Source organism: Cynocephalus volans, chromosome 14 (assembly GCF_027409185.1).
Source record: "Cynocephalus volans isolate mCynVol1 chromosome 14, mCynVol1.pri, whole genome shotgun sequence".
Taxonomy (NCBI): Eukaryota; Metazoa; Chordata; class Mammalia; order Dermoptera; family Cynocephalidae; genus Cynocephalus; species Cynocephalus volans.
The window spans coordinates 40,579,331-40,701,226 of record NC_084473.1 but is presented as its reverse complement, the minus strand read 5'-3'; the positions used below and the strand labels follow the sequence as shown (position 1 = coordinate 40,701,226).

Below are 121,896 nucleotides of genomic sequence, written 5' to 3'. Positions count from 1 at the left end.
TCTGTGCAAAACACGCCTCATTTAATCCTCACAAAACCTCTATGAGTTACATGCTCTTATTATACCTATTTTGCAAAGAGAAAACAGGCTCATAAAGTGTCAGTAACTTGTCCTAGGTCACCACCTGACAAGAGATGGAGCCAGAATCTAAACTCCAGGGCCTGGCTGTGCAGACTGAGCCTTTCACCACTGCACTCACTCCAGTTGTGGGGGTAGAAGAGGCGGCAGCAGGTATAGCCTTAATTCCTGGGCCAGGGAGCCAGGACTTCATTCAGTGGGCAGGGGGGAGCCAGCAAAGTCTTCTGAGGGAGGGCATGACACCATGTGACCTGTGTTTTGGCACACTAACTCCAGAGGCCACTTGGAGGATGTATTCAAGGCATAAGGCAAAGAGGGAGGACCACCCCAATGTCCAGATGAGGAAGGGTCAAGGCTGAGCGGGGCGGTGGGGCTGCTGAGGGAACGAACTGCTCAGAGAGGCGGAGGACCTGGCCTCAGCTCTGCCCTGGCCTTGTCTTCAGGACAGTGGTCCTTGCTTGGCCTCCTTTGGCTATCTGCTGCCAGTGAAGCCCAGACAGTGGCCAACAGACACTAACTGAGAGCCTGCTGAGGGCAGGACTTATCTACCCTCGGATTCACGAGAGGTGAGACAGTCCCTGCCCTCAGGGAGCCTAAGGTCTTGTGGTCAGCAGTCCTCAAAAAGTTAGCAACATCACACACGTGGCTTTCTCCCTTCTAACCTGCCACAGCTCTGAGAGCAGAGGAGTTTCTATACAGACTCTTCTCCAACTGTTTAGGCTCAACTCTCTCCCTGTCACCCTCTCTCTCAGAACCCTGGGAGACTCCGAGACGCATTTTTCTCCTTATATTTCCCACAGGACCAGGTACAGTACTGAGAACATAACTAAGTATTCATTTAGTATTTGCTGAGACAAATTAGTGTCAGTGGAGAAAAACTATCCTGTGGCTACAGTCTGACCTTGAACTCAGATGACAAACAAATACCTTAATTGATCCAGGCAGTTTTCAAAAGGTGCAGTTGGCCCCAGCATCTCTGTTGAAGAGTGAGGCTGACTGCACGAGCACATTCAGTGAGACCAAGGTCTCCTTACTGCAGGCTCCGTATCGATGACCCTGTTGAGCCTTTAAGGCCGCAACCTTGTACATGGGAGGCAGAGATCTCCGAAGGCTGCCAGTCACCCCAAATGAGATAATCAGCACAAGCTATCTGGAACTAAAATCTGCACTGGGTGATAAATGAGAGGACTTTGGTGAGGGTGGGGGTGGGTGTCCTGAATTACCGTGACTTTGACTGTTGAGGCAGCTGAGGTACAGGCAAGCCCAAATCCAGGGCTTGGAGGAAGTGGCCCTGTGAGGCTGTTCTGGCACTTTGGGGGCTTCAGTGTAGGTAGCTCAGGAGTAATAAATGGGGTAGAGCCTGAGAGCCCCAAGTGGGAACTGACCATGGGAGGTCAAAAATGCTGGTGTGCATTTCGGGGCCTATTTTTATTTCTTGGGCTTATATGTTTTTATTTCCTCTTTGCCCTTCCTTAGGATTTACTAAAGTTCGTTGGGAACTTTCAGCTGCCTCAGCTGGGTGGGTGGCTGGGGGCACTGCTTGGGGTGGGGACAGCTCTGATCAGGATGAGGAAGTGGGGGACACTGAAGCTCTGGGTTTTAGTGTGGCACATTCTCTCTTCCCCTCCCAGGTCCTGTCCCAGTGGTGAGGCGGCCCAGGTCATGACTGGAACTCTTTCTTCCTTTTATTTCTGGCAAAAGGCACAGGAGGGGAGTTCCCCTTCTCTGTTTGTTTTTATTCTGTTGTTTTCTTAAAGAGAGGAAGGAAAACCATCATCACTTTTTCGGTTTTGTGAACAATCAAAGCAGGCAGAGAGGATGTTCGCCTGGGCTGGGGCCGCCTCCACTTTCCTCCAGCCCTCCCCCTCCCCCAGCAATTCTGGGCCTGGGGAGGCCTCCAGAACACACATCAGGCCCCTCAGTGTGGGGTCAAGTTTAGGTGCTGGCTCTGCCTTTTACTGTTCCTACACCTTTAGCCGAGTACAGTAGTACGGGGAGGGGGGAGAGGCCACCTTCTGCCTTCCTGCTTGTCTACACGTAGCTGGTTTGCAAGTGCTGGAAACGCTGGGCTTCCAAAAGGCCCTGAGAAGTAAGTGACAGGTAGGTCTGGGAACTTTCTTGGTTCCTGAAAGTGTCCCTACTCTGCTGGGAGACAGGCTAGGCTTGACCCTGAATTTCTCCTGGCCCTTTAGTCAAGCTACGTGCCTTCCCAGGTTGTACCCCCCGTCCTGGGGCAGGGCCCCTTCTTTGAGGAGATGGTGTGTGGGGGGCCATGACTGCCATGATCAGACAGAAAGGGAGCCCTACCCTGCTCCGTTATCCTGCCTGCGCCCCTGCTTGCTCGGAGAGTTGGCCAAGATGCGCCACCTCTCAGGGCCTCACTGTCCTAGTCTGTAAAGTGGTTCCTGAACTTTTTAAATACAATCAGTCTTCTACAGAATTGAAACATTTTGCAGACCTGTTCCTTGTGATAGCGGTTGTACTTTTAAAATTCTTTGACTGAAAAAAAATACAAATGACCGTAAGCAAGTATACATTAGTCATGCTTTTAAATGAGTGTGTACTTTATTCAGCAATCTCTACGTATATTTGAAAACATGTCCCCTTATGTGGGAATCGTCAACCTATAGATGCTGCTGCTACCTAAAGGGCTTGAGGCTCCCAGGGTGCCCCAGAGTCTCTGAGGGCCCAGACAGCCCTGGAATTGAGTGATTGCTCCTTGGCTCTCCTGGGGCAGACCCAGGGACTCAAGGACACTGCATGGGCAGTCACGGGCCCAGATACAAAAGCCCCAATAGTGACTGACAAGAATGCACAGTGCAGTGGCTTTTCTTTAGTTCTTGGGCACCACCTTGGCTGCCTGCCAGGGCTTCAATCCTTGCTGTGCCACTAACCAGCTCTGCGACCCAGGCACACTGCTTTACCTCTCTGGGCCCCAGTATTGTCATCTGTAAAATGGGGTTGATGGTACCTGCAAGTTTTTGTGAAAATTAATGCAATAATGAATTCATGGAACTTACTTTGCACAGGGCACAGTTGGTGCTTAACAAATGTTATATTTAAAAACATAAATAAAAAAACAAACCCGCCTTCCCTTCTTGCAGTTCCTGCTTGCCATGATGTGAGCTGGTGCTGTGCCCTTCTAGAATGGTCTCCTTTGTCCTCTCCATACTTCAAGCTCAGCCTTCTCCAGAGCCCCCTCCTAGCTCCTGCAGCCCCCTTCCCTTGCCTGTCCTCCCTCAGCACACAGAGCTGGCCCTACTGAGTGGGCACCTCCTGTGTTGCTCCCCAGCTGGGCCTTGTCTCCCGGACTGCAGGATTCCAGTCCCCTCACTGTTTCTGGGCCAGGCCCAGCCCCAGCCTCCTCCACCCCAGGCCCAGCCTCTGCTCCGGGACCGGAGCGTTGGTTCCCGACCACATGAAGGAAGGCACACGGAAAAGCCATAAACCTGAAGGCTGAGCGGGATGTTTGTCAAAGCAGGACAGATCTGTGGCCAGGGACGTGGAGGGAGTGTGCTGGGACTGGGCAGAAGGATGAGCAGCGAGGAGCTGGCAGGGCAGGGCAGGAAGGAGGCCCATTAACACTCAGGCCCCAACCGCGCTTCCTCCAGCACCTCGGCCAGGGCGCACACAGGCGCGTTTGTCCCACTTTCACTGTGGCACTGTGTTCACAGCAGCCCCTGGCCCCCAGCCCCAGGTGGGCGGGTTGTGTCTGGGCACAAATGCCCTTTATGGACAGGCAGTGCTGGGGAAGGCAACACCTCCTGGGACCACCTCCAGGACTCAGAACTGACCCTACCCAGGGAGCCTGGTCACATGGGGGGCAGGGGTTTGGCTTTCCCCCAGGGACCACCAATCAAAAGATTAATCCCAGGAGAAGGCAGAGTGTTTGAAGGGCTAGTGTCCCCCAAGTGAGCCCTCCCTTCAGGGCCCATTACCTGCCTGCTGCCATCTCCTGGGGCTGAGATAGCTGATTCTCATTGCCTGGAGGGGCTCTACGAGGTGACCCTGCCTTTGTGAGGCCCACCGAGAAGAGGGAAAGAAGGTGGACCCCAATTATCCCTCATCACCCTTTCTCCATGACCCCAGGAGGAATGCAGCTTAAGTCAAGCATCCAGGGAACCTCTGACCTGGGCGTCCCTGGAGCCAGCCTAGGTCAGCCTGCACTTTTATTCTCAGAGGGGCCTCTGGTGCTCTTCCTAAGGCCATGGGTGACAGAAGTCACACATCCCACAGACAGCCTTTCCCGTCAGGCCCCACTGAACTTCCGTCCCCCCATTCACACATAGTCTCAAGCCCCCCTCCCCATCCCCCAGACCTGCCCCAGGATTTTAAAAAATTCTTTTGCCCATTTAATGTATTGATAGGTGTAGGCACATGCTGGCTGCCTGTCAGTGCCCCCTAGAGATGGCCCACAGACCTGCACCCCCAGGGGAGGCCCCAGCTGAAGTTTCTTTGGAGGCAGGGAGGGGGAAGGGTGCTGAGCTGCATGCCCCGCTGGCCACTACTCCAGGCTCATGTGGTGCAGGTAACCCCTCTCTGTAGAGATCATTGTCCTCTTTTACACCCAGGGAGACTGAGGCTGGGAGGAGAACGAGGAGACAGCGGCCCTGCCTTCTGGGGTTGGCAAGCTAGCTGGGCCAGTGTCGGAAGTGGGGGCTCATGTGGACAGGCCCATGTGCTGGCGGAGGGCCTCCTCCCTGGTGCATGACCGAGTCCTGTCTGGTGGTGGCCCCAGGCTCTGTGCTCCTGGTGCCCCTTCTCTCTGGCCAGGCTCGGCATGGCAGGTGGAACACTTGTGAGGGAGGGCAGGAGGGGCTGCCATGCCCTCAGGAAGTCAGACGAGCTGCCCTGCCATCTGGAGAGCCCCAGGAATGTGACATCACCCTCAACCACAGCCACCAACTCACTTGGGTTTATCTCTGACCGTTTGGCCCGGCTGAGGGAATTGTAATGGAGGGTGTGACGTTGGCCTCAGTCACCAACCCGGTCCTTTCACATCCTGCAGAGCCAGAGGCAAAGGCTGGCTGTCCAGGCACAGACACCCCCACCAGACAACAGAAGCACTTCCTCCACGCCCAGCACCCACCTCCCCCTGCACTCACCACACGGATATACACACAGACACACCTCGGGCACAATACGCTTGTCACCCACGTGCTGCCCCCTCGGTGGCACAGACACGCAAAACATACACCTAAGCCACTCCCTACAACCCCTGGAAACTTGCCCCCAACCACAACCTCACAGACTCAAAATGCCTCAGCTCCCTTCACAGCTACCCTTCCTGACCTCAACAAGCTCACGAATTCAGAGACACTCACCGTGTCTGTGACGGCACACAGTCTCCTATGTACACAGACACCCACTCCACAGCTGTGCACACGCCCAGAGCCTTGAGCCAAGCCCTACCACCCCCAGCCCAGATCAAAGTATTTGTGTTGATAGACCACTTATTATAGTTTGTGGATTTTGAAAGGCGAGTGTGTGTATGTGTGTGTGTGAGAGAGAGAATGCACAGGGTGTCAGCAAGCAAAGCAGAGAGGAAGAGATGGAAGGAAACGCTCTGTGACTCACTTCCAGCCTAACAATGCACAGCTCAGCTCCCCAGGCCAGGGGAAAGGCCCGTTTGTAAACATAGCCGGGGCCTGGCCTGGCCGTGGGACAGTCAAGTGAGGTCCTACCCAGGCCTGTTGGATAGGGGAGGTCGGGACCCCATCCAGAGCCAGCTGCTGTTCCCCTGTCTACACCTTGGGGAGTGTGAATTCAGCGTTTCCCAGATTCCCCAACATCTATCTTGTCTCCAGGGTACCTATCTAGCTGCTTTGGCTGCACTGCCCGTTGCTGACCAAACAAAGCCCCAGAGCCTTCTGTTTATCCTTATCATAATCCCCGCAATTGCTGGGGTCACAGCCCGGCCCACTGCTCCTGTGTCCAGGCCTTTCTTCCAGCTGTGCCCCTGCCTGCAGAGCCCCTGCGTTGCCTCTGCACTGGGTCCTCTCCATCCTTCAGGCTCCTGCTCGTTCCTTGACTCTTCCTCCAGGCCCTGAACTCTTCCTGCTCCAAACCACAGTTTCTTCTCCTTGTTTTCTGGATAGTGAGTACCCCCACCCCCCGCCATGCCTCCCAGCCAGACTATGAGTTCCTAGAGAATAGGCTCTGGAGTTTCTTCTTTTCCCTCCAAAAACCCCACCCAGGACCCCAGCAGGGACCTGGAAGCCAGCAAGTGCCCAGTGAGGGCTTGAGAGACAGTGAGGGACTGAGAAGGGCTGAAGAGGCCAGGTGAGCTTTTCGGGGCCCCTGCCAGTTAGGTAACTGGTTTCCCTCTGGACTTCATTTTCCCCATCCGCAGCTCACACAGGCTGGGGCAGCAAGGATTTCTCACCAGGTCTTAGCCCATGCCAGGACCCGGGGAACAGCAGCCATGGGCCTCAAGAGCAGGACAGAGTCTCGTCGACTGCGTTCCTACTTGGTGCCAGACCTGTGCCAGCTTTTCTCATGAGCTCACTTATCCCCACAATAGCCCTATGACACGGGGGTTCCCATTAGCCTCAGTTTACAGCTGAGGAGACTGAGGCTGAGAGAGGCTGGGGAGTTGCACAGGTCACCTAGCTGGGGAGCAGCAGAGCCCCACACACCATGTTCTTCCCACTGAACTCCACTGCCTTGGCCCCCACTGCCCCTGCCCGCAGCAGCCCCTGCCTCTGTCCCCAGCTAGCCCTCTGAATCTCACTGGTCTCTGACTTCAAGCTTTTGCTCTGCTTCGTCAACCTGAATCTCCACCTATTCCTTCCCATCACTCCCCTGAACCCCCAACCCTTTGCCCAACTACATCTCCTCTGACTGCCCCCTGCAGCAGAATGAAGAATGCCCATGGCTGGAGACATTTCTATGTGTTGTTTCTCATAGGAAGCGAGGCTTAGCACACACTTGTGCATGTGGAAGCGTTTCCTTAAACCTGGGCTCAGAAGCTAGACAGGGACCTGTCCTTCCTTCCCTTGGCACCAGCAGGAGCTGTGCTCACAGGAGACTCCCCTTGCCGGTCTGTACCTTTCTTTCTGGTTCACTGCCTCTCACATGCACACAAATACACACACACATACCATAGCTGACTTGCCTTCAGAGCCTACAGAATCATGCTGGTAAGCAATGATGGAAAAAACAGGTAATGGGTGCTGGGGACGGCATGGGGCAGACTCTCTTGTGGCACAGACTCAAGTGTGTGATTCTAGCCCACAGAGAGCATGTAATTATTTGGTAATAAATTGCATTCCAACCCCAAGCCAGCTGTCCCTGGGTTTTTTTCCTCTCTCCTTTGCTCCTTGCCAGACCCACAATGTCTCTGTGTCAGACTTGAAATATGGTTGTGATTTTCATGCCTAACCAAAGTCAAGGCTGGATTCCTCAGTGAGTTCATTTTTGCTGGAAGATAAGGACTGACCCAGATTCTTGTGTGTTGATGCTATGGGGGGAGTGTCCCAGGGGAGTGGGGAGATGGAGAGCCATCAGGGTCAACTCTTTGCCACAGGGGGCTTTGGGTGGCCTAGTTGGGAGTGGTTGTAAACACAGCTGGGGATGGTGGCTTTCAATGAAACAGAGTTGGGGGCTGTCACAGGCCTGGCAGGATTGCACTTCACTGCCCCTTGAAGTGACTGTGGCCATATGACTTGATTTGGCCAATGGAATGTGAGCAGGATCGATACATGCCGTTTCCAGGTAGCAGCATTAAGAGCTAATGTGTGAATCCTCAGATCCCCTCTTGCTGCTATGGTGACCGTGAACAGTGGTGTTGAGATGGAGTGTCTTCCAGCCTGTGTCTCTGAGCAAGGACAACATAGCTCAGAATCCTCCAGGTGACCTGCAATTCTTGTTTGGCACAAGAGAGAAATAAATCTTTGCTGTTTTAAACCACCAAAATATTGGGATGTTTGTTACTGTGGCAGAAATGAGCCTTTCCTGCCTGAGGTACCTACCTTGTAGGGTTGGTGAGAGGATTTGCTATATGACACATGTGAGGAACTTAGCCAGCGCCCCTAAATATGCTGCTCTTCCCCCTCTTTCTCCTTCTTTTCTAATGTTATTTCACTTTTTATGCCACTTATAAGCAAGTCACAAAAATTTACCCAGTCTCACTAACTGCGGTACAGTAGCACAGAGATGGTGGGGGTGACAGATATATTTGCAAGGAACTGTCACATCACGTGCTAAGTGCTATATTACTGGTATGAGTTCAGAGCGAGGTAAGCCCAGGGGAGGGAGTAATAAGTTTATTGGGGTCCTCAAAAGTGAAGCCTGAAATAGATATTGAAGGGTTAGTTTGATTTCTTCAGGCACAGCATAGGGAATGGCGCATTGAAACAAAGAGGGCAGCTGCCATTTACGGAGCATCTGCTATGTGCAGGTGATTGAATCGGATCCTTCAGCCAATTCTCCCCTTCTGTCAGAGCTGCACTATCTATGATGTGTGGACTACTGTTATCTCCATTTTATAGATGGGAAAAGCAAGGCCATTGAGGTTGCAGAGCTCACCCAAGGTTGGGCAGCTGGTGAATGGCAGAGTGGCGCACAGACACAGAGGTGTGGTGACTCCCAGTGGCCTTCAGTCTCGTGCCTCCCCAAAGGGCTGCATTACACAACCGTGGGGACATCAGTGTGAGGTTAAAACCCGCGCTTGTCTCTGTGGCCTGAGAGAGGTTTCTGAAACATGGCTTTGGGAAAGTGACATCCCTGCTCATGAGCCCTCTGTGGCTCCCTGCTGCATTCTAGAAAAGGTCTGGTAGTCTCAGGCTGGCTACTTGGGGCCCCTCCCAATATTTCCAGTATTGTCTCTGGCTATACCCATTCATGTCCCCCAGGGTTCTTGTCTGTATGGAACATTTCCTACAATTTTCTGCCTCTTGAGTTTTGCTCAGATTGTTTCTTCCGCTTGGAATGCCCTTTCCCAACATATTCACCTGCCTGAAGCTTGCCTTTCCTCCAAAGCTCAGCCCAATTCCCACCTTGTGCATTGCCCAGAGGCCTGCTGGAATGGCGATTTGGGAAGTGTGTTGAGTTAGTTTGATGGTTTGGATGATGGGATGAGAACAGGTTTTTCCATTGGGGTGCAGATACCTGCTAACATTTAATAAACAGATTTTAGTCATACTCATATATGCTTAATGGATGCATCTAAGTGTATTGAAGATGTGTGCTAAGAGTAGTTTTTTACTGATAGCAGTACACAATCAAATGAATCTGGAGACCACTGCCGTATAGATGACAGGAGTTGTGGAGATTGGCTGTTTACCTGCTGTGTGACTTGGGCAAGTCACTCAGCCTCTCTGAGCCCAAGTTTTCCTGTCTGTAAAATGTGAGAATTTTCTTGATGCCTACCTCATGGGGTTTTCGGGTTCCAGCCTGGGCAGGGCCTTGCTGGGTGCGTCCAGGCTGCTGGTGGGTTCTGAGAGGAGAGACAGAGGAGGAAGGGAAGAGACGCAACCCCTGGTGACTGAGACTCTGTGGCTTAGGCAGGTTGGGCTGAGACAATCCCAATGGTGTTTGATAAAAGGCGGGGGCTCTTCCCCCAAGTAAATATTATAAGAAAAGTCAGTCTCCAGGGAACGGCCTCCCTCCTGCTCCCCCATTGAGGGCCAAAGTCCCCAGGGGCCAGTCTGGAGGCTCCTTTTATGTGACTGTAAAGTAATCTAGGGCCTGGCAGGGTTGAGCCTGGGTGGACACTGACGCGCAGGGCGGCATTGATGTGGTCAATGATTACCTTTTATGCCTGGCCATAAAGACAACTGCCCAGCCCTCTGGACAATGTCCCCTCCAGACAATGCTGTGGGAGGGTGGGGGGTACACACACACCTGCCAGGCAGGGACTTGTCCCCACTGAGGTCTCTGATGACATCCTCAAAAAGCATCTTCATTTCTCCCCGACGGTGCCTGGAGACCTGGCCCAGGATCTAAGGGGGGTTTGGGTGGATGTCAGTGGGGCCCAGTGTGGTGTGAAACACAAAAGAGCCACATCCAGGGCCTGGATCCTGTTCTGGGTGGAACTATGCCGGGGGGAGGGTGTCACCATCCAGACTCAGGCATCAAGTCTCAAGGGGAAGAAGGGAATTCCCGGACAGATCAAAGTCCAGTCCCATTTTACTGTGATATAGTTGAGGTCTGAGTGTGCAGTGACTTGCCCAGAGTGCTGGGGAAGGAGACAGTGGTCACGCTGGGATTAGGACCCAGTTCTTCTCTGACATTGATGGACCCTGGGGCCACTGGTCCAGGTAGGAACTCAGGGGTCAGGAAGGGTTTGGGTCACTTCTCAGATATCTCACCTGAGGCTTAGAGGGGAGCTCAGAAGTTGATGTTGGCAAAGACCAAGTGTGAGCCCCTCCAGTGGCCACAAAGGCCACATGCAGGGCCCACCATCCTCATAGAAGTCCCCTCCTCAGCCCCATCTCACCCTATCCTGATGTGCAGACACCCCCACCCACCTGGAGTGTGGAGGCCTGGCAGTGAGGGGTCAGGGCTGGGGCAAAGATGGCCAGATTAATATTCTACCTCCTCGGCTGATAAGGCCGAGAACCTTTGTCCTAGCAAGGGAGGCTGGGGGAGCGGGGCTGTGGCCCTGGTAGGGAGGTCTTGAGCTGACAGGTTCAGGCGCCTGGGGCATGGCTGTGAGCTGCTGAGCGTGGCAATCAGGAGGCCTGGGGCCTGGCCAGCCCCTCCCCACCCCCAGGGCCTGGACATCACTTTTCTCTCCTGTTAAGGGGAGAAGGACTCTGTGCTATCTTCTTGGTGGGTATGGTGAGGATCAAGCCAAGGACTCCGCAGGGCAGGTCTTGGACAAATCTGGCTGCTATCTTGAGGAAAGAGGGTTATTATTCACGGTGGTCATAAATGCTCTGTGAAATTGGAGTGGAGTTGCTTTGAGCCCCAGCCAGAAGGCTCCAATCAACCTTTGGCTCTGATAAAGATAAGCCAGCCCAAGGTGATAACACACAAACCAGAAACTGTCAACAGGAGCTAATTAGGGCACTGGGTGCTGAGCCACACCTACGACACCTGACACGGGGAAACTTCAGGTAGGGCAATGTGGACTCACTGCCTTTTTGTCACCTCCTTCTTCCAGCCACTTCCCCATCCTCACTCCAAACCCCACCTCCATGCCCACGTAACATAACATGAAATTAAACATATTGCAATGCAGCATGATCTAACACGACTGGCACCATGCAACGCAGTGGAAAGAGTCCTGAACCGCGAGCCACGAGACCCGATTCTAGCCTTGTGCAGCATGACCTTGAACTAGTCATTTCTCTCTGAACCGCAGTCTCCCCTTCTGTAAAATGCGGGGTGGAACTGGGTCAGTTGTACAGTAATCCCTTGCTGGGGTCCTGTCTGGGTTTAAAGTTCATGCTCTTCTGCTTCAAAACACTACAATCTGCGAAGTGCACAAAACATATCCCTGGTGCCACCCAGCGACATAAGGGTGTGTGTGACACTTGACAGAATCGCAAATCCACCTTGCAGGGAGAGGGAGGTCATGCGGAGGGCTCCGAGGCACGGACTGTTCCCAAGGCTCCTGGAATCCCTCTTCTATCTGCAGTCTGCTCTTGGGGCACTCAGGCTCTATTTTTAACTGGGTGCCCATAAAATACATGTGGTGTGGGGCGGGGCCCATGGGTCATCTCTCCTCCCTCTTCTGTACACCCCTCGCCCCTTGCTGCATACAAGCACACTGAAGTCGCCATTCAGAGGTGACCCTGGGTGCTGAGTGGGGGCTCCCTGTCCGGTCCAGGCTGGGCCTGCTGCACACTGGAGCTGTTGCTGGGAGCAGCAGTCCCAGTCCTCTCCCAGGTTTTGCCTCCTACAGATTCTACTTCCCATTTGCAACCTGAGAGAGCAGGGTGGGGGTTCCTGGAACTGGCAGGAAAGATGTGGGCAGGGTGGCAGGGATAGATGCGGGGGAGGAAAGGGATTGGGGAATGGGAAGATGGAAGGGACAAGGGCCCCAACCATCCGTCCCGTGGCCCACTTCTCCAGGCAGCAAACAGTTACCTGCACTGCCAGCATGCCCGGCTCAGTGCTGGGCAAGCAAGCAGTGTGGTGACACAGACTCAGGCCCAAACACCTGAGGTCCTGGGCCCCATGGCAGAGAGTGAAGTGCTGAAGTCACAGTCTCAACAAGAGTCATTCCAGGGGCAGTGGCTCTAGGTTGGTAGCAGTTTCTTCTGCCTGGGGCAGGTGGGTAGGGGTGAGGAGAAGCGAGAGCCTTAGGAACGTGGTGTGCGCCAAGTGACTCTGTAAAGGTGGGTACGAACACATCATGCATAGCCTCTCTCTGCTTCCATCTCTTCATCTGAACAATGGGTGTAATTAATGGTACTTTGCTCACAGGCCTGTCGTGAGGGTCAGATGACTACTACACGCAAAGCTCTCACCGCAGGGCCTGACCGGCAGTGAGCGCTCAGGTGTTGGCGTATTGACCGCTGGTGCTGGGGTCAGGAAGGGAAAGGGGGAAGGGCATCTCGGGCAGAGTGAACCACAAGGACATGGAGGTGAAAACAAAAGAAAACAAAATGCTCCCTCAGCAGTCTAGCTGGTTCTGGAAGAAGCTGCCCAGGCCTCTGTGCTATGCGTGGGTCACTGCGGCAACCACCTGGTCCAGCCAAGGGGGAGTGGGGCAGGCCCTCTGAGACTGATCACCAGGGACTGATCCCAATCCCTAGGGGTTGAGGGAGGGGCCTGAGGCTGCGAGGGGCTTTGATTCTCTTCCTATGGGCCTAGGGTGGGTGGGAGCAGACCTTGAGGGGTTTGCAGAGGAGGAGTCTAGAGGACTGTAGGGTTGGGGGCATACGCCAAGGAACAGCCAGAACTGGTGCCCATTCTGGGGAGAGGACAAACAGCTCAGGCCTCTCTCCCAGGCTGGGCCAGCTCTGCCCTCCAGCACCAGGAGGGGCAGGAGCCTCTGTGAGAGAGGCCAGGGGGCTGTACCTCACACACTCTGCTCTCGCTCAGCCAGCTCTCCTCCCCAGCCTGCCGCAGCCCCACACCAGGCTGGGCGTGTGTGCACACACATGAATGTACATGTAGCATTTCTAGACCGGAGAATGCTCAGCGGCCCTGCTGAAGTCAGGTCAGTGAGGGGTGAGGGCCTGGCCCATCCCCTGAGGCCCTGGCACGCTGACAACTCCTTACCACCCAAATCCGCTGGGCCTTGGGGGCAGCGGCAGCTGACAGGCCTCTGAGTCAGGTGGGGCAAGGAGGAGAGGCTAGAAAGGCTGGCCAATGAGGAGCCCAGGTTGTCATCGCTGAGGGCCGGCCTGCATGGAGCCCAGGCGTGGGGCTGGGCAGTGCTGCCTGCTCTCCTGCCATGGAAACAGCGGCCAGCCCCGGTCTGTGTTTACTGGTCAGAAGGCAGGATTGGACGTGTCTTGACCCACCCCCGCCCCCCACAGCAGCAGGCAGAGGCCTGGAGGTGAATCCAAGTCTGATGCCCAGCTGGGGCCCAGGAAGGCCTTTGGGGATTCGATGTGGCACCGTGTCACAGCTCATGAGGAGGCTGTGCCTGCACGTCTTACGTGGTGAGCCATCATCAGAGGAGGCCCTGCTGTGACAAGCGCGAGGTTAGGAGCCCAGTAAATGCAGTCTGTAGTAATGGGGAGACCTGGGCAAAGCTGGCAAAACAAACAAGTGTTTGAGGCCTGAACTCTCTGAGAATGCAGAAGCAGTCCCCATAGACATGCCAGGTTGGGGAAGGACACTCTGGGCTTTGTGCCTGCCAGGGCCCCAGCCACAGAGAAGAGAAACAGCCCTGGACCCACGAGGCCACTCCAAGCTTTCTGGTCCCAAGATGTAGCCTCTGTGGGACTGTGGGTGGGACCCCTCTCAGCTCATCCCAATTCCAGCCTCAGAAGCCATGTGGAAAAATCTCCCCTGAAAGACGCTGCCTTGGAGCTTTCCAGGAATGCTGGCCTGGGAATGCTGGAGTGGCAGGGGAGGGGACGGCTGTGGGGGTGTACATTCCAGAACAGACTTGGACCCAAATCTGAGAGCACAGCGTGCCCACGGGCCTGATGCCTGGACATGGAGGAACCAGGTCACAGGGGAAAGTGGGCAAGGGAGGCTCTGTGTGCGCGTGTGTGTGCATGCGCACAAGAGCCAATGTGATAGACGTAGGGCTGGGAATGACCTGGAATGTCCCACCTGTGCCCCTAATGCCAAAAGCTGCTGTGACCAAGTAATGTCACTTTTTCTTTCTTAAAAGTAAGTTAAAGAAGAAACATGGTAGAGTGTAGTGGTTGAAAGTGCCTGGGTTTGAATCCTGACTACTCTACCCACTCCTAGCTTCTGAGACATCAGGAAGTTAGCTCCCCTGTGTCTCAGTTTCCACAACTGTAAAATGGGCATCAGGATAGTATCCACCTCACGGGGTCATGACATGAATTAAATGAGCAAATACAATAAAGTGTTTAGAAATGGGCCTTACATCCAGTAGACACTATACAGGTGTGACTGGTGCTTGCAGAAGGAAGAAAATTCCACATCCCGCAATCAATCCTTGCCAGGCCCAGGCCCAAGCCCAGGCCGGTGCAGATCTCTGGCCAGCTGGGCCCACATGGGGCATGGCGGGGCAGCAGCGTCAGCACATCCAAAGTCCCCCGACCTGCTGAATTGGCAGAGGGCCTGCCCTGGCACTCCCCAGTCCCAAAGAACACCCTAGAAAAGTGCCTGGGCATCCTGAGGTGTCAGCGGATGGAGGGAATCAGGATCAGAAGCCCCCAGCCCTGGCTGAAGGCCCCTTCCACAACCTGCTGACCTCCACAGCCCTTGCTGTGGGGCTGGGCACACCGGGCAATGTGCATCTTTCCATAGCATGTGGAAGGTACAGGGGTGCAGGACTCACTTCGTGGGGGCTCGAAATCCTCCAGGCTATGGGTGCCCCTCTGCTCTGACTAGAACCTCATAGCTGCTAGTCCACACCAGCCCATCTGGCATTAATTCTTATCTGACTTATATTTCTAATGATTTCATCCAGCTAGTCAGTGAGTCAGTCAACAAACACTTACTGAGGCCCTATTGTGTGTCATACTATTAAACTTGAGGTATACAGAGGTCTTGAATGATAGGACCATTGTGATGGGAAAGGGGTTCCTATCTGTGGGGACTGGGTGGGCCGAGGCATAGCGGAAGGGGAGAGCCTGCCTAAGGCATGCCATGTGGCCAGAGAGAGGGCGAATGTGAGGGCGGGTGGGCAGGAGACAGGAGGCAGGGTTGCGGGTGAGGCAGGCTCAGGAGTCTGGCTCTCTCTGGAAGGAGCCATGAACATGAGACTTCAAGCATCTAGAAGGCAAGAACCGCTTTCCTGCCCTCCCACAAGGCTGGCTCCAGGAGCTCCTCCATGAGACTTTGGGTCTGGGGTCCAGGTTGCCCCATACATTGTAGACCACATGACTGGCTCATTCTGGAGCTGTGCACCATGGCAGCCTGCGGCATTGGGACACTGGCCTCTGGGTATTGGTGACTGTGTACCCACCTGTGAGTGTCAGTGTCTGTGGGGTTGCAGTTCAGCCAATGTGGATGTGTGTGCACGTGGGTACATGTGAGCATGTTTTCCATGATCAGGGCACTCCCCAGGTGCTGGAAGGCTATTTTTAGAGGTGTTTGTCCATAGGTACAGCCCCTACCCCACACCATCCTATGCACACCTGCTCAGGTGAGAATACCTGGAGGTAATTCCACATCTGGGATTGTAGCAGGAACAGCAGCAGGACTGTACCTGGCTGGAAGGTGCATCTCTGGGCACAAGGCCAAGTAGGTGTTGGCTTTCCTGAAGCCTGGCCTGGGGAGGATATGAAATGCAGCAGAGGTGGGAGGGTCTGGGGTGGGAGTAGCTGGGTCTTGGACATCAAGGGCTTCTGAGAGTGAACCAGGGAGAGAGGTCCAGTGGCCCTCCTGGCATGTCTCCCCACCTGCCTCCCCCTCTAATTGCCTCCACCCCTAATGTCCATTACTCCATCTATTCACTTTGGCCTTTCCATTTGTCTACCCATCCTCCTCTGTCTTTAGGTCCATCTATTAGTCTGCCCATTTGTCCATCCATGGGCCACCTGTCTGTCACTGGTGCTCTCCTCAGGCACCTTCTTGAGCTGTCTGATACAGGCTGCGATCAGGGGCCTCTCCCTGACCCCTCCATAGCTCCTGAGGTCATGGCACACCTCTTCCTCCCTAGTGCGCAGGACCACCCGATCAGCCTTCACGTCCCCCAGTAGGTGTCAGGAGGCCCTAGCATAGACATGGCACTCCCTCACCAGTCCTGGAATCAAAAATGGTCACACCAACAGCTTCAGGTGCCCCCTCTAGCCCTTTTCCCAAAAGGCCTTCTCATCTCCCACCTGTTTGAGGTTCTTCTCCTCTAGGGAATCCTCCCTGACAACCCCCCCCACTCCAGACTCTGCTAGTTGGTCCTGAGGTCTCAGTCTGCCGCAGTCATGTGCAGGCTGTGGGAAACCTGGCCCCTGTCGCACAGGGGACAGAGGCCTAGCCAGACCTCTCCCCACCCAGAATGCCAGCACAGTGTGATGGCTCCCCCAGGGAGGCTTTCCTGTAGAAAACTGAGATCCCCACTCACCTCCCAAACAGAGGTTTGAACCTGCTGCTTCTCAAAGCGCTGCTTCCCTGGGACACCGCCCTCCACCCCCTCACCCTGCTTGGACTCGGAGTGACAGCTTGGCCAGGTCATGGAAGGATGGGCCTCCTGGTGCCCTGGTAGAACGCAGAGCTCAGAGCTTGGGCTGGGGGGGGGGGGGGGAGGTTAGGGTTAGGGTTAGGGTGTGTGTGGCATTCACTTACAAAGCAAACATTTCCTGAGCTCTGCATGTTCCAGTCATGGTCACAGGCATGGAGAGACAGCAGTGAACAAAACCAACAGGGCTCCTGCCCTCAGGAGGCACCGCCTTAGTCGGGGAGACCCAGGAGGTTGCTGGCCTGTGTGTGTCAGGGTGTGTTGGTGAGTGTAGAGACAGTGTGTGGATAAGGGGCCTATCTGTGGACAGGGTCAGGCCTAAGTCAGGACGTGTGTGTAAATTCGAGTGTGTGTCTTTGGAGGTGTCGGCATATCTGTGGGGTCTGTGCCAGCGAATTTGTGGGTCTGTGTGTATATCAGCCAGTTTGGGAGGCAGTGTGGCAGCCACACCTGGCTGACTCCCAGGCTGTAGATGCCCCCCCACCCCACACCTGTTCAGGTGCCCAGCCAGTGGGGAGGGCCCAGCTGGCCTGCCTGGGGAGGGACTTGTCTCAGCCAGCACCACCGGCTCTCTGCCACACAGGCCCCCACTTCGAATGGAGCAGCCTCTACTTAACCAGGGTGGGCTGTGTCCGGGGCCCCTGATGGTCAGAGGGGAATCCCAGCTCCCAAGCCTCACACCTGTGGCCCTACCTCCTTTCTCTAAGGCATGGCCCCCTGTGCAGGCTCAGCTGGCCCACTGTGCCCAGCCCGGTCACCCTGAGAGGTGGGCCGGGCTGGGCCATAGGTGGGAGGGGGGACGGCAGTGGGTCACGGACGATCTTTCGTCTTACCCTCCATCACCCCTGCTTCCGAGGGGGCTTCTTTCCTGGCTGCAGGTGGACTGACCAGAGAGGCAGAAGCTGGGGTTGCCTGTGTGTCACCCTCCGCTGTCTCTGACACCTCCTCATTCTCTCCCCTTTGTGTCCGTCTGTCTCATCTCTCTCCTGCGCTATCTCCCTGAGTTCAGGCATGATGCTAAGTGCTTTACATATATATTCTCATTTAACCCTCATGACAACCCTATGAGGTCAGCACTTGTCCTACCTTACGGGGAGAGAGCCACAGCTCAGAGGCATCCAAATCACCCAGCGAGGGGGGCACAGAGTAGGGGTTGCAGCCCAGGCCCGGGAGAGTCCTTAGTTATACTTTGTCCTTGGTCTTACTCTGTTGTTTTCCTCCCAGACATGGTCTTGGGGTAGCTGAGCTGTGGCTCAGGAGCCCCTCCCTGGGCTGAGGTATGCAGAAGGAGGAGGGAAGGACAGACATATTTGGGATCCAGGCAGTGGCCATGGGAGATGGTGGCAGCCATGGATCCCAGCCACCTCCCATCCTCTGGTCCCTCTCCTGCTGTAGAACCTTCAATGGCTCCCTACAGGCATTGATGAGGGCAAGCTCAAAGTCCTCTCAGTCTGGCCTGCAGCCTTTCCTGCAGTACCTCCATCTCCTCCTCCCCCGCAAGCACCCTCTCAACCAGGAAGACACCTGCAGGATCCTGCTCTGCCACTGGCCTCTGCTCAGGTTGCTTTTCCTCTGGTGCAGCTTACAGGTAAGAATAAAACAGCCATGCCCAGTGCTAATCTGCATATTGTCTCTACAAGCTAGGTTTTCCTATGCTCTTTTTACAAATGAGGAAATCGAGCTTAGAAGACGGCAGTAACTTCCCCAAGGTCACGCAGCTAGTGAAGAGCTCAGGTGTGATCCAAAATGAGGCTCAACTGACTCCACTGAGCCATTCGGTTCAATTAGATCTAGCAGATCTTCATTGAGTGTAACTCAGTGCCACACCCTACATCAAGGACTGGGGATAGAGACCGTGTTGGGGAAGGGGACTAACCCCCCCCCCACAGCTGGTGGGACATCCTTTGGTCCTCTCTGCCCGTCTCCTCTCAGTTTCAGAGGGAGAGGCAAGGCAGACAGGGAGGAGGGGGTAGGTGCTGAATTAGTCACCTCCCAGTCTTAAAACCTTCACACCTGTGACTTAGACTCCCAGATGGTCCTTTTCAAGGAATGAGCTCTATTTCCCTTTAAAAGAGGGGGAGAGTATGAAAGAGAAAAACACATTTTGTTCTGCAGTTTCAAGATGTCATTTGGGGACAATTTGTCCCTTTTCCTTCCAATCTCCGTCTCCCTCCTCCCCCAGGCTGGTCCTAAGACCACAGATAGTATCACCTCCATCCCTATCCCTCCCTGCATGGGGCCATTGTCACTGGGCTTTCCCAAATCCTGTGTCCAGTGCTGAGCCACTAGGCCGGGAGTGGGAGGGGGGGTAGTGGTGGTGGCGGTGACACAAGGGAGGGTTTCTTCTCTGTGACAATATGGGGATTAGGAGAGAAATCAGGGGTCCTTGGCTAGCCCAAGATGCAGATCTGATCCCTTTCACTGTCTTCTACTTTTGCTGAAAGTCTGGATTGTTCGTGGACCAAAAGCTCCATGAGGGCAGTGACCTTGTCTGCTTGGTTCATAGGTTGATAGACTTATAAAATTAAAACCACCACAGGCCTTGACACGCTTACTTTTGGAGGCCCTATCCCAAGCACAGAAAACATACTAAAATGCACTCATCCCACGCTGAATATAATTTTGTGGTTAAAGGGTTTTAATTTTTTTAAAGGGTTTTCAAATAACTATGATTGTGAAACTATCCAACAACAGTTGATTTGTTAAAGATTGACTCTAAATTGCACCCCATAAACATGTCCAATGAAAAAAAGATTTAAAAAAAAAAAGGTTGGCTATAATTTCTTGAAAAGCATCATGTATACCAATTCAAAGAATTGGTAATTCTTTGAAATGAGAACATCTAACCAACCAATTGCTTTCGAATATAATGAAATGTTCATGATTTCCAAGTTTTTCAGTTAATAAAGTTGCCATAAAATTATGGTTTGTTGACATTAAATAACATAATTTTAGTTTCAATTTTCGGGTCTTTTAAAAACATTTTGGGGCAAACCCCGTGGCCGGCACTGGGAGCGCAGTGACACTCCCGCCGCGGGTTCGGATCCTATATAGGAATGGCCGGCATGCTCACTGGCTGAGTGCCGGTCACGAAAAAGACAAAAAAAAAAAAAAAAAAAAAAAAACCATTTTGGAGCCAATACATTTTCCCCTATCCCCAGGTCTCAAACTTTTTTGTAGTACCTTGAAATTTTCATAGGCCCCAACACGTTGCCTGTGTGCTGAGAGAAGGAACAGCCCGGCCCTCAGTGGCTTCTCACATACTGTTGAGGAGAGGTAGGAGAAAGAGAAACACAAATGATTTGGAAACATTAAAAAAATTCTAACATCCCTCATCGTAAAGAAGGCAAATTAAAATGACATACCATTTTTTCATCTCTTAGATTGGCAAAGACCGAAAAGTGGGTTTTGGTACAACTTTTTGGAGGATGATTGGATGATATCTATCAAAATGCAAAGTGCACATTCCCTTTGCCTTGGCAATTTACACTTCTAGGAATCTCAGCTCAGATACATTCACAGATGCACAAAGATGCTTGTAGAAAGATTTTCATTGCTGTGAAAAACTTGGAACAGACTAGGTGTCGACCAATAGAGGTCTGACATAAATGGCAAGGCATTCCTCTCTGGAATAGTCCACAGCTGTGGAAGCATGTGTGCGGGTGAGTGTTGATATGGAACAAAAACCTCAATACAACGTTAAGTGAGAAAGAATCATGGTGCCGACCATGTGTAATGTATGGTTTCTTTTGTGAGAAAAGAATAGCAATATACAAGGATACTTCAAAAAGTTTGTGGAACAGCAAAAGGAATAATCAACACAGTGAAGAGGCAACCAGCAGAATGGGAGAAAATATTTGCAAACTATGCATCCAACAATGGATTAATATCCAGAATATACAAGGAACTTAAACAACTCAACAGCAAAAAAACAATCCGGATAAAAAATGGGCAAATGACCTGAATAGGCATTTCTCTAAAGAAGACATACAAATTGCCAACAGATATATGAAAAAAATGCTCAACATTACTAATCAGGGAAATGCAAATCAAAACCACAATGAGATATCATCTCACCCCAGATAGACTGGCTATTATCAAAAAGACAGAGAATAACAAATGCTGGTGAGGGTGTGGAGAGAGGGGAACCCTTCTTATGCTGTCGGTGAGACTGTAAATTAGTATAGTCATTATGGAAAACAGTATGGAGTTTCCTCAGAAAACTACAAATAGAATTGTCATATGATCCAGCAATTTTACTGCTGGATATTTATCCAAAGGAAAAGAAATTAGCATAGCAAAGACATATCTGCACTCCCATGTTTATTGCAGCACTATTCACAACAGCCAAGATATGAAATTAACCTATGTGTCCATAGCCAGATGAGTGGATAATAAAAATATGGTATATATACAAAATGAAATACCACTCAGCCATGAAAAAGAATGAAATCCTGTCATTTGCAGCATCATGGATGAGCCTGAAAGACAGTATGTTAAGTGAAATAAGTCAGGCACGGAAAGATGGGAACTAAAAACAAAAAAAAGGTGAACTTTCAGAAGTAGAGAGTAGAATTGTGGTTACTAGAGGCTAGGAGGGGAAAGGGAAGGCGATAGGGAGAGGTTAGTTAATTACAGCTAGACAGGAAAAATAAGTTCTAGTTGTGTATAGTAATCTAGGCATCTGCGGTTAATAATAATTTATTATTTGTTCTCAATAAATAGAAGAGAGGAGATCAAATGTTCTCATCACAAAGAAATGATAAAGTTTTCAATGATGAATATGCTAATTACCCTGATTTGATCGTCACACATTGTAGACATGTACCGAAATATAACTCTGTACTCCAAAATATGTACAATCAACATGCTTCAATTAAAAAATAAATTCCTTTAAAAAAATTTTTAAAATGTGTACAGAAAAAATAATAAAATTGAGGAATCAAGGTAAAAAACAAAAAGTTCATGGAAAAATCAGATTAAAAGATTCCATGAATCTCTCCATGAACTTTTTGAAGTACCCTTGTAAATTCACACACATATATTTATATTTATATACTAGAAAATGCCTAGACATATTTATTTGGAAGGAGACAGGAATTGGGAAGAATGGTTATCTCTGAGAGGGAAACTGGGAGGAGAGAGAAATACGTTTTGCTTTTGCTCTGTTTAATTTAATTAAATGAATTTCTTTACTTTGCTAGCCGGTACAGGGATCAAACCCTGGACCTTGGTGTTAAGAGCACCAGGCCCTAACTAGCTCAGCTAATCGGTTAACTAGTAATTTTATTGTTTAACCCTAAGTAAATTTTATTGTTTACCCATAAGTAAATATCTCTTTTTTTATTAAAAAAAATCTAGTTAAACAAATAGATAAATGCCTGTGGAATAAAAGAAGTAAAACAAACGAATGAATTCATAAAAAAATGGATGAATGAATTCTAGACGCACACGAGGGAAGGAACAGCCTGGATCCCAAGGGCTTCCACCACCTGGTGAAGGAGACACACAGAAAAGGCAGAAGGGCCAATGTTTTATGCGACTGTGGGAGGGGTGTCAGGGAGTCAGAGCGACTTCCCCAGGGAGGCCTGAAGGATGGAGAAGGCTGAGCAGAGGGGAAGAAGGAGTGGTGGGGGGAGATTTGCGGGCTTTTGTCTTGGGAGGGCTGTCTCTCCACCCTTGCCCGACCCCTAGCTCCCTTCTAGAGAGTATTTCAAGCCTGGAAAGTCCCAGGCCCTAGCATGATACCTGGCATATAATCTGTGGCAATAAATAGTGGTTGACTAAATGGATAGCATCAGTCACCAGTTAATCCAAGCCACAGTGTTAGTCATTCCCCTCTTCTTCCCAAACACCTCCCCCACCCCAACAACAACAACAACAAACATCTCTCTCAGGACTGCCATGTACAGCTGTGCAGGCTGTCTACTGCACGACTCTGGGAGGCACCACTTTCACAGACTGCTGTGTGAGTGATGCCTCTTGAAGTTGTGGGACATAGTGCTCCTGCAAAACACTGTTTCTTCCTCTTCTAAGCTCAGGGAAACTGAAGCCACATTAAGAATGAAAGGGCTTATCTTTCCAAGGTTGGACAGGGGAACCTCCCAGCCCTGACACTGTAAGTTTTCCCTCCTTTCCTCCTCCAATTCCCAAGGCCCCTTCCTTTGTTCTTTTCTAACTTGGGCTTGAGGTGACTTAACCAAATCTGGCCAATTACTCTGTTCCTCAACTTCAGAGTCTGGAACTTGCAGTGTGATCTTGGGCAAGTTCCAGAACCTCTCTGGGTCTGTTTCTCCATGTAAGAAATAAGTAAATGTGTAGGGAGCAATCTTGATCATCTTCCTTGAATGGACCTTACTGGGATAAAATTTGAAGGAATGCATCCTTATGGGACCTGGCATTCTCAGAGAGAACAAGTCCCAGCCTCCTGCCCAGCCCTGCTGAGTCCTCCCTACCCTGCCGAGTCCTCCCTACCCTTGGGACCTCAACTCAGCTTCAGGGGTCAGCATATTGGCATTGAAGGAAACTGCTGGGAGCAGGTGCCCCGATTGAGTCCTGACTCTGATGATACCTACTGGGTGCCACTGAGCAAGCCACAAGCCCTGCCTGGGCCTCAATTTCCTTCTTTGCACAATGGGAACTTAGGCCAGATCAGTGTCAAATGCTAGACTGAGTCTGTCATGGCCTTTTCTTTTTCTCTTTAATTTTTTGAATTTTTGTCTTTATTCTTTCTGGTTATAAACATCATACATGTACATGAAGATTCAAACAGAACCCAAACAGGTAACGTACCCAGGGAAACCCAACGGTTATGCAGAATCGCTAATTTTGTTTATTTATTTATTTTTAAAATTAAAAAATTTTTCTTTCCTTTTTTTGGGGGGGTCAGCTGGCCGGTAAGGGGGTCTGAACTGTTAATAATGGTAATAACTTTTAATTCTGATATAATTTCAAATTTATAAAAGTTACAAGACCAGTGCAAAGGCTCCGGTATAACTTTTACTCAGATTTACCGATTGTTCACATAGTGCCTCTTTTGCTTTATTATTTTCTCTCTGTATGTCTGTGTATAATTTTTTCCCCAAATTTCCCAATTTGAGAGTAAGTTGCAGACATCATGCCCCTTTACCTCTAAATACTTCAGCGTGTATTTCCTAAGAACAAGGACATTCTCTTACAATGCAAGACTTACATAACCCCTGCACAGTTAACAACATCAGGAAATTTAGCATTGATACAATACTATTATCTAATCCACAGTCCGTGTTCAAATTCAGTTGTGTCATGATGTTTTCACAGGTTTCTAGCAAAAACAGAAAAATCAAGACACCAGAGTTTTTCTTAAAGCAAACATGTATTTAGCTTAAAGGATTATGCTTTATTCTAAAGTCACACTCTCCTCTCTCCTTTTATTTTTGCTGGTATTAAAGATGTCTCCCTTTGTATGAAATGATGATGAAAATAGAAAGTGGTTTGTTATTTGTTTTTGATATTATTTAATTGGCAAAATAAAGAGTAGGTGATCTCATGTTAGTCCTCAGACTTCTCTTGTAGAGATCCCGAGGTGTGGTCCTCCAGCTCCAGTGTCCTCTGACTCCATGTGTGTCAGCTCACCTGGGGAGACTTTCCTGCATCCTATCAGGAGTGCAGCTGTTCCTAATGCTGAGGTGGGGGATGGGGTAGGCAGCCCCATGTCCTACCTCCCGTGAGCAAATGGTTTCACACCTAGCAGAGTGGATCTTTATCCTTTCCAGACTCTCTGTCATCTGTTTAGAGCATTCTCTACCTTGTGAGTCTCACCTGGAGGCAGAGCACCCCCCCCCCCCCCCCCCCCCCCGCCCCCTCAGAAACCAGACCTCATTTTCCCAGGCTTCTTTGCAGCTGTGGCACAGCCATGTGACCTGGCTCAGCCAATCAGATGCACCAACCCAGGAACTCTGAATCTTTAGCAGGTATTGTAAAGAAGCAGAGATGGAATGTCAGCCAGCCCAGGAGCCTGTGAGCTTTCTGTGCTTGCAGCCAAGAGCCCTGATCAGCAAATACAAAGAAACTGATATTCATGGGGATGGAGAGGAATTGGGGCCTGCAGTGTGGACACATTGGGATTCAATAAGCAGCAGTTCTGAGGGGTGGGCAGTCATGAAGGAATCTAGTTGGTTTATCTGAAATGGGGAGGGGACACCCTGTCTAGGTGCTAGGTAGGGAAGCCCAGACAGGAAGTGCTGTGGGTGAGGAGCAGAAGGAATTCAAGAACAGAGAGCCTGGAGCTGGGGACTGAGGACAGGGCTGCAAGGAGGGAGATGAACTCAAGGAAGGACTGGGGCGTGGCTTTTCAGGAGGAGACAGCCAGGCTGAGTCACATGGTTCTGCCTGCCCCAAATATTTTTTATCCTTTTCTGTATGCCAGGTGGTGTGTTGGTTAACAAAACAGTACAGAATGAGTATTATTATCCTCATTTTACATATAAAGAAAGGGTGAGACAGAAAGATAAAAAGAAAACTACAAGGTCAGAAAAGCAGGAAGGAATGGCATCAGGATTCAAATCTGAGTCTAACATTGATGCTCTTAAGAATCTAAACAGATACACGGATGAGGGAGCAGTCTCTGCCTCAATCCCTGATTTTTTATATACTTCCTGTGAGTGCTTTCTTTAAGTAAAATATAATCCCTATAAGTGCTTTGTGAGGCAGTATATCTGAGTAACACAGTCTGGGGGCCTGGCTCACTTTGTAGATACCAATCCTCTTCTCTTCCCCTACCACTCTCTCCTCAGCACCCACTGAGCCCAGGTTGTCCCTCTCCTTCTGGGCTCAAGGTTAGTGCTGAGCTGGTAATAGTGGCAATATACCCCCTTGCTCAGGATAGATTCAAGCACAAGATGTGGCACAATCCTGGCCAATGACTAGCAAGAGACCATCTCTTGGGGGCTTCAGGGAAAAGCTGTCCTTAGTCTTAAAAGGGGACACAAGGATGAGATGTTTCCTGCTTGGTTTGTTTTTGCAGCATGTGGTTATTGTTGTGTGACGATGTGATGTCTGGGGTGGTGGCAGCCATCCTGTGACTGTGAGGTGAGCTAGCCAAGGACAAGGCAGCATGCTGATGATGGCAGAGGGGAAGGGAAAGGGTAAGTAACCTGGGGTTTTGATGATGTTGTTGAGCTGCAGGATTAACCTCTCCTGGAACTGTCCTTCCTCTGGTCTTCTTGTTCTGTGAGATAATGCACTTTTCTTATTGTCTAAGCCAACTGGATTCTGTATCTCATCACTAAACCATTTTTACTGATGTGTGAGCCATGGGATGAAAAGAATAAACACCCAACATACTAAACTGATATGCTGATAGCTGCCAGCAGGAACAACAGCCATTAGTTAAATGAGGAAAACCTGATTCCGTGCCCAAGTAAGGCCCTGAGAATTCTTTTCCCTACTGCTTCAGAGAAGAGAGAGAGCGAGAGAGCGAGAGAGCAGGCAAGCAGCAGCTTGAGGCCCTGCACTCTACACCTCGTCCCAGCATGTCAGAGAGCTCCCATCAGAGGAGGGGCCCACTCCAGGCCAGCCAGACTTCTGACCCCCATTTCCTGTAGGTTCAGCAGAAGGGGAGGATGGGGTAGGCAGAGGAAAGCAGCTTTATTTACTGAATCAGGATGGAAAACAGATGTCCAAGTACCCCACTGGGCTCAGGCTTACCCTGGGCAGAGGCTGGGCCTGTTCTCAGCCCTGATCCATCCATCAACCCCTTGTTCCTTACATCAAGTCCACATGCAGCTTCTTCCAAGTTCTAATAACAATTTTGATTTGTTGTGGTTAAGCAACCATCACCCTGTCGCTTAACCCTAAATTCACCAAGGAGAATAGGAGTAACACAATGGAACATTCGTAAGGAAAGCTGGGTGGAGTAGAGAGGAACGTGGACTTGAGAATCAGACCAGTGTGCGGTTCAACCACAGCCTGGTCTCTTACTAGCCATGTGATCTCAGCCATCGTGTCAGTCATCAACTGCTGGGTAACAAGCCACCACAAAACCGAGTGGCCCAAAACAACAACTCTTCATTTGCTCACAGTTCTAAAATTTGGGCAGGACTTGGTGGGACAGCTCATTTATTCTCCTCCTAGTGTTGTTTTGTAAGTTAAGTCCGTGGGACCATGCGGCATGCTCATGAGCAGAGCGACCTGCACCGTGTGCATGTCTACCCCGTTCCTTGCCGCCCATCCCTATGTAAGACTTGCTTTTTCTTTGAGTCCTTCCTTACTCATCAAAGAGCCAGAGGTAGAGAGTGTTGGTAGAATGTGTACTATCAAGAAGAGAAATAAAAAGTTGAGTTAGTTTTGTGCAGTTTTCCCACTATTCTGGTAAGAATGAAACAAACATATGTGCATATATGAGCTGTGAAATAACAATTGCATAATTTTACTGATTCTACATGTAAGTTAAATGCTCTTATATTTGCGTTTATAACTGGCGTTGCACAAGATAAAGTTGAACAATAAAATTCATACTAACATTTAAATTTTTTAGTTTTTTTTTTTTTTTAGGATAACATTAAGTAGCAAATAAAGGGCTAGCTGGTTAGCTCAGCTAGTTAGAGCTCAGTGTTGTAAAACCAAGGTCAAGCGTTCGGATCCCCATACTGGCCAGCTGCCAAAAAAAGATGTATAAATAATTAAATAAATAGCAAATAACAAACGCCATGATAAGTTGAGAGAAAGACTTTCAAAAAAAGGAGAAAGCTGTAATTTCAGTATTTCTAACAACATTTTCTCTTGCTTTTTGAATGAGGGGCCCCACATTTTCATCTTGCTTTGAATCTTGCAAATTGTGTAGTTGGCCCAGGGGCTGGATCTCTTAAGGCCTAGGCCAGAACTGACACAGTTTCAGCTTTGCTACATTCTATAGGCCAAAGCAAGTTGCAAGGGCAGCCCAGAGTCAAGGCAGTGAGGGGTGGGAGTAGGGAAACTGACTTCACCTCTTGGAGAGAGGAACAGCAATTCCATACAGAGATGGGAGGACTTGTTGGTGGCCGTCTTTGTGGACAATATCCAACAACTGTAGATCATAACTTTTCTGACCGTCAGGCTTCTCATCTGTAAAATGGGAATAATTTTATTTGCCTCTCAGGAATGTCTGAGAATAAAGAAATATTGTGGTTGCAATTCCTGGAATATGGTGATGGCTCACTCAGGGCTGGTCTTCCCCTATCCTTTAATCTTGCTTTATAAATGCTTACCTGTTTGCTATCTCATTCATTCATTCAATATTTATTGAGTCTTATGAGCCAGGCACTGTTCTAGGAGCTGGGGATCATAGCGGAGAATAAAACAGACAAAAGTCCCTGCCCCCACGGAATTGATTTTAAGAGAAACAGACAATCAATGAGGTAAATAAATAAAATATGTCATACGCTGGGGAGTGAAAGATGCTAAGAAGAAGAAGAAAACAGGGGAGGGGGATAGATAGTGCTGAGGTGGGGCTGCAGTGTCGCTGGTGTGTCCAGGGAAGGCCTCACTGAGAAGATGCCCTTTGGGTAAATCCTGAAGGAGGAGCCATGAGGACTTCCCAGGCTGAGGGCACTGCCAGCAGAGAGGCTTTGAGAGGGAGCACGCGGGGGTGTTGGAGGAACAATGAGGGACCCAGTGTGGCTGGAGGAGAGAGGGGTAGCTAGGGAGGGCAGATGGTGTAGGCCACTGTAAAGTCTTCTACTATGAATGAGATGAAAACGTAGTGGCAGATTTGGAGGAGAGAAGCTGCAGGGTGGACCGGAGACTCAGCAGGGAACAGGAAAGGAGGCAGGGAGACCTGGTGTGGTGGCCTGGCCAGGGTGGTTGTAGAGGAGGTGGAAGAAGCAGCAAGATTCTGAACAGTTTTTTGGAGTTAGAGCAGACAGGATTTACCTGTCAGCTCACAATCAATCAATCTGGCATGAAAAGCTGGAGTTAAGTCCTCAGGTTATAGAAGAGAAAACCCAACCTTGGCAAGGCTGAGTGACTTGCAGGATGTAACTCATATAGTTACTCAGTGGTGTCTCTTGGAAGGCAGGAAGGTCGTGGGGTCTGGTGCACGTGGTCTGCACGTGGGTATGTCTGCATGTCCTGACTTTTTCTGGGCCTCCTTCTGTCTGTCACCCTATCTCCATCCCTCCCCCGAACACCTTCTCCTCCTTACATTTTACAGTCACACCTTCACCTTCTCCCAAGCTTGTTTCTAAGGGGCCTATGAGTTCTTGGTGCTCAGGGGAACCACTCTGTGTTTACGAGGGTGTATGTGTGTGTGTGTGTGACTCTGTAGCACTGACGTGCCTTATGTGACTGTGACTGCCCCCAGTGCATACATGTCTGTGTGTGTGAGCGTCACTTTGTGCGTGAGGAGCATGTACATGAAGCTGGCTGTGAGAACCTTTGTGTGTGGAGCTTAAGGGACTGGAGGTGGGTGTGAGATGTGTGAATGTGTGTGCAGATGTGTGAATGCATGGGGGTGTCCTGTCTCCTCTCCACCCACTCAAACTTGCTCCCATCCTGAAAGGCCCAGTCAAGCCCACTCCTCCAAGAAGCCTCTTCACTTTTCCAGGGCATGAGAAGACTGCCCTCCTGACCTCCCTCTGCCCCGTCTGTAGACCACACCCTCTGGGGTTTTAGCTGGGTGAGAGTGGATCTGTCCCCTAGAATGCCAGCTGCCCACAGACTGCAGGGCAGGGTGGGCGTGCATGCACCCCCCGCCCCATTCAACAGGCAAGCTAGATCTTCTGAGGCCAGCTGGCCCCCTCAGCCCCACAAAAGGTGCTTTAATGGGTGCTTCGATGGGGGAGGGGCGCTGAACTCAGAAGGGTCTGGCAGGCAGAGGCAGGTGTGGCAGAGGTGGCTGCACCCAGGATGCTTTGCGGCCGGCTGAACCTCCCAGCAGCAGGATGCAGTTCCATACTGTGCTCTCTCAATGAGCTCCCAGGGCGGGCTTGTAGTGGTCCTGGACCCCAGAGACGTGCCCACCTTAGAGAGGCCTGTGAGCCTCAGGGCAGGCTGGTGCCAGCCCTTTTTCCCTCCCCACTCCAGGGCCTCATTCCTAAGCGCAGGCCCCACAGCAATCATGGGCTCTCTCTGATCTAAACCCCTTTTCTCTCTCTGTCCCCTTCTCATGACAGTGGTTCCTCTGTGATCCCTTTGGCCTTTCTTGTAGGTACCAGAGGACCCTTTTTTAAAAAACAAAACAAAACAAATCCTAACTTATTGGAAATCAGGCCTTTGCTTTTAGCCTGAGTTGCTCAGGTAGAGAATCATCTTAGCCAAGTGCCTAACCAGGCCTCATGGACCTCACTGGAAGTCCTGGAGGTGCGGGGCCAGTTCAGTCCCCCCACCCCAGGCCAGTCTGGCCAGGCACACTCCTGTCCCAGGGCCTTTGTTCTAGATGGTTCCTCTGTCTGGAGTGTTCTCCCATAAACCTTGCTCGTCTCCTTCCTCTCCAGGAGTCTGTTGAAATGTTACCTTCTCGAAGGGGCCTGCCAGGACCACCCAGTTTAATACTGTGCCCTGTGTGCGTGTCCCCTCCTGCCCACCAGTGTTTCTTCACCTCCCAGCCCTCTCTGTGTCTTCTTCCTTCCCAGTGCACCCACTGCCTACCTATAACTACAGAATGTTATTTATTCTGTCTGTTGTGTCTCTGCAACAAAAATGTGGCCCGGTGAGGGCAGGGGTCTTTGTTTTGTTCACTGACGTTTCCCAGGGGCTTGAAATTGTGTCAGGCCATTTCAGATGCTCCATTGACATTTATTTTGCTTATGGTTGGGACTGGAGCTGAGAGAAGAGAGAATCTGGTGGGAGAAATGGGGGCCCTCCCCTCCTCCAAAGCCACGGCTCTTCCTGGACACAGGTGGTCACTGGACCTCTGGACCTGTGGGGGTCCCCCGCCCTGGGAGGCTGCAGGGATGGAACTGCACCCCCACGCCTGCCCCGCATATGCACATTGGCACACACTTGTGTACCCTGCATCCATGGCCCGCCTCGCACCCAGCCCCTCTGCACGCGCCGCTGATAGGGCTGTGGTTTTGAGGCCCCAGAGGTGCAGTTAGAGTCAGGGCAAACTGTGCTCCACAGCTACAGGAGCAGGTGGGGGGTGGGGACAGGTTCCTGCCACAGACAAGCACACGCAGAGGCCCCTTCTGCCCGCCCTTCCTGCACACGCTCACACAGCAGAGGGACAAAAAGGTGGCCCCCAAGCCGGCTGCCCTTCGGCCACAGGCACAGGAGCTGTGCACCTATCTGTACCAGGCCCTGCTGGGGCAAGCCAGGGGAGGCAGAGGAAGTGCTGCGGCTTTCTTCCTGACAGCTGAGCTTCCACATTTACGCTGTGTGCCCGACGCATGGGCACTCGGCCTTGCTTGTCACTTCTTTCCTTTGGGGGAAGTAACACCCTCTTCTGCCTTATGTCAAAACCACATCCTCGTGGGACGGGTCCCACATTCAGTCCTCAGTGGGTTTGACCTTGTCTGCACCTGTGTCCATTATGTACTCACTGGGGGGCCAGTCCTGGGGAATGTGCTGGTCCCCTGTTCAGAAACCTGCCATGGCTCACCGGGGCCTGCTGGGTCCAGCCCAACCCTCCGGCCAGTGCTTGAGGCCCATTACGGTGCCTTGCCTATTCCAGGTGTCCCTGCTTTGAGGAGAGATGAGTGTGGCCTCAGGAACCAGCTGTCCGATTCGATGCCAGCTCTGCATGACCCTGGGCAAGTCACTTAGCCTCTCTGTGCCCCAGTTTCCCTGTTCATGGACCTATTGAGAGGGTTAAGTAGGTTCATATATGCAGAGTGCTTAGCACAGCACCTGCTGTGCAAGAAAGTTGTCAATAAACATTAGCTGCCACTATTACTGTTCCCCTCAGAGCCAGGAGGGGCCTGAGAAATGGCCTAATCAGGGCTTTACAGCCCAGCTCTGGTATCCCAACCTGAGCCAGCTGCTTCTGCGTCACCTGGGAGTTTCTTGGAGACTCTGAGTCCCAGGCCTCCCTTGAGACCCTAATGCAGCAGGCATGGGGTGGGCTGGGCTAGGCTGGGGCTCACACCCTGGCCTGCAGTCATCTGTGGGGCAGGGGTCTCCTGCAAATCCCTCCTCCCAGCCTCAGCCTGGTCACCTGCCGGGGTCCTCCTGCCTCTCCTGCCTCTCCAGGTCCCCTCTGCCTTTCAAGGCTCCTCTGCTGCAGGAAGAATGTCCTGAATCCTTGCTGCCTCAAGCCTCCTCTTCCTGAAGCTTCAGTTCCCTCAAGTGTTAAAGGGGCTTAAAAACTCTGACGTCACAGGATTAAGGTCAAGTGAGCTCATGGATTGAAAGTGCCTGGCCTGCGGCAGCCAATCAGGCTAATTATTCTTACTGCTGTCGTTGTGACTGCCTGCACCCGCGCCTGGTGGGCACCTGCTTGCTATTCTGGGGTTCCTAGCAGGGTCTAGGAGCCCAGACTCACATCAAGTCTTACGAAAAACTTGTTGACCAGGGTGGGCTCCTGTGAATTGCATGTGGCCCTGGAAGTTGAGAGGGAGCACATTATCTAGAGCTTCAGGGTGGATGGTGCACCCCCAAACAGAGCCCAAATGGAGGAAGGCAGAGAGGATGAGCTGAGCAAAGCCTGGCCCCAGAGGAAGTTGAAAGCTGGGCCACGGTGTGACAGTTCTTGCCACAGCACCCCCTGCCACCCTGCTGACGTCAGTGGGCAATGACAGCCCCCCCCCAGGTCCTGAGTGGGTAACAGCAGGGTCCCAGTCTGGGCTCCCTTGGCTATTCTGCTGCAGGTCTGGACAGCCATTGGGGCTCTGTATCTCTGGGCCAGCGTTGCACTTTCCAGGCTCCTTTTATGAAAGGCATCTATTTAACGGCCTCTCTTCACCCTCCACCCCCCACCTCTCCCAGGTGTGGTCCTAGAAAATATCTATTGAGCCTACCACATGTCAGGTGGTTTCGTATCTGCAATCCACAATTTAATCTTCCATGACACCTTGACATTTTATAGGTAAGGAAACTGGCTCAGAGAGGTTGAGTAATCTGCCTGAGGTTACACAGCTTGTAGGTGACCCAGCTCCTGTCATGAAGTTCCTCATGCCCACAGGTGAGTGGATTCATGCTGCAAGAGCCCTCAGAGAGCCTGTACAACTTGGCCTCTTGTTTGTCAAGGAGGAAATGGATGCCCAGCGCTGGGAAGCGAGGGCCCCAGGCCAGCCACGGGCTCCTGGCAGAACCAGGCTGGGTTACAGAACTTTCTTTTGGCATTGGGTGTCGGTGGGAGGGACTCTGCTGGGAAGCCTCCCTCCTTCACTGCCTCCAGGTCTGTACTCAGAGGCCACTCCTCAGAGAGAAGCCTTCTGGACAGCTCTAGCCTTCTCACTCCATACCCCTAGCCAGGCTTTATTTTTCTTGGTGGCACTTACTGTCACTTGCAGTTTTATGTATCAAATCATTTATGAGTCGTTTCTCTCCTCAACTAGAATATGAGCTCCATGAGCTCAGGGAGGGTCTGTCTTGTTCCCTTGCTTAAAATAGCACCTGGCACCAACTCAACAATTTTTTGTGGGAAGAATGAATGAACGAATGAAGGGAGTCAGGTGGTAAAGGAAGAAGCAAAGTGTGGGGAAGTTTGATGTGAAGGTGAACTTACTAAGGGCAAAGCCAAATAGATAATTCTAGTTGGAGGAGAGGAATGAGAAGTAATTTAGAAAAGGGAAGGGGCAGGGCCTCTGTACAGCCCTGCAGTTTGACACATGACTGCAAAGTGAATGGTGCCCCCTCTAGTTGTACAGTTCTCAACTTGGACAACAGTACAGGGCACCCCCAGGGATGAAACAGTTTGGGCCCCCTCAGCAGGGCCCAAGGGAGCAAGGGAGCAATGAGCAGGGGCAGGTCTACAGGTGCCTGTCGCAGGAGGAACAGGCTGTACCCTCCACGAGGACACCACGTGGTCGCGGTTAGCAGTTTGCCATCCGGTGTTGTCTCCACAGACTGTTGTCCAACCAGAGGGAGCAACTGCTCTGCTGTTAGCAGTCTCTACCACTGGAGCACCCAGAGGGCCGTGGTTAGGGAAATCACCCCGACACATGCCGCAAACACACGCCAGACGCTGTGGACACAGATAATAGCAGCAGTGGGAGGGAGGGCTGCTTCCTGAGCCAGCAGCGAGCTCGGGAGGTGGAGGACACTGTGTTCTGAGGTCTCCCCACTGAGCAGAGGACTCGGTGAGGAACTTGTCCCGGCTGTGGCAGCCTGGCCCTCTCCCTCCTCCCCAGTCCCACAGCTGGGCACCACAACAATCACCCTGTGATCGCAGGGCCTGTCCTCGATGAGTCACCTTGCCCACAGCGAGCCTAGCTGGGCGATGCTATCAGCTCCTCTGCTTACTTAACTCCTGGGTTGACATCACCGCCGCCTCCGTCCTCTCCTTCTCGGCACTGTAGCCTGCAGCCTGGCATATCCTGGAAGGGAAGGCGGTGGAGTTCTCTTGCCAGAAACTACCAGGGCAAGTAGATTGGGACCTTCAGTTACTTGGCCTTTAGCCTCAAGGTGTTTGGCCTAGTTTCTTGCTTTGCCGTACAGGGTCCTCAGTTTGCTTCCAGGAGATGCTCTCTGGAGTCAAGTCCTGAGGGACATGTTCCCACCCTTGCTCCATACTTATTCCCCGCTCCTTGCTCAGTGGGGTCTCCTCTTGGGCAGAGGCCTTCATGTAGGCCAAGCCGCTTGCCCTTCAGTGTGTCCAACTGTGTACTTGGATTGCTGTCCCCAAGCCAGCCCTTTGCTGGCCCAGGCCTTTGCTCCTAAATTCTGTCTAGTGCAGGTCCAGCTGCCTCTGAGGCTCTGTGATGGGCCTTTGGGTTCCCAGGCTCTCCCAGGCTCAGACTGTGCTGCCCTGCTGGCCGCCTGCATGCCTCTCTGTCCAATCACTCTGCCCTGGCACCCAGCAACCCAGCAGCCTCCTGAGGGCCTAAGCCAGCTCTTCTCCATAGCCTAGCTTGCCCTCTCACTTCCGCTCCCCACCGTTTAAGCTGGGCAGCAAAGTGGGTAAGGCAGAGTCCCCAGGGCTCAGCTCAGCTCGGGCCACCGGGTTGGACATGGTCTTTGATGAGAGGCTGCCCAAGCTCAGCATGTGAGGGAGGCAATGAAGGGAAGTGGGTGGGGCTGGGTAGGGAGAAGGGCCAACCCTCTGGGATGCCAGACAGCATCCTCTGTGACCCCCAGGAGACAGCTCCTCAAATGTCACTGCCAGAGGCCAGGGAAGGGGGAGATTTCTAAACACCAGTCACTTTTACTCTAGTTATTTGACCAAAGCAAATTGTTCCTTAGAAGGAAAAAGAAAAACACAAAAACAAACAAAAAACTCCACCACTGAGGTCATGTTTTTTACCCCATCAGCTGATAAGCAAATCCTGAGATCAGATAGCATCCCTGGACCAAGGCACGTTCTTCCCCCCTCTTTCCCCATGAGAAAGCATTAGAGATCTACCTCCCCACTCTGCTTGCAAACCCCTCAATACCTTGCAACGTGATAGAATGCCATTCCAAGTAAGGCGGGGTGGCCCTAGAGAGTGGCCTGGAGGAGCAAGCCTGGACTCAGACCCCACACCCCAGTCTCACTGGACTTCTTTTCCTCACCTGTCAAATGAAGGAACTATTAAGGAATCATTGAGATAATAAGTGTGAAAGTGCTTGGGAGTGCTCACCAGCCAACCAACAGGCTGGAGTCCTACAGAGAAGGGAAGGAGGAGTTAGAGAGGGTTTCAGAGAAGGGGCCCCACCTCAATGATTTAAGGTCAGTTGACGACAACCAGTCTCAAATCTGTTAGGCTCCCTTCAAGTCTTGAATAGAGTTCTCATTAATGTGCCCAGTGAGGTGCACACCTTGAGAGTGATTGGCATTATTGCTGAACTTGGCTTGTGGTCTGCCCTGACCCCAGGATCCTTTTCCAAGTTCTAGAATACAACCTAGCTGGGCCTAATGGCTAGTGCTGCTGTTGTACTTCCTTCCTTGGTTGCAGAGTAAGCTCAAATTCTAGTCAACCCTGACTAGAATTCCTAAGCTGGAGAATATAGTCTGACTTTGGTTATAGTTTGAGCCCTTAGCCACCTTAAACCCTGAGCTCAAAGCTCACCTCCACTTGCTTAGGTCACACATACCTCACACACATTTATCCTAGACTGAACTTTATCTTTATCTCCGCAGCCGCTTCCTCCACTTGGATGCTAGATCGTAGTTCATGGTCATTCTCTACATCACACAAGCCAGAGGCTGAGTCATCCCCGACCACTGCCTTCTGTCCACATCTGATTAGCTGTCTCATCTGGTGGATTCTAACACTTTGGTATCTTGAGACTTCATCTCCTCTTCCCCATCCCCGCCCCCCTTCTCAGTTTCTATAATAGTTTAGGTCCTCATCTCTTTCCTTATGAATGTCTGGTGGAACCAGACCTTCTGGGCCATTCTCTACACGCTGCCAGGGGCTCCTTTCTGATGCCATGGTGCCGTCCCCTCTTGGTGGCTCCCTGCCTCTCCAGCTTCATGCTCCGACACTGCTGGACACAGGCAGGCCACATGTATGCCGGAAATGGCTAGAGCAGGACTTCTTGCTCACGTTTGTTCAGGCTGCCGGGAAGTTCCTTCCTCTCCTCTGCGCTGGTCTAGGGCATCTCCTCCTGCAGGAGGCCACCCTGACTGGACATACATGGCTGACGCTCCCCCCTCGGCGCCTCTCCTCTGTCCACTGCACGCTGAGTATACACCTCCCTGTGGCGTCTCCCCAGCTACAGACTCGGCTCTGATCCTGGCCACAGACATGCTCTCCCCACCCAGCCCCCAGCCCCACCCAGAGTGTGGCAGGCAGACCCTGGGGTGGGGATGGGGTGTGGGGCATGCAGCTGTACCCAGTTCTGCTGGGGACCTCAGACACATGACTTATCCCTCTGAGCCTTGCTTCCCTCATCTGTCAGGTGGGAAAATAACACTGCCTGCTTCCCAGGATGGGCAACTGAGCCTGCGAGTGCTTGGCCCAGACCCCGGCACACGTGAACATGGAGCAAATGGCACCCACTGTTGTTCTTGGTTACTTGGACCTGGGAGAAAGTGCAGAGAAGTCAGGGCCCTCCCCAGCGCCCCCCTCCCCCCAGCCCCTCAGGGCTCTCTAGCACAGCCCCTGCTCATCCCCTGTTCTTCCTCTTTCTGGCTGTCTGCTCTCCCCACCCAGACAAGGGCTTGGGCAAGGTGGCCTCTTCCCCTTCACCAGCACTTCCTCCCAGGACGCCGTGCTGTTCTCCTGGCTTGGGGACGGTGTGGCTGCCACACTGCTCTCCCTGACTTCAACTGCAGTGGTTTGCTCCACATGGCCCCAAAGTTGCCCCAGCCACATAGGGAGTGAGATGCTGATCTGGCCCACCAGTAAACCCATGTCTTCTGGCTCCAAAGCCAAGACTCTATGTACTCCGCCTGTTACTGCCCCTTCCACTCTATTTGTGCATCTGTGTGACCTCAGTCTCCTCATCTGCAAAATGGGAGTGATAATTGCTTCTTCCTCAGCCAGAGGGGGAGAAGAATGGGGTTAGGTGAGAAGTTGTGAGGACGTGGAGAGCCTGCTTTGTGCAGGCAGGCAGGCCTGGCTAGGGCAGGGGATGTCACAGGAGGAGCTGCAGGCAGGGAGGCCAGGCTCCTCCCTCGCCGCCGTTGCCAGAACCCTGTGCCTGAGTCCACAGTGCCCCCTGCTGGCAAGTTAGTCCAGAAGCTGCCTGTGGGCAGCACCAGCCCCACACTCTGCATTTCCCCATTGTGACCACCAGGAAAGAGTGGCCTCCACCCTCACAGAGCCCGGTCTGAGGATGGACGTGCACCCATGCATCAGGAAGCCCAGATGGGGGATGGGGAGCCAGGGCTTCTGTCCGAGAAGGGACCTCCCTAGGCCGAGGCCATTCTTTGATGAACCCTTTGAAATCTCTTCTGGAGAGAAAGGTCTACAGCCCGGCAGGAAGCTAGGTGGTCTGCACCAAGCCCAGTAGTGACTCCTCAATTAGGGCTACCTCCCAATTCCACATGGACCGTGAGGGGAGACATCAGGCAAGGTCGGGCCCTGAGAAATCAGGGGGAGGGGCTGGTCAGGCCCCTTGCTTGCCCTCAGGCTGGGCCCCTCATGGGCACCCTCAGCATCTAGCAATGGTCCTTCCAGCCCTCAGAGCCCAAGCCCACCTTCCTCCCTCTCAATCCTTCTCCATATCAGAGTGGCTGCATTATCTCAGCATTCCTTAGCCTGTTTCTGTTTTGGGTCCTGGGGTTTCAGGAAGGAACAAGCCCCTAACTGGCCCCCCAGGATCTCAGACGTGCCATTGTCCCCTACTCCATCATCTCCCCACCTCTCCTTCATCTCCAGTATCTTTCCTGCTTCCTGGGCTCTGGGACCTGTTCTGGGAGGCAGGCAGCTGTGGTCAACAGTCACCCCCCAGATTAAACTGCAGCCAGCTGTGGCCACCCTCCTGCCTCCTCCTGGGAAGGCCTCCCAGTCATCCCCCACCCTAGGTTTTGATCAAATTCTTCTTCCTCCAAGAAGCCTTCCTGGGTAGACCCCAGCCTCTGATTTTCCTGGCTTCAGACTGTTGTAGGATCTCCTGGAATACACTTTGTCCTGGGTACGACCTATGTCACCTCCTTCCCTGCGCCCCTAGCACAGCCCAGGTGACAGTCCGTACATGTGCTTGATTAAGTCCATTTAAATCAGTGGCTTTCAACTGGACACAGTTTGGCCCCAGGGGACATTTGTCTGGAGATAATTTTGGTTGTCACAACAGGGGAAGGTGCTAATTGGCATCTAGTGGGTAGAGGTCAGGAATGCTGTAACCATCTTACAATGCATGGGACAGCCCCCACAACAAGAAATTGTCCAGCCTATTATGTCAGCAGTGCCTAGGTTGAGAAACCCTGATGAAATGACTCCGCAGATTGGTTATTAATAACGTGGCCGAGAAGGGGCAAAGGCTCATGCAGGAGAATTATTCACGCTCTGAAGAGACAGAGCAGTCCCTCAGCAGACACCAGCTTCCCCTCCATGTGACCTTTACAGCTCCAGGGGCCTCCCACACCTTTTTCAGGGCTGGTGGTGTCTGTTTAAGTGGAGGCAGACCTGAGCTGGAGGGGGAGGAGCCAGGGTCTGTGTGGGGAACACTTTGGAGGAAGGGGTGGCTTGGACTCAGTCTAGTCATCTGTAGAATGGGGATGGGTGGCCCCTTCCAGTTCTAATGGTCACAGGTCCTGAGCTATGTCTCTCAGATGTGCACAAGTCACTTTCTCCTTCCGCTGATGGGCAGGGCTGAGGGTAGAGTACCTCTTTCAGCCCCTTAACCAGATGTGGGGGGGTCACTGTGACTACAATTACCCTCCCAGGAAACAGCTGTAAGAACAAGAATGCTTTGACAGCCTCCATCAAAGCTTCCTCCTGGCTGCTGGGGACTGACTGGGTGGGGGGCATAAAGGACCTCCAGCTGGGACCAGCTGTTAGCCAGGCCCCAGTGCGGAGGTGGAGGCTGCATAGGATGTCCCCCTCCCCCCCCCCCCGGCTTTAGTTAGGGTTAAGAATGTCCCAGAGGCTGGTCACCCCGAGACAGCTCTCTCTGGGGGCTCTTCAGGGCCCTTCTCATTGCCCTCTCTGGGTGGGCTGTGGGGACGCAGGGCTCTTGGCAGCTGAGCAAGGGCAGTGTTCTCTTATGAAGAGCCCTTTCACTGTAGGGGGCCTGGCTCCCCTGGGGCAGGGTCCTTGAGGAGGGCGGAGAAAGTGGGACTGGGGAGGCCCTCCCAGCACTCTTAACCCAGAAGAGCCCTGGTCTCTGGTTAGGAAGGGGACCCCGAGCAGCTCCCTCTCCAGGTGATCTCTGCCCAGGGTCCAAACCTGACCAGAAAATGACTGGTCTTTGGGGATAATACAGAGGAGGCAGATCTAAGTCAACGCTTCTTCAGCACTTTTCACAAACAAACTTGCCCAAGCAGCTCCTCCTGTGGGTCGAGTGTGTGCGTGTGCGTGTGTGTGCATGTGTGTGTGTGCACATGCTGCATAGGGACTGAGCTGGAGCATCCATGGGTCTTACCATGTGACTTGGTGGGGAAGCTGCTAGAATCTCCACTGAGACATTCATTTAACTCCTCCGAGCCTCAGCTTCCTTGTCTACATATGGGCAAAATCACAGTTCCTAGGTTGTTGTGAGAGTTGACGAGGGAATGTATGTGAGGCATTTAGCATAGTCCCTGGGGTACAGCTAGTGCTCAGTAAATGCTGGTGGGTATGGTTTTTGCTATTGCTGTTATCATCATCACCATTTGGGTTAACATCTTGGTTTCCAGAATCCAACTTGTAGGGAATCTATCGCTTTACGTGAAAAACAAAGGTCTTTGGGGGCACTGTCAGATTTTTTGTTTGTTTTTTAGCAGCTTGTGGAGGCACAGTTGGGAGGAGCTTTAGCCCCAGGAACACCTTGACATTTGGAGTACAGGATGAGAACTGCTGATGTGGGGTGGCTGGGGGTGCAGCTGAGATTGGCCGTGTCCTTGTTGCCTTCAGGAAGTGTGTGTGTGAGTACGTGTGGTGGGTGGGGGTATAAGAGTGTGATTTGTGCTCGGGCTGTGTGCGAGTGTGTGAGACATGTGTGCATATCCTGGGTGGGGTGGGGGGTCAGATGTGTGCCACATGGGAGCGTTGTCTGTCCTGTGTGTGTGAGGGTTTCTCCGTGTGTCTGTGCTGCTGGGTCTATCTGCCTTACGGTTCCTGAGTGTATCCGTGCTTTTGCTGCTGTGTGTTTGTGTGGATAGCTGGCTATTGGGTCCTTTCTAAGAGTGTCCTTGTGGGTGACTTGTGGGAGCTTTAGTTGAGTGAGGGGCTTCAGGGCTGCTGCCTGAGGAGGGCTGGGTTTGGAGGCCATCCATCCTGGATTTGGAAAGGTCCTTTTCATGCGAGTAGAAGTTAAAGATTCTTCTTTACTGAAGTATAGTATTTATTAAATCTAACTCTGAGGAGGGAGGGAGTTTAGAGTTCCACCCTAGACTGATTCTCTTATTTTACAGATGCGTGGTGAGAGACCTGGTGACAGGGAATGGCTTGAGGTGACTGCCAGGGCTGTGGACTGCTGGCAGGAGTCTCCCTGGCCCCTCTCCTTACCCAGAATGGTCCGTCTCTGTCGTCAGATCCCAGGCAGAGGTAGGAGTCTCAGCAGAGAATCTGAGCTTGGGCACAGCCTTCAGCTGGGCCTGGGCAGGGACTTCTCTGGGAACAGGTCCCTAGAGGATAGGGTCCCTGATGAACAGCAAATATATTTTTAGTATATCACGAATATTGTGTGGGACATATTTATACTAGAAATTATTCATTGTTTGTCTGAAATTCAAATATAACTGGGTATCCTGTATTTTTATTTGCTAAGTCTGGCAACTCAGCACCAAATGGGCTAAGGGGCTGGTGGAGAAGTGAGGGTCTCCGGCCATGATCCCTCCATGGCTGGCCAACTGAGGTCAGCTCAAGTCAGCTCATGCCTGCTGAATGTTTCCTGGGACCCAGCCTCATGCCAGAAACATGTGGCTGATTCAGTCTGAGACCCATGGCCTCTGCCTGGTAGATTCACATGGTTTAACTCAGTGGACCCAAGTGCTGGGGGCAGGACAATTCATGGGGCTCTGGAAACCGAACTGGCCAATGAGAGCTTTCCTACCCATCCACGTGGCTGCTGTTTTTCAAATGTCAAGAGATACTATTGTGATGAATAAAATGCACATTTGTTCCAAGACGAGCTTTACATAATGGCTTTTGACTATTAAAGCTTTTTTTTCAATCAAGAGAACACCAAAAATGTAATTACGAGTAGAGAGGGGCACTAATAGAGAGGGGCACTTTTGGGGGGTGTGGCTTTCCGTGCTGAAAGGGTGTGAGAACTCTAGAACATGACCTTTCGTGCACCATGGACCCCATGGATACCTGCTGAAGCCCGTGGACCCCTTTTTGGAATAATGTTTTCAAATATATAAAATCAAATCCATAGGACTGCAAAAGAAACCAGTGATACTAAAATACAGATATCAAAACATTAAGGAAACAGCTCTATGACATAGTAATATACGTGCATCTTTATTGACACTTTAAGGGTGATCATTTTAAAGTGGAAATGGGTATAAATGATATCTCAAAAGATGAGCAACAACTCTGATAATTAAAAAAGTCTTTGATTTCTACTGGTGACAAAGCCTGAGACTCTGCAAATACTACTGTAGGTTTTTCCTAAATTCACATTGAAAGGAAATGCTAAATTTCAGTTTCACTAGAGTTTAGCAAAAATAACGATATATATTTTTTCCCATCCAAATTCATGGACCCCTGAATTCTATTCAGTGCCTGTGGGGCAGAGGGGCACCTGTGGCCCCCAGGTGAAGAGTACGTGCTTTAGAGGGAAACCCACACGAGGATTAGAAAGGAGTACAGGCAAGAGTCGCCATACTTAGAAATGGGGGAAATCGGATAGGAACATGATGGGCAACCTGAGTGAGTAGCTCAGTGTATAGGTGGACTCCCTGGCTGCCCACAGGACCCCAGGGAAGACCCCAAGTATGTCCCCACGCACACTACCTTGAGTGGACACTGCAGCTCTTGGGTTAAGCATTGCCCTCCAAGTGTGGAGGGTGTGGTCAGACCCTGTCTTTCCTGAGCAACCAGCCCATGGGCACTGAGGCCTGGGCCCTGGGGTGTTCTGCAGAGGGGGTCCTGCGGGGAGGGCCTCAGACAGAGCTGGTGTTCAAGTGAGACCAGAGGCCCTGGTTCTGAGAGGAGCTGTGGGCATCTTTGGAGTAAAGGGGAGGGGGCAGAGAAGGAGGGAGGGCTGTATCCAAGCCAGGGCTGGGCTTTGTCTTGGGGGTTAGGAGTGCACAGGAATAGATGCATGGGAGAGGAAACCACGAGAAAAAGTTTCTGGAAATCTGTGCCTTTTGCCTCCTTCCTGAACTTCACCTTCCTTCCTCCCATCCCAAACTCGGATCCAATTTCTTCCTTTTTCAAAATACAACTCAAAACAGATTTAATCTTGGAGAATTATTCTGTGAGGAGAACCTGTAGAGGCAAGTTGTCTCTGAAGTTGTAAGAGAAATATAGATATAGATTCTGAAAAATAAAAAGTCTGTTTGGCATGAGAAGTGACTCAAATCTCTGGTTGCTGGCCACCTGTGTCCTGCCTGCAGTGGACATCAGCTAGGGCCATAGCTCAGGGTTGGTGTCCCTCCCCTGTCCCTACCTGCCCTCACCTGATCTAAAATGGCCCCACCCCATAGAGACCTTTCAGAAATAACCACATAGAAACCCTAAATTTGGGGAGGGACTAGCACCCTGGGACCTATTGTGGCAGATCATCATGGCAGAGGCTATGAATGCAGATTCCTGGGCCCCTTCCAACATAATGAATTGGAATTTCCCAGCAGCCACTGGGGATTCTGCTGCAGACAGCCTGTAAATTCCACTGTGAGCAGCCCTGGTCACCTGGCTGGTGGCCTACTTGCTCAGAGAGCTCCTGGAGGTGGTCGGTGTTGGGGGCCTCTCTTTATGCAGTCCTTCAGAGACTGGGCATTGGGACTGAACTTTTAAGCTCTTGGAAACTGCCTTTTGATAGTCTCAATCATTCCAAAGTGGGGTGAGATGTGGCAGTATACGGTGGGATGGGTGTTGCTCAGTGTGTGAAACACGGGGTACAGGGTGACACAGTATGATTTGTTGGGGTCAACTGACATGTGTTATCCCAGACACTACTCAGGTGGTATAGGAACAATGCTCCTTGACCTCCCATCCCTCATAGCCACAGACACAAGGGAAACAGATGGTCTCACAGAAAACCAGGACCTTCCATCCCTCTAGGAAAAACAACTGTCTCTGATCCACCATTGGCCACCTGTGTTTGCGGTCCTAGAAATCCAAAGGTCTTCTCCACCCAAAGCTTTAAATTCCTACTAGGAGTTACCAGGCAAACATTTCCCAAACTATCTTCTGAGCAACAGCATACCATGGAATGTAATAAAGGATTTTCCTGTAAACATACAAAAGTAGCAACATTTTTCCTTTAAAATTATTTTGAAAAAAGTATGTGTAAGAAAAGTGATAAATATGTGAATACACTTATCATCATATGATAATCTGCCTTTACAAATTGGGTCACTCTATCAGAAGATCTCAGGAATTCATACTGGGGCTTGCTCAATGCATAGAGTTGTTCAGATTCTGTGGTCTAAAATGTTTTGGAAATGCCGTTCTGGACTGTGAGATCCTTGGGGACAAGAGTCAGGACTGATGTCCCACATATCTTGGGATGGACTATTATATTGGTGGCTCCCAATAAGTCACATCTTCTGGTATTCACACCCTTGTATAGTGCTCTCCCCACCCCCCAGGCTTGGGCACATAACTTGCTTTTGACAATGTGACATCAGAAAGCATAAGGCAAGCATAGATCTGATAAGCACTTACTCCTTCTCTTGGGGTTTGTCTTCTTGGAACATTCTCAGAGAAGCCAGCTACTGATCTGTAAAGAAGCCTGGGTAGATTCATGAATGACAAGACAGCACGTGGAAGGAGGGAGGCCATATGGAGGAGCTGAGGCACCAGATAGTGAGGTCTGGTCGGACTTTCCCACCTAGCCCAGCTGAATGAGTGACACTAGCTGATGCCCCTGGAGCAGAAGAATCATTCAGCTGAGCCCTGCCCAAATTCCTGACCCACAAAACAATGAGAAATAATAACTTATTGCTGTTTTAAGCCACTAAATTTTGGGGTGGTTTGTTACACAGCAATAGGTAAATAAAACACTTGTAGTAGATGTGTAATAAATGTGTATGGAATGAGTGAATGGCAAATCACAATGCTAGCTCTGATGCTAATCTCTTACATTGGTCTTAGAAACCCATTAAGCCTTGGTTACATCTATTTTCTGATATGATTCTTGTGATGGTTAATTTTATGTCTTAACTTGACTGGGTAATGGGATGCCCAGATATAGAGCAGACATTATTCTGAGTGTTTCTGTTACAGTGCTTTTGAATGGGATTAACATTTAGATCTGTAGACTGAGTATAGCAGATTGCATTCCATAATGTGAGTGGGCCTCATCCAATCAGTTGAAGGCCTAAATAGAACACAAAGTTGATGCTCCCCTGAATAAGAGAGAATTCTCCTGCCTAACAACCTTCAAACTGGGACATCAGCTCTTCTTGATTCTGCAGTAGCCTGCTGGCTTCAGACTAAAACTGATATATTGGCTCTACAGATTTTGGTCTTGCCAGCTGCCATAATAGCTTGAACCAATATTTTATAATCTCTCTCTCCGTCTCTCTCTCTCTCTGTCATGTTTCTGTTTCTCCAGAGAATCCTGACTAATACAGATTTTGGTATTGAGAGTGGGGTGCTACTGTAACAAATACCTAAAAATGCAGAAGTGGCTTTGGAACTTGGGTAATAGGCAGAGACTTAAAGAATTTTGAGGTGCATGCTAGAAAAAGCCTATATTTCTTTGAAGAGACTGTTGGAAATATGGACATTAATGGCAATTCTGGTGAAGGCTCAGAAAGAAAAGAGGAGAGTTGTAGAGAAAATTTCTACTGTCTAAGAGAATACATATACCATCATGAACAGAACATTGGTAGAAATATGACCATTAAAAGTGCTTCTGATGAGCTCTCAGAAATGAGAAACATGTTATTGAAAACTGGAGGAAAGGCAATCCTTGTTATAATGTGGAAGAGAACTTGATTAAATTGCATTCCAATGTTCTGTGAAAGGTAGAACTTGTAAGAGATCACCTTGGATATTTAGCAGAGGAGATTTCTAAGCAAAGTGTTGAAATCATGGTCTGGTTTATCCTTACTGCTTATAGTAAAATTAAATAGGAGGAGAGAGATAAATTGAAGGAATTGTTAAGCAAAAAGGAACCAGATCTTGAAGATTTGGAAAATTCTCGGCCTATCCATGTTGCACACAATGAGAAAGCATGTTTCTCTGCTCAGCGAAAACATGAAGGGTGTGGCTGGAAAATCAGTCCATAAACATATTACCCATGAACTTAATCAGCCATCTCAGCTGAAGCCAGGACTAGAGATGGGGTTATACCAGCAGAAATGCTTCCAACTGGGGCTAAACGGGACAGAGAAAATGGGACCGTATCAAGGAAGCCTGTTGGACTTCTGGGGTTTTATAGGACAGGACAATAGAGCTATGCAGCTTTGAACATACTTATCCTTCAAGAAAAGGAAAGAATGGTCCCTGAAGATGATTCAGAGATCATCCAGACCGCCACTCCCACCACAGGCCCAGGGACCGTGGTTGTTTCCTCGTTGGTGTCAGAGGGTAGGGCCGCCTCCTGAGTTTCAGTGGGCCAGAATGCTGCTGCCTCAAGGGCAAGCCCGAGCAGCAGAGCTACAGGAGTGGGTTCACCACCTAGCAGGGTGGGGGTGATGCTGCTGCCCAGTGGGACCAGAGGGCAGAGCATCAAGCCAGCAAGGATTATTCTTGAGCCTTAAGATCTAATGAAATTTGCCTTGCTAGGTTGTGGGCTTGTCTGGGGTCCCTCACCCCTTTCTTCCTTTCGATTTCTCCTTTTAGAATGGTAATGTCTATCCTATGCCTATCCCATCATTGTATTTTGGAAGCACATAGCTTGTCTGCTTTATAGGTTTATAGCTAGAGAGGAATTTTGCCTCAGGATGAATCATACCTTGAGTCTCACCCATACCTGGCTTAGATATCATTTAGTGAGCTTTGGACTTGGAGTTGATTCTGGAATGGGCTGACTTTTGGGGTTGTTGGAAAGGGATTAATGTATTTTGCATGTAAGAACAATAATAAATTTTGGGGGGTCTAAGGGCGGAATGTTATGGACTGAATTCCTATGTTGAGTCCCTAACTCCCAATGGGAGATCAGGCCTTTAAGGAGTTAATTAAGATTAAATGAGGTCATAAGGGTAGGGTTCTAATCTGGCAGAACTGGTGTCCTTGTATAAGAAGAGGAAGAGACACCAGAGACCCCTCGGTCTGCATGAGTACACACAGAGAAAAGGCCATTTGAGGACCCAGCAAGAGGCACCACCTCCAACTCAGAGAGAGAGGTCTCATCACAGACCAACCCTGCTGGCATCTTGATGTTGGGCTTCCAGCCTCCAGAACTGTGAGAAAATAAATTTCTGTTGTTTAAGCCATCCAGTCTATGGTAACTTTGTTAGGGTATCTTGAGCACACTAATACAATTCCCCACAACAATTTGTAAGTGGGGAGTCATGCAGATTTAGATTCAGTTCTAGCTTTCACTGATTCGTTCGTTCAGCCACTATTAAGTTCTATCATGTGAGGGACACTGTGTCAGACACTGGGTTTCAAAGTCGAGCAAAATGGACACAGCATCTGTCCTCCAGGAGTTTAAAATCATGTAAGGGGGACACACATTCATCAAGTAATGACTTGAATAGACACAAAAATAACAGCGATGAGTTCTATAGGGGGATGTCACCTAGTCAAGTAGGTCAGGGAAAAGTTCCTGAAGAAGTGACACCAGACCTGAGATACTGAGGCTGATTAGGAGTGAAGAAGGGCAGGAAGGGCATTCCATGAAGGAGGACAGCATGTGCAAGGAAGCCTCCACCGCAGAGGGAGGCTGGGAGGAGGCCGCCCTGACCAGAATGGAGAAGAGTCAGGGTGGAAGGGGTTGCAGAAGAGGCTGGCTCTCACAGGCTGGGCAGACCATGGCAAGGCTTTGTCATAGGACCAGTGGGAAGTTGTTGAGCTGTCTTAATCTGGGAGTTGGCATGGTCAGGTTTGCATTTTCAAAAGATGCCCATGGCTGCTGCATGCAAGCACGGTGGAGTGTGTGGAGGTCAGTGAGGAGGCTCCCGCAGGAGTGCGGGAGAGGCATGGGGGGCTTGGGCCAGAGTGGCAGCAACAGAGATGGAGGGAAGGGCAAGACTGGAGAGCGATTTAATAAGCAAAACAACTGGATTTTGGTGCCCAGTTGCATATGGTAGGTGAGCACGAGGGAGGAGCAGGGATGGCCTGAGGCCCTGTGTTGAGCACCAGGTGGGAGGTGGTGACATTCGCTTAGGGAGAGAAGAGGGGCAGGACCAAGTCAGCGGCAGGAAGCAACTACCTACTGATTGGGTGAGCTTGAGCAGGTTACTTTTAAGCCTTTGTATGCCTCAGTTTCTCCATCTGAGATAAGTGATACAAGCGAGATGATGTTTGCAGAGAGTCTGGCTTAGAGCAGCTACTCCTGCAGATGAAGGCCTGTGTCTTTTCATCTGGAAGGTGGCATGGGCAGATGTTCCTTTTCCAATGTTAGGGATGTGGGATGTGGAAGCTGAGTCTCTATAAGTTTGGAGTCATGCCCAAAGTCACATACAGCTGGGACCAGGCTTACAGGGAGGGAGTGGGAAGAGCCTTCTGTCTCTGCCAGGCTGCCTTTAACACCAGCTCGCAGATCCCAAGAACAGAAATCATTCATTTAAAAGCTGCTCAGTCATCACTGGAGACCTGATATGGATGGGGAGGAGGGGACGTAGTTCAGGAGACATGCAATTAGGGGAGGGGACAGAGTAGAGGTGAAGTGAAGGGAATGAAGTTAAACACCAACGTCATATAGCTGATTTCCAAAATGCAGGATGCTCACAAAATTTACTTCTCACTCCCAGAAAATCCAAGATGCTGTGATTGGCAGGCAGCCTTCCTCTGAGCACAGAGATTCAAGCACCCAGGCTCTTCCCTGTGGCTGTGCCATCTCTTTGGCCATGGGGTCACTGCAGATGGGGAAAAAGAGGTGGATGAGGCCCATCTGCTTCCTAATGTCCTCAGCTGGGAAGTGAGATATGCTGCTTCTGCACACACTCCTCTGGTTTCCCTTGATGGCAAAGAGAGCTGAAAATAGTGTCTGGATGGGTGTCCAGAAAGAGGAGAGAGGGAGTTTTGGTGACTAGCTACTCAGTCCTGCTACAAGTCAGAGCTGATTTCCACACCCTAAATATTGTGCACTGGAGCCTGGTAAAGAGAGATGCATCCAACTGGACCAGAACCTGGACTGTGCCAGGCCAGGATCCTGAGTCCATCTGGACTAGGCCTCTTGGTCAAAGTGGAGGGGAGGGAAAGCCTGTCCCAGCTCTGCTGAAATTTCCCTAGGAGGGGAGAGGACCTGCCCTGGGGTAAGCACATTAAAGGAGCCAGGCTTGGTCCCAGTACACTGACTGATGGCTGGCAGGAGGGCCACTTCTGGATACACTCTTGAGGGTCACAGAAAACTTGTCCTGAGTTCTTAAAGAGAGTAGACCATGAGGAGCTAGTGAGCAAAGCCTCCTGTATTGCACCTAATAAAACATTTGTGAGCTGGCAGAGAGAGGAGCATTGTTGGGAACTTTAATCAGATGGCCTCAATGGAGGGAAAACCTCATGGAGAAGGGATATTTGAGCAAAGACACAAAGATGCTGAAGCGTGAGGATACTTGAGGAAGGGGAAAGGGAAGGGTGAATGTAAAGGCCCTGTGGTGGGAACAGGCCTGCTGTGTACAGGACCCCGTTGTAATAACCTAGGCTGGAGAGGATGTGCTAACAGTGGGTGTGGCGAGGGGAGAAATGGTCAGATTTTGGATCTCTCTTGCAGGTATATCCCTCCTTCCTTCTCTTCCTTCCTTTCTCAGTTTTCTAGAAGGGACTTAGGAAGACACACTGAGGTGTTTCCTCTGGGCCCTTTTGTAGACTGGAAGTGCCCTGAGGGCAGGGACCAGGCCTGACTCCTTTTCTTACCCTCACAGCGGGCTCAAGGATGGCCTGTCCCCAGTGCTGGTTAAACATGCCTGGGTCCTGAGTCTTCATATTTCATGGGGCTGAGCCCAGGTCCTTCTTGTCAGTGTATTTCTCACTGACGTGCAAAGTTTCTGTGTGGGTTGGACACTCCTGTACCCCTTCTAAACTGAACTTCTTTGTGTATCCAATCAAAGGAGATGGGGCTTTGGTGTTGTGAGCTACAAGAGAGTCACAGGAGCGTGCAGCCCTGCTGTGAAGTGCTCAGGAGTTCAACCACAGACAGCTTCACAGGTCCTATTTTGTCCCTGATATGCACACCTGCTGGCTTCCTGGGGAAGTGACAAGGTGCACGTGTGGCTTGGCCCTGTGCTCAGGCAGGGAGTGTGGGGTTGCTGAATTGCTCACTTGTTGACGTGCAGGAGAGAACCCCAGGAGCTTCTGGATATCATTTTAGGCTTCGTTGCAGGGTGTCCTCTCCCACTGTCCTGCAGCCTTTGTTTCAGCTGGGAACTTCTCTGCAACACCCCCGCCCCCTCTTACAGAAGCTTGGGTGCAACTGATGTTTGCAACCCAGCAGGCCTCAAGGTTTGAGCCCTTGTCCACAGCCCTTCCATGAGCCCCGCAGGCTTTAATTCACAATGCAGCTGCAGGCTTCCGGCTTTCTCCCGGGTCGCATTTTCTTGAGAGTTCTGTGTTTCCTGTGCTCTCAAGCCACAAATTAACTGCCTTTTCACTTTTCCCACAGGCTTTATCTCTCATTCTGTGCAGCGGGGCATCCCAGTGTAGTGGTTAAAAGCATGCGAACTTTGGAGTCGGACAGAGTCGAGTAGGCCTTATGGCTTCTGCTCTCACTGGCTATGTTATATTTGCAAAATCCTTGGAGCCTCAGTTTATTCATCTGTAAAATGAAGGCAATTATCGTAGCTACCCAAACGCTTGGCTGCAAAGACTGACTGAGGGAGCGACAGAGTGCCTGGACCCACAGGAAATGGGAGCTCTTGTTACCCTTCGGGATAACCCCAAGTGAGGTGGGGCTGTCTGTGCTGGTCACAGGCCAATGTCCCCCCACTAGCTCCGAGGCTCACTCCTACGTCCCCAGACTCTCAGCCCTGTCCACCTCAGGCCAGAGCAAAGAGCAAAAGACGAAAGCCCTGCTTGTCCTGGGCCTTGGGGGAGTCTGGGAATAGCGGCTTCCATGAATGGGGCCTCTGCAGGTGCCAGGGCCCGGTGGCTCCACCCTCACGCAGTGCCTGCCAGACCCCTGTCAGCAGTTACGACCTCCAGCTGCCTCACGCTGCCCAAGTTTTATCAAAGGCTCAGTTGAGAGAAATAAAGTTCATGGGGGTTATTTAAAGGCCACGCATTCCATCCATTCTTCCCGATGAGACTTATCCTTGAACTGAGTTGGACTCTCACGAAGTTGAGCTGTTCGTGGGACACATTAAATAGTCACCACAGATTCCTTATTCTGCTCCTCCCTTATGATGGAGACTTTATGGAAATCGGCTGGAGGAGTCGCGCAGTTGTATTTATTTTGGGATGCTGCTGTCGCTACTGCCCACCGCCTCAGCTGCTGTCCTCTGCAAGACCTATGATGGAATGTATTGTAGGCTCCGGTTTCCACAAAGCTCTGTATCCTCAGAAGAATTGGTGGGCTTCTGACTTATGGGCAATGTGACTCGTGAAGCTGACCCCAATTCCTGTCTTTACTCGGGTTGCCAGGTAGCTCAGGGCCACATTTGGGGATCAGCTTTCAGAATCTTAGAGGACCTCTTGGCCTGTTATTGAAGGGAGATGATTTCTTTCCAGATGCTGATTTCTAACAGATGGTATTATAATTATTATTTTGTATGTATCTTGCTGATTGCTTCAGGGCTCTAGTGGGATCACAGTGGGAATTCGTAAACAAAATAACTTGCATCCTGGAAAACAAAGGATGGAGAATTGGCCAGGGTGAGTGGGAGAGGAAGGAGGAGGCAGCAAGGGGCAGAGAAGGTGTGAGGGCTGGTGACTGTGGGGCAAGTGTTCCTTTCTAGGCCACTGGGGTCCTGGTGAAGGGTCTGGCTTCACTGAGCCAGGGGGTGCAAAAAGAGGATTTTCCATGAACTCGAAGAGACCACAGCCATTGCTTAATTTGTACTTCTCCCTGTGGCTTCTGGGTATTTTTGTAACATTACAAAACACTGAAACTCGCAGCGTCTCCTTTCTCTTCCCCTTCACTCCCAACGCAGGCACTTCCACCCCCCCCCTTTTTTTTTTTTAACAAACCACGCTTCTCCCCTTCCCTCTATCTGGCCACCGGCGCAGGGATGTGAGCTGGGCTGCCCGCTGTGACTGCTCCCATCTCTGGGCAAGATGGGTCCCTCTGGCCTGTGGCTTACAGTTTGCTGATGGAGCAAATAGAAGAGAGCTGAGGAGTTCAGATTCTGCTACAAAGAGTAGTGACAGAGCGGTGAACATTAATCAAACACTCCACTGTGTGCCATTTAGGAACCACTATCACAATTTTGTTTTATTTATTTTTTAAATGAATCCTATGCCCCCATTCATGGTACATTTTCATCAGTTGTCCTTGCAAAGCCCCTTCATCTATCTGTTTATCCATTTATTTAGTCCAGGGTTTCTCAACCTTAGCACTATTGACATTTCAGGCCAGATAATTCTTCTCATGGGGGCTGTCCTCGTGGGGACCATGTATTGTAGGAGGTTTGCAGCATCCCTGGTCTTACCCCACTACATGCCAGTACCACCCTCTCCCACAAGTGGACAACCAAAAATATATCCAAGGGCCAGCCCGTGGCTCACTTGGGAGAGTGTGGTGCTGATAACACCAAGGCCACAGGTTTGGATCCCTCTATAGGGATGGCCGGTTAGCTCACTTGGGAGAGCGTGGTGCTGAGAACAAAAATATCTCCAGACATTGCCAAATGTCTCCCAGGTTGAGAATCACCATCCCTTTTGTCCCCATTCCTCACTCCTCTCCCCTCCGACTGAAGCCTCTCTGATGCATTCACTGTGTATCCTCCAGTTTGCAGCTCTGTTAATTGCCCATTCACATCTTTTGCCCAATTTTCTATTGGGGTTACCATCTTCTTTTGATTTGCAAAGGGCGGTCCTTGTGTATTCTAGGTAGGCATCCCATGTTGGTTTGGACTTGTGCTGTCTTCTCCCTTTCTGTCATTAGTCTACTGACTCTCACCTATGGCTGAGGAAACAGGTGCAGAGCCGAAGTTGCCAACGCTCACAACAGAAGGAGATGGCTAGGCCAGGCCCAGGCCTTGTCTCCAGAGCCCAGGCTCTTGATCCCTGGGCTACAGTGGCATCGCTTTCATCCAAAGGCAGACAAGATCAGGCACTGAGGGCCCGGGAAGGGTGGGAAGTGGCTCATTCAAGGTCATACGGCTTGTCAGCATCATCACCTTGATTACCTTGATGTGATGCCAAGTGTCTTGGGAACTGGAGTTAACCTTTCCTTTGGTCTAGAATGACTAAGTGACTTTGCTTAAATGTCAGACAGGAGACCCTGGCTCTGGTGTGTACAGGAGGTGGGATCTGAAAGTGTCTATGCATGGAGAGCGCTTAGATTCGCAGTTGGCAAATTTCTGGATTTGGACTTCCTATCCTGGGCCTCTATGGGCAGCAATGCTCTCTGTGCTGAGCCCTGGCAGAAGAGTGCTTCTTTCTAGGCGCAGGGCATGATTAATGGAGGAGGAGCCAGGGGGTACAATGGAGGGGGCTTTGTTCCCTAAATGCCATTCACATGACTCTCTGACCTTCGGGTCCTTCCTCTTTCTCTAGTCTTTTTCTCCTGCACTGCATTCTGCCCTGCTTTGGTTTCTCTTCTCTATTTTACTTTTCTCTATCTGCACAAGGCCCTTGGAGGGCTGGAGCTGACCTAGGCACTCCTGTCTCTGGCTAAGGTTGGTTTCTAGTTCCTGGACTGCAGCCTTGGGGCTGCCTGCTCTGGAGGCCCATGGGAGGCCTTGGGGCTTTGGTAGGGAACAGGCCTCCAGTGAGCCAGCACCCCATCTCTTCCCACCAGCCTCAAGATCCTTCTCAGCAGAGAATGTGGGACAAAAATGTATCACCTCTGGCTCAGAGCTTCATCTTTAGTCTCTAGAAGCCTTTTCCATAGTGGTTCTGACCGCTCAGTCAGAATCACCTGGGTCACTTTCTGAAGAGATTCCCAGGCCCCAACCTGAGAGTCTGATTTCATTGGTCTGGAGTGTGGCCGGGATTGGGTTGTTGTAAAATCTCCCCAGGTGATTCTGCTGTGTGGCCAGGACTGAGAGCTACTGTTTTACTGAGGGCAGAGTGTCACAGAAAGAGCACGGAATGCAGTTCAGGAGCCCTGGGTTTGAGTTTGGACAACCCTCAGGTCGCAGTATGTCCCTGGGCAAAGCCCCTTCTCTCTCCAGTCACTGGACAGAAGCACCCTAGGACAGATTGCTGATTTATGGATTTTAGTCTTGGAAGGGGCCAGGAAAAACAACCAAGCTATCCCGTCAGCCTACAAATGAGAGGGCTGTGTCTGCAGGGAGCAGGTGGGTTGTTGCCCAGGCTCCTACAGCGCCGGGGGCGGCAGGGTCAGGCATTTGGGCTGCCTCCTCCCACTGACCGCACTCAGCTGGACCCCTCAGTGGGTTCTCTTCAGATTAGATTGTTGGGGAGGCTGTGTTACTGGTGGAGGAGCCTGGTCTTCCAGAGCCTGGGAGGGGAGAAGTAATGGCTAAAGCTGGAGGTTGTTGGTCTCAGCCCAACTTTGCAAGAACAGTTTTGCAGAGCTGCTGACTTTCTGCAGCTGTTTTATAGGCCTCGTGGACTGAAAGGGGAAGTTTGGCTCTACTTAGAAAGTTGTCCACAAAGAGGAATGGCGGGGGTGGGGTGAGGGAGAGGAGGATGGCCGGGTTAGGAGCTGGGGAGGAAGGTGGGTGACCCAGGAGGGAGGCCAATGCGGCCTGAGGACAAGGGTTTGATGCGGGTCCCCAGGTTGTTATTTTGGAAGCTCTTGGGGTTGGGGGGTGGGGGGAGTGAAGAGGAGGGAGAGAGAGAAGAAAGGAGGAAGGGGGAGAGAGAAAGCATTCCCAGCCACGGAGCCTGGCTTGTTCTTAGGTTGGAAGCAAACACAGAGTGTGCTGGGAGCATGCCCAGCCCTGCCCTGCAGGCCCAGTAAGTGGTTTTCTCTAAACGGGACATGGAAAGCGTGAGTGGTGCTGGAAAGGGAGACCTTTGTCAAAATGGCCCAGCCCCATGGTAGGGGGTATTAAAGGAGGAACTCCCCCCTCCCCCAAGGCATGCAGAGATTCCTCTGGTGTCTCAGTTCATTGGGTCTGCTATAATACAATACCATAGACTGGGTGACTTATAAACAACAGACATGTATTCTCACAGTTCTGGAGGCTGGGAAGTCTGAGATCAAGGTGCCAGCAGGCAGACTGAGTGTCTGACAAGGACTGACTTTCTCACAGAGAGCCTTCTCCCTCTAATCTCACATGGCAGAAGCGGCAAGGGGGCTCTCTCAGGCTTCTTTTATAAGGGCACTAATCCCATTCATGAGGGCTCTGCCCCCAGTATCCAATCACCTTCCAAGGCCCCACTCCCTAATACCATCACCCTGCAGGTGAAGATTTCAACATATACATTTGGGGGGAACATAAACATCTGGGCAGCCTGAAGTGTCCCATCCCTAGTGTCAGGTATGCATCCAATTCTTCCCTGGGCTGATCTGGGGCTTAGGCCACCACTGCAGCAGCAGGAGGACTACGACACCAGGCTCCTAGCCCTGGGGTCAGCAGCTTGGAAGGATTCAGAGAGCCTGACTGAAGGTTCCCATGCCTCAGGTTCCTACACCTGCTAGCAATGGGGAGAAGCAGCCCCTCTGCCCTACAACAAGTACCCTGGCCCCAAGCCACAGGGAGGAAAGTGGAGCTCCTGCTACCCATTCTGGGTCACACGCTCCCTGCCTCCAGCAGGTCTACTGCTCGCCCTCATCACTGGCCCTGCAGGGTGCTGCTCTCTGCTGCTCGCCATGCCCGAGCTTTGTCCATACCTGTGTACGTGGGGAGGGAGTGAGGGGGTGGGGGTGGGGTACATAACCTCAACCCAGAGCCCTCTGACAGAATACCCTGTCCTCACCAGAAATGTGCTTGAGCAAAACTTCTCTTCCCAAGGCGGCCCCACCCCAGGGGACCATGAGAAGAGAACCCTGTCCTAACTCTGATCTTGCTATACTGGCCACAGAGACGGTGCCATAGCATTTGTCAGGGACATGGTAGAATTGGCAGCCAGAGGGGCTGGGATGCCCTGGGGACGGGAGTTAAAGCAGAGAGGGGAGGCCTGCATTGGTTCTGACTCCGTGGCCGAGCATCTGAGGTCAGAAGTACAACTCCTTGTACACCTGCTCAGTGCGCCCTGGTGAAGAAGGCAACTGAATTCAACCCAACTCAACTCCACTTAATTCACCACAACAGTCTTCCCACTCACTTTGTTATTCAACAGGTATTTACTGAGCACCAGATATGAGTCAACCACTGTGCTAAGTGCTGGGGATGTAGAAGAGACCTAGCCAGACATGGTGCCTGCCCTCAAGGAGCCGCTTCAGGGGTCATCAAGGGTCTGTGTCTCTACTAAGCTCAAGAAGGTGGCCATGGGAGGGAAGGGGTAAGCAAGGTCCTTACACCTGTGGTCTCTTTGGGGAGACGAGATTCACAGACATGAAACCCTCAGAGAATGAGGCAATGTTTAACAAATGCATCGTTGACTGGTAAACATGTGTTGATGTGGTCATGACCAGGTTAGGCTGTGTGTGCCTGTAAGTGCTCTGGGTGGACCTAACAGGGCAGCCCCTTTGGGGGCTGAGTTATTTCCCATGCATTGGGCCTGACTACTAACTAATCTCGGGAAAAAATACATCAGTTCTGACATAAACGTATTGGACTGGAAAAATCTATATGGACTCTGCCATCTTTTTGTTTCCTTCTTCCATTGGCCAACACTTTCTCTTCCTTCTTCTTCCACCTCACTCAGAGCTGGAAACCATCCACAGAAAATGATTGGATTCCAGGTTTGGGTGAATGCCTCCCACTTACAAAGCACAGTGCTGGCTGCAACAGGATTCAGAGATAACATAGGCCTTATCCTTAAGGACCTTCAAACTGACTTTTGTTCACCAGTTGCTATAATGGAAGACAGTGAAGAGTGGGTGTGAGTGTGAGTGTGAGTGTTGTGGGAGTAACAGGAGAGTTGAGTCCCATCCCTGGGTGTAGAATCTGGAATATTGATGCTATGGGTGGGTGGGTGGGTGGGTGGGTGTGTGTGTGTGTGTGTGTGTGTGTGTGTGTGTGTGTGTGTTGCCTACTGTTTTGTTTTTTAATTTTTAAGCTTCAGAAAAAAATGTAAGAATATTATGAAGAATTCCTGTATACCCTTTCCCATATATACCAATTATTTACACTTATGTAATTATTTGAGAAAAAGTTAGAGACATCTTGCCCCTTTACCCTTAAATACTTCAGTATATATTTCAAGGATATTCTTTTGAATAGCCTGGTTTCCTTTTAGCCAAGTCTTATTCCTCTCACTTTCAGACAGTATGGAATCATTCTGTGGCTTAAATAAAGCTTATTTAATGAGAGATGGGTTGATTGTTTTTCTGCTGGATGCCATGCTAGGTCTTGGGGTCCCCCCTGGGAAACTGCTGGCTTCAGTGGCTATACTTGAGTCTGCTTGTTACCGAACAGCTGGTCTGCTCCTTAGCATCCTGGCTGGGCCTTGGCTAAACTCTGTGCTCTTTCCCTCCATTTTGTTCTCCTTGAGTTTTCTGCACATTCTCCCACCCACAGATGTGACTGTCACATGATATTGGCTTTCGTGTCCAGCATAGCACGGTGGAAGCAGAAGTGAGCTTGGTTGGACAGCCTCTCTGGGCCTTGGAGGCCAGCCTGGGCTTCTCTGAAAATATAGGCGGCTTCCTTTCTCCAACTTGCCAGGAGGAATGAGCCTCTATGGCGCGGTCTGGCTCCGAGGCCTGTGGTCCTGCTCAGGACTGGCAGTCTTAGACTGAGGGAGCATTTTCCAGAGTACAGCCGAGGGGCAGAACGTCTCAGTGAGATGGGCTGGGATGGGCAGGGTTTGGAAAGGCCCCTGCTTGTTCTGGGATGTGTTCAGGACCCTGAGGTTTTGGAAATCCGTGGTGGCTCTTGACAACTGCTCCCAGCTTTTGTGGAAAAAAAAAAAAAAAGAGGGAGAGGTGGGGACCCATTTCCCTGGGTTCAGTAGCGAAGGGGAAGCCCAGCACTGTCCCACATGGGACCTGGGCCTCCACTGGGCCTGGGGAGGGCACCAGACTTTGAAGAGGAATGCAGCCTGGAGGACCTGGACCCTGGGGGCATGAAATGCTGTTCCCACCCCATGAGCCTTGGCTGGAGCTCTGCTGGGTGTCTGCCCTGACACAAAACCAGTGGGCCTCTGGGCCTGCACTCAAGAGTGCCTCTGATGGAGCAGGCAGGAGAACTCCTGTGAACCCACAAGACAGAACATGCTGGAGGCATTTAACCAGACAGATCAGTCTCCTGCAAGGAGACGCCGAAGTGCTCAGGCCAGGCCGAGCAGTCAGGGAATGCTTAGGGAGGGAGTGAGGCCTGAGCCTCCCTTGCCAGCAGCCTCTCCCTTCTTCCGTTCTGCTTTTGTGCACAATCAGCTAGCCCAGGGTCCAGTGCCAGCTCTGTTCTGTGACCTCGGACACTCAGTTTACCTCCTCAGGCCTGTTTCCTCATCTCTGAAATAGGCTAGGAGCACTTGTGCCATCTCCCTGGGGCAGTGCTGAGGTAATCAAACATTGGTGGGCTTCAGAGGTGCTCGGAGAGCTGTGAAGATCCAGATGCCTGGGCCCCAGTACAGACTTGGGGAGCCCGAATCTCTGCGGGGGTGGCCCGGGCATGTGTAGGTATTGTTTTGAACAAGCTCCCCAGGCGGTCCTTGGAGCAGAAGCTGGGTGACATGGAGTCATCGCATCCCTAGCCTCTGAGTTAACTGCAGGCTCAGTGGACCCAGCATCCGGCCTCTATGCCTTGACGCGTTTTTCCTGGTGTCCAGGAGGGCCTGGTACAGGTGGGGACACTCGGGCCCAGCCAGCCGGGGTCCGTGCAGCGGTCCCCTTGTCCCTCCCTAAGCTGCGCCTTCGCGTTTCCACGGTGTCCTCCTCCAGGGCCCCGGGGACATCACGAGGCTGTGCGAGGAGCCCGCGGATCTGCGGATTTGGCGGCCGGGCGCGCGGCCCGCTCTGCGGCGCGGGGCGGACACAGGGCGCCCTCTCTGCCCGCGGCCCGGCCGCTCCTTGTCCCACAGAGCTGACGCTTCTCCGCGGCCCAGCTGGCTGCAGTTTTTAGAAATAACAATATCCCGGGGGAGGAGCGGCGGCCTGAATGGGCGCCTTTGTCCCGGGCCCTGTGAAGCGCCATTAATTATGCGCCGCGGAGCGCGGGGAGCGCAGGGAGCGCGGCCGCCGCCCCCCGGAGGCTGAAAGGCCGGGCCCGGAGCGGGGCCGCCAACTCCGCGCCGCACAGAGGGCCGCGAGCTGGAAACCGCCGGTGCCCCGCGCCCCGTGTGTGCGCTGGTCTCGCCGGCACGGGCCGGCCCTCCCCGGGCGCCTGCGCTTTGAGGATTTTCAAGCCCTTTCTCGGTTACCAGGGGCGACTGGGCAGAGGGCTGCGGGGGAGAGCGGGAGGCGCCCAGTGCCCAGCGGGCCGGGGTGGGGGCGGAGTGTGCGGGGGTCGTCCCCGGGGACGTGGGCCCCGGTCCAACGGTCTCTCCAAAGGGGGAGCCCGTCCAAAACGCAGATACCCGGGCCCCACCGCCGAGGACTCCCTGGCTCAGTAGGTCTGGGTTGCCCAGGAAGCCGCATTTTAACAAGCAGTCCAGAAAATTTTGTTTTAAAAAGTTGGAGTGTAACAGTGACATGTAATGCATACATCTTGAGGGTACAATTTCCTGCATTTTGACAAATGTATACCTCTGTGTCACTCACATCCCATCAAGATATAGAACAACAATTCCATCATTCCAGAAAGTTCTGTGGGTCCTCTTTCCAGTCTTCCCACCCCCCATCCCCTGTCCTCCCAGGGAACTACTGTTCTGATTTCTGTCATTCTCCCTTCAGTTTCAGTTGTCAGACCTCATGATAAATGGAGTTAGGCACTTTTCTCACTCAGCATTGTTTTTGAAATCCACCCAACAATACACATGTTGTGTGTATTAGTAGTTTATTTCTTTTTATTAAATGGTTTGCTTATCCATTCACCTGTTGATGGACACATGGACTGTGTCCAATTTTTGGTTGTTATAAATAGAAGTGCTACAAGTTTTTTTTTGGTGACTATGTTTTTGTCTTGTGGGTAAATATCTGGGGATGCAATGACTGGGTGATAGGAAAGACGTTTAGCTTTAGTAGATCCTGCCGACCTGTTTACTAAAGTGGCTATACAATTTTGCATCCCCATCAGCAATGTATGAAAGTTCTAGTTGCTCTACATCCTTGTCAGCACTTGGTATTGTCAATCATTTTGATTCTAGCATTCTAGTGGGTGTGAGGTAGTATCTCACTGTAGTTTTCTGGCTGTGTGATGATAATACATGAGCTGCAAGGACTGCACTTGGAGAAAATTCCTGTCTAGTTCAATTCTTGCTTTTGCCTGCAAGGTCCAGCAGGGCAAAGGACCTTCCTGAGGCCCACAGCTGATTGGGCAAAGACCAGATGATAACACAGGACTCTTGACTTCCAAAGAAGTGCTCTGTCCTTGATGTTATGCTCCCCCTTTGACCTATACCTTGTGAGACTGTGTGTGTGTGTGTGTGTGTGTGTGTGAAGCATGGGTTTTGCTCTGCCTAGGACCATTCGGAATGCACCTGGAAAGGCAATTCAGGAGAATCCCTGCCTGCCACCCAAGTAGCAGCATCCATGAGACTCGGGTTGAGAGATTGGGCTTGGCCAGGTACGTGTGTGTGCACGTGCACATGGAGATGGGGTAGGGGGCTGGTGGTTGGCTACCCTTGACTCTTACTCTGAGGGCACAGACCAACCCTGAGAGGCCCTCTGCTTCAACTTCCCATAGAGGGCCTTGGGTATTTTCTTATCAAACACAGAGGGGACGCTGGGTGATAGGAATGAGGGGGCAGGGTCCTGGGGCTTCCAAGGTCCTTTTTTGCCTATCAGTATTCTCCTAAGTATGGTTTTTAAGACCCTCCAGACCCTAGCCCGACCTGTCCACATAGCCTTGTATTTGGCTGCCTTCATCTTGCGCACTTTGCTCCAGCAATAGCGGATGGCTGTCCATACTGCAGAGACTGTATTCTCCAAAGATTGCTGCACCAAAATATACATCCCAACTGCATGTTCTTCTTGCATTGTGACTGACACTCCCCCCATTGAGAGGAGGGGTCTGTGTTCCTCTCATTGAATCTGGGCAGGGACTTGGGACTGCTCTGACAAATAGACTATGGCAGACATGATGATTTTTTGATGCTAAGTCACATAAAGAATATAACTCCCACCTAGCTGTCTCTTTTTGGGGGGATGCCAACCCTAGGAACCCAGACACCATGTAATGGAGAAGCCCAAGTTAATCTATATGGAGAGACCCACATGGAGGGGAGCTGAGGCCCCCCAACCTACAGCCAGTACCACCAGATTTGTAAGTGAATGAGCCTTCAGATGATTCTGAACCCCAGCCTTCAATGCTTCCAGCTGAGGCCCAGACAACAGAGAGTAGAGTCGAGCCTTTCTTGCTATGCGCTGTCCAGATTCCTGGCCCTGACTGGATTCCAAACATAATAAATGGTGGTTTTATGCCAATATTATGATAACTTGCTATGCAGCCATAATAACTGGAACACACACAATATTTCTTGTATCCTCTCAATGTTAATTCATATTCCCCTCACCCCACTCCCACATCTAAGCTTAACTCTTCTCTTTCAGATTTAGTTTGGATGCCACCTCTGCTAGAAGCCCTCCCTGACCTCCTCTGCACTAAGCTGGAAGTTCTTCAGCTGTACCCCAAGGCGCATGCTCACATCTTCATACTGTCCACCTTGTCCTCCACTTCATGTTTAGGTGTTTACATCCCCCTTAAAAAGGACTCCCTGAGGGCTGGGACAGTGTATGTTTCCTCTCCGGACTTCCAAGAATCTGGCACATAAGTGTTGAAAGATGGCATGTCCTAAACAGAGGGAGTAGAACCTAAGTTAAGCAAAATTCACCTTCCCACTCCTTACATGCATTTCCTCTGGGCCAGGCCTTAAGCAAGAGACAAAAAGAACAAGAGATGGTCTTTCTCTTCAATGGGATTTCAGTCTGTTTAGGAAGATGGTAAAAGAAAGACTAGAATAGACTAGCATATGATCAAATGAGATTCATAGTCCTCAGAATGGAGAGACCTGCATGGAATGGGGTGGTCAGGGAAGGCTTCCTGGAGGAGGCAAGGACTTGGATTTAAAAGTAGCACAACCCAGGGCAGATTCTCTTCTCACAGAACTCTCACCTTACTTCCCTGACCCCTACTTTGGTGGGGCCCCAGCTGAAGTTTGTGTGTGTGCGTGCATGTGTGCGTGTGCATGTGTATGCATGCACACATGTGGTTGGGGATGGAGCATTGGCACATCTCTCTCGGGATGGAGTCTCAAGGACAAATCCATTTCTAACTATCTCCTTGGTTTACTCCTTTCTCTTCCACCTCACTCAGGGAATGGAATAAGAATGGGATGAGTAAAATGGGTGAATGCACAACCAACTAGATATACACCCAGCAATGTGAGTGGGCCTTAAAAACATAGTGCTGACAGATGAAGGCAAGAAACAGATGAAATCTACAACACAGTGTCACTTATGTAAACTGAAAATACATGCACACAGAATGGCAATGTATGTTTTATAGGGACACATACAAACAAAGATGTGATGTCAAACACATTAATGTGGTTGCCTAATTTAGGGAGTGGGGGGGGGCCTGGAGTGGCGAAAAGGGGTTAAAAGAATAAATAGATAAAACAGGAGAGGACCTTTATGCAGACCAGTGAAGACAGTGTGCCATTGAGGTGAATAACCAAACTTCTGCACCTGAGAGCCAAATGAAAAGTCAAAATCAAAATCACTTTTGGAAATGATACTACCACCTTTAGGATGGTAGTGTGGGGGTGGGAGGGAGAGGAGATAGGGGGCAGGGATTTGGCTGTAACTGTGATGTTTCATTCCTTTAAAAAAGGTGAGGGAATCTGAAACCAAATGGCAAAATGTTAATATCTGTTGAATCTGGGGAGTGGCTGTATGGGCTTCTGTTAGATTATTTTGTGTACAATCTAAATATATCATAATTAAAAAAATATTTTAAGAGGTCACCAACCAAGACATTGCAAACTAATTCTGTGACTTTCTCTAGAACCCGTTCCTCATCATAGGTTGGTCTCTGAACAGTTTTACACAGCTGAATGACTGCTCCAGTCTCCAGGGGCACAGTCTCAATAAAGAGAAGAATATGAATAATCTGACTTTTTATTGATACTTAAAGTGTTGATAAGTAAGATCTTTGGTGAATGGAAAATGTCTGCCTGCTGCATAAAAGGTGAAACCAAACAGCTGGTTGGATCTGAGCAGCCTCCCGGGACTCTGTGGGAAGATCACTGACTAGGTGTAGGCCTGCCCAGGGATGACACATCCTAGACAATTGTATGGAGCTGCTGTAGGCAACTCTTGGAGGGCTGCCAGCTCACAGTTAGAGCCTCTTCTTTAGGAACCACCTTGACACCACAGTGAGAGGTCTCAGCAACAAAATCTGTGGTGTAGACTCTATACCCCATGACCCTCTCCTACCCCAGCCATAGCTGACTAGTGTGGAGGGAACATCTGAACCAGGCTAGGCCAACTGGATTCTTTCTCTCAAGATTTTGGAATTTTGAACCAGGGTAGAGATTGGGAGCTATTAGCATAGGGCTGCTTTAATGGGAATGTTCTAGTGAGGAGATTCATTGCCTCCAGATACTTAGGTCCTCGGAACTGTCATGGCTCTGGTCTTTCCTGAGGCTCAACTGTTCAACCTTTCTTGAAATTTAATAAATTTATTATTATTATTATTATTTGTCAAAGTCAATTTCTTTCTTTCTTTTTTTTTAACCTGGTTCCATCTTTTTTTTTTTTTTTTTTTGGAGTCTGGCTGGTGTGAGGGTTGATTTCGATTACTTGTCCTGTGGAATAGGTTAATATATTATTTTATTATCTTCCAGCCTTTCCCTAGTGCTGCTGCTAATACATATGGTATCTTTACTGCGTTAGAAAAAGGTGCCCCGCTCTGGGCTGACAAATTAGTAAAAGCTGTTCTTCCCTCTCTGCAGACACAGCCCCTGACCAGGGTGAAGGGCTTGGCCATTGGAATGTGGGGCTGGGTTTCAGGCCCCACTCCACTCGCTTCCTTGGCCAGGCCCCTTTGTGCAGTGCACAGACTACGTAACCATTCACGGCGGCCCTGCCTGACCACCATTTGTTTCCTCGCTGATTTGTCCTCTGCATCAAGGTGTCATTCAGAATATGAAGTGTTATTCCAGACAAGATTTGCTGGCAATGTTGGTCTATCAAGCAAGCCCTATCCAGTACTCTAACGCCCATGACAAAGATGTAATTTTGAGTCTTTGTGTGTGGAAATCCGTTCAAAGTCAAGCCTTAAAGAAAATTTAGGAAAATTTTACGGCCTGGTAAAAATCCACAGAAGCCTCTTCTTCTGACGAGTAATCTTCAGGCTTTAAAGGAAGTCTTCTTCCAAACAGTCTGGCAGACATTCTTTAAATGTCAAAGGGTATTCCTCCTTCCCCTGTGTGAACAAAACCAGTCAGAAGATGAAAGCAAGATCACAGGACTGAGTTGACAAAGCGGTGTCTTCAGGCCTTAGCGAGAGTGACATGGAAACCACACCCAGGGCACTGATGGCCATGGGGAATAAAATGATCTCAAGGAAGAGAAAATGCCTTGAGAATAAGCTGCTTCAGCTCTAATCCATTAATTCATTTTACAGTCAGGCAGCCACTTTATATCCCAAGAAGTACTTGTAGCTAATGCAACTCCTACGAACTCTCTGGAAGAAAGCTTAGTATAGAAAAGCAAGTCAGGAATTTGCCCAAGCCAGGGGACCCCCCCTACCCCCACTTTTGTATTATGTAAACCATCTGTGTCTGAGCTACAGGAGGCAGTGTAGACTAGTGATTAATGATGTGAGTCTGGCTGGAATCAGAATGCCTGGGTTCAAACCTCAATTCTGTCATTCTCCAGCTGTGTGGCCTTGGGCATATTATTAACCTCCTGTGTATTTTAGAATATGTACACAATCCTTTGACTCTCCTCCCATCAAGAGGTGGAGTCTGGTCCCTCCCTTTGAACCTCGGTGGGAATTTGGGAGTGCCTATACAAATAGAATGTGGCAAATGTGACACTGTGTAATTCTCAAAGCTAGGTTAGAAAAGACCATGCAGCTTCTGATGGTTCCTTTTGGGACACTCATGCTGGGAGCCTTTGACTGCCATGAAAGAAATCCAGCTACTCCGAGGCTTCCTTGTAGAGAGACCACATTCAGAGTCATCCAGCCCCAAGCTGTTGGAGCCTTCCTAGCCTAGGCCCTAGACACATGAATGAAGAAGCATTTGAACCAACCCCAGCCAAGCCACCAACTGGCTGCAAACTCATGAGAGATTCTGATGGAAAACTGACTAGCTAGGCCCAGTCAACTCTCAAATTCATGAGCAAAATAAATGATTGTTATTAAGACCACTGTTTTGGGATGGTATGTTGTAACGCAATAGATAGCTAATACAAGTGTACTCCAGAAAGTTAGTGGAAAAATAGAATTGAAAGATAGTATGAATCTTTCTATGAATTTTTTGAAGTGCCCTCATACAGGCTTTTTTGTTACCTGGAAGTGGAGTGATGTAATAACAAAACCCAAGCCATATGGCTTTAGGATGAGGAGGTGGGAAGAAATTGTGAGTTTTGAGGATATTGTCGGTGGAAGCCTGATGGCCCTCAAGGAGGTGCTGGTGAAAGCTTAAAGGAAAGTGAGGAAAATGTTATTGAAAGCAGGAGGAAAGGGGGCCCTTATTATGTAGTGGAAGAAAGTTTAGCAACATTGTCACTTGAAGTGATGTGGGCAATAGAAAATGGACCTAATAAACTAATGGCTTTGGCTAAGAAGATTTTTAAGCAGACTGTTGAAAGTACCAACTGGGGGCCGGCCCGTGGCTCACTTGGGAGAGTGCGGTGCTGAGAACACCAAGGCCCTGGGTTCGGATCCCATATACGGATGGCCGGTTCGCTCACTGGCTGAGCGTGGTGCTCAAAACACCAAGTCAAGGGTTAAGATCCCCTTACCGGTCATCTTTAAAAAAAAAAAAAAAAAAATAAGAAAGTACCAACTGGATTATTTTAGCTGCATATGATAAAGACATAGAAAGATAAGTTAAAAAGAAAACCAACTTTCAAGCCAAACTTATCGAAAATACAAAAAGCCAGGGGCTTGCTGGATTTGAAAATAAGTCTGTCATTCATTCTTAGTCTCCCCAGATGGCAAAAGATTCTCAAAGTATGACAGGGCTTCAGAAAAAAGATAAAATTGAGAGTGGGACTATAAGAACCTTTGCTAAGATCTCAGAAATATCTAATGCTTCATAAAATCTTTCAGATAGAGAAATGTCCACTGAATATTTCAAGAGTGTGCCTCATAAATCCTCTTCATTAAACAATAGGGCTTCTAAGAATCTTAAATAAATTGTCTGACAGCAGCCTCACAAGAAGCTCAAGGGAGAGAATGCTAATCTTGATGAAATTTGTGGGTGTGGCTTTTGACTAATGACTGAACACCAATAGGATCCATAGGAAACGTACAAAATTTTTAATAGAATTATATTGTAATGGGCTGACTTGTTCGCTCAGTTGGTTTGAGTGTGGTGCTGATAACACCAAGGTCCAAGGTTCAATCCCTGTACTGGCCATCTGCCAAAAAAAAAAAAAAAAAGAATTACATTGTGAGAGAAACTACCAGCTTGGACTAAAAGGGACACAGTAGTACAAAATGAAAAAAAAAGTCTTTGGGCCCCCAAAATTCTGTGAGAAGGAAGCAGGCTGAGAAAACTACTTGGTTGCAAACATCAGCCATTTTTTTATCGAAAAAGAATGATTAAGAAGGTAGAACCAGGAGCCAGAGAACAGAGCCAAGAGCCATCATTCCCAGGAAGGAGGACTGAGCTCTAATCAAGAAATTGACAATATGTGCTTGGATGGATTTCAAAATTGCTATGAACCAGTGACTGCTGTTGCCTCCCCCTCCCCCCTGTTTTTGGTGTGTTTTGTTTTTGGAATTTTAATTAATTAATTAATTATGTTTATTTTTTATTGAAACATAATTGATTATACATATTTGTGAGGTAAAGACTTGACTATCAGTATTTGTGTACAATATGTGATGACCAAATCAGGATAGTTGGCCTATTCATTATTACAAAATGCACTCATTCTTTGTGTCCATAAACCAATTTCTCCCTAACCTCCCTCTCTCTTCCCCCCCTCTAATAACCACAAAAAATAGCCAAAAACTGATGCCATAAAAGATGAGACTCTGGGGATCATTGGGAAGGAGTGAGTATATTTTGTATATGAGAGGAATGTAAACAATTTATATCCAGAAGATAGACTGTGGTGGTTTTTAAATATGATTCAAATTTGTTTACACATTTCCTATCAAGAATCAGAATTCATGTCCCTTCCCCCTGTACCTTGGCAGGCCCTTGTAACTGTCTTAACAAATAGAATGTGGTAGAAATGACACTGCATGACTTCCAAGGCTGGGTTAGGAAAAAGTGACATGCCTTGCTCTCTCTCTCTCAGGATATGTGCCTTTGGACTCCTGAGCTGCAGTGTAAAAAAGTCCAGCTATTCTGGGGCTGCCAATGTGGGAGTGTTCATGTGAAGAGGTCGCATAGAGATAGAGATGACTGAAGAACCTCAGTTGTTCCAGCCCCCACTTGAGTGCTCGTAGCCCAGCTGCCAGACATGTGAGTGAAGCAGCCTTCAGATGACCCCAGCCTCAGTCACAGTCTGACTACAACCTCAGGAGACCCCAAGCCAGAACTTCTCAGCTGACCAACAGAACCCATGAAGGGTAGTAAACGACTGCTGTTGTTTTGAGCCACTAGGTTTTGAGTGGTTTGTTATTCAGCAGTAGATAATGTCTTTAAGTAACATTTTCCTCATCTATAAAATAGGGCTAACGATAATGCCTACTTCTCAGCAGGGTAAATAAGTATGGAGAAATGAGTTACAGTTTGCAAAGCACTATGCTCAGAGTCTGGTATGCAGTAAACACTCAGTGAATGTTACTTATCTTTTACAGAGCTTCTCAGTGGCTATTATCCTGAATGATAGCTGCAAATCAAACAAAAGTGACATTTAGTTTAAGTACATGCTATTCAAGAAGCAACTGTGTGCCTGACAGTGAATGTTTGTTGAGTAAATGAAAAAAAGAATTTTGGGGGGTTTGAGGGGTAGCCAGTCTTCAAAGATGGCTCTTGATGAATTATGCCTCCTGATACTCGTTCCCTTGCAGAGTTCCCCCTCACACTGAATCTGGTCCAGGCCTGTAACTCACCTAAATCAATAGAAGACGGCTGAAGTGATGCTGTAACAGTGCCAGGCCTAAGCTTTAATCAGCTTTGGTGGCTTTCACTTTTGCCCTTTTAGGACCACTGAGCTATCATATAAAAGTCTGGATACCCTCCTGGAGAAATCCACATGGAGAGGAGACCTGGAAAGGCCACCTGGAGAGGAAGAGGCCCTGAGAGTACATGGAAAGAGAAGGAATCCCAGCAATCCTCAAGTCCCAGTGTAGCCCAGGCTTCCAGGGTCCAGCCAGGGTGCCAGACATAAGAGTCTGACCTCTTGACTTACTCATAGCCAGTCTAGTCAAGCTGCCAGATGACTGCAGTCCCAGCTGCCATCTGGCTGCAGCAGCATGAGAGACCCCCAGTGAGATCAGTAGAAGGACTGCCCAGTGAACTTATAAAATTGTGAGAAATACTAAATATTTGTTGTTCATTTTAGGCCACTGTGTTTTAGGGCAGCTTTTTACATGTAGGTAGATAACCAAAAAGTAAGTGCCTGGCATACAGCAGGTATTGAATGAATATTAGCTTACTAAATGGCTGCACCTTTTCATTCTTTTCCTCCCAAACCTTCTCCTCCTGGGCCTGGTGCTCCTGAGATGCCCTCCCAGCCCAGTGCTTCCCGCTCCTCTCCTTACCTATGTCCTCCGTGGAATGGTGGACTAACGAAAAATGGGTGCTCCTGTTGGGCTCTTCAGTGCACAAAAGCCCGACACAAAAATTTCCTTTGTGAGAAAATTCCAGGCTGTGGAACTCTAGGCAATGTTTTCTTACTTCTTACTGTAGTGAGGACAGATCTCCTTATATTTGTGAAGAGAAAAGAGAAAATCGGCTCTGGAGTTGATTGGTATATCCTGGGTTTAAACTCCAGCTCCTCCAACAGCCCGACTCTGTGGCAAGGAACTGCTGATTTAACCAACTTCCTTATCTGAAAAGTGGGTTCTGTACCAAGGCTTCAGTGCAAAAGGTGATGATGACATCCCCTGCATAGCACCTAGAGTGCAGCAGATGCCATAGGGCTCTTTGTGTGTCTACAATGTGGATGAATCTTGTTGACAACATGTGGGGCAAAATAAGCCAGTCACAAGAGCACGTATGAAGGCACCTCAAAAAGTTTATGCAAAACAGAATTGAAAGATAATACGAACCTTTCCATGAACTTTTTGAAGTACCCTTGTACTATTTGTGATTTCATTTAACTGGAGTTTTTTGGCGGGGGGGGGCTGCCACTGGCTGGCACGGGGAGCCAAACCCTTGACCTTGGCGTTATAAAGCTGTGCTCTAACCAACTGAACTAACTGGCCAGCCCTTCAATGGAGTTCAAAATCAGGCAAAATTAATTGATGGCGAGAGAAATTTAAAAGCATGGTAACCTCTGAGGGGGACGAATATTGACTGGGAAGGGGCTCCAGGGACCCTTCTCAGGTATTTAAAATGTTCTATATTTCATCCAGGTGGTGTGTATGTATGTAAATTTCACCGAGCCATATTGTTAAGATTAGTGCACTTTACTGAGTGTGTTATATCTCCCCAAAGAAGCTGAAAAAGTGTTAGTGTGTCCTCCCTTCATGCAGGAGTGATCTTTAGGAATTTCCTAACTCCCGAGCCTTTTGCTCCCCATGGGACTGTCTGTCCTGCCCCCTCACCCCGAGTCTGCCCCAAGCAGCCTTCGGTAAGGATATGTTACTGCTTTGCATGAACTGACTACCTCTGCCAGGCAGGGCCTGGGGCTGAGTTCCAGGATGGGGGCTGTGCTGGGGGAGGTGCTACCTTCTGCTCCTGAGAGGGCAGAGTGGCTGGGCTATGGGGTTCTAGATGCCCTTGGGGGCTGGCAAGAGGAAAGGGGTCTCACCCCAAAACACACAAAGAGTCTGGGGCTGTTGGGGCCATGGGTGTTTGGAATAAATGAGCAGGAGGGGCACGTCCTTGGCATTCTGGGCCTGGTTCCTGGAAGGACAGCCAGAGGAGGTGGGCACCAGGGGTGTCAGGGCTGGGCTGAAATAAAGAGCCTGTTCTGCTTGCAACGCTATTTGGGATCCGGAGCCATGACGTCCCTCAGAGTTTCCATTATCTGTGCTGCAGCTGTTGGTTACGTGTTTCATTCAAAATGCTTTGCAGGAAGCAGCAGGCTCCACATTCCAGGGTTTTTAGTCATTTTTTTCTCTCAGAGCTTTGGGGCTGGGATTAGAATGTTCTTCAAACCACACTGTCCTCGGCTGGACTCCCAAGAGGAAGTGGGTGGGTCTCTGGGGGAAGAGAACGCAGGTCTAAATTCAGAGATGGAATGAAGAAAAGATTAAGGCCAGCACAAGTAAACTTCTGGAGAGATCAGCTGAGCCGAGGGTCAGGTATAGAGAGGATGGAAGCCAGGGTGGGGAGAGCTGGCTCTTGTCCTCTCCAGCCATGGGCCAAAGGGGATGCAGAGTCTTGTGTGTGTGCGCACGTGCACGCGTGCATGCATGTGATGTGAGGTGGGGGACAGAACTGGGGCAGAAGTGGCATTTTTATCCCCACAGACCCACACATTCAGCTCCTTGGCTGTGTCACTGCCATCAGGCTGAGGGAGAGAGTGACATGGGGCTTCACTGGCTGAGGGGCCGGGTGGCGACATATGCTTGAGTTTGGGGTAGGGAGAGGAGCACATTAGCACACACACAAATCCAGAGAAACCACAACAAATGTTTGTTACAGTGTCTGCTATGCTCCTGGCACTGGGCCGGGTGTTGGGAATACAACAGGATACAAGAGAGATCCCATCTCTGCTGTCACAGTAAGGACTGGGAAATATGGCCTGGACAGTGGCCATTGGAATCAGGAGAGAGCGCAGATTAAGGGAGTAGGGGACAGCAGAGGCCAGATTCTGGTGGGCAGAAAAGGCAGTAGGCTAGTATAGAGGGCCACCGTGGATCATGGAGATGGGGCAGTGCTGGCAGAGTGTGAAGAAAGGGCAGAGCACGGGGAGGAACTCGTGTGGGATGGGGTGGCTTAACATCTGGAAGGGAGAAGTGATGGGCAGGACCAAAGTCCCAGGGGTCCTCTGGCAGGGCTCCCTCCTCAGGTCATGAAGAGCCCAATGGTGGGCCCAAGAGGAGGAAGAGAGGAAGGACAGGGGTAACGAGCAGCCCCCAGCCCAGTGCCACCCTTTCCTCTGAGATGCTTGGGCACAGGGAAGGAAACCTGGTGAAAAGACTGTAAGTCCAGCTCTTCGGAGATGACAATACAGCCCCCCAAATTTCCCATCCTAATTCCCGAATATGATGAAATGTCAAACCCATGATTCTGTAACATTATTGGCACAAGGGATTTCAAAAATATCACTAAGGTCATGAGCCAGTTGACTATGAGTTCATCAAAAGGGAGAGTCTGTGAAAGGTGGGCCTAATCTAATCACAAAATCTTTAGAAGCAGAGGGTTTTCTCTGGCTGGCGGCCGGAGAGGAAGTCATAGATTTGAACCCTGAAAAAGGATCTGGTATACCTTTCATGACTTGAAGGTGGAGGGGACCATGTGGAGAGGCCCTGAGAGGGCAGCTGCTAGGAGCTGATGGGGATCCCTGGCTGACAGCCAGCAAGGAAACAGCGACCTCAGTCCTGCAACTGCAGATGAGTGGAATTCTGCACAACCCGATTGAGCTTGGAATCAGATTCTTTCCCGGAGCTTCCAGATATGAGCCCAGCCTGCTCACACCTTGATTTTTGGCCTTGTGAGACCCTAAGCAGAGAATCCAGCTGAGCCTAGCGGGACTCCTGAACTGCAGAACTGTGAAATAATAAACGAGTGTTGTTTTATGCTGCTAACATTGTGGTAATTCGTTATGCAGCTGCAGAAAACTAATACATGCCCACTTTCTCGTTTTATCCCGAGAAGGTCTGTGTGGAGGGTCCGATGACCCCCCCTTTGCAGATGGGGCAGGCTAAGTGTGAGGTGCTCAGTTTGCAAGTGTCTGCCTGGGGCTTGGGATAGGCCCAGCTGATTCAATGGCTTTTTGGATCACAAATGCTTTTTCTACCTGAACAGCCCAAATGAACCACAGGCATTTGGCCTTGGCCAAGGGCGTCCTGTCTTTCCAGGCCAGAGATGGGGGCCTGTATCTTACCCTTCCCAGCAGCTGCTGCCAGGCTGCAGCCTGCAGGGTGCAAAGTTGTCCCACCCTGCCACCTCGCTGGAGCAGAGCAGAGCTCTGGGCAGAAACAAGACAAAAGCAGTGACCTCAACCTCCCCCTCCTCTGTGGCAAGAGGCAAGAGCTGGGATCCAAGCAGCAATAAAGTCCAGCCTCTCTTCCCCCACTTCCAGTAAAATGCATTCTCTGACTGGCTGGGATGGGGATTTTTAAAATTTTTTACTTGATATCTCCTGGGAGTCCAGAAATGTTTGCAAGGAGGAAGGTTATGTTTCTGCTTTATTGATTAAAAAGCCCTGATGAAGGTTTTCTCATTTCCACATGAGGCCTTTACTAAAAATCTCTAATTCTTCCCAGATGGTGTCCGGTGCTCTCTCTGCAGCCCCTGGCAGGGTGGGGCTTCAGAAAGTGGGAGGGTTGTGTGTCTGGCAGACCTGGGAACACAACTCTGTTGCTTACCCCCTTAGGGGAGGGTGGGGATGCGTAACCTCCTTCCTAAGGCTCAGTTTCCTCAGATAGACAGTTCCTAAGATGCAATGAGCCAACAGGTATGCACAAGGTACCTGGCAGGCCAGAAGGAAGCAGAGGCATCACTATTGCTTTCCTTATCTGCCTGCTTTACCACAACACAAGAGCTAACTTGGAGATATTTTTTAAACAACCAGAAAATAATTTTCATTCTCATGACAGGCAGGCTTGGTCAGCCAGCAGCAAGTCTTCAGTCAGCAGCTTGCCTTTGGGCTCCACCTCCCAAAGCCACTTCCTCCCTCTGTATCCCATTTCCTTCTTTCAGGCCCACCCTGGCCAGGTCCCAGGGCCCCAGGGCAGACACACCGGGAAGCTTCTGGAAGACTTAGCATTCAACGTTGGTGAGGGAGGGCAATACCTCACCCTGAAGGTTGAGTTGGGGAATCCCAGGCACTGGGGCAGACAGGCTGAGCTAGGAATGTTTGGGGGCAGGGGAGGAGGGCGTTGCCAAGATCCTTCCGGGTGTCTGTCTGGTGGGGACCAGGAGCAGTGGTTGTGCCAGCCTCGCTCCTGCTTGGGCTTCTCTTGACTGTGTGTTTGCAGGTTTGGAGGTTTGATCTGAATCCTCTCAGGTATAGCTTTTGCTGGCCTTGACAAACGAGAAAAATCTGCTTGATTTAAACTTTTCAAAGTTTCCTTGGTGAAGACTGGGCTGGGCAGGTTCTGGGGACAGAGTTGGGGGTTGTGGGTAGGCTGTGGGAGTTGTCATTTTTGGGGGGTACAGTTGGCTCCATGGCAAGGAGGACGGAGGGGTGGGCTAGCTGAGTTTTCTCTGCTGTTCCCTGCAGAGAAGGAGACCTTGGGGTGTTCTGGGAAGGAGGATGTTTGAGGGCCACCTCAAGTCCCTGGGGGTTGGGAGCAGAGGCTGAAGGAGGTGCTGGTGGGTGTCCATGAAGCGTGGCCCTCTGCCCAGGCTGGGACTTTGAGGCCGAGGCCAGGCACTGCCCTCAGCTGCCTCCACCCCCTCCCCCGGGCTGTGGGCTCAAAGCTGAGCCAAGCATGAAACAGACAGCCTCTCTCTGCCTCTCTGTTCCCACCCCCATCCTGACAGAGTCTGGTTTTCATCACCCATTAATTACTGAAGCTTCCCACAGCCTGTGTCTGTCTATCCACACTCACCAGCCCCTGGGCCCTGGGGGGATGGATAGACAGAGAGGCAGATGGTCTCTGACTTAGGGAAATTTCGGGTCACACTGGGGTTGCTCCCTACTCCAGGAAAGGGGAGAGGCTTGTTAGAGGTCACCCCTACCCCCAGCTCAACCCACCTCACCCTGGCAGCAGGAGACAGGGACCATTAGCTGTCCTGTTCCCCAGGAAGGAAATGGGTTGGAGGGCTGAGGAATTCTAATTAAGCTTCCCCAGCTGGCAGGCCGGCTGTGGGTGAGAGCTGGCACCTCCATCCCCGCTGGAGTTGGTGCCAGCCCTGTCCGGCCTGGCCCGCTCAATGCCCACCTGCCACTGTGGGAACCCCAGCCTTGGGCTGCCCTGCAAAACCCCCTGAAGATTCCCAGAGACTGGGGTTCTTGGCCCTTGCTGGCCCACCCCGGCTCCCTCATGCCACCTCTCTGCTCCTGCCTGCACTCCCTCCTCCTTTAACCTCCTCGCCAGGACTTCTCTGAAGGAGACGGGGCCTCTGGGGCTGTGTGGCCACATGGAACACCTCCCCCCACATTCAGACTCTCACTGCGCCCCCCTCCCCAGCTCCAGAGACCTGAGCACTGCTCTGGTTCTGCCCTGATCGTTGTTAGCTTTGAGTTACTCACCACCTCTCTGGGCCTCAGTTTCCTTGACTGTAAAATAGGGTGATAATTCCAGTTCTCCTGTGTTTCTTAGGGTTACCCTCCTATCACTAATTAGAATACTGACCATTTATTAAGTGTCTGCTGGGTGTGAAATATGATATGCAATGGGTTAGAAAGAGTACAGAGTGCCCTGGGAAGGGTGCCTAGGGTCATTGTTGCTGATGTCATCAGCCCAGGGCAAGAGCATCACTGAACCTGATGGCAGAATTTGCCTTCTGGGATCCCCTCCCTTGTGTATACGCCTCACCCTACCATCCACGAGTGCCAGGACCTCCCTGCTGGCCTGGGTCTCTTCTGACTTCAAGAAAATTTGTCTTTTAAAATAAGAGATTACAGAAAACAATGTTTGTCCCAAAGACACGAGGTGCTAATGGTGGAATTACAGGTGCTGTTGTAGAGTGGGGGAGATTCTAGGCGGGAGGAGGGGTGTCACTTAGATGGCTGCCAGTTTACCTTACCTTGCATAGAGGGGAAGCTCCAGTCACTACACTGGAACTTTCCTCCTCCCAAACCTGGACTTGGGCCCCTCCTCAAGTGTCCTCCATGGGAGCAGGGTGCATGGTGGCTTTTGTAGCATGGGTGGGGAGGCTGGCAGTCGCAGTTAAGAGGGTCATTTTTGGAATCTGATGGGTCTGGGTTTGAATCCCAACCCTACCATTTGCAGGTTGGGTAGCCTTGGCCTGTTTCTTCATCCATAAAATGAGGATCATAATATTACTGCCTATCTGGTAGAGCTGTCAAGGATTAAATGATATAATATGGTTAAAGTACTTGGTCACAGTACCTGACCAGAGAGGGTGCCCCATAAATTGCAGCTATCAGTGTTGAGGAGTCCCTGGATCCCCCAGCTACTGTGGCCTGCCTGCATTCTTGGGGTATGAGCTGACGACTGGTGGCTCGCACAGCGTAGGGCTGGGAGCAGTGATGGGGGATCAGGCAGCCACAGACTCCCCAGTGGGGGTCAAAGCGTAGAGCCAGGACAGAGCCTGAAAACCTGGAAATGATACAGGTATGGTCTTTCCTCTCTAGTCCAGCGCTCTGTGTTCCCACAGAGCTGTGACCCCAGAACCCAGGAGTCTCCAGCTCTGATTATACCCCAGCCCTTTCTCAAGGCAGACAGACCTCTGTCTATATAGCCTCCTGTGGACTAGTCTACCCTGGTGGGTGCGAGCAGCTTCACAGAGAATCAGAAGATGACATTGATCCCCAAATGGTTTCCACCGGCGCTGGAATGCCTCACAGTTGCCAGCTCCCAGCATTGCCATGCAAAATCGCAAGATCTCCAGCAGGCGCAGAGCCCCTCAGAGAGCAAAGCCCACCAGAACCAGGATTCTGAAGTCATAGGACTCCTTCCCACACATCCAGGATAAACATCTGCAGATCCTTGCGCAGTGGTTTGCATACATTTGCCTCCAAGTCCATATTCACTCCCCGCCATACTGTTCTTTTTTCTACCTCTACTAAGACTAAATATTTAACCAGCAAATCCAAGGTTGTAGTATGTAAGCCCCCAAACCCAATTCTATCCATTTCAAGTGTGTTTTGAGGGCCTGATGTCTGCACCAGCCTGTATTAGGGGCTTTCAGGGGGATGAAGGATGGGGAAAATAGAGTCCCTGTTCTTAGGGCATTCACAGCCTCTCTGAGGAAATAAAATTCATGGAGGAGATCCAGGGAAAGGTATTAGCCAGGGTGTACTCAAGCATGCACTAGGTGCAGATGGTGAAGGTGTGGGGTGTGGGTGGCAGCTCTGGGTGGGCTGGAGGAGCATGGGCCATGAGCTCCCATGTGCTGGCCACTGTGTTGGAGAGGGGCCTGTGTCATCCAGGGGGCTGAGTGGCCTAGGGTCCCATGTCCTCTTTGGAGCAGGCCCTACAAAACCTTGCCTTTCCTTGTACCATTGGCCTGCTCTTGGCCTCAATAGATTGGACCGAGCACGGGGCCAGAGCCAAAGGCAGCCTTCAGGGAGGTGGCCGGACATGAGAGCTCTCCGTGGGCAGGAGTGACTGGCCATCCAATCCCATCCCCATTCAGATGAGGGAACCAAGGTGCAGAGGGGTTAGAAAACATGCTCAGGAATTCATGCAGGAAGACGAGGAGCTGGGATACGAACCCAGGCAGCTTGGCTCCTTGGCCTGCCCTTGACCACCACCCTGCACAGCCTCTCAGGAAAGGATGAGCTGTGCCAGGACCCAGGCAGGGGTGAATAAACGGTCAGGGGTTGGTAGGGCCAGCTCTCAAGTCCTACTGCCTGGGATCAAATCCTGCCTCCACATGTTACCAGCTGTGTGACTTCAGGGAAGCCACGTGATTTCTCAGGCGAGGTTTCCTCACCTGTGGAGTGAGCAGGAGGGCCCCTGCCTGACTCACTGGGCACCGTAGTAAGCCGGCGTGGGGAGTAAGGGAGGAGGTGTGAGGGCGGCTTGCTGGGGGCTATGTGAGGAGATCAGTCTGGTGGAAAGAGAGGGGAACAAGGCTGGGCCATGGCCCCCAGTGTCCTCCCTCATTCCAGAGAAGCAGGTGTGGTAGGACCTGTCTGGTCACTCAGACAGGTGCTGGGAATCCAGTGATTCTGCCCCTTGTATGAGCTCCAGAGGAGGGGGTGTGCCATGCCCTTCAACTCCCAGTTCCTCAAAATGCCACCAGCTCCCCACCCTCAGCCTTCAAGACCCACAGTATGGTGGGATTCTGAGCTGCCTGTGATGGCACTTAAAGCAATGGCTTAAGATTGAGTTTTGCCTTCTCTGGGTTCCTTAAAAAAAATGTCCAAGAAGGATGAGAACTTAGTTTCTCCACATCGTTGTGAAAAGTAATCAGACCCCACTGTCAAGGCAGCAGGAAGACTGGGGGTATCCCTGGAAGAGGGGTTGGGGGTGATGGACAGGGCAATAGAGCCAAATAAGGGGGGTGGGGTATGTGAAGATAAATCAGAGAACCACATCCTGAGGAAACACAATGTGCACAGGCAGATGCGTTCCTGCCCACTCGCAGGCCATCATCAAGAGGCCTAGAGAGTGGCAGGCCAGCATGCAGTTTTCTGGAATATTCTCTTATGAGAGACTCTGTCCAGGAGTCTAGTTTGAGATAGAGCAAGGCTCTTTATTTTATACCTTTTGTTTAAGCACACTTGGGCAGAGTGAGTTTACCTATTAACTGAAGCTAAAAGACTTGGAGCTCAGTCCCATCTTTGTCCCACATCTGTGGGCAGGGGAGAAAGGGGGGCATTTGGTGTACAACCCAGATCTGCTTCCACCTGGGGTCCCAATCCCTAGGCACCAGCCCTGTACATGAGACCCACTGAAGGGCAGCTGACCTGGTCTGGCACATGTGGAGTCAGCTGGGGAGTCAGGTCCCTACCCTGTCCCTCCTGACAACCCCTCCTTGGTCAAGTCACTCAGCCTCTGGGGAGAATGTGTTGGGCCTTCTCTTTTCCACTATTGGCTTCACTCCATTCGGGTTCCCTGACCTTCCTCTCCCAAACCCTGTGAGTTCCCTTCAGAACCCCTCCTTTCTACATGGCGTCGATCCTTTGTGATTTGGGTCCATCCAGCAATACAGTGAGCAGAGTTTCAGTGGACAGCTGGATGGACCGCCTCACAGGTGTCTATACCCATGTAACCATCAGATCAAGATAGCAAACATTTCAGCTCCACAGACAGTCCCCTTGTGCCCCTCCCCAGTAAATATCACCCCTAGAGGTGACCGCTAGTCTGACGTCTATCACCATGGATTCATTTCGCCTGCTCTTGACCTTCATACACATGGTATCATACAGTCTTTTTGTGTCAGGCTTACTTCACTCAGCATAACGCCCGGGAGATGCACCCACGCTGTTGTGTGTAGCAGATGCTTTTTGTTGTTGTGTTGTGATCACTGCGTCGTATTCCATTACATGAGGGCACACACTGTTTAACCACTCTGCTGCGGATGGATGTTTGGATTGCTCCAGCTCGAGGCACTACGAATAAAGCACTCAGGTACATCCCTATTCACAGACACATGCATTTGTTTTTCTTGGGCATATAACTAAGAGTGGAATTGCTGGGTGACTTGGAATTTTAAGAGTCACAGTCCTTCCTTCTCACTGGCTAGGCTTTGGAACATGACAGTGTTATTGAAGCAAGTTGTCCCCTCCTCTCAGTGTCCTCCCTCTCCCAGGAGCAGCTTCTTGGGTAGGTCAGGCAGCTCTTTCACACAGGTAGGTGTGAGGATCTGGACAACCCCCCCTGGAGAGCTTGCACCTTTAAAGAGCCACTTGATGAGGCCTAAAATGCCACAGAGGGGTCCAGGGCTTTTCTGAGGGGGCTGGAAAGGAGGTTGGAAGAGAGCGGGGCCTAGGGTGCGAGGCAGGAAGGGTGCTATTGCCCTAGATGCTGGAGGTAGCTGAAGCTCCAGGTTTAATGACCTGTCCAAAGTCATATGGCCAGTAAGTGGCCAGCAGGGATGTCAACTCAGGTAAGCATCCCTCCAGCCCAGAGCTCTTTTGACCACAGCAGGCTGTCCTCTCTATGGGGAGGCACTTCAGGACAGTCAGGGGTCAGGGTTGGGGCTCTGCTGGGTGTTCCACTCTGAGATCAGCCTCCGGGCAATCCTTTCTTGGGCTCTCCACTCCTACCTGGCCACCAGCCCTGCCTCTGGCCCAGTCCCCTCCCAGGGAGACATTCACAGGCCTTGGACAGCCTGACTCATGGCCTTGGGCTGGAGGAGTGAGAGAGACAGACAGAGCCTGGGGGCTGGTATTGCTCAAGACCCCATGCCAGGACCTGCCAGTGAGCCAGCCATGGGTGAGTGGGGGCAGACCCCAGAGAACATTCCTGGAAAACAGTTCGTCCTGAGAAACCCCCTCAGGCTTTCTTGGCTAGACCAGCACATTTGGTCTCAGGTTGGCAAGGCCTGGGATGGCTTTCAGCATCTGGTGAGGCCTTGGCAGTTAAGGGGAAGTGTGCCCAGCCTCCTGGGAACTGGCAGTGGACATCTCCACCAGTAGGTTCTGGGTGGTACTTTCATGGCATGGTTCATGGTGTGAAGAGTTCAGGCTGTGGAATGAGGGGTTCTCTGATTTTGCTCCAGGAAGAGGGAGAGCATTGGTGTGCATGAGTGTACGTGTGTGTGTCTCAGTAGGTGTAGGTGTGTGTGTGTGTGTGTGTGTGAGCATCTGCTCTTCAGCCATTCATTCATTCATTCTGCAAATATTTATTGATTGCCTATTATGTGCTACTGGGGATTCTACAGTGAATAAGAGACAAGATCCCTGCCCCCAAAGGAGCTTATTAGACCCAGAACACATCCCCATGTGATGTGTGTGTACCTGATGGAACGTATCTGCTGGGACACGTGGCTGCCTGTGTGTGTGTGTGTGTGTGAGAGAGAGAGAACATATGTGTCTGAGCATGTGTATGTAAAGGGGAGAGAATTACTCATTCACTCAGAGGACTGTTCTAGAAAGGCCTCTCCCAGAGCAGTTATACTTTCATAAATAAAAATAATCAGATAATGAGTTCATTTCCGATCTCAAGTTTGATGCCAACATTCCAATGAAACAAAACCCGCTGGAGGGCTGGCTGCTCTCTGTGTGGCTTGGATTAGCTCGGGAAAGTGCAGGAGTGAGACCCGCCACTTGCAGGCTACAGGGGTTTGGGGAGTGGGGGTGACCCACAACCAAAGGAGTAGCTGCATGTGCCTGGGGCTGAGAAACCCCTCACCTTTTCACAGGCATCAGCAGACCCTCCAACAGTCTGTTTAAGGCTTGAACTTCCTTTGAGACCAGTGGTGGGCAGAGTCTGTGCAGCTTAATGCAGATGGCCCACCAATCTGCTATGAACTGTTGAAGGCCCAGTGAATGATCCTTTTCTGGGGTACTCAGTCCAGAGCTCATGCATGCCTGCTGGGAAAGCAGGTAGCAGGGTACAGAAAGAAGTTGTGGTTAGGGCCTTGAAGGGAGAGGGACAGAGGCCACACCCAGCCCACAGCCCCTGTTCCTGCTTGGATAGATATCCAGGTTGTCAAGTAAATGCCTCAGCTCGGCATTCAGGGTCTTGCACGACGTCCTTCCCCAGCCCATCTCCGTTCTCATTGTCTACTTCCCCTCACCTGTGTACCTGCCAGACAGAACCATTTCTCCTTTGTCCTCTCTGCCTTTGCTTAGCCTGCTCCCTCTTCTTGGAATGCTCTTACACCAACTCTGCATGTCCAAATTTATACATTCTTGAAGATCCAAATGTCACCCCCTTCATGAAGGCTTCCCTAATTCTGCCAGCTAGGAACACTTTCACGCTTGGCAATGTCCATCTTTTAACTGTCTCCTATTTTTCCTCCTGGATTCCAAGTTCTAAGAGGGCAGGATCTGTGCCTCACCTGGCTGACTTCTCTCCACAAGTCTCAGCCAGCCTGAAGCTGGGATTGTTCCTGGAAGCTGGCCAGAAAGGTGAACCCGGCTGGATCCAGTAGCATGCTGCCAGCCTGTCTTGGGGAACCTGTGAAGGGTTGTGTCCTGAGATATGCCTCTGCCCTGAATTCGAGACCCAGTGCCAGACAGGGATGCCTCGGATGGGGATTGGGAGAAGGGCACTAGGGGCAAGGGGGAGGAGGAAAGAGAGGGGCGTTTTCCAGGAGGCATGGCTTGGGTCCCAAATCAAGGCATCAGGGAATTACACCGGGATGGGGAAACTATGAAGATGATCAATTCAGAGGCAGAGCCTGATTGTCCACAGGTAAGAAAGAATTCACAGAGGCCGTCTGTGTGTTCCTCTGTCTGTCAGTGCATCCATCCATCCCTCCATCCATCCATCCATCCACTATTTACTCACCCATTCATGCATTCACAAGCAACAGTGAGCATCTGCTGTATGCCAAAGCCCCAGAATCTTTCTATACATTATCTCTAGTCCTCACAACAGCTGTTTGAGAAATGTATTGTTATCGCAGAGGAGGAAGCTGAGTCTCAGAGAAGCTGAAGTCAAAGTTCAGGGTCACACAGCTGGTTAGGGCCAGAGCCTGGATTTACACTCAGGTCAGGCTGCTTTCCCGAAGCTCAAGCTCTTCCCACGCCAGTGAGGAACAAATGGCTTATTTCTCAGTCTCTCTGCGGCTTCAGGCTGAGCTGGACCGTGGCCCTCAGGCAATATGATTAAGCCTTGCTCTTTGTCTGAGAAGTTTGGCCTGTGCCCCCACCCAGTGCCCCCACCACAATTTTGCTATAAACCAGCTGTCTTTATCTTCTGAAATCTTCACTGACAAGGCCATCTATAGGGGCAGAGTCCTAACCGAAAGGCACAAAGTTCCCCCAATAGTGGAATTTCTTAGCAGAGAGGGAAGTTTTGCTGGGCAGAGGTCTTCTTACTTTGCCAAGAGGGAAGACAGTCCTGGCAAAGAAATTCAACATGGGAGGAAGAGGCGGAAATGTTCTCAAAAGTCACTTGGGAGGTTGCTGAAAATGCATATTGTTGGGCCCCATTGAGCAATCTGGGGTGGGGCCAGAAGTCTGAATTTTTAACAAGCCCTTTTGATGTGCAGAGGTTAAAGGACTGACCGGAAATTGATGTGAAGTAAGACTTCTCTTATGGTCCTGAAGATCACACCACTGTTTTGTGCAGATTCTTCATACAGTTGCTTGGCACTAAGTTGAATACCTAAAATCCTTCAGTTTGTTTGTTTTCTTTTGTTTTTTTAATGCGTGCTGAGGAGTTGCTTTTTTGGATTCTACAAGCAGATATTTACACTGACCACCCTCCCTTCAGACCTCGCCTCTTTAAATGTGGCCTAATCCCCACAGCCTGAACAAATCTTTTTGGATCCCAATTTTATTTTTCAGTGTATTTCCCACTGTTCTCAGTTTTGAGGGTCTGCAAATTTGAGAATTCTATTGCCCCCATCTTCATCCAGGTCTCTGATAAAAATGTCAAAGAGGCCAGGAGCAAGGCCGTGTAAGAAGCTCTCTTCATACCGCCACGGGCCTCGAGACCTGTTCCTTGAGGAGTCACATGTCTTTCACCCTGGACTGCTCCACCCTCCAGGTCTCCATCAGGAAGCATCCTATGAAAGGCTCACTGGAATCCAGCCATGGGGGCTGCCCACTCTGGTGTTCTCCTTCATCCCGTCAGCAGAACAATTAGACCCTGAATTCACTGTTTACTGCATTTGGATACACAAACCCATCTTTTCAATGTGCATGTCCAGAGCTGTGACATCAAGTTCATGGATGGCTAGAGTGGTCTCCTCCAGGAGACCTATGGACATGCTTGTGACCCAGAAGATGAGCTGGGGGTGGGGTGGAGAGTTGGGGGGAGAGGAGATACTTGTGGGAATTTGCTTTACTTCTAGGCTGGATTTTTAAGTAAGTGGTCAATGTAATTAGCCATAAGCTTTGGAGTGAAATTCCTCCTTTCCCACTGGTGGAAAGGACTGAGCTGCTGCCTTGTGCTTCCAGGTGGGAACTTGAGCCCCTGAGCTGGTTGTGTGCAAAGTGGGGACAGAGGGGAAGACAGGGACGCTGCAACTGAAATGTTCTGGGCCTGGCTGAGAACACTGAGCTTGGAAATTTGATCGGGGACTGAAACAGCTCCGGAGTTTCCCACATTTCTCGGAGGGCTTTCTCACCAGGACTTGGGTTTCTTTCAAGTAATCCTTCCCCTGAAACCTGTCCCCCACCCTAATGGTGGGAAGCAGGAAGCCAGCCTTTACCATGTCATTCTGGATTCTGGGCTGGTTGTCTCTGAAACCACCACCAATTATTGGAAGGGAAAAGTGGGGGAGCCTTGGAGAAGAGGTGGAAGAGCCCCCAGGACCTCCCAGGCCACTCTGCTGGGCTGCAGAGGTCTAGTGATCGGTGTTCCTCAGAAAGAAGAAAGTTCCTCCCATTTCTCTGGTCCTAAAGCTTCACTGAGTTGAAGCTGAGCCGTCCTTCGCCCCTGTGGAACTGCCTCCTGCCCTCTGAGGGCAGCTGCCCTGCAACTAACCCCTCCCTTTCTCTGGCTGTCCCCTGCTTTGGCCACTGGCTCCCTGACTCCTGCTCTTTCAGGGCCACCACCTCTTAGCCATTAGCCTGGGGCCCTCCTACACCCAGCCCATGCCTGGGGTTGGGAGCTCTTTGCTACACAGGCCCACCCCTCTCAGGAGCTGGAGGAAGCAGCTGCTACGGCAGAAGTTTTGGTCTGAATAAGGTGAGAACATGGAGGTAGCCAAAGGAGAAGAAAAGAAGGGATGCAGCCAGCTCTGCCAGTGTCCGGATCTGCAGTTGAACAAGTCACCCCTCAGGGACTTGGCTTTGACCACAGCTGTGTCTGCCCCATGGAAGCAGACGAGGCCCCTCCCTGAATTTTCCAGGAGGTGGAGATGGGGAGCCTAAGGAGAAGCATGAATAGCAATGGAACCTCCCTCCTTCTTATGCCCCCCAAGAAAGTCGGGGGCCTGGGTTCTGGTCCAACTTGTTATGAGTTGATTTGGGGGGACACATCCCCCAACCAGGGCTTCTCTCTTGTGTGGACATACACTGCTGTGGGTTCACAATGGAGGGCCAGGGGTTCAAGATGCCACAAAAGTGGCTCATCCTCTCCAGCATCAGGTTGACCAGATTATGGGAGGAAAAACCACCATCACTTTATAGCGAAATAGCCATATATATATTAAAAAGTAGAATGCAGAATACACGCCAATTTTTAAAAGAACACCACTTTTCAAACAAATCTCAACTTTGGAGCCCGTTCAAGCTATGCCTTCAGATGCTCACTCTCCACTCCCTTCTGACAAATACCCCAGCCCTCCATGCCTCTGTTTCTTCAACCAAGAAGAGGGGTAAGGCTAACCCTACATGTGACAAGAAGCCTGCAAGGGTGAATGGAGGTGCGTGTGCGGAAGAGCTGGGTGCAGGCCTGTCCTCCTCCTGCACTGGCAGCATTCATGCTCCAGTGAGGCAGTCCCAGGAGAAACCCTCATTTAATGGTTCACTGGGCTTCCCCCAGCCAAGCTGGGTGTGACAATCTCCATCTCCTGGCCGTGTGCCTGCTCATCCGGATCCCAGTGGCCTGGAGACTTCCTGCCTGATCCCTCTCCAGTCTGCAATTCTAGGGCAGGTGCAGTGTCTCCACCATGGGGACAGCCTGGTGCAGGGCACAGATATCTGGCAGGGGCCGGGCATCCTTCAACACCCACTCTCACCTCCACCTTCCATTTGCTGACCCTGGAGAAACTGGGGGAACAGGGGTTTGGAGGGAAGGGACAAGACATTCATTCTTCCTGAGGCTCAGAGTACCTGGAAAAAGGCTGTGAACTGCCAACCTTCCGGCTGAATCTGAACTATACTGGTGTTATAACACCAAGGTCAAGGGTTCAAACCCCCTTACTGGCCAGCCAAAAAAAAAAAAGAACTGAATCTGAACCATACTTATGTTAGTGTGGCCCACACCATGCTTTAAAACTCGGAGATCCCATCTGAAAGGCCAGATTTCTTATTTCTCTTGAAAAGCTCACGCTTAGCCTGTTTGGCCCCTGTATTAGTCCATTTCTGTTGTTTATAACAAAATACTTGGAACCGGGTGATTTGCAAGAAAACAAAATTTACTGCTCACAGTTTCAGAGGGCTGGGAAATCCAGAGTCCAGGGAACACATCTGGTGGGCGTCTTCTTTTGTGGTGGCTTTACAGCAATGCAGGGGTCTCACATGGCAGAAAATGGTGGAGCAGAGAAAGAGAGAGAGCTCCTCATGCACTCTACTTTTAAAGCCCTCAGAGCGATTTTTGCTGAATAAATAAAAGGAAGAAAGGCAGTTCAATTCTGAGAGCAGAAAGGTGACTGCCTGCCTACAGAATCAGGGGAAGCTTTATAGAGGTAAGAATAAAAATAAAATAAAGTACAATAAAGCTCTCAGAGCCACACCCTTAACCACCATTATTAATCCATTCACTACGGCATGGTCCTACAGTCCAATCACCTCTTCAAGGTGCCACCTTTCAATTACCGTCATAGGATTTCCCACACTCAACAGTCGTAGTGGAAATTAAGCTTCTAATTATATGAACTTGGTGGACACAATTCTATCAATCCACAGTAGCCTCTAAAGCGCTCATGGACCAGAGTAAGCAGTGGCTGCCATGTTTACAGCAGGCTTTGCCACAGTCCCCACAACCCCTAATGCCTCACACTAGGCCTGCCTGTCCACTTTCATTCCCCAAACCTGCCAGCTACTGTGGGCAGGAGCCTGTGGTCTCTGATGACATCTCCTTTGAGGACAAATGTTTGGTCAGCTGGGGTATGGCACCCACAGCTCAGTGAATGTTGTTTATTGAAAATCAGAGCATTTCTGACCCTCTGGAGCGGCTGGTGAGAGCCAAGGTGACAGGAAAGCTCAGGTCTTCATTTTCCTGGCCCTGGGGCCCCATCAGCCTTTCAGGCTGCCCTATGCTTTGGAGGGACCCAGGGGCTGAAGGCATAGATCCCCAAGGGAGGTACAATTTTGTTGGAGCTGCTAGAAAAGAACCAAAATGGTCACATTTCCCACCCCTCAAGCCCTGACCCTAGTGACCAGAGTCCCCAGCACTGCTCTGGGAGGATGGGGGTCATACTAACACCCCTCTGTGTGGATCTCCCGGCAGAGCTTCCCTGAAAGGAGTGGACCTCCATGTCAGGCTGGGAGCCCCCACTTCCCAAACTCCCCAGGCTGTGGGTGACCGACCGTAAGGGTGGGGTTGGGGCTCTCTGAGTCTCTGCCTTTGCCGGACACTGCTAACCTTGTCATTCATTCACTTATTTATCATATAATTATTGAGTACTTATGTGCCAGTGAATGTGTGAGGCACCTCTTCCTACTGTGTGACCTCAGGCAAGTGACAATCCCCGCTCCTCACCTCTCTCATCTGTAAAATCCAGATATTACGGCACCCAATTCAGGAGGGCATTATAAGGATTAAATACGATAGTGCCTGTGTGCCTGGCTGAGCATGGACCTGGTACACAGTAAGCGCTCAATAAATGTTTTCCACGTCACAGGCACTATTAAGACTAATAAGACCGTTCAGGTCCCGGGCCTCTGTCGTCTCCCCGTCTCTGGCCTCTGTTCTCTGCCTCTGTCCTTCTCCCTCCCTACTGTCCTCCCGAGTCCCCAAATCTGCTTCCCTGAGGTCCCCGGCCAGGTGCAAAGAGGCCCCATTCTCCAGGCATGCGTCCCCTTGCCTGCTCCGGGGAGACCCTGCCCGGTGACCTCGCGACCCTACCGTTTGCGCGGGGAAAGAGGGGCCTTTTGTTCTCGGGTCTGGCCGCCCGGGCGCGCGGCTCCCGCCCTAATCCGGCTAATTACCGTCCCCATGGCGGTCGGCCGGGCCGCGCGCTCGCCCACCGCTTTCCCACGGCCGCGAAGAAAGCCCCTCAGTGCGCGCCGCCCGCCGAGAACAGAGCGCGATTCAGCGCCGCCCCGCCCGCCCGCGCCTCGGTCCCTGCCGGCCGGTCTCCGGCTGCTGCCCTCCGACTCCGTCTCGCTGTCTGTCCCTCTCCGTCTTCTTATCCCTGGCTCTCCACGGGGCTCTCTCTGCTCTGAGGCTTTCTGTCTCTGTGTCTGTGCCCTGTGCCTCTCCCGTGGCCGGGGTTCTACCTACCCCCGCATTGGGTCCATTTGGGGGCCCAGGCCGATCTGGTCCAGCAGCCTCAGACCTTCCCTCCTGTCCCTCCTGGGGACCCCAGGGTCCTGGCCCCTTCTAAGGAAACCAAGGAAGCTCTGGGATGTGCGATTTCTCTTGAATGGTTTTTGGGGAAGCTCCAAGACCGTGAGACGCGCCCCAGACGTCCAGTGCCTGGTGGGGTTCCTGCAGCCGCCCGGGAGCACCAGGGCCTGAGTGGACCCAGGAGGCTGGAGCAGGCCAGAGAGCGGAGCAAGTCTGACGTAATCCTAGCCTTGGGGGAAGCCACCAGTCTCCATGGGGTTGCCCAAAGGGAAGGTCTGGCTCGTGCTTGGCTGGGTCTGGACCAGCCACCATTTAGTCTGGACAACTATTCTTCTAGAATTCACTGGGAGTACATGTGCAAAGGGTGCTGGGCAGGTCATGGAATGGGTCTTTTTGGCCATTTTAGGGCCCAAGAAATTAATTCATTTATTCATTCAACAAATATTTACTGAGTGCTTACATGTGCCAGAAACTGTTCTGAGCAGCAAAGAGAAAGCCATGAACAGAATGAAGATCCCTGTGCTACATTCTAGTGGGGCGGGCTACAGGTGAACACGGAAAGATGAAAACTAGGAAGGGGTGTCAGGTGCTAGGTGAGGAGGGGCTCAGAAGTGACCTCTCTGGGTTGGTGACCCTGGATTGGGAGGCCTGAGTGATGTCAGGGCTCTCCCTCCAGGGCAGCGACTGGGCGTGCAGGCAAGTTACCACCAGTGCTGCCAGGTCCAGGTGACTCCTCCCAGTGCCCTCAATGCCTGGGAGGTGCTGAGACACACTGTACCCTGGTGGAGGTACCCAGCTCAACAAGGGACAGAAGCCAGGAAAGGTTGGCCTGCAGGAAAACTCCTGTCCCTCATTTTCCTTGCCTTTTCCTCATTGCCAGGGATTTTCTGACAATGGTGCCCTCTGAATGAACAGACCACGAATAAACCTCACAGCCCTGTGGGACGGGCCCTGGCTAGGGCCTGGTGGTCTGTGTCCCAGGGATAAGTAGGGCCCTCTTCTCTGCAGAGAAACCAAGGACTTCTTTACGTCAAGGTAATTGAAGGAAAAGCATTAGTGAGTTTCATGAGCTCATAAAACACAAAACACAGTGTTGTGGTGGTTGTTCAGATCGGGGGATAAGAAAGAAATAAAGGAGCAAAATATGCTGTCCATTGGGCTCATGTTGGCCTCACACAAGCAGGAGAACCCGGGGAATCGCAGAGGCAGGACAGATGGAAACATTGTAGGACCCACAGTTGATTGGGGCTAGGATTCAGTGCACTGAAGGAGTCTGGGAGCTCCAGCCAGGGGCACTATTGTGAGTGTGTTGCTGTGTGTGGTGTGTACGGCATCTGGCGGGGATGAGGCCCATGGGACCTTTCTCAACCTCTCCCACCACCAGCTCACTCCCCCACCCACATTGTCCAACCTGGGCAGAGCCTGGTCCTGGCTGAAATACCACTGAGTCTAAAAGAACCCTCATCCTGCCAAGCCGGGTGATCCTCAAACCTGGACCTTCTTCCCCTGGCCTGTGCTGTGTGGGACTCTGTGAAGCAGACGAGTGCCACAATTCTGTTTGGGATCAAATGCAGGAAACCCCAGCTGGGTCTGGGAGCTGGGAATGAGTGCACCATTCAACCTCTCTGATTCTTTTTCCTCACTTGGAAAATAGAGATAATAATAATATTAGTTCTTCCTCACAGGGTTAAAGCAAGAATAAATGAGATATGGATGTCAGTCAGCAACTTCCAGTCTTTTTTAACTAATGCATTTGACATTTTGAGCTATTACCCACCCATATAATCGAAACAAAAGTTTATATTTATCCTTATTATGTTGAATACACTCACCTTTTCTATTCTATTTTTTTAAAATTGCAGGTCATAACCCATTGGCTGTTGAACTGCAGTTTGAAAAACACTGCTATAAACCACGGAATGGGGATATAGAAACATTTGTGGTTTTACCATCTGGAGGGGGTGGACAGGGTGACCTTGAGAGCTGCTACCCTGGGCACACCCACCCTGACCCCAGTGCGGCCACCACTAGCCTTACTTGGGCCTGCTTCTGTGTAGTCATCTTGAGCCTTACCTCTCCAGCCATCTCCCCTGCCTGCCCCTAAACCTGCCTTCTGGCTGCAGTCAGCCTCATGCTAAAGGCCAGACATAGCCTGCTAGACTCAGAGAGACCTCAGAGGTCACCTCATCCCTCACTTTACTTAAGAGGAAACTGAAGCCCAGCCAAGGAGAGTGATTTACTCAAGGCCACCTAGGGAATAGGTAGCAGAACCTGAACTGGAGCTCAGATGTCCCTCTGTCAGCCCAAGGCTGTTTTCACATGCAGCCTTGTTTTCTGCCTGACTGCAAACCTAACTCTCCCTCCCTCTACCTTTAGAGTCTGGGAACCACTCCTGGCCGAATATAGTAGGAGTAAAGCAGAAGGATCAGTCTAGAGTTTGCACACACGAGCCATACAGCCAAAGGCAAGCCTGTTAATACTGCTGAGCGTCAGCCACCTCCTATACAGAGTGGGAACATTTTCGGCTCTTCCCAACACACAGGGTTGCTTTGCAGATTAAATGACATAATATGCAAAGAAAGGATTTGAAAAAAACATTTAAATATACTTCAAAATTGAAGGGTTCTTGAGGGTGTGGGAAGGGTTGAATAGGTGAAGCACAGGGGTTTTCTCAGGAGGGTGAAATTATTCTGTATGATATTGCAATGGTAGACACATGACACTGCATTTGTCAAAACCCATGGAACCGTACAGCACAAAGAGCGAATCTTTATGCCAATTTTTTTTTTAAAAGTCATTTAGGAGGTTGGAGGATCCCAGAATGGAATGCAGAATATGACGTATTTTGCATTACCTGACTGTATTACAAATGTATGAAACAACTTCACTGAAGTGGGTGGGAGGAAGTTTCTGATCTAAATAACTTTGGAAATGAATGGGGTCTGTAAGACTAAAGGCAAAGGAAGCTGTGTGTAAGCACTGTGCTCTGGCTGATAAAGCTGGTTCCCATGGAGTATGAGTTAATAATTCCAAAACCACTGTACATGTATATTGGAATTAAGTAATTAAGTAAATGGGTGGCGGATGGTGGGAACCAGGTTTCTCACTGTGGGAATGGGAGGTTACAGACAAACAAGGGGAGCAGGCTAGAATGACCGTTGTGATAAGGGATTAGAATTGTCATATCACAGAGTTGTCAGTGTGAAGTCAGGTTTACCTTAATATAGATACAGATGGTTATATATGAAATATTTATGTATTGGTGTATATTTAGTTAGATATACATACAGGTCAGTATACACACATATATTTTCTTGCTCTGTCAGCTGAGAAAGCCTAGAAGCAATGATGTCCCAGTAGCAATGAGCACACCTACAGCCCAGATCTTGGTTTTTATTGCCATTCTCCAATAAAAAGAACCAGGGCTCCTTGGAGAAATGGCTGATTCTAGGACTGGGACAGGAAATGTACAAGATGAACCTGGAGCATCTTGTAGGGCCAGAAAGTAAAGAAGTACTAAAAAAAGAAAATGATAGGAATATGTCAAAAGGACACAGAAGCCAACTAAAAGCTCCAGTGGTCAAAGCTGGAACAAAGTGAGCAATAAAATAAATACAGTAGTATTGAATTATTACCCAAGGTATGAAATAAATTTCCATGAGTCTATACTTACATAAATAAATGCTCGACTAAACAAATAAATGGGAGAGAAGATATAAAACTCCTGTGCAGAAGAAGTCCAGATGATTTATGTAGATACTCATGGAGGAGCATAGCTCCCTGCTCCTTAAAAGTGGGCTGCACGTAGTGAATTACTTTTAAATAGCACAGCATGGAAAGGGGGAAAAAACCCAGCTTCATAGTGGAGAAACCTGACAAATATGACTTCAGTCAGGTGACCAAAGTGAACAGCGATAGTGATAAATCATGTTGGTGGCATGTACCCTTGATGTGATGTAATGAGAATGACCCTTTTCCTCTGTAGTCTTTCTCCCCCAAACCCATAACTGTAGTCTAACCATGAGAAAACAGACAAATCTCAACTGAGGGGCATTCTATAAAATATCTGACCAGTACTCCTCAAAACGGTCAAGATCACTAACAACGAGGAAAGGCTGAAAACTGTCACAGCCAGGAGGGGCCTAAGGAGACATGATGACTAAATGTAACATAATAACCTAGAACAGAAGAAGTACATTAGATGGAAACTAAGGAAATCTGCATAAAGTATGGACTTATACTTTAATGATAAAGTTAATAATATTGCAAGGCTGATAATAGTATATCAATATTGGTTAATTAATTGTGGTCAGTGTACCATACTAATGTAAGATGATCATACCAGGGGAAATTGGGTATAGAGAATATGGGAACTCTTTGTACCATCTTTTCAATTTTTCTATAAATCTAAAACTATATTAAACATTTTAAATAAAAAATTGAGGGTCTTATATTGGTAATTATTCACAGCTTATGGCTGAGACAGGTGGAATTGGGAATGCCCTTGGGAAGGTTTCAAAGAAGTCCAGAGAGGATTCTGGGAACTGCTCAGGGTTGAGAAATATGGGGGACAGGGCTGAGGAGGGAGATCTGTATATGCCCCAGTCTGAGAGGAGGTGCCAGAGGGAAAGGATCCTTGGGACAGTGTGTCCTGGGGCCCTTTCCTGATGTGGGAGGACTTCCAGAGGAGGCGAGTGGGTAGGGAGTGACAGCCTGGCTCCTATCATGCCTCTGGGACCAGCCCCGCTCCTCATCTGAGGCAATGCAGCAGAAGAGTTAAAGGATCGGCTCTGGAATCAGAAAAACTCTGCCACTTACCAGCTGTGTGACCTTGGATAAGGCTATGTCCTCTCTGAGTCTCAGAGTGCTCATCTATAAAGAGTGGGGAAAAATCTGTGTCAGAGGGTTGTTGCAAAGGTAAGTTGAGATAATGTCCTTGAGGGCCAACATCTCGTACACAATGGGGACTTGGTGAGGGTGTTACAGTCATTTCACCTTCTTTCTGGTCTACTGTTGAGCAGGATATAAAAGCCACTTCTCCTACATTCCTGAGATCCAGTCCTTCCCTGGATTCCAGATCAGTGTGGCAGTTTTAAAACATGGCCCCCAAATTCTGACACTCCTTCCATCAATAGGTGAGGGTCATATCCCCTCCCACTGAATCTGAGTTATATGACTGCTTCAACCAATAGAATACTCATATGGCAAAAGTGATGCTGTTGCCAGTTTCTGGACCTAGGCTTTAAGAAACTGCCAGCTTTCACTTCCTATCTCCTGGGATTCTCACTCTTGGACCCAGCCACCATACTGAGAGGAAGCCTGAGCAGCCTGTGGAGAAGCCCACGTGGAGAGGAAGCGAGGTCCCAGCCCTCAGCCCTGGCTGAGCTCCCAACCAGCAGCCAGCTGTCACTTGCTAACCATGCAGATCATCTTGCAAGTGGGTCCTCCAGTCCCCAGATGAGCTCTCCAGCCTTCATCTTGTAGAGCAGAAACTACCCTTTCCCACCATGCCCTGCCCAAACTGTAGATTCATGAGCTAAATCAATGATGGATGATGTTTTAAACCACTAAGTTTTGGGTTGCAAAACCATAGTAACCTGAACATCTGATAGCTGGGTCCAGATTTGATAACTGGGTCCAGATTCCCCCCCGCCCCGACCCCACCCCACTCCTCCTCTCCTCCTCTTCCATGTGCTTAGGTTGTGGTGTGATGGTTTAGTGCATGGATCTGGAACCAGACTGCCTGGGTTCAAATCCTGACTCTACCACTTATCAATTGTATGACTCTAAGCAAGCTACCTACTCTCTCTGTGCCTCTGGTACTTCATCTATAAAATGGGGATACCAATAGTATATGTTATAGACTTGTTGGGAGATTAAATGAACTAATAAATGTAAAGCACATAGAAAAACATGCAGCATGTTCACAATTATTCAGCCAAGCCAAGGTGCCAGCCCTCCTAAGCACTGGCCTGCTGGGCCCTCTGTCATCTAAGATCATCCTCGCCTGGCCACTTGGGGCCAACCAAAAAACCCAGGTGCCACCAGCCTGCCTCCCCCTATTATAAGGTATCACTCTTCCTTCTGGTGCCAAGCTCTGTCTGTGAGGCCGGCCTTGCTCATTCCCATGACACCCTGGTCCTTCCCTGCAGCTCTGTGATTCTGAATGCCTACCTGACTTCCTTTTGGCAGGGCTATTAGGGCATAAGGAAGTTGTCAGGTGAAAGTAGAGACCCCACTACAGAGTGGTGCACTAGTGGGGGGTTTTGGGGGCCTTCAGCTCATAAACTTCACTAGGAAATGGAAGCCTTATCATTCACACATCTCATGGGAAGACATGACTTTGTTGCTGAGATCGGAGTCCAGAGAGAATGGGACACCACAAGAGCAAGTCTCACTGCAGAAGCCAGAGAGTTTTCACTAAATTTTTCTCAGGAAGTGCCTGATGGCATGTGGTGGACTCCTGAGGAAGCTAAGGTTTCGTCTTAATTATATTTAGCCAGAAAAAAATGAACATGCTCTAAGAGACTTTCCCATGGATGTCTCAATGCAGAGAGCCCAGAGATGCCTTGCACCCAAGCTGCCCCCCAGGACTCAGGCCTCACTAGCTTTAGGGGACCGCTTTTGCTGCAGGGATGCATTGGGCTTCTCAGAGCTTTACAACACCAGGTGGGCAATGAGGGAGGGACTGAAATTCCCATGGGGTACAGGGGCCTTGGAAAAGGGGAGCCACTACCCCAGCCTGAGGAGCAGAGAGCAGGAGTCAGTGATCTGGTGAGGGGCAGTGGGAGCAGTCCAAATCCTGGAGCTTGCTGGTCCCAAAGTGCTGCTTCAGGATGGTCACCTGCCCTTCAGCAGATCTTGCCCCAAGCCTTCCTGCTGCCTTCAATTCCACCACTGGGCCTGGAAGAATGACCTGCTGCTTCCTGCTGGGAATGTCATGGAAAGACATTCCTATTGACCTGCAGGAATAGAATTCAGAATCCTTCCTCCACCCCCTCAGTGGAGACAGAAAGGAGGGAGGATGAAGAGGATCTGGGGGCAGGGAAGCAGGAGGACCGGGATCCCAGCAGGACGGGGGCCTGGCTGCAGGGAGAGGCCAGAGGCCAGAGGCCAGCAGGGATGGGGAGGCATGTGCAGAGGCTGCCACAGCCCCCCTGGGACACCTGAGCCCCAGCAGGAGTCGTGGCGGAGGTGGTCAGGACACCTGGAGTGTGTGTGTTTTGGTTGGGGGATGTGAGGCACAGAGAGCCCCAAGTCAGAGTCTGCTCTCTGCCATGGAACGTGGTGACAGCAGCAAGCAAATTCCTTAACCTCTGGGAGTCCCATTTATAAAACAGGGACAATGTTGCACACGTGTGCACACACACCACCACCGCCACCACCACTGGCAGTTTCCAGAAGAAAGGATTTTTTTGCTTGAAAAGTCTTGGATATGTCAGTGTGTCCCGTGCATCACTAAGAGGAGCTAGAATATGAGGTACTTCCCGAGCTTGGCAGATCTCAGGCCCTTTCATGTGGCGAGAGGAGCCTCTCCTGAAGCTGATGATTAAGGCGGTAGTTCTCAACCCTGGCTGGCTGAACAGTAGAATCCTCTGGAGACTAAAAAAAAAAAAATGATGCTGGACCCCACTGCAGACAATGGAATCCAGGAGGCTGTATTGCTTTACGGCTCAGGTGACTCTAATGAGAGGCAGGATTGAGGGCCATGGCATCTGACTTGGTGGGGGACTCCTGCACTAGTTCCTTCCCCAGTCCCCACAGTCGTGCGCTGAGCCAAGCAGCCAGGGTTGTTGGGGGAGGGAAGAAGATGCCCGGCTTCCTTGGGCAGGATGGAGCTAGATGCTTCTCTACTGCCGTAGCCCCTAGCAGGGCTCAGTGGCTGTCCCTGCACTGATCGGAAGGCACAGGCCTTCTGCCTCCCAGGACTCTCTAGTCCCTCAACCTGTGCTGCTTTTGGTGCACTGCCATGGCTTAGGTGGCTGGATCACCTCTGTGTGCTCCCAGCCCTGATTCTAGCAGCCCCGGCAGCCTGGCATGGTCCGGTCCCCTCTTACAGGTCTTGTGTGCAGCTGGCGTGAGGCCTAGAATCCGTCAGTAGCTTCATTGATATGCAGCCCCAGTTCTGCCCTAGTTCAAGATTTCAGAGCCTCAATGCACCACCCCAGGCTTTTCTACTCCCTCATCACCTTGGAAACAGGTCTCCAGGGACCCAGGGAGGATGGTGGGGTTGTTCCTGTAGGACAGAGTAGGGCATGGGTGGGAACCAGTGCTGGCTGGCTGGGTTGGGGAGAGGCCTAGCAGAGACAAGGCTTGGCAGGGTTGGGGGGTAGGGAGGCAGCCATGGGGAGGGCCAGGGCAGGCTCACCCTGGAGAAAGGGCCCTTTCTCAAGTTCACTGGCTTAGAAAGGGTGGTATTTTCTTTCTTTCTTTCTTTTTTTTTGGTGTGGTTTTTCTCCCCTAGTAAGGGTGCCTTTTTCCAATTTACACAAAAGTGTCATATGTATAAGTGGTGGCTGGTGCTCGAGCTGCCTTCAGGCAGCTTTGGGGCTCAGCCCTAGAACTCCCTAGAGTGGGTGCCTCTGGCTTTGCCCAGCCCCAGCCCTGAGATGAAGAGGGGAAGCACCTTCTCCTCCCAGAGCCCAAATCAGCCAAGCTCCCCTTACCAAGCCCAGGTGGGGTGACAGTTGTGTGGAACCTGTCTTGGGCTCCCTGAGTACTTCCTGAGCCCAGGATCCCTATCACACCCACCTGGTCAGTGATTTATCTGTGGGTACAGCCAGGTTAGGACCAAAAACCATGTTTAGTTCTCCTTGTCTTTGAGACTTCATGATACTTGTGGATCCTTTCTCCATAAATGCCTGCTAAGCACAAACCACAGCAGCATGAAATTTCAGGGGAGGTCCAGGTCAATGCCCCCAGTTAATGACCCTGCTGCAGATGCAAGGGCCTTTGGTCTGTGGCTTGGCTCTGCTGCTCTGTCACCACTGGGTCCTTGGGTCTGTGTGTCCATCTGGAGATAGGGGTCTTGCCCTTCCCAACCAGGATTGCCAGTGAGTGTGGGGGCTGGCACCCAGCTGGCTGACTGGGTCTTCCTGCTCAGAGTGGCTGTTGTGGGTGTCCTACCCTGGTCGCTTTACCAGCCTGCGATCCACAGCCCAGATGCTGCATGAATTGGCTGCCAAGGCTCACTGCTGCCTGCTTCTATGAATAATTTTCCTGGCCCAATAGTCTGGGAGATTATCCCCTCCCAGGCGTCCACCCTCCAACTCCCAAAGTCAATGCCTGACCCAGGACGGATGAATCCATGGTGCTCCAGAACTCCCATGGGATCAGGCTACAGTGTGAGGCCACACTTTTGCTTGGGTTTCTCCCCACCCCATCCCACTTCCTAACTGCCCTGCTCCCAAGATCGCTCCTCCAATAAGCCATTTTCACAGGGATCCCCATCTAGGGCTCTGCTTCCAGGCATCTAACCTGAGATGTCAGACATGGCCTCTATGAATCTGAGGGCCCTGTGGCTCCTGGAGCATGTGGCCTGGGATGGGGATGAAGTTGATCAAGGTGTGAGCTGTCTTTGGCAGCAGGAGTCCAGGGGGGTCCAGGGCAGGGTGGGAAGCTCTGGAGCCTACACTGGGGGCATTAGTCTGGGCAGAGGAGGCAGGCTGGGGTGTGGGCTGCTCAGCCTCTTCTCCCTTCCCTCGGTCCCCATCCTGAGCCTGGCCTCTAAGGAGGCACGTGTTATTAGTCCTGTCTTACAGATATGGCAGCCAAGACCAGGTATTCACCTCTTCTCTAAGCCTTAGGTCACCCCTTGAATCGAGTGCCTCTGCCAAACCCCAAAGCCTGTGTCCCACTCACTGACCCCAAGCAGTCACCCAGTCCCTGCTGTGGGGGGCTGGCAGAAGCCAGACCCTTGGCAGAAAAGAATTTTGGGGAAATTAAGTTCTGGGCCTTCTCCTGGTATGGGGAAGTGGCCTGGCTGCGCTGGGCTGGCTGGAGCAACTGGCCTGACCCACCCAGCTGGCAGCTGGACTGTGAGTTGGGGAAGCAGACTTCTGCAGCCTCCCTTCCCCTTTCCTGCCACGGGGAAGGGTCTCCTAACTTCCCTGCCTCCTGCTGACTCTGCCCCTGCCTGGGTGCGGGGAGGGTGGGACAGTGCTGAACACAAATGCAGAAGTACAATGGGGACCGTTCAATCATGGTCATTGGCAGAGCTGGGGACTCTCTCAGGATAGAGGGTTTCTTGGGGCCCTTCACATCATCACATCATGTCATGTATACCCTGCCTGATCTCAGAGGAGGGAAGGTCTTTGACACTTGGGCCATTCCAACCTCCTCCTCCCCACCCCCTGCACTCCCCACCCCCTGCACTCCCCACTGCATCAGGACACCCTCTGGGCCTTCGGGGAAGAGGGTGGGGGAGAGGCTGAGGGGAAAGGTAAGACCCAGCTGAGAAGGCTGAGGCTGGAGAGGAGGAAGTGCTGGGTGTTTTGCTGACACGCTAACTGCCTATGTTGGGCTGGCCAGCATTGGCACCACCGGGCCAGTGCAGCCAGTCACATTTGTGCTGCAGCCACTGTTTCCTGTGTTCAGCCTATGGGGACACTGCAAAGGCCGGGCACCAGCACCAGCGGATTCTCTGGCCCATAGCCACTCTGATAAGCTCAGGCTCGTCTGGCGGAAGGAGGGTGGTGGCCCTGTGGCCTCAGTGGCCTGGCCCCAAGATCTGTAGCCATTGTTGCTGTCCAGCATGTTTACCCAAATCTTTGTTCCACTCACCCTCTGGGCTCCTGGGATGGGGTAGGGCCCGCTTAAACAAGAGTCACTTTTGGGTTTGCAAAAACCTCCAGGCACATGTGGATGTTAGGAAGGGAACCTATGCAAACCTTCTGGGGCAGCTAAGCCATATGTATTTCAAACTCTAGAGATGTACATACCTTCTGACTCATCAATTCACGTCCGGGAATTGATCCTAAGGAAATAATAGCACATTCATACAAAGCATGTGCAGAAGGATGCTAATCTCTGCCTTGTTTAGAATTGATATCAGTCAATAGGCAATTGGTACATTCACACAATGGATAACTTGGCAGCTGTTGACCCAATGATGGAATTATCAGTAAAGCTGCCGTGAACATTCTGGTACAAGTTCTTTGGCCAGCATAAGCACACCTTTCTCTTGGGTATATACCTAAGATGGAATTGCTGTGTTCAAAAGATTGTGAATGTTCAATTTGAGTTGATGCTGCAAAACAGTGATTGTCCCAACCAACACTCCCACCGCCAGCTTATGAGCACTCCAATTGCTCTAACATCTTCGTCAACACTTAGTATTGTCAGCCTGTTTCATTTTGGCTCTTCTAGTAAATATGTAAAAGTGTTGCACTGTGGTTTTAATCTGCATTTCTAAATATACACCAACAGGGAAATGAAATGAATTGTATATATTTATAAAGTGCTATACAGCAATGAAAAAGAATGAACTACTGATTTATGCAAATACAATGATAAACCTCAAAAAACCATTATACACAAATTGCACACAAAAGAGTGTATGATTCCGTTTACATGAAATTCCCAAACAGGCAAAACTAATCTAAGATAGAGATCAGAAGAGTTTCCTATGGAGATGGGGAGGTATTGACCAGAAAGAGGATGAGAGAACTTTCCAGAGTGTTGGAAATGCTTGATACCTTGTTCTGGGAAGTGGTTAAATAAGTGTATACATATATAAAATTTTATCAAACTTAATATCTTTGCATTCTGTTGTATATAACATGTACTTATATAGAAAAAAAATTTCTAAATATTTACCAAAAGAGGGAAAATAATGTGGATCTATATTGATTAATCTGGAATTACAGTCAAAACATACTAAATATAAAAAGCAAGTTGCAAAATCCTATGAACATCTAGGGCTTCCCTCATAAGCTCTTCTTTTGTGAGAGTCCAGTGTATTTCATTTTAAGCTAGCATAAAATGTGGGGTTTATAGTGAATACTATTCTTTGAAAAGGATTCAAAATATAAAGGAACCATTGTATAGAGATAATAAATTAATAATACATTGGTGAGGAAACCAAATAGAATAGCTCTCAGTACCACATTTTGAAGGACTGAAAAAATGTGTATCTAGAGGACCATGATAAGGCATGAGAATCTGTAAATTACATATAATGAAGACAGTTAAAGAAACTTGGGTTATTTAATCAGGAAAATAGAATCCTTGGAAGTAAGTATTTTCAAGGATTTGAAGGCTTATTATCATATGGAAAATGTCTCACACTTACTTATTCTGTATCATTAGAAAGAGATACAAAAAGAAACAGGAAAGTTCTCATCAGAGAGTGGGCCTCTATTGATAGGGTATTGAATGGGCTGGTCATTAAGGTTCCTTCCAATTCTGATTCAAAAAGTCAAATTATGGGCTGGCCAGTTAACTCAGTTGGTTAGAGTGCATCCTTATAACCCCAAGGTCACAGATTCAAATCCCCATATTGGCCAGCTGCCAAAAAATTATAATAATTTTTTAAAAAGAAAAAAGAAAAAAAAAAACAAATTATATGGGCAAATTGCACATCCAGAGTCTCATAGGGAAGAGCTAAGACTAGAATCTGAATCCTACACTCAAGCAGTGAAGTTCTATAAGCAAGCTGAAGAGAGAAACAAAAAGGGGTACAGTAGACATAGTAAAAACAGCAGCAATACTTCCTCCCATCTTTGCCAGAACACCCCTTCCCAATGTGACTTTTTAGCTTCTCCCATCAGGAAGTGAAACATTTTTCCATCCCTTGAAGCTGAGCTTGGTTCTGTGACTTTCTTTGGCCAATGGGCCATTAGCAAATGTGAAGCAGAGGCTGCAAAAGAGCTTCCACACTGAGTTCACCCTCCTTTGCTGCTCTTATGATTGCCACCATGTGAACTAGGCCAGGCTAGTCTGCTGGAGACGTGTCCCAGTCACTTCCATCAGCCCAGATAACAAAATAACAGCCAGTTCCAAGCCCCAGACATGTGAGTGAGACCATCCTCACCAAACAGCCTCCAGGTGGCCTACCAGCTCACTGCAGTGACATGAGTGAGCCCAGGTGAGGCCAGCAGAAGAGCCACCCTGCTGAGCCCAGTTCAATTTGCCAACCCACAGTCAGGACCTACTGAATGCTTATCTTAAGTCACCCAGTTTTTTTGGGAGGTGGGATGTTAGATAGTAAAACTAACTTACACAAAAGGCATCTTTCTTAATCACATTCTAAATCACATATTTCAGAGATTCTAGAGGCAAGAAGTACCTTAATTAGTCATGACATATTTTTAAAATCAAGATATTCTCAGCCTTGGATGGGGACAGACAAGTCCCTGGAAACACAACAGAGAGACATGTAATAATAGGTGTAGGGACAATAATAACACTAGTGTAGTGATTGCTAACATTACTGTGCCAGGTGCACACCTAAGCCCCTTCCACATATTGACTCTGAATTATCATAACAAGCCTCAGAGTCTGGTTCTAACATTGAGACATACCCGCTGGAAGTACCTATGGGACGGCTCACACATGCTGGGGCTTGTGAGGAGTGGGGGCAGGAAATGTGGCCTCTTAGAGCAATTGTGGAGGGAAGACATGTTCTCTTAGGCCCTGACTTCTCTCCCACCCTACAGCCTCCTTGTCTTTGATCCATCCCTGCCTGTCCTTTCTCTAGGAAATCTTCCAGGGGCTTCTATGGTGTGCTCAGTAATTTCCAGATGCCACATTCAGAGGATCCCCTTTCTAAGCTCTCATGCCCCCCTGTTCCCTCTTCTCACCCTACCCCATATCCTTTTACATGATTTCAAAGTGGAAAGGACTCTAAAGCTGCCCTTTGCACTGAGACCAGGAAGCAGAAAAGTCAAGGCACTGGCTCAAGGCCACCAGCCATGCCTGCAGAACCCAGACTTCTTGGGTTCCAACCCAATGTTTTTCCCATCATGTGAATGCATCATGGGGCTGCTCGTGAGGCTGACAGGGCTGAGCTCCGGACTTTGGGCTCTGCAGTCCAGAGAAGACAAGACAATCCTTGAGGTCTTTGGGTTTGGGCTGAGATGGAAACAATAGGATCTGAGGATGTACCCACTGGAGAGGCACAGTTTTTCCTGTGCTGTCTTGGTTTGCTGTATTTTCTTCCGTCCTTGTCTGAAACAATTTCAGCCTCTCCCAGTGTTGGATTTGACCAAACTCCTGGTGGAGGTGGATGTGTGGGTGGTGCCATTGTGTGGTATGTAACTGGATGGGGGTATCTGCGTGAGTGCCACGAGCACACATCACAGCGTGTCTGTCTGTCTTAACAAGCATCTGTCTGTCTGGGTATGATGTGACTCAGATGCTGAGGCTCACGTTTCCTCAGCCCTCCCCCCATCCCTCCCCCATTCCCCTGCAGCTCTCACAGCAGCTGTATACCCCCCTCCCCAAAGAATGTCCCTGGCAGCCACAATGCCCACCCCAGGCTGCAAGCAGCAGCACAGGTGGGGGTGCTGTGTCCAGCTGGTCCCATGACAGGGCCACCTGGGAGAAGTCTCCCCCCAGTGACCCCCATTAGTGCTGCTGTTAGCAGCTGTCGCCCTGAGAGATAGGAGTGTCCCTCTTGGAGGCCAGGCTCCCCGTCTATGAGAGCCCAGTCCAAGGGAGTGGGATTGGCTGGGAACCCCTGGAGTGCAGGCTCCGTCACTCTGTATTCTTGATGTCCATCAACAGATATGTGCTCAGCATCGCCAATGCTCCGAGGCTTTCAGCATGGGCAGGCAGCAGTTCCCACATGAGACCCAATTGTCTGGGGGTGCTGGGTGGGGATGGGAGGGCTCCTCTCAGAGAAGGTACTGTGATTCTTAGAAGTCCCCAAACCACTGCTCTAAGGGGATAAAGACCTGACACCATGAACTCTCGTGACAACAACAAACAAGACCTAATGTGGGTTGTGAGAGAAGACCAGAAACACTGTTTTGGTGGCTTAGAGGGAGGCTAGGGGGTAGGAGTGGGTGGCAGGTGACACCTGCCGTGGGTGTTGGAGGATGGGTGGGAAGCAGAGGAGAAAGTGGAAAGGGCCGTCCTGGCAGAGGCGCAGCATGAGCACAGGCACGGCTGCCCCAAAGCACTTCCAGCTCAGTTGCGAGACCAAACCCGGCGCCCAGTGAAGAAGCTGGGAAGCGCCAGCATATGCACAGACATCTGATTGTGAGGCACGGCCATTACTGGGAGAGGCACTTGGTGAGACTTAAGGGGGCTGGGGAGGTGGAGGTGGGTCAGAGAAGGGAAGAGTGCTGCAGGGGTGGCATTCATGAACTCTGGAAAGCCACCCATTCCTGATATTGATCTTGAAGACCAGAGGCCCAGGGACAGGGGGCCAAGGGCAAGGACCCTCAGCTCATCCCAGCAAGGGTAGCCAGGGATTAGTGCATCTTAAGTGACACTTAAGCCTGGGCTAGCCTCCCTCTGGCTGCTCTTCTTTGGCTCCCAGGGAGGTCTTTGCCCTCACGCAGGCCACATCTGTGGAGCACAGTTGAGCAGGGAGCTCTGGGAGGCTCACCTCATTCTGGCTGAGCAGCTTGAATTGTGCTGTGTGACCTTACGCAAATCACTTCCCCTTTCTGGGCCTCAGTTTCCTCACCCATTGAATGAGGGGGCTGGGCTCCGTGGGATCACAAATAGTTCTCTCTCACCTGCCAGCCCTGATTAACTGGTAAGGCTGAAGGGCTGCACGGAGGATTGCGAAGCTCAGTTCAAGTGCTCAGGGACAGACGCTGTGATCAATTAGTGGTGTCTGCTGTGGCCTCCTGGGGGATTGGTGGTACTTGTGCCTCATGTCTGCCATCTTCCTAACACCCTTTGTGACAGCCTGTGCTCTAATAGTGAGCAGAGGACAACCTCCCACATTCTCCCAGTACTTGTGACACATCTCATGTGTGTCCCCCAGGGCCAGACATCTAGATGGAAGACAAGTGTCTCTAAGCAGCTTATTCTTGGCCTCATGTAGACAAAGGCACAGCTACAATTTTGAAGAAGAGGGAGGGTAAATACCCGCAAATCAGAGTTCTTGGTCCATTTGTTTTTCCTGGCATTTTAAGAAATTTGTGCTCAGCTGCATTTATTTATAGCTGTTAAGAAGGAAATTTTGGTTGTTGTTTTGTTCGTTCTTTTGCAGAAACAGAAAAAGATCTGTAAGTATCGTCAAGAAAAGAACAGACCAAGAGAAATTGATGAGTTATATAAATGAACTTAAATAGAACTCAAAATCTTGAGAACTTTAATCAGAAAATATGTATATGTTGGTGAAAGGTGTGTGTAGTTGATTATGTGTCTGTTGTATGTGTGTGAGTGTGGCATATTTGTGCAGCATGGTTCATGCACAAGGCATATGTTCATGTAGTGTGAATGTGATATGAGTGTGTGTGTATTGAGTGTGTGCATGTGTTATTAGAAGGTATGTTTGTAGGGCATAGAAGTGTATGTGTTTGGTGTGGGTATACACAGTAGGCAACTTGTATGCACTAAGCATATAGAAAAGATAGGTATGGTGTGAATGTGTAGGATGTGTGTGTATCACATATGTGCACATGACCTGTGTCATGTATATTCCAGGTTAGCATGTGGTATCCTTGCTCTGTGACACACTGTCCTCGAGCAGGGCCCAGCAATAATAAGAACTAACACTGGCATTTGAAACTGCTCCCGGTGGAGCCACAGCAGAAAATGAGAGCCAAGGGCCCTGTAACTTTTTTGAGGCTCGCTCTTCCAGAAGGAAATCAGGAATTTCTGGGATCTGCTTTACATACCCTGCAAAACCCAGACAAGCAGAAAGCGACTGGAGTTCAGTGGAAACCCAGCTGCCAGCCCACAAGCCCAATTAAAAAGCTTGCAGTTTGCAGTTTCCAAGAAAAATTGCTCATCAAACTTTCCAGACCTTTTTTCCCCTTCAGCAAAGATGGGAAAATGTTCCCAATGGCCTTTCACTGGAAAGTCGAGCAATTTCCATGATGGATTTGGGGCACTTCATCAGTGATAGCAAAGGGGAAGGTTTAAGAAAAGTAACAACTAGCTGTCAGACACTGGAGCTTCCAGAACAATTTTCACGGTGAGGTTTGTTTCCCCTAGCACAATGGAGGCCACAAAACATGTATGTGTGTGTGTGTGTGAGAGAAGCAAATCACTCTCTTAACTGCCCTCAGGAAAGATGTACAGAGGATTTTATTCCCCGGCAGAGGGGGCCAAGGGGACAGCAGGGGAGTGAAGGCCACTGCACCTCATGCCCTTGCAGAAAACACGGCCGATAGTTGAGCCTCAGCTTCTGATTTGTCAAGAGAGGTTGTTGACCTCAGTCCTTCCTGCCACACAGGACTGAGGGTTGAGTCCAGAGGCAATAGCCATGAATGTTTTTGCAGAGATGAAGGGACAGTCCCGAGGGGTGAGGTTGTTCCTGGCATGGGGCCTGGTACCTAGTAGGTGTCCAGTAAATAGCTGTTGAATGAATGAGTGGCCCAGCAGGGACAATCCAAGAGAAACAGTCTGATTTCCACCAACCTCCGAGCAGGGCTTCCAGGGCAGAGCTTAGGGCGGACGCGTCTGCTGGTCCAGCTGCCCTGTTTCCTCCTTCCCTTTTCCTGTCCCTCTCCCCATAACCTCAGACGGTTCCCACGCCCTTGCTGGGGGGATTCTGCTGCCATTGTTTGGCTGTTCTCGGGGCCCAGGCCTCTGCCAGCCTAGACCCTTCACTGGACCAGGAAAAGGGGAGAAGGCAGAGTGTGGGGAAGCTGCAGGGATTGATGAGAAAAAGAATCAAATTTCAGATGTATCTGATTAGTGCAGTCGTAGGTGAGAAAACCAAGGTTCAGAAAGGAACAGGGACATCCCCAAGTTTACACCAAAAGGTGGTAGCGTAATAACAATCATCATAATGATGGTAATAACAGGGTCTATTATATATGGTGTGATACTGAGATAATATTTTTAAAAATATTAACTGGTGTTTTCCCCAATATTTTCTTGCACTCCTAGCTCTGCCTCCACTTCCTTTAGCTAGTTTGCTTTGAGGCATGCATAGAGAATATATTCGTATGGCTCCTGGGGTTACTGGAGGGGAACTAGTGAGGCTGCTGGGGGCTGGAAGCAGTCCCAGGACCCTGGGTGGGAGGCCTGAGCTTGACCAGTCAGCATTTGCTGCCTCAGGGAATAGGCTATAATTGCTGGATTTTGAGTTTCAAAAACCAGACTGCAGAAATTCTAAAATAAAAAATAATTAAACTTTAAGCTCAATGGATTAAACAGAGCTGTAGCACAAAGAGGTAACTAAGTAGAAAATAGGAAAGAGTGTTTGTTTGACAGGTGTGAAGAGGAGATTGAGAAGGTCCAACCTATGCCAAATAGAATTCCAGGAAGGGAGATTGGAAAGAATGAGAGTCAATATTGGAGGGACAACAGCTAAGAATTCTCTAGAAGTGAAGACAGACATGAGTTTTCACACAGCAGAATTTTGCCACACTTTGGACCATATCACGGTGCAATTCAGATCTCAGAGAGAAAGCTTCTTGACCCCCTTGTGCCCTGAACCCCCTCTCTGCTTGACCTCCTGCAGACCTAACCACAGTACTCTTTACTTCTGCACTGAATCTTAGACTGCTTTCATTAGGGATTCTTTGGTGGGCAAGTTTTGCCTCCTCCATGAATCTGGGAGCTTCTGGAGGATAGGAGCCCTTCTCCTAACCCCTGGTGCTGGGAAAAAATGGCAAGCCACCTACCCAGAGATCAAGTGGAGTCCTGGGCAGGCAGGTCAACTCCTCCTGTCCCAGTTTTCTCATATGTACAACGGGAATTAAAAATCCTGGTCGGAGCTTTCTGAGATTTAAACACTGGGTGATTTCCTCAGACACTATGTTCCTGTTCCATTTAACCCATTGAATTATTAATTTCACTCTTTTTATTTCTAGATTTCTTCCCATTTCTGCCTATTCTTTTCTTTTTCTTCATATGACTCATGAGGAACCATAAAGCAGTGGCTTTTGTCTTAGTCTGTTCAAGCTGCTGTAACAAAATACCTGAGACTAGGTAATTTATGAACAACAAAAATGTATTTCTCACAGTTCTGGAAGCTGGGAAGCCCAAGATCCAGGTGCCAGCAGATTCGGGATCTGGTGAGGGCTTGCTCTCTGCTTTAAAGATAGCACCTTCTTGCTGCATTCTCACACGGAGGAAGGGGCAAGGTGACTCCCTGAGGGCTCTTTTATAAGGGCACTAAACCTATTCATGAGGGCTCCACCCTTGTGACTTAGTTGTGGAGGATACTAACATTAATAAAGCAAATGTATTTCACAGGGCCTAGCTTCCAAACCCCTGTAGTTTCAGGTATAACCTAACTTTTTAAAATTACATATAGAAATGTTAAGCTTGAGAAAGACAGGAAACTTTCCCCAGGCTAAAGTCTCTGTTGTAGATAAAGAATTGTAACACAGCAAAATTGCTGGCTCAAGGACAGGTGTCCTTGGTTAACCTACTGATTGACATGTTAAGAAAGTTACTTGATTGTTATGTAAACATACTAAGGAAATTGCTGTAGGGAAAGAAAGTGTTTGCTAAGAATAAGACTTTGTTGGTGGATCGACTTAACTTTTTACAAATTGCATTATGGAATGTCACTTTGTTATTTCACTGATGCTACTAGTCTGTGTGTTCTTTGTAATGATTAAATCAACTGAATTTTCTTGTGAAACTTCCTTGTCTTTACAGTAAAAGGGAGAGGCTAACTTTGAATTGGACAGTCACATTCAGTTTTCTCCTCCTAATGGGGAAATTACTAAAGTGCAGTCCTTTTGGGCCTCTCAATGCATACATAGTGCTTTGAGTAATCGTATAATTTTTTTTTTCATCTCCATTACACAGGGGGAAGTGTAACACTTAGTCACCTCCTAAAGGCCTCACCTCTTAATACAATCACATTGGACACACTTGCCCTCTCACCATGTGATTCCCTTCACCACCTCGGACTCTGCAGAGAGTGCTCTCCAGGAAGAAGGCCCTCACCAGATGTGCCTCCTGGACCTTGGATTTCCCAGCCTCCAGAATTGTAAGAAATAAATTTCTTTTCTTTATAAATTAAAAAAGAAATACTATCACATTGGGTATTAGGTTTCAGCATATGAATTTTGGAGGGATACCAACATTCTGACCATAGCAACTCTCATGCTTAGTTTTAGCAGCTGAGACTTTTCAACAAATAAAAAGTATATTGTTGGAAACTCAAAGCAGAATAAAGGACCTGCTGGTTGAATTAGGGTGAGTGGAGGTGAGATAAAGACACAGAGTCCAGCTGGCTTATTTCTGCGTTTTTCCTTAGATCGTCCCTGGAGCACCTTGGCTGGAGCAAAGTTGGAACACCTCCCATCGAAAGCTTGACTGCAGCTTTCCCCAAAATGCATTTCTGCCTTAGGACTATGTGTCCCATAAGAAAAGTGTTTTGTGGTCAAATAAGTTTAAGAAACATTGGATTAAACCAAAGCGAGTTGGGTCTTTTCAGGATTTCTTGGTGACTTTAATATTTACATTGTGAAGTCAGAGAACATATTTCTATGATCTTAGTCTTTTTAAATGTATTGAGACTTCTTTTGTTGCCAAAAATAAAAATGGAATACAATTAAAAATTTTTTTTTACATTGTGTCCTGGGAGTCTTTAAAAGGGTAGCTGATGTGCTGAGTTCTGCAAACCTACCTGTTAAATTAAGGATCATCCCTATAGGCTGGTGTTGTACAGAATACACAAGGGAATGTTTTACTGGATAATAATAATAATAACAATGTTTCCTATGTCTCTCCTTCAAGACCTAGTAGAGGGCTAGACACTAAAATGGGGGGAGGCATTTACCTAAGTCCTGTGTAGGAAGCCCAGTGATTTCCAGGCCTTTTTCTTCCTGTCTTGGTTCTGCAGAAACAAACAGCGCCTGGGCCAGCATGGATATGGTGAGCCCTGGTTCCAGTGGTTCATTTTTCCTGAAACATCTCTGTCCCTTGGCTGAGTCGGCCCTTTGGCCCAGGCAGGAGGCCCCTGAGCTTGGCCGTGAGAGCTCTGGGAAACCTGGTTCCTATTGGCTGCCCCCTTCTCGGCTGCCTGTAAAGCGGCCCAGGCTACTCTTTCCTCTTCTTACCGGCAGGAAGAATTTCTGGAAATGGGGCTGGGCCAGTGACAATGAGGCAGAATGCCCTCTGCCTCTTACCAGACCAGCTCTGCCGGTAGACCCACTGCCCTCAGGGACTGGGGCCCACAGAGGCAACCCTTCCCTGCCCTGTCACAGAGCGGGGGGTGGGCCAGCCCTGACAGGCCAGCCCTCCCACAACCTCAGGCTCCAGGAACGACAGGACAGGATGGGATAGGAGGGGCAAGCACCCTGGGCCATGTCCCAGAGCCACATCCCATGGTTGGCCTGTCTGACCTCTTCTTGCCCCTTCTTGCCCACCGTCTTTCCCTCTTTCTTGCATTCCCTGAACAGCCGGACAGTGAGGGGAGGCGCTTCCACCAGGTGCTGGGACACTCTGGGGGTCGGGGTGCGGTTGGGCAGTCCAACATGCAACCGGGGATGCCAGTATAATGTGTTAAAGGGCTTTGACAGACGCCAGAGTTGCAAAAGCACTTGTTCCAGCCTGGGGATGAGGACCGCCTTCCTGGGGACACCCATTTATTAAGCAGCTTCCATGGCTTCCAGGATGGGCTGAGGGTATAAGAGGAAACCTTGGAATTTCCATGCTGAGTCGTCTGCCTTCCCATCTCTTTCTCTCTTTTCCTTTTTGCTTGTGAGCTGGCTGCATCCCCACCTCTCCCTGACTCGTGACATGCCACTGTAGAATTGCTATTCCCAGGAGAGCTGAGTGAAGGGTAGAAACGCAGCAGACCCCTCCCCACAGCACCCTGGCTTGGTGTCCCACCTCTCAGGCCTGGGGGGCAGAAAGGACAGCTCCCCCCACCTCTTGGGTCAGCTAGTTTACTTGTTCCTCTCCTCCATGACTCCGTTACCATGGCTACAGCCAATCACCAGGCCATCCTTCCTGGAGGTAAGTTGGGCAGGAATTTTTGTACTTTAAAAATGTTTCATTGTCTGAGGGGAAGCACTTGAAGGAGAAGACGAGGACAATGAGGAGACGTTTTATCTGAGGACTGGAGCTGGCTTTCCCTCATAAACTAATGGGGTTTCTGAGGAAGGGATTCAAGGAAGCACTAGGGCCCAGAAGGGGCAGGAAGGACCAGGGAGTTGTGTCTCTGCCTTAGACTGGGGGCCCCCTAAGGAAGGAACTAGGTTCCCACCTCAGACTGGGAGCTCCTTGAGGCCCTGGCCAGGTTCCTCAGTCTGGGCTCCTTGAGGACCGGAGCCCTGCCTCTGCCATCTGACTGGAGTGTGTTGACGGAGAGGCCCTGCTCCCACCCCCCAGGGCAGAGCAGGCCCTGGGAGCCCAAGGCAGCCCAAGAGCATTGCAGGGACCAGAGTTCCTTGGGGCTTGCTGGCCAAGGTTCATCTGGCTCCAGATTTATCTCCTCAACCAACCATCCCTGGGCCTCCCCCGACACTGTCCTGTGCTCCAAGTCCGTTGGAATCTTCCAGGCCTTTGCTTTGGAGATCCCCTGCAAATCCCACAGCCTGGTTCTGGCCCTCTGGCCTCATCAGCCCAGGCTCCCCCGCCCCCCGACCCCTCTAGCTTGGTTACTCTCCAATTCCCTCCACACCCCACACATATACCGGTTTGTTCCCACCTCCCTGCCTATGCTCATGCCAGTCCCTGGGCCTGAAGCACCCTTCCCATCACTCCACTTATGGGTTTTAATCACCCTTGTTTCCTGGCCCAAGGCTAGTCCTCTACCTCCCAGCAGCCTGCCCTGACTGCCCCACCCCGTGGTGGCCTCTTCTCCCTCCTCCCTCCTCTGCATTCACTTCAGGGCCCTATGCCTGTCACTTGATGGCGTCTGACACCTCCATGCTCAGCCCCACACAAACACACAAGCTGGGGGAGGAGGGGCAGGGCGGCAGAATGATGGATAAGCCTGCAGTGGCTTCAGTTCCCTGCTGGGGCTGTGGTTAAGAGATCTCCCCTCCAAGAAGCCTGATATTTTCCAGCAATTTCCTGAGGGGAGGGGGGCCAAGCACTTTGGAATGAGAGCCAGCTGTGGGATTGAGGCCAGGGGCTGGGGATGGGGACTCTGGGCTTTCTGGCTGAGTCAGCGACCATCCCCAGGTAATTTATGAGCTGAGTCAGGGCCGGGGGGCAGTGGGGGGTAGGGAAGGTGGGGTGGAGGTGGAGGTAGGGATGGTGGTGGAGATGGGGTGGGAGGGCTTTCTAGTTTCTAGGCCATCTGTTGAGGGGAGGGCAGGCCGACTGGCTGGAAGTGAGTCTGCCTAAGTCCAGCGCAGACACCAGCAACACCCAAACGCGCACCACGGGGTCCCAGGAAAAACCTGTTTCTGCCCACATCTCCCAGCAGGGAGCCTGGGATGCCATAGGAAGATACGTCCTGATGCAGGCTCCCAGGAGGATCCCTCTCCAGCTGATGGAGCACAGCAGGATGTCCCCCTGGGGCGATGGGCCCAGCTTTCTTGTGTCACTCATGGACACCTGTTGCACCATCACATCTGCTGCAGAATCAGCCCAGAGCAGGTTCCAGCAGGGCGCTGCAGTGTGGAGACTCCATGGGCCCTTGTTGCAGCATCTTTGGAGGGGTCTCCATCTGCTGAGTGTCCTTTTCTGAATCACTGGCATGGCTTGACGCTGGACTGCCCCTCCCCCATCACCACCCAACGCTGTTAAGCCTTCCTGGCCACTCTGTGGAGCAGGGACCCAGGGAGGGGCTGTCACAATAATGTAGGTGAGAGGTGACAGAGCAGAAATGGTGAGAGGCAGTTAATTCTGGAAAAAGTTGGAATCCAGCTGACAGGATTCCCTGGTGGGCTGGATGTTGGGTCTGCGAGGAAAGACTCAAGGACAGCTCTCCAATGTTTTGGCCCAAGCAAATGAAGGGATGGGGCTGTCATTAACTGAGATAGGGTGTGAATTTTGTTGTACATTTAATAAATAGCTTTTATTACTAAAAGTCCAGAAATCAGGAACCAAGCAGGGCATCTGTAGGGTCACCATCCACAGGACCACAGGCTCATCACACCCCCCATCCGGCTCCTAGGAGGTCCCAGGAGGCCCAGATGGAGAAAGAGGAGGCTCACCTTCCTGCTTAAAGTGTGGGGGAGGGGGTAGCAATGTGAAAGTCCCCCAGGGCTGGTCAGAAGATGGTGTCAGAACAGGAGGGGATTGTGTGGGCTTCTGTCTCCACAGGCCTACGTCTGGCCCACAGAGGCCCTCTTCTCCTCAGACCGCGTGTGCTGTTACCAGAGACTTCCAGAGGAAGTGTTCTCCAGGGCTGAGGGCAGCCACTTTGATTCTTCTGGCTGCAACTCCCTGCAGGCCCAGCCAGGCCAGAGGCGTGCCCGTGCATCCTGGGCAAGCAAGCCCTGGGGACTCTCAGCCAGGGAGCCTGTGAGTACTGCTTTGTGTGGCTGCTCGGGTTGCCCCTGGCCAAGTCTCACTGCTAGGAGAGGCCAGTTTGGCTGTCAGACCTCTGAACTTAGGTTACCTGAGGAAGCAGCCCTGTCCCCTCACCTGTTTCTCATTGCTTCACCCTGACCCAAGAGGTCAAATGCCTTGTTCCCCACCAGTGGAGACGAGAGACTAGAAGACCACTCTGTGGGAATAAACAGGAGGACCACCCTTCGTGAAAATATGGGTTCCCCAGCATCTCTCCAGACCTGTGTCTCTGGGGCAGAGGCCCCGGAATCTGCATATTTCCAAAGCTCCCCTGGTGATCTGATGGGATTTGGGGAGTCCTGGCCTAGGGGACACACTCTTCACACACTACCCATGCTCGAGGAGAGTCAGAGATGTGACACACAGGACAGGCGCAGTGAAGTTAAGAGATATATTCTGGTTATCCAAGGACAAGAGATCCCTGGGTCCTGGAGAGGTCTCTGGGGAGCATTTGCAGAGTTTGTACCTAAAACAAGGGATAAATCCCCACAGATGGGGAGGGCTATATGTACTTAGACAAACCAGAGGCCTAAACAGGACTCCAGGGGCCAGCACCAGAGAGGCCTTGTGCAGGCAGCCAGACCCCCAGAATGGGGGTTGCAGAGGGTCCACCTGTCACCAGAGGTGAGATTTGGGCAAATCACTGGTCACCCAGATCCTTCTCTGAGGAGCAGAATCCTTTCTGCCAGCCTTAGCTATCATGAGAAACCAGCACCTAAAGCTTCCCACACTCGAGATTGAGAGGTTGGAGTTGGGGCTGGGGTGGGCCTGACATGGGGGAAGTGGGGCCCCCTCAGGCCCACATGGGATGAGCCCTTGAGCTGCTCGCTCTGCATCATGTGATCTGCTCCTCCCCCCTATAAACTCTTCACCCTGATCCTGAGAAGGTGATCCCCAAGGGCTAGGACTTGCCCGCCTAGAAATACATTAAATAAATACACGTGCTCTGCTCAGATTTTATCTAATCAGGATTCCAGAGCACAAGACAAATGGTGTCATGTCCCGCTGAGAGGTGTAATTCATTCTCCCAGGTGAGTCCGAAGCCTGAGGGTGGGGTGGAGAGGAGAGGCAGGTTGGTTTGGGGCATGTGAAATGTGCAGATTTGGGGGTGGGGTGGGCCTTGCAGCTTGGTGTGTGGGCTCAGCGCCAAGACCTCCAGAATAACCCAGCCTTCCCCAGGGCTTGCTCAGGGATGGAAATAAAACTAGTATCCTCTGATTCAGGGAGTCTATTTTTAGGCCTTTTCTAAGGGAATACACATAGGTCATGTAAAGATGCAGCTACAAGGTTATTCTTCACTGTGTTACTTATAAACTTGAAGGACTAGAAGCAACCTAAATGTCCAACAAAAGGGGATTGGTTAAAAAAATTATAAAACATCCAGAAAGTACAATGCCATGCAGCCTTTGAAAGACAATGTTATAGAAGAACATTTAAAAACATAGAAATAAGATTATAGCATAGTAAGCAGAAAAATAGAAAGCTGATAAGTATATACAATAATCCAGTTTTTAAAATGCTGATTCATTAAAAACGTTGGAAGGGGTCGAGCCTGTGGTGCACTCGGGAGAGTGCGGCGCTGGGAGCGCAGCGATGCTCCCGCCGCGGGTTTGGATCCAATATGGGAATGGCTGGTGCACTTACTGGCTGAGTGCCGGTCACGAAAAAGACAAAAAAAAAAAAAAAAAAAAAAAGTTGGAAGGATATACAACAAAACTTTGACTAGTTGTGAGATAAAGGGTAACTTTACATTCCTTCTTTTTCTTTGCTTTTATTTTGGTTTTGCTTATCAGAATTTTTAACATTTTCTAGAATAATTATGCACTTATACACAAAGATTATAATAGTATAATTTGTTATTATTGCTATTATTTTACAAATCAGAACCTCCAAGAGTCAGCTCAGGAAAGAGAATTCCCAGGTGGTAGGGACAGCTGGATTAAATAGCCCTAACTCGACTGTCCCCCTCTGCTCAGCCTCCCTTTTGGGTCACTTTCCTGCATTCCCACTGCTTCTCCCTGGCTGGCCTGCAGGGATGCCACTGTTTTTTTGATTCTTAGGACCAAGCATAGCTAGAAACCTAGACTTTGCCTTCTTGTGGCAGAGCACAGCTAAAAACCCTAGGAAGATCATACCAGACGGCATTAATAAACCAAAAAAGAAAGCAACAGGAACATGAACGCAGCACCCAGGAGAACTATAAAACCAACCAGGCTGCTGTAGGCAGTAGTGTCCAACCAGGCCACTGCCTCCAAAGGCTCCCAGGTCCTGTCCCATCCCATGTGGAGGTCCGTGAGGGGACAGATCCCATCTTAACTGTTAGCATCTTCTTCCCAGGTCCACTCTCCACTGTGAAAGACCCGTTTCTTCCTCAGTTACCTGACCTGGAGAATGACCTCCCATTTCAGGTGGGACCCACCATGATATACGGACAGCACTCTTGCCCTCAGTCCAGGGCCCTGATGAGAAATGTCCCAGTGTGTCCCCAGACCAAGGCTCTTACTTCAGAGGACTCAGACTTCACACACAGAAGAGGGCTCTCAGGAGGCAAGAGGCATCCAGACTTGAAGAGTAGAGGCATTTACTTGATATTCCCAAGCTTTTCTTCACCTGTTCCATCCACGTTCTGCCCCAATGAAGACACAACAGGTAATCAATGAATGATTGCCCAATTTAAAAAAATAGCATTTAAAAATTGTAATATGAATAGAGGCCCGTTGTAAAAAATATTAAAAGTCTAGAAAACTGTAAAGAATAAAATAAAATACTTCATAATCATCACACTAAATGGACATAACCATTGTTAATATACACACAGACATTTACATAAGACCGGGATAATGTTGTGTGTACATATGTGTGCATATACAAAAACATACGTATATAGAAAATCCAGATTTTTAAAATTATATCGTAAGAATTTTTCTGGGTCATTAAAACATTCTTTGAAAATACAATTTTAAATGTCTTCATGGTATCCTGTGTATGGCACACTAATTATTAAACCAACCACCTATTGTTAGACATGCAGGCTGTTTCCAAATTGTTTGCTTACACATATATCTTTGCATACACCTCTGATTATTTCCAGAAGTGGAATTCCCAAGTAAAAGAATGTGACTGCCTGCAAAGCCCTTGGTGTCTGGGATTAATATGTGATTTTTAAATTGTATTAACTTGAATAATCTAACAGGAACCCCAGAGCAGTGTTTTACCACATTTGCTGCATATTCTGAGACCCACAGAAGGTTCCGGGGGTCCGGGTGCTCCCCGCCCCATGTGCCTGTCCTTTGCAGTCCAGCAGAGGCTGAAGGCAGTCGCCCCTGGTGCTCCGCAGCCAGAACCAGCTCCTGCTGCCACACAGCTGTTCCCTCAGCTTCTCAGAAACGCCCCCAGAGTCCTGGGGGAGCCATGGGGAGCCCAGCTGAGGAGCTCATGGTGAGGCCGTCTCTCCCCTGGGCTTGGTGGTCAGGCAAAGCCTCTGCAGGCCCCAGCAAGGGCTCTGAAGCTATTCTGTGGAGGGTTTCCTTTCAGGGCGTCCCTGGGAGGATACAGGGCAGAAACCACTGTCCCCCTCTCCACACAGGGAATCTGAGGCCCTGACAGGTAAGGGGGCTTGCCCAAGGCCAGCCGGGTATGAGAGACAGGTCAGGACCCAGGACTCAGGGACGTGGCTCTAGGTCTCTCTCCCCTGCTTGGTACTGCCAAACCACAGAGGGTGCATCCAGAGGGGATGGGGCCCAGCCCAGCCCAAAGCAGAGCCCTTGTGAGGAGCAGGGCTCAGGCAGATTCGTTTTCAACAAGTACTTCTTGAGCACCTACTGTTTGCCAGGCACTGAGGAAACAGTGGCGACCCAAAAAAGAGGCAAAGCCTCTGCCCTCAAGAAACTCAACATTCTAGTGGAGGAAACAGATAATAAATCCCCAAACCATGTCTGATGGTGTTAAGAGCTGTGAAGAAAATAGAGCAGGGTAAAGCAGATAGAAAGTGACATGGAGGGGTCGGTAACTTTTAGATGGGGTCATCAAAAAACACCTAGTTAGGCTGATATTTGATCAAGGCCTGAATGAAGTGAAGGAGTGAGCCCTGTGGGTATCTGGAGGAGGCCCATAGGCAGCAGGAACAGCAAGTGCAAAGGTCCTGAGGCACGAGCAAGATAGGGGTATTTGAGCAGAAGTGAGGAAGCCAGAAAGTCTGGAGTGGAGTGAATGAGGGATGAGCGTAGGGAATGAGACCCTAAATTAGCCAGGTCCCCAGCAGATGAGGGGGGCTACCATTCATGAGCTCCCTCTAGGCCATAGGCACCACACAGGACACTTGACGTCTCTTCTCATGAGTCTTTAAGGGCAGGGGACCCCACTGTGACAGCCTGGTCTAGGCCAGAAGGTAGGAGAATGGCAGAGGGCAGCTTCACAGCTCCAACACCCTGGTCAGGTGTTTACGTCAAGGCTGTGAGGAGGGAAGCATGTTCTAGAACCGGATCCCACCGTGCCGGTGCTGAGGGCTCAAGGCTGATGCGGCCACGACTCTGCTTCTAAGGGGCTCACAGTCCTCTGGGGCCAGCAGATGGGCCCAGTTACGAAGGATATGGTGTGAAAGACAGGGAAGGCTCCCTGGAGGAGGTGATGTTTGAGAGGGGCCTTAGGGGATGAACAGGGGAACTGGATTTCCACAGGCAGGCAAGGTGGGAAACACACTTCAGACAGGAATACCTGTTTGCTCAGGATGGGCATGGGGACTCTTCCAGCAGTTGGATACTTGGGTGAGGAGCATATGACCTACATTTGGGATTATCCCTGGGATGTAGAGAAAGTTGAGAGCAAGAGGAGAAGAGGGCTCAGAAGAGCAGCCTGGGCCATACGGCTGTGTTGAGGGGCTGGTCAGAGGTGGGGCTGGAGAGTGCTGGATGGAGGCCAAGGAGGAATTGTCGAGAGGCAAGAGGGACACCAATGGAGTGGGCTGTCACAAGATTTAAGAAAGAGCGACAGGGAAAATCTCAAATATTAACAAAGGTCAAGAGAGGTAGGCACTGAGAAGGGCCCGTGGTTGGCAAGAGATTGGTCCCTGGAGACCTTGGTGAGGGCTGGGTGGGTGGAGTGGGCAGGGTAGAGGGTGGGGTGTCTGAATTTCCTGTGGCTGCTGTAACAAATCACCACAAACGGAGAGACTCCAAACAACACAGATGGATTCTCCTACCGTTCTGGAGGTCAAAAGTCCAAAATCAACCTCACCGGGCTAAAGTCTAGATGCCAGCAGGACTGGTTCCTTCTGGAGCCTCCAGGAAAGAATCCATTTCTTTGTCTTTTTCAGCTTCTAGTGGGAGCCTGTGTCCTTGGCTTGTGGCCCCTTCCTCCCTCTTCAAGGGGTGTCTCTCCAACCTCTGCTTCCTTCCACACGCTACCTTCTTAAATGCTGACTCCTCCCGCATCCCTCTTATAAGGACCCCTGTGATTACATTAGGCCCACCTAGATAAGCCCAAATAATCTCCCCTTCTCAAGACCCTGGATCTCATCCCAGGTGCAAAGTCCTATATAAGGTCACAGACTCCGGGCATTAAGACGTGGGTGTTTGGAGGGGCACGTTCTTCAGCCTGCCGTGGGTGGCAGGGGAGGAGGAAACGAAGAGCCTGAGTGGACACAACTCTCTCAGGAAACTTGAGTGACAGAGGAAGGAGGGACGGGACAGTCAGCTGGAGGAAGGCCCAGCCCGACTGGAGAGAGGTGGCTTGTACGACTGTTTTCTACTCGAGCCTGTTGTGTCTTCCCTTTCTCCCAAGCCCAGTTGGGAGAAACATAATCCCTTTTGCCGAGTCCATAGGTATTGCTTCCCCCCACCCCTGACACCCCCTCACCCAAGAGCCTTCCAAGCAGGGTGAGTTGGGATCTGCATTTTTAAACCACAAGGAAAAGAAACCCAGAGCTACCAAGAATAATATTTTATTGACTTGGAATGAGTTTTGGAATCTGTATTTGTAACAAGCTACCCAGGTGATTTTGATGATCAGACAGTTTGAGGTGGTTTTTTTTTTTTTTTTTTTCCTTTCCTCTTTCCCTTCCCTTCAGTAAACTGTTTTTCAACTTTGTTTTTCAGTGAAAACCATTTCCTCCTTGCTGTGGAATCGATCCAGCGGCTGCGCCCATCTCTCCCACGTCAACAGTCCTGTGTCCTTGGCGAGGGACAGAGCTCTCATTCTGTGCCTTTCCCGTCTTCCTCTGCCAGTCTCCTGCTTCTGCTCCTCCCCTGCAGCTAATAAAAAGGCAAATTACCTGAGGCAGGGAAAGCCCCACCCGCTGCCTCTGAGGGGTGAGTGAAATCTGCAGAGGCCACACTTGTCCCTGTCTACAACTTCACTTTCCTCCTCCACTCGCATTTCCCCAGAACAGCTCTGTTCTAGGCCTTGGTGTCCCTGGGCTGAGGTGGAATCCAGCTACCACCACCTCCTAAAGCCAACAGCCCTGAGTGAACATGCAGAAGTAAATGCAAGAGCCAGGCACTTTCTACGACGAACAAAGAAAGTCTCCCAGTCAGGGGGATGCACAGATTTGGGACAAAAGGCAGTTGCTGGCTCAGGAAGGCAGGATCTGGGGGAGACTTGTGCTGAGTGGAGGTGGGTGGGTATATTTCCTTGGCACACAGAGGTCTCATCTGGTGGGATCAGCTCCTCCAGCCAGTTGCCACCTGGTCCAGCTTTGGGAGATGTGGAGAATGAATTTCACAGGGCTTTCTACTGGGCCATGGCACTGAAACAGCTGCAGGAGGGGACACAGCTGGTGCTGCCCCCACCCTATCCCCTAGCTGCTCTGGAGGAACGCCACCCTCCCCATGGGAGTGCGAGGGTCTTCCTTGCTATGGTTCCAGGGGCCGGGGGAGGCACCCTTAATTTCAACCCCCATTTTCGAGGGCACGAGTTGGCTTTTATTAAAATAAAATCCCATCATCGCTTATTCCAGTGGCTCCCAAACCTGGCTAAACATCAGGATCACCCACGACATTTATTAAAAAATAAAGATCAATAAAAATAAAGAGTTTCAGAGCCCATCCCAGACTTAATCAAACAGACTCTCTTTGAGTAGGCTCAGCTGGAATCACTGTGAATGTGTTTAATCAGGTTACTTTCCTGATTCCAGAGGTTGAGTCAAAAGAATGCGAGCAGGAAGATGGAATGGTGAGAGGCTGAGGTGATGGAGAATAATACTTCATCACCATTCATTAGTTATCTCTGTGCCAGCTGGAGGATTGCAGGCTTCTCGTACATCGTCTCATTTAGACTTCAAAAGGAACCGATGAGGTATGTCCAATAATTGCCTCATTTTGCTGATAGGAGCTCAAAAAGGCCACATGCACAGCTAACAAGAGGCAGAGCCAGAACTCCAATCCAGATCTTTCTCTGAACTCCTGTGCCACGGAAGGGATAATGTGAAACCCCAGAATCTTGGGGGTGACGGCAGCACAAGTTACTTTCTAGACACTCGTCTCTGGTGGCCTCTCTCTGTCTCAGGGGTTCAGCTGCCCTCTGCTCCCTCCCCTCATGTCAGTTCACCATGCACCTGAGAACACAGAGGTGGTCAGGATATGGACACCATCAAGGCAGGGTGGTCCATGGAAAGGGCACTGGGCTGGAATCAGGTGAGGGGGCTTCCAGTCCCAGCACCACCACTCAGAGCTCTGAAAGGGGTCTCAGTGCCGTTTCTCTGCAAAGAGAGGACTGGACTAAGTGATCTCTGGCAGTCCATTTGCTTTTAAAAAGCAGAGTCATGTTACCTAACTGCCCTAGCACTTGCACTCTAGCACAGGGCACTTGCTGCCACACCTGTCTGCCCTGTGAGGCGGCTGGGCTGGGTCTTCCTGCTTCTGTGGTTCCTCCCAGAACTGGCACAGTTCCCGGCCCATAATAGGTGCTCCGTGAAGCAACCATTCATTGATAATCAGCAGTTATGTTATTAAGCACCTATTGATAGCCCCAGGCACTGGGCTAAAATATGGGATTCAGAGAGGCCCCCACCCCCATGAAGTTTATAGCCTAGTTGGGGAGGAAGACAGAAATCAACTAATTAATTACAATTGTGGTGAGCACTAGGCAGGGAAATAATAGGGTGGTTTGAGCATGAGGTTAGAGTGTTTCTCTGCGAAACATTTAATATGAGACCTGATGGATGAATAAGAGCCAAATGAAAACTGGAGGTGAGGTGGGAGTGGGGAGAGTGCTGCAGGCAAAGGGAGCAGCAGGTGCAAAGGCCCTGAGGTGGGGAAGATGGGCACCGGAGGAACTGACTGATGCCAGTGTGGCTGTGGCAGAGTGAGCGAGCAGGAGGGGAGCAGCAATCAGCACTGGTGGAGAGGGCCAGGTTCTCATCAGCAGGGTCTGGTACTGAGAACTTTGAACTTCATCCTTGGTGCAGTGGGAAACCCTTGAAATGCACATTATCACCGCGAGCAGTACTTTGGGATTCGTGGTCCAGGCCCTGGCCAGGAAAGGTCATTTTGGTGGCAAATGGCTAGAGGACACCCAGAGGGAGTCATAAAGGGGGTTCTGGAAGAATCCAGAGCCCTGGTGGGATGCACAGACAAGGGAAAGAAGGATGCTGGGAGGGGTCGGCACACTTGTCCTGCCTCCAGCTGCATGTGGCTGCTTCCAGCTTTGTCCTGGCTTCAGGTCTGGCAGGCAGAGTCGGCCCACTGGTACTTCACTCTGGGGGTCAAGTGACAACCCACCTAGGTCTGGGCACTGCTGCAGCTTGGCAGCAACATCTATCTGAGGGACTAGAGAAAGCAAACTGACTTACCCTCAGTGACAATAAACTTTGGTTATTTGAGATCATAAAGTCTTCACTCTTGTCCCTGGGTCCTCCAGGCAACAGGGAGGCATCTGTTGCTGGAGAGGTGAGGTGGGGTGGGGGTCCCCTGGGAGGGCAGGCTCAGAGCCCATCACTATCTCCCCAGATGCTCCCCCTCTCCTCTACTAGCCACTTCAAAGCAGTGGCTTTTTCTGGTCTGCAGGATAAAATCAATTCCTCTCCTGGATACAATGAGCCTGTTCGTGGGGTTCTGGGAGCATCAAGGAGGGGGTTTAGCCTCCCCAGACTTCAGGGTAGACTTCCTGCAAGAGGTGATGCCTCAATCAGAGCTATCCAGGAGAGGAGAGTGGAAAGATATCAAGCAGTGGGAAAAGCAGGAGCCAAATCATGGCTGCATCTCCCCACATGGTATATGGAGGGGGACTCAGCATTTCAGTGTTTCTGGGCATAAAGTGCAGCACCACCTGCCCCAGGAAGCCCTCCTGACACCTTAGGCAGCCTTACATGGCTTCCAATGGGCTCTTGGGCACTCTGGGGACCAGTGCCCAGCACATCGCCTGGGAGGCCAGGCTGTGCCCAGGGTAGCCTGGGCTCTGGAGACTGAGCCAATGGACACTAGTGTCAGGAATGAGTTCCCATATCCCTGCCTTTCCATTTAGACATGTTAAAGACCTACCCAACTTCCGTGAATGGGATTCTTCTCCCCACATCACAGATGGGCAGTTGAGGACTGTGTCTTGGAGAAAGTTATAATTAAGATCCTAAACTAAGTTGGGGCTGGAGTGAATGCTTCACAGATTGAGGATTATCCTCTGGTATAGCATGAAGAGCCCCAGATTCGGGCACTGGACTCCTGGTGTAGGATGCAGGCCAGAGAGGGCCTGCCTTCTGATGAAGAAGAGGCAACACGAGTCCCAGAGACAGCGCTGAGTAGAGAGGGGAGGGCCGAGCCCATTTTGTCAGAGGCCCCGTAGGAAAGAGGCTCAGCCTCTCAGCTCCAGGGCCGGGCGAGGCCCGTGGAGACAGCCGCCTGAAGCGACAGGGGAGCACTGAGGAAGGCTGAACAATGGCCTCAGATATGCCCACGTTCTAGTCCCCAGAACCTGTGAACACGTGACCTTAATATGGTAAAAGGGACTTCACAGATGTGATTAAGTTAAGGACTATGAGACA

General features: G+C 50.4%; 1 long non-coding RNA gene across 2 annotated transcripts; it reads left to right on the top strand.

Moving 5' to 3' along the window:
• Positions 1 to 22,774: 22,774 nt before the first annotated feature.
• Positions 22,775 to 107,433, top strand: LOC134363446 (uncharacterized). 2 transcript variants are annotated; one of them, XR_010021710.1, is made up of 3 exons: positions 22,775 to 22,922; positions 40,845 to 40,977; positions 107,256 to 107,433. It is a non-coding gene; the product is annotated as an uncharacterized LOC134363446 (long non-coding RNA). The 2 variants fall into 2 exon arrangements; XR_010021709.1 differs by lacking the exon at positions 107,256 to 107,433 and adding an exon at positions 67,487 to 67,740.
• The last annotated feature ends 14,463 nt before the right edge of the window (positions 107,434 to 121,896 follow it).